Source organism: Copadichromis virginalis, linkage group LG11, assembly GCF_057382275.1.
Source record: "Copadichromis virginalis isolate Kocher_CV1m ecotype Utaka linkage group LG11, C_Virginalis_male_GT1.1, whole genome shotgun sequence".
Lineage (NCBI taxonomy): Eukaryota > Metazoa > Chordata > Actinopteri > Cichliformes > Cichlidae > Copadichromis > Copadichromis virginalis.
Genome location: NC_140628.1, coordinates 35628544 through 35753470, shown reverse-complemented (window position 1 = coordinate 35753470; position 124927 = coordinate 35628544). Strand labels below are relative to the sequence as shown.

Below are 124927 nucleotides of genomic sequence, written 5' to 3'. Positions count from 1 at the left end.
AAAAGTACAGTCAGATTTTCATCCACAAGAGGAAAACCTCTATAAAGCACCAGATTGGCAGCAACTTCATTTTTCAGAATGACAAAGATCCGAAACACAATGCCAAAAGACTACCTGGATAGAAAACAATCACCATGGATCGCCATTACTAGCCTCCCAAGAGCCTGGACCTCAACATTATTAAAGCAGTGTGGGGTGGAGAAAAGAACTAAAGACATCCAACATTCAAAGAAAAACTTTGAATGTCCTTCAAGAAGCCTGGAGAACTATTCCGAAAGACTACTTAAAGAAAACTAAAGAAAGCTGGTAAAGAGAGTTCAGGCTGTTTTGAAGAGTAAAGGTAGACATGCCAAATTTTGACTTTTAAGAAACTAAAAATAAATACGCTTGAACACAAAGTAGGGGAGACATTTTTGACATTTCTGTCTGTAAATTGGAGCTCTTTTAAGGTAGTGGATTCAAAATGTAATGCAAAGTATTTACATGTCTCGGCTATTAAATAGTGCAGCTCTGCAGCACAATTACCCATTGCATGGTATGGTCTCAAACGCAAAGAGTGAAATGTTACAATTAACCCCATAGTCTGGGTTAGTTGTAACATATCCTGGGGTAAAATGTAACACAATGAAATAAGGGTACTAACAAAACATTAACATGTAATCTTTGTTTATTCAACACATGAACGCACTTACATCCATTTATGTAGCTGTGTGTGTGTGTGTGTGTGTGTGTGTGTGTGTGTGTGTGTGTGTGTGTGTGTGTGTGTGTGTGTGTGTGTGTGTGTGTGTGTGTGACAGAATGCAGACATCTAGCTTTTGAACATATTCCAACCCCCCAAAAAAGACAAATTATGGAATTTTCTGCAACTGAATATTTCATTAATTTTGGTTGGTCTTCCTTGAGTTTGGCCTCTTTGGCTCAGTGGGCATTATAACCTACAACTCTTGCACCAATTTTGAACATAACAATGAAGCTGAAAAATGTAGTTGTTCACCAGCATCGCAATTCCATTACTTTTTATCATGGCTTACCTTGGTGTGGTTTGCAAAGTGCTTCAGAAAGATGAGGGAATCTGTTTCTTGCACCCATCCTGATTTATTTCCACTACCAGTACTTCCTACTGGTCCATCTCTGACACAGTGGTCTGCATAATGTATGTGTGGGAACACAAACAGTGGAGGAATTGTGTTGCCAATGGCCTTAACCGCATATACAAATGCGACCAGTGAACCAAGTGAGAAATTGGAAGTGTTACAACTGACCCACGTTACAACTATCCCCGGTCTCCCCTACAATATTTTCATTGAAAATACAGTTGAATGGACATAGAAAGCAGCATGATAGAAATATAAATGTGCATACATATACAGGTGCAAACAACCTGTACTTTAGCAAAGTAACTGACTAAATTCGCAATTATATTGCACCACTGCCTCTAAGCATGCTTTGGTGCATTTAAATTTATTATTATTTATTATAAATTAATTTATTAACTATTAATATTAACTGTACTCTAAACCAGTGGAGGGAGCTGCCATGCTTTGGGGGTAAGTGCCCTGGTGCAAGAAATATTAATCATTAGGAACTTTATAATTCAACATCCCTTCAACATCTGGATGTAATTAAAGTTCCAAACTTGTGATGCTCAGTGAGAAATATACAAAATTTAGCAAAAAGTTTGAATCTACCTGTGAAGATATTGTGTGTAGGAGTTGAAATCCAACATGACACGCATGGGTGGAGCACTCACTTGTGTCCTCTACAGGGTGTTTGGGCAAATTTGTTTCCACGGGTCAGATCAGCATTTAAAGGTTCCGGATTGGAGAAAGGAAGAGATGGAGTTGGGGTGTAATTTGTAAGTGTTTAGGTATAATTTAAAGATTGATTTTTTATTTATTGATGCATTAATGCATTTATCATGGCTGTGTGCAGGAGACGGGAAAGAAGGACCTAAATACAGACTCAAATACAGAGGCAGAAGGTGAACTAAAAAAGCAGCCTTATTGCTGGACATGGAGATAAACTAGCTAAACTGAGAAATACAAACTAGACTGTGAAAGCAGACAGAACACACAGTTTGGTGGGAGTATGACATGATACTGAGAGAGAAACACAGGGCTAAATACACTGAGGGAAAATGAGGTAATGAGACACAGGAGGGAAACACAGCTGGGAGAAATTAGGCCTAACGAGGCGAGGGAAGCAAAACTAGAGACACTGACATGAGACAGACTTTCAATATATGTAACGAGATAACTTAACTTTTTAATCACACAGTGTGTCAAAGGTGGAAAGTTTGATCATGCAGTTGAATAATCTTAAAGAACTGTTTGTAGGGTCCTTCTGTTATGGTCTGTACGTTCCTGCAGCAAATCATTTACACACCCATCAGGTGAGGATACACCTGTGCATCATCAGTTAGCTTCTAACAAATCTCCTCATTCCTTTGGATTGTTAAAGCAATCTCTGTGCTTGAGGTTAAACTTTAAGTTGTGCTCACCTGAAAGTTTGTTTCTGCGATTTGAAAAAAAAAAGAAAAAAGAAAAACTGCAACAAAAATGCAATAATCTTAAACTGAGTAGAATCAAAATCCTGATACAAATATAAATAAATAAAATTTATTTATGCTGCAAAATAATTTGAATTTTGATCAAGACTTTGACACAAATCGCAGGGCTGCACGAGGACGTCTACTAAGATTCTTCTTATTGCTACATTCAACCACTGATATTTCGTGGTCCAAACATTTGAATGAATCATTAATGCAGGTTTGAATGCAAATCAGGACAAGCTTGCAACTTACCAGAATGTTTTTTCAGTGCTCAGGTTCAATACAATTTACCCGCGTAATGACCTGAATCACAAACAATTTAATGCCTACCATTGTTTTAACAATGAGGAAAACTCAATGTAAGCACATATTTGTTTTACAAGGAAACTCTAGGTTTAATCTTTATATTACAGTAAATGCACAACATCTAAATTCTTTTAAGCGAGAGAAATCTGTTCAAGAAATTTTTGATATATGATGATTTTAGGTAGAAACTAATTTGCATGTACTTTTCTTACATCTGAGCTGGCCTTGTGCAAACCTTTGGATTTGAATGATACCTTAAAGGAGCTTTGAATGTAAACACACACAGAAAAAAACCTCATCCAATCAAACAAACATTTAAAAAACAAGAAAAAAAAAACCCTCCACACTCATTTTCAGTCATTTTAATAATGTTTTTTTTTTCCCCTCAGGCTCATTGATTGATATATTTATAGAAAAAAAGTGAATATTTCCATCACACTTTTGTATCATCTCATAAATCTAAGTCACAGATTGAAGAGCAGAGACATCGTAATAGTGCTGTTTGTGTTCAGTAAGAAATCAGATAAGTCGTCAACTCACAAATACAGACTTGAATTGAAAAAAAGAAAAATACATTTTTTTCAGTTCTTGTTCTGTATTTCGTTCTGTTGTAGCAATGCAGAATGACATGTTGAAAAGTTAAATATAACATACAGCAGCGTCTTTTTTCCTCTTCTTCAAAGGTCACAATTCATAAACAAATTTAATATGAGCTAGACCTGCTAGAAAACGCAAGACAAAAAAAGTCAAATCTATTTTGGGTTGTTAAACAGCTGTTAGAATTACTTTGCTATTCAGGTTTTATTTATGCATATTACTTCATTTTTTTTAATGTAGATATGATTAAAAAAAAAAAAAGTTTATTAAAGCTTCCAAAACATTATTTCCCCTCAATCAAATCTCATGTTGGATCTTTTTTGGATGCGTTTGTGGTCCACACACAAGGTAAGATTTTCCCCCCAAAAAATCAAAAATTGATTTTTGGACATCAAATATTTAAATATTACTTAAATATTTAATAAGCTTTATTACTAATAATAAAATCAACCCAACAATCTTCCCCATGGTACACAACTGTCGACAACTGGTATCTGAGAGTTGATCTGAATATGGCTCAATAAATAAATATGAGCTACTTTATGTCATGTGAAGGGTGTTGCAGGTAGAAGTGGTGGTAAGGAGGACCCACAGTGCAGACACTTGGAGGCAAAATGTAAACTCAAAATGTAAACCAGCTTTAAAGCTGAACTCAAAAGTTACAAAAATAAAAATTACAAAATAAACTCACGCTGGCAGACAGCACACACAGTAAGATGAGGGTAGATCACGACACGGACAGATGAAAACACAGGGCTTAAATACGCAGAGGGAGCAGTCAGGGAACGAGAGACAGGAGGGAATACAGCTGGGGCAAATCAGGGCTGACGAGACAAAGGAAGCCAAACCAGACACATTAACATGAGATGCGGCTTTTTAAAGTAAAACAGGAAAACACAGAGACACAGACTGAGAAGGGGATACAGCAGACAGGGGAGACAGAGCAAGGAACACAGACAGAAACCAGAAATCACAAAGAAACCAAAAGATGAGAAATGATAAATAATATCAAAATCACAGTTCAATAATAAAGTAAGCTTAAAACTGGGTCGACGACCCAGGTCTCCTAACACTTGAAGCCTATCGCTTATTCACACAGGGTTACCACATTTGATTTGTTGGGTTTTTAAAGGATGCTCTTCCTGATATTAAGAGGGGATTTGTGCCTTCCCAGACTCAAATCACTTTTTCTGTTTCACTTGTTTGGCAAATGTGTAAACCACTGCACTGTGTAGCCAGTCAAGCCCACTATGAAGGTGAAAAAACTGCTATGGGACCCAGTTATTATCTGGATTTTTCAGTTGGCAACACACAGTGATCTCTTCAGGAACCAAAAGGACCACAGAGCCAGCCTTCCTGATCAGTTTTTCCAGCCTGGATGAGTCCTTCTTTGCTGTGCTGCTCCCCCAGCACACCACAGCATAGAAAAGTACTCCAGCAACCACTGACTGGTAAAACATCCTCAGGAGCTTCCCGCAGATGTTAAAAGACCTCAGCCTCCTGAGGAAGTACAGTCGGCTTTGGGTTTTTTTATACAGGTGCTCTGTGTTGTATGACCAGTCCAGTTTGTTGTCCACCCACAGCCTGAGGTACTTGTACTTGTTGACCACCTCCCCCTCCTCCCCCTCTATCTGAACTGGCAGTGGACCTGCTCTGGACCTCCCGAAGCCCACAACCAGTTCCTTGGTCTTTGAGGTGTTGAGTTGCAGGTGGTTTGTGTGACTCCATGCGACAAAGTTCCTCACCAGACTTCTGTACTCCTCTTCCTGATCATCCCAGATACACCCCATGATGGCCGTGTCATCTGCAAACTTCTGAATATGGCATAATTCAGAGTTGTAGCAGAAGTCAGAGGTGTACAGGGTGAAGAGGGGACAGCACAGTTCCCTGTGGTGCTCCTGTGCTGCTGACCACAGTGTCAGATGTGATGTCCTTCAGTCTGATGTACTGTGGTCTGTCGGTGAGGTAGTCGGAGATCCAAGCCACCAGGCAGGGGTCCACCTCCATCCTGTTCAGTTTTTCCTGGAGCATACAGGGCTAGATGGTATTAAAGGCACTGGAAAAGTCAAAAAACAGGATCCTGACCGTGCCTTTTCCCTTGTCCAGGTGTGAGTGGGCTCTATGCAGGAGGTACAGGATGGCATCCTCCACTCCGACATCCGCCTTGTATGCGAACTGTAGTGGGTCCTGGGCGTGTTGTACCTGTGGTTGGAGGAGGTTGAGGAAGAGCCGCTCTAGAGTCTTCATAAGATGTGACATCAGTGCCACCGGTCGGAAGTCATTCAGCTCATTGGGCCGGTTCCTTTTGGGGACCGGGACGATGCAGGATGTCTTCCATAGGGCGGGCACTCTCCCCAGTTGCAGACTGAGGTTGAAGACTCGTTGTAGCGGCTCCCCAAGTTCAGCAGCACACGCCTTTAGCATCCTAGGACACACCTTGTCTGGGCCTGCTGCCTTTCTGGGGTGAAGCTTCCTCAGTTGTCTCCTGACCTGATCCACTGTGACACTGGGAGATGATTGGAAGGAGGGGGGGGGGAGATGTCCTGCTGTTGAGAGAGGGGTTGGAGGAAGGGGGTGTCATAGTGTCAGGAAGGGGGGGAAGCGAGGGAGGTAGGAGAGTGGGGAGAGGGCTCTGTACTAAACCCGCTGTGTTGCTTTCATCTCCTCCTTCACTTTGCTTGTGAAAGCCTTCTTTTTCATGTTGAGGACAGTTTTGACTTCCTGTGTTACCCACAGTTTGTTATTAGGATAACACCGTATCGTCTTAGCAGGGGCGACCGTGTCCACACAATTAATAAAATCTCCCAAATTCAAATTTGGAGCTGTTCCAGAAGAGGGTCCTGACAAATGAGGGCTTTGTCTCTCATTCTAGTTTTAAATATCATAGCCTTTTCCTTTTTTTTTTTCTTTAGGTCACGAGCAGTTGTCTAAGCATTTCACTGCACATCGTACTGTGTATGACTGTGTACGTGACAAATAAAATTTGAATTTGAATTTAATTTTAAATATCTTCATATTGTCTATTCTGTAAAATAGTCAGATTGCCTATTCTTATTTAATTCACTTAATGTACAGAATTGACCTTCTTGCTGTTTATATGCTACTACTGCACATTCATCTAATGTATATATTATATATAATGCTCTCCCCCCCCCCCCCCTTTTGCACAAGTCAAAAAGAGAGACGCGAACTTGAGACGCGAACTTGACACGGTGGAGACAGAGCAACTAAGAAACACAGAGATATAACCATAAGGCAAAGAACCAAAAGACTGGAGATGATAAATAATACACAGAGGGAAATCCTGGAACACAAGAACACTAGACTGGAGGGAGTAACAAAAGACCAACCATGAGAACATAATTCACAATACAGAGTGACAGAAAACACAAGAAACTCCAAACATGCGAAGACACAGACCAAGGAACACGGACTTTACACAGAACAGAGAGGGCACAGAGAAACATGAGGGGCAAGGGATCAAAAATAGAAACCACAGAGTACTCGAAAAAAATACAAAAATCACAAAGAACTAAAAACGCTGGGTGAGGAGACCCAGGATCCTGACAGGTTATCATATTTGATTCAAACTGTTTATTGTCATGTGTACAGAAGAAATAGCATTTCTCTGTGCAATGAAATTCCTCCTTTGCTGTCCATATACAAATGCCAAGTTAGGTAAGGTTGAAAGCAGAGGTTCACAGAAACGTAAAGCAGAAGATGAAGTATTGCCAAATATGTTTCCAAACCAACTTCATTCTAAGCCAAAGCCTAAAAATATGACGAAACATATTTTGCTGAGGTAGGTCTCCGCGACAGAATTAGTTTGCCCTGCGTCGGAAGCATGTGCTGGGCTCTTCAAATCACAGACAAACAGTATCCCACATTCTTGATTTTTAGTTCACAAACACTTGTTGTAATGACTAACTACATTTTTGAGATGTTAGCTCTTTATACAGTAAAGTTACAGTGGGATACAAATAATATCAGTCTGATCCTGCCACGATTTGTTCCCCCTGTCCGAATCACGGACAAACAGTAAAGCATAGTTTTTTATGTTTTTCAACTCATTTTGCATAGAGAGGCATTTTTTTGAAAAATGCATTAATAGCAATGTTGAATATTATTACACAGGAAAAAACACTACACATAAAATAATTACACTATGACGCCTCTGTCTTTCTAAATGGAGGGACAGTTACTGTGTGTGTATATGTAAGCATGTAAAAACTGCACATAGTCAGATTAACAGTAACAGCAAAAAGTTTGGGAACCACTGGGTTAAAGGAACAAGATAAATAGGGATAAAAATAAGACAAGATATTGAGATAAATAAAAATAAAAATAAGAATAAAAAATAATGAAAGATAAATGAATAAGTACAAAAATAAGTAAGTGAAGACAAGTGAGGTATGCAGATGTTGAGGTAGATGATGTACAAAGAAGCTTAATGTGTAAAATTAACTTAGTGTGCAAAGTGTCCTGATGTGCAAATTGCAGTTGAGGTAGGTCAGCTGTTCAGTCTGATACTAGTGGGGAAGAAGGAGATGTTGTCATGCGGCGGCTGTGTGAAGGCAAGAGAGGACCCAAATGCACGGCTCAAGACACGCGGGGATAAACTCAAAAGGCAGGTCTTTATTAATAGGAACATAAGAAGTCATACAAAACTATACTGGGAGAAATTAAAGCTGAGGCGCTGGGAAGACACGGGGGAACGCACACTACCTAGAGGGACGACACAACACGGAACAAAGGGATACTCTGACATAAATACACAGAAGGTAATGAGGGAAGTGGGAACACACGGGGAACACAGTTGAGGACAATTACTCATGACCGAGCGGGGAGGACACGGAACTGAAAATACTGACACCAAGATGTGGACCTTAAACACAACACAGTACACAGAGAAAGAGGCAGAGAGAGAGAGAGGCAGAGAACAAGGATGAATACACGAGAGGACGAGGAGAACACAGAACACAAAGGACGGGAACACAGTACCAGAACAAACACCACAATAAAAGTATGGACACAAGGGGAATCCAAATACCAAACCAAACAATCCAATGAACATAAGGAACAAAATACAAAACCACAGGAAAACTAAGAACACTGGGTCAAAATGACCCAGGACCATGACAGATGTTGAGTTGGGACATTCTGGACTTCACACTTCTAAACCTTCGTCTCGAGGACAGAAGTGTGAGTGTGTGTGAGCAGGCTGAGTGTACAGTTTGTGGATGAGTTTGTGAGGGATGACTGTTTTGAAAGCAGAGATGTAGTCAACCAAAAGTACCTTGATGTAGGAGTCATTATTTTCCAGGTGGAAGAGGGAATAGTGAAGGGCATTAGCGATGGCATCTGATGTGGACCTGTTGGGCCGGTAGGCATACTGCAGGGGATCCAGAGTGTTTGGAATATTTCTCCTAATGTAGGCCAGCGCCAATCTCAAAGTTGGTGTAAAACACATTGAGGTCATCCGGCAGACCACCTGGAGAGCTGATGATGTCGGTGGTGGCCCTATACTCTGTGATGTGCTGCAGGCATTGCCACATCTGCCTGGGGTCAGCAGAAGAATAGAAGCCATCCAACTTCTCTCTGTACTGCCTCTTTGCTGCTGTAATGGCTTTCCTCAGTCCATACTCAGGCCATGGAGAAGATCATAAAACAGCACATCGTAAGAGCAACTGACCCCCTGATGGACCCACTCCAGTTTGCTTACCATGCATGCAGAGGTGTTGATGATGCCAAAATCTTCATCTTGGACTCCATCCACAAACATCTGGAGCTCCCTGACTCCTCCGCCAGACTTCTGTTTGCTGATTTCTCATCAGTGTTCAACACTCTGCAGCCTCATATCCTGACCACTAAACTTTCCACCCGATTTTACCTGGATGATCAGCTAATCCTGTGGATATTGGACTTTTTGACCAACAGGACTCAGAAAGTTCGGGTCAACAAGTCTCTTTCTGGTTTCCATTCCACCTCCACTGGCTCCCCCCCAGGGCTGTGTGTTCTCCCCCCTGCTCTTCATCCTTTACACCGATGACTGCAGATCCATGCAGCCCAACTGTCACCAGGTTAAATATGCTGACGACACAGTTCTGCTGTCACCGCTGTCAGGCCCCTTACAACACCATGGGCCCGCTCTGCAGGAGTTTGTAGAGTGGTGTAACAGCTCCAAACTTGAATTGAATGTGAGTAAAACCAAAGAGATGATGACCTTCTCCAGTAGACAGAGGGATCTGGCTGCTTCAGTCACCACCACCATCAACAGGAAGCCAGTGGAGGCAGTTGAGGAGTACAAATACCTGGGAACCATCTTTGACAACCTCCTGAAATTCTCTGCCAACACAGAGGAGATTCTCAGGGGGTGCCACCAACTGCTATACCTCCTTAGGAAACTCAACTCCTTTGGAGTCAGCACATCCATCTTTTTACTATGCCTTCCTGGAAAGCATCATGACTTTCTCCATCACCTGCTGGTTCACTCCCTCAGCCTTCAGAACAGGAAGAGACTGCAGCACACTGCATCAGTGTGCTCTAAAATCATTGGACTGCCTGTCAGAACTCTGGCACAGGTTTTCAGCCAACAGGCCCTTAGACAGGCAGCCAAAATCATCAACGACCCCTCTCACATTTCAATGGTTCCCCTTAGGGTGACGCCTCTACTGCATTTCCTGCAGGACTGAGAGGAGGATAGCCACCAAAGCCACTCTGGTTTTTAACTCCAGCTTGTAAGAACGTTTCCCATACCAGAAACATAAACTACCCTCTTCTTATACTACTGACACTTTATTTGCAGTTATTTATTCACCTTTAGTCACTTTAATTTTAAAACTGTGTAATTTTAAAACTGTATATACTGTATATTCTGTGCATTTATTATTATCTTCAATGTTCAATATTGTTTGTTAATTGCCCCTTGGGGATAAATAAAGTCTTCTGATTCTGATTCTGATACTTCGCGACTTTGTACTCCGTCTCATTGCCTAATCTGAGTGCAAGAGAGCGAGTACGCAGCATGGGTCGTACCTGACTGTTGATGTAGGGCTTCTGCTTGGGGAACCTTCTGATTTGTGTGGTGGGCACAATATTGTCAACACAGGTGCTGATGTACCCAGTCACATACTCAGCATAGTCCTGTATGTTGACAGAGCAGTTCTCCATGGTGGCTGCAGTTTGAAACACATCCCAGTCTGTTCGAGCAAAATAGTCCTGTAGGATGGGCTCAGTCTCTGGGGTCCAGAGTTTAACAGGTTTGATGACAGGGTTTGATTGTTTCAGCTTCTGTCTGTAAGCCGGGTACATGAACAGAGAGATGTGGTAAGACTGTCCAAAGTGGGGATGTGGTGCCGCCCTGTATGAACCGTGTATGTTGCTGTAAATGTGATCCAAGGTGTTCTTGTCACGGGTATGAATGGCCATGTGTTGGTGATATTTTGGGAGTACAGTCCGCAAATTGCACTTATTGAAGTCACCAGCAACAATAAAAGCAGCATCTAAATGTCTCTAATGCACTGATGACTTCATGACGCTGGGTTCAGTCTGACTTCAGTCAGCTCGCGGCAGGATGTAAACAATGGCCAAAAATACAGCTGAGAACTCCTGTGGTCTGGTCTCCTATGTGTACAGAGTGAGTCTGCAGCTGGACGGCGCATTCCAGGACTTTATCTGAGAGCCAGGTCTTGGTGAAAATAAGAGCGCAGCATTCTCTTATCTCCCTCTGTGTTGTGATCCTGGCTCGTATTTCGTCGAGTTTGTTTTCCAGGGATCGCACGTTGGTCAATAAGAGGCTGGGTAGCGGTGGTTGGCTAGCTCGAGCTTTTAGTCTTGCCTTGTTTGCGTCGCCATCTCCGAAGCACTCTCCTGGGGTAGGGTGGCTCACTTGGACTCGGTGCTTTGTGGCCTTTCTGGGAGTGGTGGCGTTTGCGGTGGCTGCCGGGGAGAACGATGGCTGAAAGCTCCAGTGGTAAAGCTGAAAGCTCAGGTGGTAAGAAAATAGTAGAATCCAGATGATTGTGTGAGTTGCCGATGTCTAGTAGTGCCTGTCTCATGTATGTTAACAGTGCACAACACTTGTCCAGTGCAAAAAGAACAGAAAACACAAAAACAAAAGAAAGTCGACATTCGAGAGTGGAGCGAGCAAACATGTCTGCCTCGAGGGTGCCATTGTCTTCGGTAAGGTAATATGGATTTTTAATAGAATTTTTACAGGTTGACATTATGTGGTCTGAACATTTGAATGAATCATTAGTGGAGGTTTGCATGCACATCAGCACAACCTTGCAATTTACCCAAATGTTTTTTCAGTGTGTGGAAAGAAAATCAACCTGATTCATGACCTGAAAAACAAACAATGAAAAAATTACAATGTAAGTTTACCACTGATGTAATTTACTTTGGTAAAACTCAATATAAACACAAAATGTGACTTATGTTGGTGCTTTGAACACATATCTTAATAGATATGAATAGAAGATAGAATGCCTTTATTGTCGCTATGCAGTTGTACAATGAGATACAGAGCACAGTTCTGCAGCACTATACACATATTGGCAGTATTAAATGGTAAAAAATGGTAAATGGCCTGTATTTGTATAGTACAGAGGAAAAATATATAAAATGTACAAATATACAAGCCAGTTTTAAAAAGTAATATGTAATAAATAGCATTATGTAATTTCACATAGAATTAGGTATTGCACAGTAGTGATTCATAGAGGAAATGGGGAAAAACTTAAATTACATCAGTGGTAAAACTCCACATTGTATCTATTTAATAACGTGAAAATTTTATTGAAATTGAGCACTGAAAAAACTTTTAGGAATGTTGCAAGCTTGTGCGGCTGTGCATGCAAACCTCCACTGATTCATTCAAATGTTCAGACCACATAATGTAAAAATCTATTACAAAATCCATTTTACATTACCAAATACGATAGCTGAAATGTAACAATATGAAAAGTCTTCAGAAGCATCACCTGATGTGTGAGGAATTTTGGAGGAAATTAAATTAAATTGGTTTGTAAATAGAGTTTGCATCATTATTTTTTCTTCATTAGGATTTTAAATTGAATCAACTTCAACAATTATTGCTATTATTTGTTTGTTTGTTTTTTAAAATTATTTGGGGGTCACAACCGAGTTTTTTAGTTAACATAAGTAGCATCCGTCCATTGTTTACACATACACGTAAAACTAAGAACTAACAACTAAGAATTTGTTGTAGTTTAAACAAGTTATTATAATAATAACTATGATTATGAACATGTAAATATTACATAAGCTCATAGCTGCTAAACATTAGTATTGTTATTGAGTGACAGTTATATTTCCCTTAAACAAATAAAAGAATAACATTTTTTGATCATATTTGTCATAAAAGAGGCTCACAATAATACAAATAAGACTAATGTGATAGGACCATGATTGCACTTTTTACTTAATTGTAGGTCATGAGAATTATTTAACGAAATTATTTTCTCAATTATCATGAAAGTACAAACTGGAAACTCCAGAATTTTGATCTATTTGGATAGCACAATCTACCAATATTGTTTTTAAGTACAATTTTTTAATACAATTTTTCATATTTGAGCAGTGCAGCATGAAAGTTGAATGACTTTTTTTTTTTTCCATTTTTGGGATTATTGATTTCATGCTATAAAGTATTTTGTGCTTTATTTAGCAATTTTGTAAAATGTAACTATATATCATCTAAATGTTTTTTATCAATTTAAACTGTTAAACTATTGAACATTTTTAATGTAATGGTCCCAAAACAGCTCTTGATTTATTTTGATGGCAAGAAAGATCAGGGAAAATTTTAGGCGCTTACATTTAGTTTGTGAAATATTAATTTTCAAACATGGTTTGTGTGGAAACAATGGCTTTAAAGTGGGCTGAAAGACCATTTTTCAAAAGAATGTATGCTAAAGTGTTTTATATGTAAAGCCAAAATTTCACAGCGCTCAGTATAAATGTTGACATTTTGATCATGAAAGGCTTCCTTTTCCTAATCACTTAATTTCAATAAAAAACATCATGACATCCAGAAACTGTGTGGAAAAGACTTTCATAAGCACTCGGGACAGGAGCTTGTGACTGCAGTTAGAGAAGGCTCTTCAATAATGCAATGGAGGATGTTGCTGTCGTGGGTCTACTGCACTGAAACAACATCATGACAAAAAGCCACAAAAAGCTTATGTAGATACTTTGTGTATATATCATGTTGTTGCGTGTGGGTTATAAAAGAAAACCACAGATGAAACCACAGATCTTTTAATTAAGGTTGTAATAAAGGAGCATAGTACCCTGTCAGTATGAGATAAGCAGTTCATCGGTTAATGCACGTTTTTCCTTCCTGCTGGAGTAATGATCCAAGTCAATTCTAAATTTGTATGACTGAACGTGTTAATGAATCCCAGGTTTTCTACAGACACTTTAAGGATAGATTTGGGGGAATGTTTTAGGCCGATTATGAGTGTATGCCAACCTCTCCACACTGAACTAAAGAACTGAACTAACTGTGACCTCTGAAAACAGACTGAAGCTCAGTAATATTTCACAGTAATATTTCTGTGCTTGATCTGAATTAATTTGTCAAAGGTATTTATGTAATTTTTTAAAATATTGCTTCCATATACTAAACATAATGAACTTTTCAGTCAACTAGTACTCTGCAATACAACTAGAGATGTACAATTATCCCCACAGTACTGATTATGCTTCGTCTATTAAATGATAGTAAATACTATGATGATTTGGAGATGTCCTCAAATGTCATTTAAAGGAAAATTCTGCAGTGTTGTGGTCTTATTGGTCAGTTATCGTATCCCTTGAAAGTTCAAGGTGGGAAAGAGCACTGAATTATTACTTGATGAACTAGAATTTAACAAATACCTCACAGCAAGAAAAGTTATGAATGAACACAGAAAATCTTAGACTTGCAAAAGTGTGATGGAAATTTTTACTTTTGAATAAATGCATATCAATGAATGAGCCTGAGGACATAACATCATTAATAAAATGAGTAAAAATGAGTGTGGAGCTTGTTTGTTTTTTCTTAATTAGTTTTTTAATTGTTTGTTTGCTTGGTTGAGCTTTTTTCTGTGTGTGTTTGCATTCAAAGCTCCCTTGAGGTATCATTCAAATCCAAAGGGTTGCACAATGCCAGCTCAGATGTAAGAAAAAAGAAAGCTACAACATTCAAATTAGCTTCAACATAAAATCGCCATATATCTAAGCTCTCTTAAGCATATTTCTCTCTCAAGAATTTAGGTGTTGTGCAATTACTGTACTATATAGATTAAAGCTGGAGTTTCCTTGTAAAAATGTGCGCTTACATTGAGTTTTCCTCATTCCTAAAACATGGTAGATATTTCATTGTTTGTGATTGTCATTACACAGGTACCTGAGCACTGACAAAACATTCAAGCAACTCGAAAGCTTCAAACCTCCATTAATGATTCATTCAAATGTTTGGACCACAAAACGTCAGTGGTTGAATGTAACAATAAGAAAAATCCTGGTAGTTTAGGATAATCAGCTGCACGATCAAACTGTCTGGCCCTGACACACTGCGTTATCTCGTTACATATATTAAATTATTGTAAATGTCTACACAATACCTCATAATAAACAACATATTGATACAATAAAACAATTTAATCTTTAAATTATACCTAAAAACCCACTCAGTTATTTTGCTAAAGTACAGGTTGATTGCACCTCATGTATATTTCTGTCATGCTGCTTTCTACTTCTATTCAACTGTATTTTGAATTAAAGTATCGTACTTTGTGTTCAAGGTTATTTATTTTTAAAACTTTAAGTTTCAGATTTGAAACTACTCAAGCTTAAAAATCCAAATTTGGCAGCCTGAACTCTCTTTGCCAGTTTTCTTGAATTTTCTTTAAGTAGTCTTCAGGAATAGTTCCCCAGGCTTCTTGAAGGACATTCAAAGTTTTTCTTTGAATGTTGGATGTCTTTAGTTCTTTTCTCCACCCCACACTGCTTTAATAATGTTGAGGTCCAGGCTCTTGGGAGGCTAGTAATGGTGATCCATGGTAATTGTTTTCTATCCAGGTATTCTTTTAGCATTGTGTTTTGGATCATTGTCATGCTGAAAAATGAAGTTGCTGCCAGTCTGGTGCTTTCTAGTTGTTTTTGTCTGGTAGATGAAAATCTGACTGTACTTTTCTGCATTCATTAGAAGCCACAGGCTGAAATGAAGCCCAGGCCATGACAGAGCCTCCACTGTCTTTTCCTTCTTTAAGAATGGATTCTTGGGTGCCAGTTTATCTCACTAGGTTGATCAGGCGATGTACCAGCCTGGATTTGAGTCTGACCCAAGGCCCTTTGCTGTGTGTTATCCCTGACTCCATGCTTTCCTGTCTAATCTTCACTGTGTGTTATCACACATGATTCCAAACATTTTTTACAAATAAATAACTGCAAAGTGGGGTGTGTGTAATTCTTCAGCCCTCTTTGGTCTGAGTGCAGTCAGCTGCTCATAGACGTTGCCTGATGAGTGCTAATGACTAAATAGAGTGCACCTGTGTGTAATCTAATGTCAGTACAAATACACCTGCTCTGTGATGGCCTCAGAGGTTGTCTAAGAGAATATTGGGAGCAACAACACCACGAAGTCCAAAGAACACACCAGACAGGTCAGGGATAAAGTTATTGAGAAATTTAAAGCACGTTTAGGCTACAAAAAGATTTCCCAAGCCTTGAACATCCCACGGAGCACTATTCAAGGCTTGAACAGTGCTCTGAATGATCGCTTGAAGTTCAAGCGAAATGGAGGGAGTATGGCACAACTGTAAACCTACCAAGACAAGGCTGTCCACCTAAACTCACAGGCCGAACAAGGAGAGCGCTGATCAGAAATGCAGCCAAGAGGCCCATGCTGACTCTGGACGAGCTGCAGAGATCTACAGCTCAGGTGGGGGAATCTGTCCATAGTTCAACTATTAGTCGTACACTGCACAAAGTTGGCCTTTATGGAAGAGTGGCAAGAAGAAAGCCGTTGTTAACAGAAAACCATAGGAAGTCCCGTTTGCAGTTTGCCACAAGCCATGTGGGGACACAGCAAACATGTGGAAGAAGGTGCTCAGGTCAGATGAGACCAAAATGGAACTTTTAGGCCAAAATGCAAAATGTTAAGTGTGGCGGAAAACTAACACTGCACATCACTCTGAACACACCATCCCCACTGTCAAATATGGTGGTGGCAGCATCATGCTCTGGGGGGGCTTCTCTTCAGCAGGGACAGGGAAGCTGGTCAGAGTTGATGGGAAGATGGATGGAGCCAAATACAGGACAATCTTGGAAGAAAACCTCTTGGAGTCTGCAAAAGACTTGAGACTGGGGCGGAGGTTCACCTTCCAGCAGGACAACGACATAAAGCCAGGGCAACAATGGAATGGTTTCAAACAAAACATATCCATGTGTTAGAATGGCCCAGTCAAAGTCCAGATCGAAATCCAATCGAGAATCTGTGGCAAGATCTGAAAACTGCTGTTCACAAACGCTGTCCATCTAATCTGACTGAGCTGGAGCTGTTTTGCAAAGAAGGATGGGCAAGAATTTCAGTCTGTAGATGTGCAAAGCTGGTAGAGACGTACCCTAAAAGATTGGCAGCTGTAATCGCAGCAAAAGGTGGTTCTACAAAGTATTGACTCAGGGGGCTGAATAATTATGAACACCCCACTTTGCAGTTATTTGTAAAAAATGTTTGGAATCATGTATGATTTTCGTTCCACTTCTCACGTGTGCACCACTTTGTGTTGGTCCTTCACGTGGAATTCCAATAAAATTGATTTATGTTTGTTGCTGTAATGTGACAAAATGTGGAAACGTTCAAGGGGGCCAAATACTTTTGCAAGCCACTGTATTCAGCTTTGTAGGGAATTCTGATCTACACAATTAGGAATGTGTTTGACACTAAGAAGGAACATTTCAAGGATTTGTTTTGTGAGTGTCCTCTAACATTTGCCACTATGAATCTATTTATTTTCTCTTTCATTTAGTAAGCACTATTTTTCCCTCTTAAATACTATAACCTGTTTTATGAAAGGATTATCAAATTAAGTTGTATTGTTTATTTATTTCCTTATTTATTTTAGGAGATCTGAAAATAAATTCTCCTGTATGTGTGTATTATAAGCTTAGTCCCTCACCCAAGACAAGTAAAGTCACTCTGTAACAATACCAATTTTTAGTTGTTGTTAAAACTAAATACATAGTACAGAATAAACACAACATTATAAAAATCCATTCTTGGGTCTGGTCACTGAACTGGGAGTTCAGATAAGGAGGGTGGAGTGCTCACTCCAGGTCAGCTCACTCAATAAAATTACAGATTTTTAGTAGTTGTAATTTATTCCTTTGCATTTGTCAAAACTAAAGACAGATACAGCCTATTCATAAAGGAATGTAATTCGTTTTTGAGCCATGCAATCCAAACTAGACTCATATAGTTATATAGGTGAACGTAAACATTAATTCCCAGGTGAGGTCACTAGACTTCAGGAAGAGAAAAAAAGAACTACTTGCTTGACTTATGAAATAAAAACAAAGGATGTTTCCACATTTACCTCATTGCTGTTATTCAATTCTTTACAGTTCAAACTCTCATTTTTATTGTAATAATAAATAAATAAACAATTTTTTTTAAAACTTTCTTTTACTGCCGTATAAATAAATGGTCTGTAAAGCGCTTTACTAGTCCCTAACAACCCCGAAGCGCTTTACACATTCAGTCATTCACACACTGGTGATGCAGCTACATTGTAGCCACAGCCACCCTGGGGCGCACTGACATAGGTCAGGCTGCCAGATACTGGCACCACCGGGCCCTCTGACCACCACCAGTAGGCAACAGGTGAAGTGTCTTACCCAAGTACACCACAACTGAGACTGTCCAAGCCGGGGCTCGAACCAGCAACCTTCCAATAATAAGGCGACCGCTCAACTCTTGGGCCACAATCGCTCAAGAGTTGAATGACATACACAAATAAATGCAATCAGACTGCAAGCTTATATGTAGTTTCCAGGATATTTAAAACTAGAATGAGAGACAAAGCCCTCATTTTAAAGTTCTTTTATTGGTTTTTAAATGTCTTAATGGTCTTGGGCCTTCTTATCTCTCAGATCTGCTTTTATCATATGAACCCTTGCGGACCCTGAGGTCCTCTGGTACTGGCCTTTTGAGAGGCAGCTTTTCAATGGTATGGTCCTCGCCTGTGGAACAGCCTGCCGGAGGACCTCAGGGCCGCAGAGAACGTACATGTTTTTAAGAACAGGCTCAAGACCCACCTTTTTAATTTAACTTTTATTTAACGTTTATTTATTTTATGCTTATTTATTCTGTCCTGTTATTCTATTATTAATTTAGGCTTTACCTAATATTTATTGATTTTATTCTTATTCATTTTTTAATCTTCTTACTCTATTTATATTTATATTGTATCCCGTTCTCATTTATTTTATCGTTTTACCCTGTATATATCCTATTGTGTCATATCTCCAGTGTTTCCTCAGAGGGCGCTCTCTGCACCGGGGCTTTGATCGACCGTGGCTGCTGGGGCACAGGGGGTCCTCTCAGCCCGGCTGGGAGGCTTCTTTGCCTCCCTCCTGCTGTGTGGCCAGCCTGGAGGCTGCGGTCTGTGACCGGCTCCTGGTGCAGACGGCTCCCCTGTTATAGTGTTTCCTCACTTGGCTCATGCGTACCGAGCCCAATTTAACTCTTTAAGTGTGTGTGTGTGTGTGTGTGTGTGTGGGGGGGGGGGGGATATGCATGTATTCACATCGTTTATGTTAATGAGAGTGTGGGGAGTGAGTTGGAAGGTGGGGTGCGGTGGGCTGCTTTTAACCATGTAAAGCACTTTGTGCTACATTTTTTTTGTATGAAAAGTGCTTTATAAATAAAGATTGATTGATTGATTGATTGATTGGTCAGGACCCTCTTCTGGAACAGCTCCAAATTTGAATTTGGGAGATTTTATTAATTGTGTTTTGTCATCAGACTTTCATCATTTACATGCAATACCTTCAAAAGGTATCCTTTTTCGCGCTGAAGGTCCTAACATCATGAGACAATTTCTCTTCCCTTACTGCCCTCCACAAACAGATGTCCCCAGAAGTTCAACAACCTGTAAACTGAGGTCTGTGTAGATTGTACAAAGAATATAGCACAAACATAGAAATACAAAGGAAATACATGGAAATACATTTTTAAAATAAAATTTCAAGGGTTTGTTAAAAAACAAACCTTTTTGGAAATACTTTTGTGTCTTTATGCATCATAGCATTTTATCATTCATCATATGTAGCAAGTTCAAATTACAGATTTGAATATTTGCACTATAACAAAGTCCAATTTTTGTTGCTTATCAACATTCACATTTTGGACAGAGAGGACAGATGGTTTGAAAGAGGAGTGAAAGAAGCCATCTATGTCCACTGTGAGCGACCATCTTTGAACAGAGGTGGGGGTTTACGACACCAACTCTCTGCCATCTATAATCCAGTTTTGAGATCCCTTCCCAGACGCCTTAATGCCCACTCACATCCTGGGCCATCTGATCTCAGGAATTCGCATGATAAGGTGGGGCCAGGTTTCACAATGAACCCACCCGAAACTCTGGCTGATTGGGGCCCACACCCAGTTTCACACCTTGGCTCAGGCGATTAGAGGATCATCAGGGGGTCCTTTGTCCCTCTGTGGGGGGACACTCCCACTAGGTTTATATCTGGGACTCTCCACCATTTGACCTTAGAACTGAAGAAGCTTCTCGGATGAGAGGTGAAACGTCTTCAAGTAACTTAAAGAAGTCCAGACGCTTTTCTTTGCAAGCTCCTTTGACTACGATGACCTGGATGACTGAGAACATTCACAGACATGTTGCTTATCAAGTTTTTCTCCTTTCCCCCCCCCCCCCCCAAATTCTACTTCCTCTCAGTACTGCAGTGTCATTTTTATCATTTTCAAACCATTTTATTTTTGAAAATCTAATTGTACAAGCTAGCCAGGCTAACTCAACTAAACAGTATGTGAGGACTCAGGGCTGTGTGTCGGACAGGGTCGTCTGCAGTACGGGGGCCCCACAGGGAACGGTTCTGGCTCCGTTCCTCTTCACCATCTACACTGCAGACTTCTCCCACAATTCCACCCAGTGCTTCCTGCAGAAGTTCTCTGATGACTCTGCAATAGTCGGCCTCATCACTGATGGGGATGACAAGGAGTACAGAGGTCTGACCCAAGACTTTGTGGACTGGTGCCAGCTGAACTACCTCCAGATCAACGCCAGTAAAACCAAGGAACTGGTGGTAGACTTCCGCAGGCACAAGCATTCTCCACTGCAACCACTGAACATCCAAGGTATGGACATTGAGACTGTGGACAGCTACAGGTACCTTGGTGTTCATCTGAACAATAGACTGGACTGGACTCATAACTCAGACGCCCTCTACAGGAAAGGGCAGAGCAGGCTGTACCTGCTGCGGAGACTCAGGTCGTTTGGGGTGGAGGGCCCACTCCTGAAGACCTTCTATGACTCTGTTGTGGCTTCTGCTATCTTTTATGGTGTGGTCTGCTGGGGCGGCAGCATCTCTGCTGGGGACAGGAAGAGACTGAACAGGCTGATCCGAAGGGCCAGCTCTGTTCTAGGATGCCCTCTGGACCCAGTGGAGGTGGTGAGTGACAGGAGAATGGTGGCTAAGCTGTCATCCCTGTTGGACAACATCTCCCACCCCATGCAGCAGACTGTGACAGCACTAAGCAGCTCCTTCAGTGGGAGACTGCGGCACCCACGGTGTGGGACGGAGAGATTTCGCAGGTCTTTCCTCCCCACTGCTGTCAGACTCCATAATAAAGACTTTAACTGATCAAGCACACACATCCATACATATGCAATAATACTAAGTGCAATAATCCTTTCTGTCATCGTTGTATTCTTACTCAGTTGTATATAGCATTTGTATTTGTATTCTATTTTTATCTTATTGTATATTTATTTTTTTTTATTCTACTGTATATAGTATTTTATTTTATTCTATTTTGTACAGTTGTGTACTGTATTTATTCTTATTGTATCCTAATTTTTGCCTCATAACTTTTGCACTGTCCACTTCCTGCTGTGACAAAACAAATTTCCCACGTGTGGGACTAACAAAGGTTATCTTATCTTATCTTATCTTATCTTATCTTATCTTATCTTATCTTACAACTTAAAGAGACACCAAACCATTGTGACTGTTACAAGTGCCACGGGATTTTATCTTGTTTTAGTTGTTTTGAGTATGAGTATGACCTGGTTATGGCGTTCCATGTGTCCTGCTCGCTAACATCTTCCACCCTACTTTTATCTGCTGAATTACCTCAAGGGCATTTTTGCACAGCCTGCAACTGGGATCTTGTGTGTGGTTGTGGTAGTCCTCAGCAGTGTTGGGCAAGTTACTTTGAAAAAGTAATTAATTATAGTTACTAGTTACTTCTTCCAAAAAGTAACTGAGTTAGTAACTGAGTTACAATATTCTAAAAGTAATTAATTACTTGAAAAGTAGCTATTGCGTTACTTTAAAAAAAAATGTTTTACCCTCTGGGGTCCAGGGTATAATTGGCCATTTTTAACTACTTTTGATTTTCCCTCTACATTTTACCTTTAAAAACTATTTACTTTGTCTTGTCTGGTATCATTCTTTTCTGTCTGAATTTACAGTTATGTTTTCATTTTGACATACTGTATTAACACAACTGGTCTAAAATCACAAACATGTTTAATGAATCATATTTCATAACTGTAAATAAAAATATAAATTGTCAATTTTAAAATCCTATGCACAAGTTTTGCAAACAAAGTTATTTGCTTCCATTTACCTTTTACCCTTTTTAAAATAACCATTTCAAACTATTTACAGAACAACCAGCTGTTCTGCATTCTGACAGCAGCAGGTGTATCACTCCTTTTTCTACCTGGAGACAGCAGTCACCTCATTGTTCTGACGCACAACACAAAACTATCCACAACACTACACACTAACTACACAAGACAACTCATTAACTACACTCTCCAAACACGCTAAAGGTCACAAATCTCTCACATCTCAAAACTCTCTCAATCTCTCTCTCTCGCCATCACTCCTAAAACTTCCTGTTTTTTTTCTCTCATAAGCAGAGAGTGCTTGCTAGCACTGTCCTTAGACAGTAAACGCTGCATATATATTGTATATCATGAATCTGGTTCAACACAATTTAAAAACTGGTATATATCACCTTCTTGCTTTGTCTTTAAGTGGTCATGTGATTGGCTTACCACAACTACTTTATTCTTCCTCAGTCAAACAGCAGCACTCATGCGATTGTTTTGCCCCCTTAGCTCCAGGTGTTGTGCTAGACAGTGATCGTGATTACCGTCCTTGGGAGCGCGCGCAGGTGCTTAAAGCTGTAGTCTCCAGATTACTTACATAGCTACTTCCGTGCAACTGATGCGGTAAGCTGAACACAGCTTCAACCTTCTGTTTGTTGAAAAATAGTAACGGACTGCATTTTCTTGTTAGTAATTGTAACAATAGGAATTGTAATTAGTTAGATTACTCGTTACTGAAAAAAGTAACGCCGTTACTTTTGTTCCTGTGTGGTCTTTCAGTCTTTCTCAACATCAGCCACTTCCTAAATTTGGTGGTGATACATGCTGTCCAGAAGCCGTCCAGAAGCCTGTCCTTCCATGGTGGTTCCTCTCCTTTCTCAGGTTTCTGCTGCCTGATGTACTCACTAAGTACACAACCAGTTGTCAACATCTTCCTGATGTGCTAATGGCTCTTTGTTTCATCCTGAATAGTGGTTCTGACACTCACTAGGATAAATAAAAGCTAAGGTGGAATGTCTCAGTTGGCAAAATTATAGATTTCAATTACGTTTACCAGAGAAATATCAATAACATAGTAAAAAGTAGTTTTTACAATTTGTCTATGCTTTTAATTGATGATGGTGGGATAAGGTCGTCAGACTGGTGGACCACTCGAATAGAGGCCTTGCTCTGTGAAGATCCAGCGGCAAACCCCAAGTTATAATTGTTAAAGTCCATTACTACCAAGACTGCGTCAATGTGCTATGGGGGGCCCGGAAGCAAAGCCCGTTGCAATACAAGGGGAACCCAGTGGTTTTCCTGATTACACCACATGCACTGCCAAAGCTTGCTCTGCTTTTAACGATGTGAGGGACCTACCTCAATGGTGTCCAGATGACCAATACAGAATAATGTTTAAAGCCAGATGTTATAGATCTTTCAGGGGTGAGAGTAAGGAGTTTCTGGATCCGGAGAAGGGAATGTTACACGTGAAAAAGACCGACTTATCGACTGAAACTGTCGGATGAAAGTGCACTACTGGTTGACTCTTGTTTATAGCCAGTCCCAGATGATGTGGAGCGTTGCAGGACGGAAGATTTGGTGGACAGTGCAATTACATTGCAAATCTTGTTAAGGCTGGACAAATAACCGATTACACTACTTAAGATGTTTATTAAAGAACAAGTTAGTGGCCCAGTCAATTCCACTCCTCTTCTGTTGGCTGATCTAATCTGCGCGTGGTCTTCATGCCGCACCCCATCACTTTACCAGGAACTACAGTTTTATGGGTGTTTGACAGAGAACTTTTTTCTGCTTTCAGCAGGGTTCCATGGTGTAACGGTTAGCACTCTGGACTTTGAATCCAGTGATCTGAGTTCAAGTCTCAGTGGAGCCTCATTTGGCTTTCTAGCCCTTTGCTCCGCATTAGCACAAGCTAGCATGAGAGTTTAATGACTTAAAGAACAAGTTAGTGGCCCAGTCAATTCCACTCCTCTTCTGTTGGCTGATCCCATCTGCGCGTGGTCTTCATGCCGCACCAAACCTCGCTCTTGCTCTTGTACTGCACTTTCCACTTCAGCGTCCTGCTGTATCTTTCATTGGCCACCGTGACTCAAGGCAACAATTCCCCTTGTACTCTTCTCACTTCTAACTCTGTTGCCACCACTGAAGGCTCTGAGCTTCTGGTTGACAAGCTTTTTGATGTCCTTTGCTTGGCTAGCACACAACCTATAGAAGACAAAACTAGGAGTCTTATTTCTCAATAGGGACGCAAGTAAAACAGAGAAAATGCTGGACAAGCAGAGTTGTCAAAACAGTGAACATCAATTCCCTTGTGACCAAAGAAGCAAAACACCCATGTTTCCGCCCGGTTTCGGATCGGGGACCTTTCGCGTGTGAGGCGAATGTGATAACCACTACACTACGGAAACGGTGAGCGATGGCTTGCTTGGCTTTGGAATGTGTCTCAATCAGTAATCTGGCCAATCTGACAAATCTGATGGCAGGTTACTATCATGCCCTTGAACAGAAGGAACCATGGAGAAGAGACAGACGCTCGCTAGCAAGGAATCTGAACTATAGTCTCGATGTTAGGCTCACTTAAAAACTTTTGACATTTAGGAGTTCTCTGAAGCAAGCGCAGCTCGACATATGCTGCCCTAAGAAGCCCAGAACTGTTATCTAAAGAGGCCATGCGGTTGATCACGTTGTGCATTGGCTGAAAATAGGCCCAAGTCCTGGGCAGGCCAGCTAGAGACACTCATTTCCAAGAGCTTAGTCTGTGCCTGCATCTTCAGTAAATATGGTGACTGGAGACATGTTGGTTTGTGTGAAATTTCCTGAAATTTGGGCTATAGACAACTTTTTACAACATGAGCATCCAAAGGTTACAAGCGTCAGAGCCCTGTACAAGATTTGAGTACTTTCACTCCTCTTTGTGCCAAACAGCAGTACAACCCCATAAGATAAAGCAATGCCTGCAGGCAGACACTTTTGTATCGGGAAACAAAGAAGCATGTTTCCGCCTGGTTTCGGACCAGGGACCTTTCGCGTGTTAGGCGAACGTGATAACCACTACACTACGGAAACGGAGCGTGCATGCCCTCTCGTCATTAGAGGGGCAATTCGATGCCTTCTTAAATTTGAGGACTTTTATGACAGATCATGTAGGACTAGTGAGAAGCGGGGAACTCCCATTTGTGTCATTTTTCAAGCATTCCCCCATTTATGGTTATATTGACAATCCAAATTGTGATCTCGAGATAGCATCTCTTCAAATGGGAGCTGATCTTCTTGTTGACAAGCTCTTTGATGTTCTTTGTCAGGCTAGCACACAACCTACAGAAGACAAACACACGAGACTTATTTGTTAATAGGGACGCAAGTAAAGCAGAGAAAACGCTGGACAAGCAGAGTTCTCTTGGACAAGCTTCTCTTCTCATGGGAGCTCTTGCCTAGAAGACATTTTTGACTTATGAGTGCACAGGTGGAATTGATGTTTTTTCAAACCCATTATAGGACTAGATTGTTAGATCGACTAGGATGTGGTGGAGAAATTCCACAGGGTCTTTTTGAATGATGGACTCTGTGCAAAAAAAATGCACGTAGCGTGCGATTAACGGGTGTGTGGTCATTCCAGGTAAAAGGTAGAGCAGAGAAGGAGACTGCTCACTCCCCGTCGGGGAATCGAACCCCGGGCTTCCACGTGACAGGCGGAGATACTGTCCACTATACTAACGAGGACATGCAAACCTCTGTCGGCGTCATGTCAAGGTGGGATTCGCAGCAGGTATGACACGCAAACTCTCGTCGGCCATGTAAAAAACCCCATCACTTTACCAGGAACTACAGTTTTATGGGTGTTTGACAGAGAACTTTTTTCTGCTTTCAGCAGGGTTCCATGGTGTAACGGTTAGCACTCTGGACTTTGAATCCAGTGATCTGAGTTCAAGTCTCAGTGGAGCCTCATTTGGCTTTCTAGCCCTTTGCTCCGCATTAGCACAAGCTAGCATGAGAGTTTAATGACTTAAAGAACAAGTTAGTGGCCCAGTCAATTCCACTCCTCTTCTGTTGGCTGATCCCATCTGCGCGTGGTCTTCATGCCGCACCAAACCTCGCTCATGCTCTTGTACTGCACTTTCCACTTCAGCATCCTGCTGTATCTTTCACTGGCCACCGTGACTCAAGGCAACAATTCCCCTTGTACTCTTCTCACTTCTAACTCTGTTGCCACCACTGAAGGCTCTGAGCTTCTGGTTGACAAGCTTTTTGATGTCCTTTGCTTGGCTAGCACACAACCTATAGAAGACAAAACTAGGAGTCTTATTTCTCAATAGGGACGCAAGTAAAACAGAGAAAATGCTGGACAAGCAGAGTTGTCTAAACAGTGAACATCAATTCCCTTGTGACCAAAGAAGCAAAACACCCATGTTTCCGCCCGGTTTCGGACCGGGGACCTTTCGCGTGTGAGGCGAATGTGATAACCACTACACTACGGAAACTGTGAGTGATGGCGTGCTTGGCTTTGGAATGTGTCTCAATCAGTAATCTGGCCAATCTGACAAATCTGATGGCAGGTTACTATCATGCCCTTGAACAGAAGGAACCATGGAGAAGAGACAGACGCTCGCTAGCAAGGAATCTGAACTATAGTCTCGATGTTAGGCTCACTTAAAAACTTTTGACATTTAGGAGTTCTCTGAAGCAAGCGCAGCTCGACATATGCTGCCCTAAGAAGCCCAGAACTGTTATCTAAAGAGGCCATGCGGTTGATCACGTTGTGCATTGGCTGAAAATAGGCCCAAGTCCTGGGCAGGCCAGCTAGAGACACTCATTTCCAAGAGCTTAGTCTGTGCCTGCATCTTCAGTAAATATGGTGACTGGAGACATGTTGGTTTGTGTGAAATTTCCTGAAATTTGGGCTATAGACAACTTTTTACAACATGAGCATCCAAAGGTTACAAGCGTCAGAGGCCTGTACAAGATTTGAGTACTTTCACTCCTCTTTGTGCCAAACAGCAGTACAACCCCATAAGATAAAGCAATGCCTGCAGGCAGACACTTTTGTATGGGGAAACAAAGAAGCATGTTTCCGCCTGGTTTCGGACCAGGGACCTTTCGCGTGTTAGGCGAACGTGATAACCACTACACTACGGAAACGGAGCGTGCATACCCTCTCGTCATTAGAGGGGCAATTCGATGCCTTCTTAAATTTGAGGACTTTTATGACAGATCATGTAGGACTAGTGAGAAGCTGGGAACTCCCATTTGTGTCATTTTTCAAGCATTCCCCCATTTATGGTTATATTGACAATCCAAATTGTGATCTCGAGATAGCATCTCTTCAAATGGGAGCTGATCTTCTTGTTGACAAGCTCTTTGATGTTCTTTGTCAGGCTAGCACACAACCTACAGAAGACAAACACACGAGACTTATTTGTTAATAGGGACGCAAGTAAAGCAGAGAAAACGCTGGACAAGCAGAGTTCTCTTGGACAAGCTTCTCTTCTCATGGGAGCTCTTGCCTGGAAGACATTTTTGACTTATGAGTGCACAGGTGGAATTGATGTTTTTTCAAACCCATTATAGGACTAGATTGTTAGATCGACTAGGATGTGGTGGAGAAATTCCACAGGGTCTTTTTGAATGATGGACTCTGTGCAAAAAAAATGCACGTAGCGTGCGATTAACGGGTGTGTGGTCATTCCAGGTAAAAGGCAGAGAAGAGAAGGAGACTGCTCACTCCCCGTCGGGGAATCGAACCCCGGTCTTCCGCGTGACAGGCGGAGATACTGTCCACTATACTAACGAGGACCTGCAAACCTCTGTCGGCGTCATGTCAAGGTGGGATTCGCAGCAGGTATGACACGCAAACTCTCGTCGGCCATGTAAAAAACTCCATCACTTTACCAGGAACTACAGTTTTATGGGTGTTTGACAGAGAACTTTTTTCTGCTTTCAGCAGGGTTCCATGGTGTAACGGTTAGCACTCTGGACTTTGAATCCAGTGATCTGAGTTCAAGTCTCAGTGGAGCCTCATTTGGCTTTCTAGCCCTTTGCTCCGCATTAGCACAAGCTAGCATGAGAGTTTAATGACTTAAAGAACAAGTTAGTGGCCCAGTCAATTCCACTCCTCTTCTGTTGGCTGATCCCATCTGCGCGTGGTCTTCATGCCGCACCAAACCTCGCTCATGCTCTTGTACTGCACTTTCCACTTCAGCGTCCTGCTGTATCTTTCATTGGCCACCGTGACTCAAGGCAACAATTCCCCTTGTACTCTTCTCACTTCTAACTCTGTTGCCACCACTGAAGGCTCTGAGCTTCTGGTTGACAAGCTTTTTGATGTCCTTTGCTTGGCTAGCACACAACCTATAGAAGACAAAACTAGGAGTCTTATTTCTCAATAGGGACGCAAGTAAAACAGAGAAAATGCTGGACAAGCAGAGTTGTCTAAACAGTGAACATCAATTCCCTTGTGACCAAAGAAGCAAAACACCCATGTTTCCGTCCGGTTTCGGACCGGGGACCTTTCGCGTGTGAGGCGAATGTGATAACCACTACACTACGGAAACTGTGAGTGATGGCTTGCTTGGCTTTGGAATGTGTCTCAATCAGTAATCTGGCCAATCTGACAAATCTGATGGCAGGTTACTATCATGCCCTTGAACAGAAGGAACCATGGAGAAGAGACAGACGCTCGCTAGCAAGGAATCTGAACTATAGTCTCGATGTTAGGCTCACTTAAAAACTTTTGACATTTAGGAGTTCTCTGAAGCAAGCGCAGCTCGACATATGCTGCCCTAAGAAGCCCAGAACTGTTATCTAAAGAGGCCATGCGGTTGATCACGTTGTGCATTGGCTGAAAATAGGCCCAAGTCCTGGGCAGGCCAGCTAGAGACACTCATTTCCAAGAGCTTAGTCTGTGCCTGCATCTTCAGTAAATATGGTGACTGGAGACATGTTGGTTTGTGTGAAATTTCCTGAAATTTGGGCTATAGACAACTTTTTACAACATGAGCATCCAAAGGTTACAAGCGTCAGAGCCCTGTACAAGATTTGAGTACTTTCACTCCTCTTTGTGCCAAACAGCAGTACAACCCCATAAGATAAAGCAATGCCTGCAGGCAGACACTTTTGTATCGGGTAACAAAGAAGCATGTTTCCGCCTGGTTTGGGACCAGGGACCTTTCGCGTGTTAGGCGAACGTGATAACCACTACACTACGGAAACGGAGCGTGCACGCCCTCTCGTCATTAGAGGGGCAATTCGATGCCTTCTTAAATTTGAGGACTTTTATGACAGATCATGTAGGACTAGTGAGAAGCGGGGAACTCCCATTTGTGTCATTTTTCAAGCATTCCCCCATTTATATATATTTTACAATCCAAATTGTGATCTCGAGATAGCATCTCTTCAAATGGGAGCTGATCTTCTTGTTGACAAGCTCTTTGATGTTCTTTGTCAGGCTAGCACACAACCTACAGAAGACAAACACACGAGACTTATTTGTTAATAGGGACGCAAGTAAAGCAGAGAAAACGCTGGACAAGCAGAGTTCTCTTGGACAAGCTTCTCTTCTCATGGGAGCTCTTGCCTAGAAGACATTTTTGACTTATGAGTGCACAGGTGGAATTGATGTTTTTTCAAACCCATTATAGGACTAGATTGTTAGATCGACTAGGATGTGGTGGAGAAATTCCACAGGGTGTTTTTGAATGATGGACTCTGTGCAAAAAAAATGCACGTAGCGTGCGATTAACGGGTGTGTGGTCATTCCAGGTAAAAGGCAGAGCAGAGAAGGAGACTGCTCACTCCCCGTCGGGGAATCGAACCCCGGTCTTCCGCGTGACAGGCGGAGATACTGTCCACTATACTAACGAGGACCTGCAAGCCTCTGTCGGCGTCATGTCAAGGTGGGATTCGCAGCAGGTATGACACGCAAACTCTCGTCGGCCATGTAAAAAACCCCATCACTTTACCAGGAACTACAGTTTTATGGGTGTTTGACAGAGAACTTTTTTCTGCTTTCAGCAGGGTTCCATGGTGTAACGGTTAGCACTCTGGACTTTGAATCCAGTGATCTGAGTTCAAGTCTCAGTGGAGCCTCATTTGGCTTTTTAGCCCTTTGCTCCGCATTAGCACAAGCTAGCATGAGAGTTTAATGACTTAAAGAACAAGTTAGTGGCCCAGTCAATTCCACTCCTCTTCTGTTGGCTGATCCCATCTGCGCATGGTCTTCATGCCGCACCAAACCTCGCTCATGCTCTTGTACTGCACTTTCCACTTCAGCGTCCTGCTGTATCTTTCATTGGCCACCGTGACTCAAGGGAACAATTCCCCTTGTACTCTTCTCACTTCTAACTCTGTTGCCACCACTGAAGGCTCTGAGCTTCTGGTTGACAAGCTTTTTGATGTCCTTTGCTTGGCTAGCACACAACCTATAGAAGACAAAACTAGGAGTCTTATTTCTCAATAGGGACGCAAGTAAAACAGAGAAAATGCTGGACAAGCAGAGTTGTCTAAACAGTGAACATCAATTCCCTTGTGACCAAAGAAGCAAAACACCCATGTTTCCGCCCGGTTTCGGACCGGGGACCTTTCGCGTGTGAAGCGAACGTGATAACCACTACACTACGGAAACTGTGAGTGATGGCTTGCTTGGCTTTGGAATGTGTCTCAATCAGTAATCTGGCCAATCTGACAAATCTGATGGCAGGTTACTATCATGCCCTTGAACAGAAGGAACCATGGAGAAGAGACAGACGCTCGCTAGCAAGGAATCTGAACTATAGTCTCGATGTTAGGCTCACTTAAAAACTTTTGACATTTAGGAGTTCTCTGAAGCAAGCGCAGCTCGACATATGCTGCCCTAAGAAGCCCAGAACTGTTATCTAAAGAGGCCATGCGGTTGATCACGTTGTGCATTGGCTGAAAATAGGCCCAAGTCCTGGGCAGGCCAGCTAGAGACACTCATTTCCAAGAGCTTAGTCTGTGCCTGCATCTTCAGTAAATATGGTGACTGGAGACATGTTGGTTTGTGTGAAATTTCCTGAAATTTGGGCTATAGACAACTTTTTACAACATGAGCATCCAAAGGTTACAAGCGTCAGAGCCCTGTACAAGATTTGAGTACTTTCACTCCTCTTTGTGCCAAACAGCAGTACAACCCCACAAGATAAAGCAATGCCTGCAGGCAGACACTTTTGTATCGGGAAACAAAGAAGCATGTTTCCGCCTGGTTTCGGACCAGGGACCTTTCGCGTGTTAGGCGAACGTGATAACCACTACACTACGGAAACGGAGCGTGCATGCCCTCTCGTCATTAGAGGGGCAATTCGATGCCTTCTTAAATTTGAGGACTTTTATGACAGATCATGTAGGACTAGTGAGAAGCGGGGAACTCCCATTTATGTCATTTTTCAAGCATTGTAGTGGAGATATCAAAGACAGGCACGGCTGTGGCACTGATTCAGTCTTTGAGCACTACGGTCACCCCGGTGTGTCGGCCAGAACACCACTTAAGGCCAAATTGCCCAGAGCACGGAAGAAGGAGAGAGCTTGAGGTTCCGTTTGAGGCACTTTATTGTCACCGTTAATTTCTGGGGCTGTAACACAGCGGGTGTACATAAGTGTGTGTCTGGGTGTGTGTGTGTGTGGTTTCCTACAAAGGAAATAAACAAGGGAAATAACAATAAATAAAGAGAATGGAAAAGTCAAATACTCAAATATAAACATAATACAACATAGTTAACATAATCGAATATAAAGATCAGAAAAATATAATACACTTCAAACTGCTCACACTATGCAACTAAATAGCATTAGTGCGAGGTTAAGCAACCGTCAGTACAAGTGAACTACTTCCGGTAGTTATACAAAATAAAAGCGTCCCCCATTATATTCCGCTATAATGCTCTTATTGTGAAGGGCAAGCGGGACGCCATACTTCCGGTTATACTACGTTTGCTATTTTATTAATCCACGTACCTAATTGTTCGCTACAAACTCCGCTACTTCAAAGTAAACAATCACAAGCATCACATACAACATATAGAGAAGGTCTGATAACACAGGAATGACATTATGGACATACCAGCGACCGTACATGCGTCAACAAGCTAAACCGGGGCCAAGCTAACAACATAAGTTAGCATATGAAATGAGGGTGAACTCACGCGTTGCATGCGTGGCCTACCGCTCCAACTATGGACTACATTAGCTCCTAAATGGTAACATACTACAGTACTGACACAAGAAAGGCAAAATACGACACAGGTCACTACTTACTTGTCATTTACGCACACCTAACATGCCCCAGGAATCAGTGCACCCCCTCCGGACCAACACTGCTCAGCCGCCATTAAACTGCCCACCTTACTAACCGGATGATGTCACTAGAAGGTGGGCTGGCCCAAACTGACAGAAGATGGAACATTACATGAACTTATATAAACTTATAAACACCAGTAAAACTATTATATGAACTTTGGGGCCTTTTATACAGCCGCCCCCAAATGTATGTAAGACATTTGCTCATCAATAAGGCAACAAAGTTCTAGGGTTGTGGTGAGTTCGACGCAGAGCTGTCCTCATCTTCTCCAGAGGGCAGCGCAGGGAGGACAACCAGTCTGGCAACTGGCCGAGTGTAGACTCTCTCCTTCACCTTCACGTCAGCTGACCTGATGCGTCCATCAGGGCTAGGATGAGTTTTAATCACCCTCCCCACCGGCCAGAGAGCCCTGGGAAGCTGTGGATCAGCGATCATCACCACAGAGTCCTCAGCCAAATCAGCTGCCGTTGTTTGCCACTTCTGGCGAGTCTGCAGACTGGGAATGTACTGACGAATGAAACGTGACCAGAAATGGTCAGCCAAAACCTGGGAGTGCTTCCAGCGACGGCGACTGAGGAGCTCACTCTGTGGGTATACTACCTGAGGTAGCGATCCATCCGGCCGCCCCATCAGAAGAACATTAGGAGTCACCGGATCTGCATCTCTGGCATCCGAAGACACATACCCCAGGGGCTTACTATTGAGTATCCCTTCCACTTCGGTGAGTACAGTGCGAAGCACTTCTTCTGGAACTGACTGAGCACCAACGGTGGCATAGAGGGCATACTTAACCGACCGGATCTCCCTTTCCCATGCTCCCCCAAAGTGTGGGGCACCTGGAGGATTAAAGCGGAAGCTGATCCTCTGGGGTGCTAGAAGCTGTTGTAGTTCCGGGGCCATCTTCAGAAAGGTCTCACGCAGCTCCCTCTCACCTCCCCTGAAGTTGGTCCCCTGGTCTGAAAACAACTCGGCAGGTGTTCCTCTACGGGCGACAAATCGCCGAAGAGCCATCAGGAATGCATCTGCATCAATGGTGTTAAGAACATCCAAGTGGACTGCCCTGGTGGTGAGGCACTTGAATATGATTCCCCATCTCTTCTCAATACGCCGACCAACCTTGACCTCAAACGGCCCGAAGCAGTCCATTCCCGTAGAGTAGAAAGCCGGTTTATATAGACGTAGCCGGGCTGCTGGCAGGTCTGCCATCCTTGGCACTGTAGGTCTAGCTCTCCACCTTTGACAATCAGCACAGAGGTGTTGGTAGCGCCGGACAGCTTCACGCCCTCGCAGAATCCAGTAGGAGCGCCGAAGTTCTGCGAACACCCGCTCCGGGCCAGGATGATGGAGGCGGCGATCAAAGTCTTGGATCAGGAGTTTGGTCACTGGGTGGCTTGGGTCTAAGATAATCGGATGGAGTGTCTCCAGAGCCAAATCTTCAGATCGACGAAGTCGTCCTCCAACACAAATGAGCTGTCTGGTCTCATCCACTTCGGGTGACAGAGAGAGAAGACGACTGCTCCTGGGAACTGGCTTACCGACTTTCAACAGGTTGTACTCCTCCAGGAAACTATCCATCTGGGCCCTCTGTAGGATCAGCCTCTCCGCCTTGCGATAGTCCTCAACAGTGGGATGACCATCTGGTTGGGCCGCCCCATGTAGCTCCCGCGCTGTAACCTCTAACATCTCACTCCAGGTTTTGTAGCGGCTCAAATCTGAAGTTGGCTGACCTGACGGAGTAGTTGCTGTGGTCCCACAGAACACAGCTTTGCGCAGCTCCGAGGCATCTCCTGCTTGGTCAACCGTGAGATCCTCTGGCCAGGAGTCTGGACTGCGCAGGAGAAAGGATGGTCCTTGGCTCCATCTATTTGGTACAGTGAGCTCCTTCAACTTCTTCCCACGTGTCACATCGTCGGCTGGATTCCTTCCAGAGTCGACGTATCTCCAGGAGTGCCTGTCTGTCAGCTCTTGTATCTCAGCTACACGAGTGCCCACGAAGACCTTAAATCGGCAGGATTCAGACCTCAGCCAGGTCAGCACTGTTGTAGAATCAGACCATAGGACCGTCTGGTCGATTCTAAGGGTGAGCTCCCTTTCCAGCACTTGTGAGAGCTGTGCCCCAGTGAGTGCAGCACAGAGCTCCAATCGGGGCATGGAGTGGAACCGCTTAGGGGCAACCCTGGAACGGGCCACCAAGAATGACAGATGCACTTCACCATTTCTGCCAGTGGTCCGGAGGTAAGCTACTGAGCCATAAGCTTCTTCAGAGGCATCACAAAATATGTGCACCTCTCTCTGACAGCTGAAGGGGTCCACTTCCTTAGGCACATATGGTCGGGGAAGAGTAATTTCAGGTAGAAATTGCAGCTCTTCCTCCCAGGCTGTCCACTGCTGCATAAGCTCCTGAGGTAGGTGTGGGTCATCCCAACCCCTTTGCTTGTCCCAAAGATGGCGGATGATTACCTTCGCTCTGGTTGTGTAGGGTAAGATGAACCCTAGGGGGTCGTACTGGCTGGCCAAGACCTTGTAGATATTGCGCATCGTGGGGACTGCATATGGAACTTGACGATGCTTGTAGCCTAGGACATCTGTGTGGAATAGCCAGCTCAATCCCAGGGTAGATTCTGGGGTATCTACCTTGTTCTGGGCCAGCCATAGTTCCACACTAGCGGAGCAGCTCTCTTGTGGTAAGTGACTGATGACGTCACGTTCATTGCTGGCCCACTGACGTAGGTCAAAACCTGCTGAGGCTAGGATGGCCCGTAACCTGTCGACAAGTTTCCTTGCCTCTTCCACGGTGGGGAAACTCTGAAGGCAGTTGTCCACATAAAAACACCTTTCGACCGAGAGTCTCACGTCATCATCTGGCTGGCTGTTATCCATGACATGACGCTGCAGGGCAAATGTGGCACAGCAGGGGCTACACGTGGTTCCGAACGGGAGCACCCGCCACTCGTAGACTGCTGGAGGGCTCTCGTCGCTGATGTCTCGCCAGACGAATCTGAGCAGGGCACGATCTTCTGGTAAGAGATGAACCTGGTGGAACATGCCTTTAATGTCCCCACTCACTGCAACTGCATGCTCTCTGAAGCGCAATAGGACTCCCAGAAGCGACGCACCTAAGGTGGGCCCAGGCAGCAGGTAGTCGTTCAAGTTCTGTCCTCTGTACTGAAATGAGCAGTTGAAAACCAATCGGTTCTTGCCATTATGGCTCACCATGTGATGAGGGATGTACCACGCCTCCTGACCTTCTGTCACAGGTGTCCCAGAGCCACACTTAATGATGGAGCCAGCCTTGATAAGCTTCTCCATCTCCACTTTGTAGGCCTCAGCTCGTTCTGGGTCTTTGGCCAGCCTTCTCTCTACACCCCGTAGACTTGGCATGACGGCGTCTTTAGTTGCCTGCAGTAGAGGCATCCCCTTCCGGCGAAGCAGTGGGGTGGCATAGCGACGTATGCCTTCAACCTCTATTCGGACAGTTCTGGTCTCCAGAATGCATATGGCCTCTTGGTCTTGCCTTGAACGAGTAACAAGCTTCTCGTTTCGGAATGGAACGATGTCGACCTGCCACAGTTTCTCCACATGTTTCATTAACTCACTGACCTGAGGTGCAACAGAAGTCAGCAAGCACTGCTGTGGTTGGGTAAGCTGGCCAACTATACTTGCTGGCCCTTGTAGCGCCCAACCTAGCCTGGTACGAATAGCAGCAGGCCCTCCTGGAGGTCCCAGCCTGACTGGTTCAACGGGGGTAACCAGATGGGGATGGTCACTGCCAATGAGTAGCAAAGGTTTCACATTTAACAAGGTGTGGATCGGAAGACCAATCAGGTGCTTGTACCTTTCCCTGAGTTGCTCCATGGGATAAGTGTGGCCTGCAAGTCCGATGCGTGCAGCAGTGAAGGCCCCAGCAATCTTGAACCTGGTCCTGGGCCTTGATGGAGAAGAAACAGAGAACGACACTGACTCACCTCTGAGAGTCTGCACGTCCTGCCTAATCGTGCGCAGTGGGACGTCCTCTGCGATCCCTTGCATGCCTAACTTCTCGGCAGCCTCCGGCAGAAGCATTGTCCTCTCTGACCCGTCATCCAGTACAGCATAAGTGCTGATTGTTCGCTTGCCATAATGAATGCAGACTTTGACAATCTTTAGAAGGACTTTGCAGCCTTCAGTGGGTCTGTCTAGATACAGGACGTCGGTTGCTGCCTTCGAGTCACCGCTCACCACCGCTGTTGTTAGTGACCCTTTAGGTGTTCTAACATTGACATCATGCAGTACCTGCAGGTGCTTCCCTTGGCAGAGGCTGCAAGTCTTCCTCAGATTGCACTGGGCTGCCTGGTGTGACCGTGCACAGCGCCAGCACCTCTTGTTACTCTTTATCCACTCTGTTAGCTGGTCCTTTGTCAACTTGGATACCATTGTGCACTGACTGAGATAGTGCTCTTCCGTGTTACAGAATGGACAGTATGGCTTGTTCTTGCTGGCCACACCACCTGGCCTCAAAGCCTGTGGGTTCGTCATTACCTCCTTTGCACCATGAAGGACTGTGATGGATCTCTTACCCTGGCGCACCTCAGGCCTGGGCCACTGTTTCTCCTTTGTCCCTTTCACTGCTAACTGCCCTTCAGAGTCTTGGCACCAGGACTCATACTTAAGCCACCCTGCGAGATCTGCCAAGGTATGCATCCTCACACCTTGTTGGAACATGCAGCGGCGGAACTCCGCTCTCTGCTCGGGGGGTAGTTTACTAAGCAGACGAGAAACATGTGAACCACAGTGTAGTTCCACTTCTCCTTCTGGGCCTAGTGTCCTTAACATCCCCACCAGTGACTGTATCTGGAGGGCAAATCTCTCAAATGCCGAGACGTCTCCACGTCTGATGTCAGGTGAGTCCATCATCGCAGCAATACGCCTCAGCACTATCTGATGTGGTTGGCCGAATTTGTCATTGAGGGCCTCCATCGTATCAGTGAAGGGTGTGGCAGAGTTGAGGTAAGCATCGGCTATTAATCTGGCCTCCTCTAAGGTGCAGGTGATCAACCAACACTTGATACTTGAACAGCTCAGTCGTGTCCTCAGGTAGAAGATTCCCCAATGCCATCTTAAGCCTAGCAAACTCACTAGGGTCTCGACTGGAGAAGTTGGGGATTGTTGGGCGGGGACCACGGTAAACTGTCTCTGAGGTGATAGGAGTCCTGCCCGGATTCGGTCTGTCCGGCAGTGGCTGTGGAGAGGACAGATTGAACTGCTGCTCAGGGGATGCTGGATTACAGCCATGCTCAGTCTTACTGTCCCCATAGGCGGCGCGCGGATGCTTGGACCCACCCAGTGGGAAACTGCCTGGGCGAGGTGGGAGATGAACCGGCTTGAACCAGGGAGGTGGATTATGGGAGGCTTTATCTGGAAACCTGAGAGCTGGTGGAGGATCTGATGACAGACTCTGTCCTGGGTGGTCCACGACCATATTAGCAGGTGGGATTGCCATTGCCTCTGTCTTAATGGCTGAAAACATACATGCATCTTGGCGATGGGGGTTCAACACTGGTGGGTCACTAGGCAGTGGCGCTTCCTCAATTGGATCTGGCCACGGTGGTGGGGCAGGCCAGTCATCATCCTCCTCAATCTCTGGTGCATCACCCGGTAGCGGTGACTGCATTGACTTACTGGTTTGGAGAGAAGATGGGCCCTGCATGCTCTGGACAGCTTCCACTAACTGTCTCATTTCTGCCCGCAGTGCCTTGAGTTCGACCAGATCTGATGACATACGTTGCTGGCTCTGCTGGATGAGGTGGCGCTCCTGACGGATATCCTCTAACTCTGCACTTACTTCCTTATTTGGATGTGTATAGGGGAGCACGAAGGGTAGAGGAGTAGAGTGATCATAGGCTTGTTCCCCATGCCATCTCTCCGGATACAGCTGGGGGGCTAGCTGATTCTCCTGAATGTGCTGTTGGCTCTGAGCTCCATAGCGCGAGGCCGTCTCATGGAGAATAGCATCCCGCCTCCACTGAGGGCTGGCTAGGTTGCAGCTAAAGGGGGAAGCGAGGGAGGTCATCCTGGCCTTGTCCTCTTGGTGTCTGAGCTCTACATCCTCTCTATATGCATGGCTAATGTAGCCTGGGTACTCCACCTCATAATCTGTGTAGTGCACAGGTGGGCGAGCATGTCGTTTGGGGCGTGCGCCACGAGCCTCGTACTCTGGGCCTGGTTCCATCTCTGAGGCGAACCTAGTGCATCCGGCTCGAAGGACCAATTAATGTAGTGGAGATATCAAAGACAGGCACGGCTGTGGCACTGATTCAGTCTTTGAGCACTACGGTCACCCCGGTGTGTCGGCCAGAACACCACTTAAGGCCAAATTGCCCAGAGCACGGAAGAAGGAGAGAGCTTGAGGTTCCGTTTGAGGCACTTTATTGTCACCGTTAATTTCTGGGGCTGTAACACAGCGGGTGTACATAAGTGTGTGTCTGGGTGTGTGTGTGTGTGGTTTCCTACAAAGGAAATAAACAAGGGAAATAACAATAAATAAAGAGAATGGAAAAGTCAAATACTCAAATATAAACATAATACAACATAGTTAACATAATCAAATATAAAGATCAGAAAAATATAATACACTTCAAACTGCTCACACTATGCAACTAAATAGCATTAGTGCGAGGTTAAGCAACCGTCAGTACAAGTGAACTACTTCCGGTAGTTATACAAAATAAAAGCGTCCCCCATTATATTCCACTATAATGCTCTTATTGTGAAGGGCAAGCGGGACGCCATACTTCCGGTTATACTACGTTTGCTATTTTATTAATCCACGTACCTAATTGTTCGCTACAAACTCCGCTACTTCAAAGTAAACAATCACAAGCATCACATACAACATATAGAGAAGGTCTGATAACACAGGAATGACATTATGGACATACGAGCGACCGTACATGCGTCAACAAGCTAAACCGGGGCCAAGCTAACAACATAAGTTAGCATATGAAATGAGGGTGAACTCACGCGTTGCATGCGTGGCCTACCGCTCCAACTATGGACTACATTAGCTCCTAAATGGTAACATACTACAGTACTGACACAACAAAGGCAAAATACGACACAGGTCACTACTTACTTGTCATTTACGCACACCTAACATGCCCCAGGAATCAGTGCACCCCCTCCGGACCAACACTGCTCAGCCGCCATTAAACTGCCCACCTTACTAACCGGATGATGTCACTAGAAGGTGGGCTGGCCCAAACTGACAGAAGATGGAACATTACATGAACTTATATAAACTTATAAACACCAGTAAAACTATTATATGAACTTTGGGGCCTTTTATACAAGCATTCCCCCATTTATGGTTATATTGACAATCCAAATTGTGATCTCGAGATAGCATCTCTTCAAATGGGAGCTGATCTTCTTGTTGACAAGCTCTTTGATGTTCTTTGTCAGGCTAGCACACAACCTACAGAAGACAAACACACGAGACTTATTTGTTAATAGGGACGCAAGTAAAGCAGAGAAAACGCTGGACAAGCAGAGTTCTCTTGGACAAGCTTCTCTTCTCATGGGAGCTCTTGCCTAGAAGACATTTTTGACTTATGAGTGCACAGGTGGAATTGATGTTTTTTCAAACCCATTATAGGACTAGATTGTTAGATCGACTAGGATGTGGTGGAGAAATTCCACAGGGTGTTTTTGAATGATGGACTCTGTGCAAAAAAAATGCACGTAGCGTGCGATTAATGGGTGTGTGGTCATTCCAGGTAAAAGGCAGAGCAGAGAAGGAGACTGCTCACTCCCCGTCGGGGAATCGAACCCCGGTCTTCCGCGTGACAGGCGGAGATACTGTCCACTATACTAACGAGGACCTGCAAACCTCTGTCGGCATCATGGCAAGGTGGGATTCGCAGCAGGTATGACACGCAAACTCTCGTCGGCCATGTAAAAGACCCCATCACTTTACCAGGAACTACAGTTTTATGGGTGTTTGACAGAGAACTTTTTTCTGCTTTCAGCAGGGTTCCATGGTGTAACGGTTAGCACTCTGGACTTTGAATCCAGTGATCTGAGTTCAAGTCTCAGTGGAACCTCATTTGGCTTTCTAGCCCTTTGCTCCGCATTAGCACAAGCTAGCATGAGAGTTTAATGACTTAAAGAACAAGTTAGTGGCCCAGTCAATTCCACTCCTCTTCTGTTGGCTGATCCCATCTGCGCGTGGTCTTCATGCCGCACCAAACCTCGCTCATGCTCTTGTACTGCACTTTCCACTTCAGCGTCCTGCTGTATCTTTCATTGGCCACCGTGACTCAAGGGAACAATTCCCCTTGTACTCTTCTCACTTCTAACTCTGTTGCCACCACTGAAGGCTCTGAGCTTCTGGTTGACAAGCTTTTTGATGTCCTTTGCTTGGCTAGCACACAACCTATAGAAGACAAAACTAGGAGTCTTATTTCTCAATAGGGACGCAAGTAAAACAGAGAAAATGCTGGACAAGCAGAGTTGTCTAAACAGTGAACATCAATTCACTTGTGATCAAAGAAGCAAAACACCCATGTTTCCGCCCGGTTTCGGACCGGGGACCTTTCGCGTGTGAAGCGAACGTGATAACCACTACACTACGGAAACTGTGAGTGATGGCTTGCTTGGCTTTGGAATGTGTCTCAATCAGTAATCTGGCCAATCTGACAAATCTGATGGCAGGTTACTATCATGCCCTTGAACAGAAGGAACCATGGAGAAGAGACAGACGCTCGCTAGCAAGGAATCTGAACTATAGTCTCGATGTTAGGCTCACTTAAAAACTTTTGACATTTAGGAGTTCTCTGAAGCAAGCGCAGCTCGACATATGCTGCCCTAAGAAGCCCAGAACTGTTATCTAAAGAGGCCATGCGGTTGATCACGTTGTGCATTGGCTGAAAATAGGCCCAAGTCCTGGGCAGGCCAGCTAGAGACACTCATTTCCAAGAGCTTAGTCTGTGCCTGCATCTTCAGTAAATATGGTGACTGGAGACATGTTGGTTTGTGTGAAATTTCCTGAAATTTGGGCTATAGACAACTTTTTACAACATGAGCATCCAAAGGTTACAAGCGTCAGAGCCCTGTACAAGATTTGAGTACTTTCACTCCTCTTTGTGCCAAACAGCAGTACAACCCCACAAGATAAAGCAATGCCTGCAGGCAGACACTTTTGTATCGGGAAACAAAGAAGCATGTTTCCGCCTGGTTTCGGACCAGGGACCTTTCGCGTGTTAGGCGAACGTGATAACCACTACACTACGGAAACGGAGCGTGCATGCCCTCTCGTCATTAGAGGGGCAATTCGATGCCTTCTTAAATTTGAGGACTTTTATGACAGATCATGTAGGACTAGTGAGAAGCGGGGAACTCCCATTTATGTCATTTTTCAAGCATTGTAGTGGAGATATCAAAGACAGGCACGGCTGTGGCACTGATTCAGTCTTTGAGCACTACGGTCACCCCGGTGTGTCGGCCAGAACACCACTTAAGGCCAAATTGCCCAGAGCACGGAAGAAGGAGAGAGCTTGAGGTTCCGTTTGAGGCACTTTATTGTCACCGTTAATTTCTGGGGCTGTAACACAGCGGGTGTACATAAGTGTGTGTCTGGGTGTGTGTGTGTGTGGTTTCCTACAAAGGAAATAAACAAGGGAAATAACAATAAATAAAGAGAATGGAAAAGTCAAATACTCAAATATAAACATAATACAACATAGTTAACATAATCGAATATAAAGATCAGAAAAATATAATACACTTCAAACTGCTCACACTATGCAACTAAATAGCATTAGTGCGAGGTTAAGCAACCGTCAGTACAAGTGAACTACTTCCGGTAGTTATACAAAATAAAAGCGTCCCCCATTATATTCCGCTATAATGCTCTTATTGTGAAGGGCAAGCGGGACGCCATACTTCCGGTTATACTACGTTTGCTATTTTATTAATCCACGTACCTAATTGTTCGCTACAAACTCCGCTACTTCAAAGTAAACAATCACAAGCATCACATACAACATATAGAGAAGGTCTGATAACACAGGAATGACATTATGGACATACCAGCGACCGTACATGCGTCAACAAGCTAAACCGGGGCCAAGCTAACAACATAAGTTAGCATATGAAATGAGGGTGAACTCACGCGTTGCATGCGTGGCCTACCGCTCCAACTATGGACTACATTAGCTCCTAAATGGTAACATACTACAGTACTGACACAACAAAGGCAAAATACGACACAGGTCACTACTTACTTGTCATTTACGCACACCTAACATGCCCCAGGAATCAGTGCACCCCCTCCGGACCAACACTGCTCAGCCGCCATTAAACTGCCCACCTTACTAACCGGATGATGTCACTAGAAGGTGGGCTGGCCCAAACTGACAGAAGATGGAACATTACATGAACTTATATAAACTTATAAACACCAGTAAAACTATTATATGAACTTTGGGGCCTTTTATACAGCCGCCCCCAAATGTATGTAAGACATTTGCTCATCAATAAGGCAACAAAGTTCTAGGGTTGTGGTGAGTTCGACGCAGAGCTGTCCTCATCTTCTCCAGAGGGCAGCGCAGGGAGGACAACCAGTCTGGCAACTGGCCGAGTGTAGATTCTCTCCTTCACCTTCACGTCAGCTGACCTGATGCGTCCATCAGGGCTAGGATGAGTTTTAATCACCCTCCCCACCGGCCAGAGAGCCCTGGGAAGCTGTGGATCAGCGATCATCACCACAGAGTCCTCAGCCAAATCAGCTGCCGTTGTTTGCCACTTCTGGCGAGTCTGCAGACTGGGAATGTACTGACGAATGAAACGTGACCAGAAATGGTCAGCCAAAACCTGGGAGTGCTTCCAGCGACGGCGACTGAGGAGCTCACTCTGTGGGTATACTACCTGAGGTAGCGATCCATCCGGCCGCCCCATCAGAAGAACATTAGGAGTCACCGGATCTGCATCTCTGGCATCCGAAGACACATACCCCAGGGGCTTACTATTGAGTATCCCTTCCACTTCGGTGAGTACAGTGCGAAGCACTTCTTCTGGAACTGACTGAGCACCAACGGTGGCATAGAGGGCATACTTAACCGACCGGATCTCCCTTTCCCATGCTCCCCCAAAGTGTGGGGCACCTGGAGGATTAAAGCGGAAGCTGATCCTCTGGGGTGCTAGAAGCTGTTGTAGTTCCGGGGCCATCTTCAGAAAGGTCTCACGCAGCTCCCTCTCACCTCCCCTGAAGTTGGTCCCCTGGTCTGAAAACAACTCGGCAGGTGTTCCTCTACGGGCGACAAATCGCCGAAGAGCCATCAGGAATGCATCTGCATCAATGGTGTTAAGAACATCCAAGTGGACTGCCCTGGTGGTGAGGCACTTGAATATGATTCCCCATCTCTTCTCAATACGCCGACCAACCTTGACCTCAAACGGCCCGAAGCAGTCCATTCCCGTAGAGTAGAAAGCCGGTTTATATAGACGTAGCCGGGCTGCTGGCAGGTCTGCCATCCTTGGCACTGTAGGTCTAGCTCTCCACCTTTGACAATCAGCACAGAGGTGTTGGTAGCGCCGGACAGCTTCACGCCCTCGCAGAATCCAGTAGGAGCGCCGAAGTTCTGCGAACACCCGCTCCGGGCCAGGATGATGGAGGCGGCGATCAAAGTCTTGGATCAGGAGTTTGGTCACTGGGTGGCTTGGGTCTAAGATAATCGGATGGAGTGTCTCCAGAGCCAAATCTTCAGATCGACGAAGTCGTCCTCCAACACAAATGAGCTGTCTGGTCTCATCCACTTCGGGTGACAGAGAGAGAAGACGACTGCTCCTGGGAACTGGCTTACCGACTTTCAACAGGTTGTACTCCTCCAGGAAACTATCCATCTGGGCCCTCTGTAGGATCAGCCTCTCCGCCTTGCGATAGTCCTCAACAGTGGGATGACCATCTGGTTGGGCCGCCCCATGTAGCTCCCGCGCTGTAACCTCTAACATCTCACTCCAGGTTTTGTAGCGGCTCAAATCTGAAGTTGGCTGACCTGACGGAGTAGTTGCTGTGGTCCCACAGAACACAGCTTTGCGCAGCTCCGAGGCATCTCCTGCTTGGTCAACCGTGAGATCCTCTGGCCAGGAGTCTGGACTGCGCAGGAGAAAGGATGGTCCTTGGCTCCATCTATTTGGTACAGTGAGCTCCTTCAACTTCTTCCCACGTGTCACATCGTCGGCTGGATTCCTTCCAGAGTCGACGTATCTCCAGGAGTGCCTGTCTGTCAGCTCTTGTATCTCAGCTACACGAGTGCCCACGAAGACCTTAAATCGGCAGGATTCAGACCTCAGCCAGGTCAGCACTGTTGTAGAATCAGACCATAGGACCGTCTGGTCGATTCTAAGGGTGAGCTCCCTTTCCAGCACTTGTGAGAGCTGTGCCCCAGTGAGTGCAGCACAGAGCTCCAATCGGGGCATGGAGTGGAACCGCTTAGGGGCAACCCTGGAACGGGCCACCAAGAATGACAGATGCACTTCACCATTTCTGCCAGTGGTCCGGAGGTAAGCTACTGAGCCATAAGCTTCTTCAGAGGCATCACAAAATATGTGCACCTCTCTCTGACAGCTGAAGGGGTCCACTTCCTTAGGCACATATGGTCGGGGAAGAGTAATTTCAGGTAGAAATTGCAGCTCTTCCTCCCAGGCTGTCCACTGCTGCATAAGCTCCTGAGGTAGGTGTGGGTCATCCCAACCCCTTTGCTTGTCCCAAAGATGGCGGATGATTACCTTCGCTCTGGTTGTGTAGGGTAAGATGAACCCTAGGGGGTCGTACTGGCTGGCCAAGACCTTGTAGATATTGCGCATCGTGGGGACTGCATATGGAACTTGACGATGCTTGTAGCCTAGGACATCTGTGTGGAATAGCCAGCTCAATCCCAGGGTAGATTCTGGGGTATCTACCTTGTTCTGGGCCAGCCATAGTTCCACACTAGCGGAGCAGCTCTCTTGTGGTAAGTGACTGATGACGTCACGTTCATTGCTGGCCCACTGACGTAGGTCAAAACCTGCTGAGGCTAGGATGGCCCGTAACCTGTCGACAAGTTTCCTTGCCTCTTCCACGGTGGGGAAACTCTGAAGGCAGTTGTCCACATAAAAACACCTTTCGACCGAGAGTCTCACGTCATCATCTGGCTGGCTGTTATCCATGACATGACGCTGCAGGGCAAATGTGGCACAGCAGGGGCTACACGTGGTTCCGAACGGGAGCACCCGCCACTCGTAGACTGCTGGAGGGCTCTCGTCGCTGATGTCTCGCCAGACGAATCTGAGCAGGGCACGATCTTCTGGTAAGAGATGAACCTGGTGGAACATGCCTTTAATGTCCCCACTCACTGCAACTGCATGCTCTCTGAAGCGCAATAGGACTCCCAGAAGCGACACACCTAAGGTGGGCCCAGGCAGCAGGTAGTCGTTCAAGTTCTGTCCTCTGTACTGAAATGAGCAGTTGAAAACCAATCGGTTCTTGCCATTATGGCTCACCATGTGATGAGGGATGTACCACGCCTCCTGACCTTCTGTCACAGGTGTCCCAGAGCCACACTTAATGATGGAGCCAGCCTTGATAAGCTTCTCCATCTCCACTTTGTAGGCCTCAGCTCGTTCTGGGTCTTTGGCCAGCCTTCTCTCTACACCCCGTAGACTTGGCATGACGGCGTCTTTAGTTGCCTGCAGTAGAGGCATCCCCTTCCGGCGAAGCAGTGGGGTGGCATAGCGACGTATGCCTTCAACCTCTATTCGGACAGTTCTGGTCTCCAGAATGCATATGGCCTCTTGGTCTTGCCTTGAACGAGTAACAAGCTTCTCGTTTCGGAATGGAACGATGTCGACCTGCCACAGTTTCTCCACATGTTTCATTAACTCACTGACCTGAGGTGCAACAGAAGTCAGCAAGCACTGCTGCGGTTGGGTAAGCTGGCCAACTATACTTGCTGGCCCTTGTAGCGCCCAACCTAGCCTGGTACGAATAGCAGCAGGCCCTCCTGGAGGTCCCAGCCTGACTGGTTCAACGGGGGTAACCAGATGGGGATGGTCACTGCCAATGAGTAGCAAAGGTTTCACATTTAACAAGGTGTGGATCGGAAGACCAATCAGGTGCTTGTACCTTTCCCTGAGTTGCTCCATGGGATAAGTGTGGCCTGCAAGTCCGATGCGTGCAGCAGTGAAGGCCCCAGCAATCTTGAACCTGGTCCTGGGCCTTGATGGAGAAGAAACAGAGAACGACACTGACTCACCTCTGAGAGTCTGCACGTCCTGCCTAATCGTGCGCAGTGGGACGTCCTCTGCGATCCCTTGCATGCCTAACTTCTCGGCAGCCTCCGGCAGAAGCATTGTCCTCTCTGACCCGTCATCCAGTACAGCATAAGTGCTGATTGTTCGCTTGCCATAATGAATGCAGACTTTGACAATCTTTAGAAGGACTTTGCAGCCTTCAGTGGGTCTGTCTAGATACAGGACGTCGGTTGCTGCCTTCGAGTCACCGCTCACCACCGCTGTTGTTAGTGACCCTTTAGGTGTTCTAACATTGACATCATGCAGTACCTGCAGGTGCTTCCCTTGGCAGAGGCTGCAAGTCTTCCTCAGATTGCACTGGGCTGCCTGGTGTGACCGTGCACAGCGCCAGCACCTCTTGTTACTCTTTATCCACTCTGTTAGCTGGTCCTTTGTCAACTTGGATACCATTGTGCACTGACTGAGATAGTGCTCTTCCGTGTTACAGAATGGACAGTATGGCTTGTTCTTGCTGGCCACACCACCTGGCCTCAAAGCCTGTGGGTTCGTCATTACCTCCTTTGCACCATGAAGGACTGTGATGGATCTCTTACCCTGGCGCACCTCAGGCCTGGGCCACTGTTTCTCCTTTGTCCCTTTCACTGCTAACTGCCCTTCAGAGTCTTGGCACCAGGACTCATACTTAAGCCACCCTGCGAGATCTGCCAAGGTATGCATCCTCACACCTTGTTGGAACATGCAGCGGCGGAACTCCGCTCTCTGCTCGGGGGGTAGTTTACTAAGCAGACGAGAAACATGTGAACCACAGTGTAGTTCCACTTCTCCTTCTGGGCCTAGTGTCCTTAACATCCCCACCAGTGACTGTATCTGGAGGGCAAATCTCTCAAATGCCGAGACGTCTCCACGTCTGATGTCAGGTGAGTCCATCATCGCAGCAATACGCCTCAGCACTATCTGATGTGGTTGGCCGAATTTGTCATTGAGGGCCTCCATCGTATCAGTGAAGGGTGTGGCAGAGTTGAGGTAAGCATCGGCTATTAATCTGGCCTCCTCTAAGGTGCAGGTGATCAACCAACACTTGATACTTGAACAGCTCAGTCGTGTCCTCAGGTAGAAGATTCCCCAATGCCATCTTAAGCCTAGCAAACTCACTAGGGTCTCGACTGGAGAAGTTGGGGATTGTTGGGCGGGGACCACGGTAAACTGTCTCTGAGGTGATAGGAGTCCTGCCCGGATTCGGTCTGTCCGGCAGTGGCTGTGGAGAGGACAGATTGAACTGCTGCTCAGGGGATGCTGGATTACAGCCATGCTCAGTCTTACTGTCCCCATAGGCGGCGCGCGGATGCTTGGACCCACCCAGTGGGAAACTGCCTGGGCGAGGTGGGAGATGAACCGGCTTGAACCAGGGAGGTGGATTATGGGAGGCTTTATCTGGAAACCTGAGAGCTGGTGGAGGATCTGATGACAGACTCTGTCCTGGGTGGTCCACGACCATATTAGCAGGTGGGATTGCCATTGCCTCTGTCTTAATGGCTGAAAACATACATGCATCTTGGCGATGGGGGTTCAACACTGGTGGGTCACTAGGCAGTGGCGCTTCCTCAATTGGATCTGGCCACGGTGGTGGGGCAGGCCAGTCATCATCCTCCTCAATCTCTGGTGCATCACCCGGTAGCGGTGACTGCATTGACTTACTGGTTTGGAGAGAAGATGGGCCCTGCATGCTCTGGACAGCTTCCACTAACTGTCTCATTTCTGCCCGCAGTGCCTTGAGTTCGACCAGATCTGATGACATACGTTGCTGGCTCTGCTGGATGAGGTGGCGCTCCTGACGGATATCCTCTAACTCTGCACTTACTTCCTTATTTGGATGTGTATAGGGGAGCACGAAGGGTAGAGGAGTAGAGTGATCATAGGCTTGTTCCCCATGCCATCTCTCCGGATACAGCTGGGGGGCTAGCTGATTCTCCTGAATGTGCTGTTGGCTCTGAGCTCCATAGCGCGAGGCCGTCTCATGGAGAATAGCATCCCGCCTCCACTGAGGGCTGGCTAGGTTGCAGCTAAAGGGGGAAGCGAGGGAGGTCATCCTGGCCTTGTCCTCTTGGTGTCTGAGCTCTACATCCTCTCTATATGCATGGCTAATGTAGCCTGGGTACTCCACCTCATAATCTGTGTAGTGCACAGGTGGGCGAGCATGTCGTTTGGGGCGTGCGCCACGAGCCTCGTACTCTGGGCCTGGTTCCATCTCTGAGGCGAACCTAGTGCATCCGGCTCGAAGGACCAATTAATGTAGTGGAGATATCAAAGACAGGCACGGCTGTGGCACTGATTCAGTCTTTGAGCACTACGGTCACCCCGGTGTGTCGGCCAGAACACCACTTAAGGCCAAATTGCCCAGAGCACGGAAGAAGGAGAGAGCTTGAGGTTCCGTTTGAGGCACTTTATTGTCACCGTTAATTTCTGGGGCTGTAACACAGCGGGTGTACATAAGTGTGTGTCTGGGTGTGTGTGTGTGTGGTTTCCTACAAAGGAAATAAACAAGGGAAATAACAATAAATAAAGAGAATGGAAAAGTCAAATACTCAAATATAAACATAATACAACATAGTTAACATAATCAAATATAAAGATCAGAAAAATATAATACACTTCAAACTGCTCACACTATGCAACTAAATAGCATTAGTGCGAGGTTAAGCAACCGTCAGTACAAGTGAACTACTTCCGGTAGTTATACAAAATAAAAAGCGTCCCCCATTATATTCCACTATAATGCTCTTATTGTGAAGGGCAAGCGGGACGCCATACTTCCGGTTATACTACGTTTGCTATTTTATTAATCCACGTACCTAATTGTTCGCTACAAACTCCGCTACTTCAAAGTAAACAATCACAAGCATCACATACAACATATAGAGAAGGTCTGATAACACAGGAATGACATTATGGACATACGAGCGACCGTACATGCGTCAACAAGCTAAACCGGGGCCAAGCTAACAACATAAGTTAGCATATGAAATGAGGGTGAACTCACGCGTTGCATGCGTGGCCTACCGCTCCAACTATGGACTACATTAGCTCCTAAATGGTAACATACTACAGTACTGACACAACAAAGGCAAAATACGACACAGGTCACTACTTACTTGTCATTTACGCACACCTAACATGCCCCAGGAATCAGTGCACCCCCTCCGGACCAACACTGCTCAGCCGCCATTAAACTGCCCACCTTACTAACCGGATGATGTCACTAGAAGGTGGGCTGGCCCAAACTGACAGAAGATGGAACATTACATGAACTTATATAAACTTATAAACACCAGTAAAACTATTATATGAACTTTGGGGCCTTTTATACAAGCATTCCCCCATTTATGGTTATATTGACAATCCAAATTGTGATCTCGAGATAGCATCTCTTCAAATGGGAGCTGATCTTCTTGTTGACAAGCTCTTTGATGTTCTTTGTCAGGCTAGCACACAACCTACAGAAGACAAACACACGAGACTTATTTGTTAATAGGGACGCAAGTAAAGCAGAGAAAACGCTGGACAAGCAGAGTTCTCTTGGACAAGCTTCTCTTCTCATGGGAGCTCTTGCCTAGAAGACATTTTTGACTTATGAGTGCACAGGTGGAATTGATGTTTTTTCAAACCCATTATAGGACTAGATTGTTAGATCGACTAGGATGTGGTGGAGAAATTCCACAGGGTGTTTTTGAATGATGGACTCTGTGCAAAAAAAATGCACGTAGCGTGCGATTAACGGGTGTGTGGTCATTCCAGGTAAAAGGCAGAGCAGAGAAGGAGACTGCTCACTCCCCGTCGGGGAATCGAACCCCGGTCTTCCGCGTGACAGGCGGAGATACTGTCCACTATACTAACGAGGACCTGCAAGCCTCTGTCAGCGTCATGTCAAGGTGGGATTCGCAGCAGGTATGACACGCAAACTCTCGTCGGCCATGTAAAAAACCCCATCACTTTACCAGGAACTACAGTTTTATGGGTGTTTGACAGAGAACTTTTTTCTGCTTTCAGCAGGGTTCCATGGTGTAACGGTTAGCACTCTGGACTTTGAATCCAGTGATCTGAGTTCAAGTCTCAGTGGAGCCTCATTTGGCTTTCTAGCCCTTTGCTCCGCATTAGCACAAGCTAGCATGAGAGTTTAATGACTTAAAGAACAAGTTAGTGGCCCAGTCAATTCCACTCCTCTTCTGTTGGCTGATCCCATCTGCGCGTGGTCTTCATGCCGCACCAAACCTCGCTCATGCTCTTGTACTGCACTTTCCACTTCAGCGTCCTGCTGTATCTTTCATTGGCCACCGTGACTCAAGGGAACAATTCCCCTTGTACTCTTCTCACTTCTAACTCTGTTGCCACCACTGAAGGCTCTGAGCTTCTGGTTGACAAGCTTTTTGATGTCCTTTGCTTGGCTAGCACACAACCTATAGAAGACAAAACTAGGAGTCTTATTTCTCAATAGGGACGCAAGTAAAACAGAGAAAATGCTGGACAAGCAGAGTTGTCTAAACAGTGAACATCAATTCCCTTGTGACCAAAGAAGCAAAACACCCATGTTTCCGCCCGGTTTCGGACCGGGGACCTTTCGCGTGTGAGGCGAATGTGATAACCACTACACTACGGAAACTGTGAGTGATGGCTTGCTTGGCTTTGGAATGTGTCTCAATCAGTAATCTGGCCAATCTGACAAATCTGATGGCAGGTTACTATCATGCCCTTGAACAGAAGGAACCATGGAGAAGAGACAGACGCTCGCTAGCAAGGAATCTGAACTATAGTCTCGATGTTAGGCTCACTTAAAAACTTTTGACATTTAGGAGTTCTCTGAAGCAAGCGCAGCTCGACATATGCTGCCCTAAGAAGCCCAGAACTGTTATCTAAAGAGGCCATGCGGTTGATCACGTTGTGCATTGGCTGAAAATAGGCCCAAGTCCTGGGCAGGCCAGCTAGAGACACTCATTTCCAAGAGCTTAGTCTGTGCCTGCATCTTCAGTAAATATGGTGACTGGAGACATGTTGGTTTGTGTGAAATTTCCTGAAATTTGGGCTATAGACAACTTTTTACAACATGAGCATCCAAAGGTTACAAGCGTCAGAGCCCTGTACAAGATTTGAGTACTTTCACTCCTCTTTGTGCCAAACAGCAGTACAACCCCATAAGATAAAGCAATGCCTGCAGGCAGACACTTTTGTATCGGGAAACAAAGAAGCATGTTTCCGCCTGGTTTCGGACCAGGGACCTTTCGCGTGTTAGGCGAACGTGATAACCACTACACTACGGAAACGGAGCGTGCATGCCCTCTCGTCATTAGAGGGGCAATTCGATGCCTTCTTAAATTTGAGGACTTTTATGACAGATCATGTAGGACTAGTGAGAAGCGGGGAACTCCCATTTGTGTCATTTTTCAAGCATTCCCCCATTTATGGTTATATTGACAATCCAAATTGTGATCTCGAGATAGCATCTCTTCAAATGGGAGCTGATCTTCTTGTTGACAAGCTCTTTGATGTTCTTTGTCAGGCTAGCACACAACCTACAGAAGACAAACACACGAGACTTATTTGTTAATAGGGACGCAAGTAAAGCAGAGAAAACGCTGGACAAGCAGAGTTCTCTTGGACAAGCTTCTCTTCTCATGGGAGCTCTTGCCTAGAAGACATTTTTGACTTATGAGTGCACAGGTGGAATTGATGTTTTTTCAAACCCATTATAGGACTAGATTGTTAGATCGACTAGGATGTGGTGGAGAAATTCCACAGGGTCTTTTTGAATGATGGACTCTGTGCAAAAAAAATGCACGCAGCGTGCGATTAACGGGTGTGTGGTCATTCCAGGTAAAAGGCAGAGCAGAGAAGGAGACTGCTCACTCCCCGTCGGGGAATCGAACCCCGGTCTTCCGCGTGACAGGCGGAGATACTGTCCACTATACTAACGAGGACCTGCAAGCCTCTGTCGGCATCATGTCAAGGTGGGATTCGCAGCAGGTATGACACGCAAACTCTCGTCGGCCATGTAAAAAACCCCATCACTTTACCAGGAACTACAGTTTTATGGGTGTTTGACAGAGAACTTTTTTCTGCTTTCAGCAGGCTTCCATGGTGTAACGGTTAGCACTCTGGACTTTGAATCCAGTGATCTGAGTTCAAGTCTCAGTGGAACCTCATTTGGCTTTCTAGCCCTTTGCTCCGCATTAGCACAAGCTAGCATGAGAGTTTAATGACTTAAAGAACAAGTTAGTGGCCCAGTCAATTCCACTCCTCTTCTGTTGGCTGATCCCATCTGCGCGTGGTCTTCATGCCGCACCAAACCTCGCTCTTGCTCTTGTACTGCACTTTCCACTTCAGCGTCCTGCTGTATCTTTCATTGGCCACCGTCACTCAAGGCAACAATTCCCCTTGTACTCTTCTCACTTCTAACTCTGTTGCCACCACTGAAGGCTCTGAGCTTCTGGTTGACAAGCTTTTTGATGTCCTTTGCTTGGCTAGCACACAACCTATAGAAGACAAAACTAGGAGTCTTATTTCTCAATAGGGACGCAAGTAAAACAGAGAAAATGCTGGACAAGCAGAGTTGTCTAAACAGTGAACATCAATTCCCTTGTGACCAAAGAAGCAAAACACCCATGTTTCCGCCCGGTTTCGGACCGGGGACCTTTCGCGTGTGAGGCGAATGTGATAACCACTACACTACGGAAACTGTGAGTGATGGCTTGCTTGGCTTTGGAATGTGTCTCAATCAGTAATCTGGCCAATCTGACAAATCTGATGGCAGGTTACTATCATGCCCTTGAACAGAAGGAACCATGGAGAAGAGACAGACGCTCGCTAGCAAGGAATCTGAACTATAGTCTCGATGTTAGGCTCACTTAAAAACTTTTGACATTTAGGAGTTCTCTGAAGCAAGCGCAGCTCGACATATGCTGCCCTAAGAAGCCCAGAACTGTTATCTAAAGAGGCCATGCGGTTGATCACGTTGTGCATTGGCTGAAAATAGGCCCAAGTCCTGGGCAGGCCAGCTAGAGACACTCATTTCCAAGAGCTTAGTCTGTGCCTGCATCTTCAGTAAATATGGTGACTGGAGACATGTTGGTTTGTGTGAAATTTCCTGAAATTTGGGCTATAGACAACTTTTTACAACATGAGCATCCAAAGGTTACAAGCGTCAGAGCCCTGTACAAGATTTGAGTACTTTCACTCCTCTTTGTGCCAAACAGCAGTACAACCCCATAAGATAAAGCAATGCCTGCAGGCAGACACTTTTGTATCGGGAAACAAAGAAGCATGTTTCCGCCTGGTTTCGGACCAGGGACCTTTCGCGTGTTAGGCGAACGTGATAACCACTACACTACGGAAACGGAGCGTGCATGCCCTCTCGTCATTAGAGGGGCAATTCGATGCCTTCTTAAATTTGAGGACTTTTATGACAGATCATGTAGGACTAGTGAGAAGCGGGGAACTCCCATTTGTGTCATTTTTCAAGCATTCCCCCATTTATGGTTATATTGACAATCCAAATTGTGATCTCGAGATAGCATCTCTTCAAATGGGAGCTGATCTTCTTGTTGACAAGCTCTTTGATGTTCTTTGTCAGGCTAGCACACAACCTACAGAAGACAAACACACGAGACTTATTTGTTAATAGGGACGCAAGTAAAGCAGAGAAAACGCTGGACAAGCAGAGTTCTCTTGGACAAGCTTCTCTTCTCATGGGAGCTCTTGCCTAGAAGACATTTTTGACTTATGAGTGCACAGGTGGAATTGATGTTTTTTCAAACCCATTATAGGACTAGATTGTTAGATCGACTAGGATGTGGTGGAGAAATTCCACAGGGTCTTTTTGAATGATGGACTCTGTGCAAAAAAAATGCACGTAGCGTGCGATTAACGGGTGTGTGGTCATTCCAGGTAAAAGGCAGAGCAGAGAAGGAGACTGCTCACTCCCCGTCGGGGAATCGAACCCCGGTCTTCCGCGTGACAGGCGGAGATACTGTCCACTATACTAACGAGGACCTGCAAGCCTCTGTCGGCATCATGTCAAGGTGGGATTCGCAGCAGGTATGACACGCAAACTCTCGTCGGCCATGTAAAAAACCCCATCACTTTACCAGGAACTACAGTTTTATGGGTGTTTGACAGAGAACTTTTTTCTGCTTTCAGCAGGCTTCCATGGTGTAACGGTTAGCACTCTGGACTTTGAATCCAGTGATCTGAGTTCAAGTCTCAGTGGAACCTCATTTGGCTTTCTAGCCCTTTGCTCCGCATTAGCACAAGCTAGCATGAGAGTTTAATGACTTAAAGAACAAGTTAGTGGCCCAGTCAATTCCACTCCTCTTCTGTTGGCTGATCCCATCTGCGCGTGGTCTTCATGCCGCACCAAACCTCGCTCTTGCTCTTGTACTGCACTTTCCACTTCAGCGTCCTGCTGTATCTTTCATTGGCCACCGTCACTCAAGGCAACAATTCCCCTTGTACTCTTCTCACTTCTAACTCTGTTGCCACCACTGAAGGCTCTGAGCTTCTGGTTGACAAGCTTTTTGATGTCCTTTGCTTGGCTAGCACACAACCTATAGAAGACAAAACTAGGAGTCTTATTTCTCAATAGGGACGCAAGTAAAACAGAGAAAATGCTGGACAAGCAGAGTTGTCTAAACAGTGAACATCAATTCCCTTGTGACCAAAGAAGCAAAACACCCATGTTTCCGCCCGGTTTCGGACCGGGGACCTTTCGCGTGTGAGGCGAATGTGATAACCACTACACTACGGAAACTGTGAGTGATGGCTTGCTTGGCTTTGGAATGTGTCTCAATCAGTAATCTGGCCAATCTGACAAATCTGATGGCAGGTTACTATCATGCCCTTGAACAGAAGGAACCATGGAGAAGAGGCAGACGCTCGCTAGCAAGGAATCTGAACTATAGTCTCGATGTTAGGCTCACTTAAAAACTTTTGACATTTAGGAGTTCTCTGAAGCAAGCGCAGCTCGACATATGCTGCCCTAAGAAGCCCAGAACTGTTATCTAAAGAGGCCATGCGGTTGATCACGTTGTGCATTGGCTGAAAATAGGCCCAAGTCCTGGGCAGGCCAGCTAGAGACACTCATTTCCAAGAGCTTAGTCTGTGCCTGCATCTTCAGTAAATATGGTGACTGGAGACATGTTGGTTTGTGTGAAATTTCCTGAAATTTGGGCTATAGACAACTTTTTACAACATGAGCATCCAAAGGTTACAAGCGTCAGAGCCCTGTACAAGATTTGAGTACTTTCACTCCTCTTTGTGCCAAACAGCAGTACAACCCCATAAGATAAAGCAATGCCTGCAGGCAGACACTTTTGTATCGGGAAACAAAGAAGCATGTTTCCGCCTGGTTTCGGACCAGGGACCTTTCGCGTGTTAGGCGAACGTGATAACCACTACACTACGGAAACGGAGCGTGCATGCCCTCTCGTCATTAGAGGGGCAATTCGATGCCTTCTTAAATTTGAGGACTTTTATGACAGATCATGTAGGACTAGTGAGAAGCGGGGAACTCCCATTTGTGTCATTTTTCAAGCATTCCCCCATTTATGGTTATATTGACAATCCAAATTGTGATCTCGAGATAGCATCTCTTCAAATGGGAGCTGATCTTCTTGTTGACAAGCTCTTTGATGTTCTTTGTCAGGCTAGCACACAACCTACAGAAGACAAACACACGAGACTTATTTGTTAATAGGGACGCAAGTAAAGCAGAGAAAACGCTGGACAAGCAGAGTTCTCTTGGACAAGCTTCTCTTCTCATGGGAGCTCTTGCCTAGAAGACATTTTTGACTTATGAGTGCACAGGTGGAATTGATGTTTTTTCAAACCCATTATAGGACTAGATTGTTAGATCGACTAGGATGTGGTGGAGAAATTCCACAGGGTCTTTTTGAATGATGGACTCTGTGCAAAAAAAATGCACGCAGCGTGCGATTAACGGGTGTGTGGTCATTCCAGGTAAAAGGCAGAGCAGAGAAGGAGACTGCTCACTCCCCGTCGGGGAATCGAACCCCGGTCTTCCGCGTGACAGGCGGAGATACTGTCCACTATACTAACGAGGACCTGCAAGCCTCTGTCGGCATCATGTCAAGGTGGGATTCGCAGCAGGTATGACACGCAAACTCTCGTCGGCCATGTAAAAAACCCCATCACTTTACCAGGAACTACAGTTTTATGGGTGTTTGACAGAGAACTTTTTTCTGCTTTCAGCAGGCTTCCATGGTGTAACGGTTAGCACTCTGGACTTTGAATCCAGTGATCTGAGTTCAAGTCTCAGTGGAACCTCATTTGGCTTTCTAGCCCTTTGCTCCGCATTAGCACAAGCTAGCATGAGAGTTTAATGACTTAAAGAACAAGTTAGTGGCCCAGTCAATTCCACTCCTCTTCTGTTGGCTGATCCCATCTGCGCGTGGTCTTCATGCCGCACCAAACCTCGCTCTTGCTCTTGTACTGCACTTTCCACTTCAGCGTCCTGCTGTATCTTTCATTGGCCACCGTCACTCAAGGCAACAATTCCCCTTGTACTCTTCTCACTTCTAACTCTGTTGCCACCACTGAAGGCTCTGAGCTTCTGGTTGACAAGCTTTTTGATGTCCTTTGCTTGGCTAGCACACAACCTATAGAAGACAAAACTAGGAGTCTTATTTCTCAATAGGGACGCAAGTAAAACAGAGAAAATGCTGGACAAGCAGAGTTGTCTAAACAGTGAACATCAATTCCCTTGTGACCAAAGAAGCAAAACACCCATGTTTCCGCCCGGTTTCGGACCGGGGACCTTTCGCGTGTGAGGCGAATGTGATAACCACTACACTACGGAAACTGTGAGTGATGGCTTGCTTGGCTTTGGAATGTGTCTCAATCAGTAATCTGGCCAATCTGACAAATCTGATGGCAGGTTACTATCATGCCCTTGAACAGAAGGAACCATGGAGAAGAGACAGACGCTCGCTAGCAAGGAATCTGAACTATAGTCTCGATGTTAGGCTCACTTAAAAACTTTTGACATTTAGGAGTTCTCTGAAGCAAGCGCAGCTCGACATATGCTGCCCTAAGAAGCCCAGAACTGTTATCTAAAGAGGCCATGCGGTTGATCACGTTGTGCATTGGCTGAAAATAGGCCCAAGTCCTGGGCAGGCCAGCTAGAGACACTCATTTCCAAGAGCTTAGTCTGTGCCTGCATCTTCAGTAAATATGGTGACTGGAGACATGTTGGTTTGTGTGAAATTTCCTGAAATTTGGGCTATAGACAACTTTTTACAACATGAGCATCCAAAGGTTACAAGCGTCAGAGCCCTGTACAAGATTTGAGTACTTTCACTCCTCTTTGTGCCAAACAGCAGTACAACCCCATAAGATAAAGCAATGCCTGCAGGCAGACACTTTTGTATCGGGAAACAAAGAAGCATGTTTCCGCCTGGTTTCGGACCAGGGACCTTTCGCGTGTTAGGCGAACGTGATAACCACTACACTACGGAAACGGAGCGTGCATGCCCTCTCGTCATTAGAGGGGCAATTCGATGCCTTCTTAAATTTGAGGACTTTTATGACAGATCATGTAGGACTAGTGAGAAGCGGGGAACTCCCATTTGTGTCATTTTTCAAGCATTCCCCCATTTATGGTTATATTGACAATCCAAATTGTGATCTCGAGATAGCATCTCTTCAAATGGGAGCTGATCTTCTTGTTGACAAGCTCTTTGATGTTCTTTGTCAGGCTAGCACACAACCTACAGAAGACAAACACACGAGACTTATTTGTTAATAGGGACGCAAGTAAAGCAGAGAAAACGCTGGACAAGCAGAGTTCTCTTGGACAAGCTTCTCTTCTCATGGGAGCTCTTGCCTAGAAGACATTTTTGACTTATGAGTGCACAGGTGGAATTGATGTTTTTTCAAACCCATTATAGGACTAGATTGTTAGATCGACTAGGATGTGGTGGAGAAATTCCACAGGGTCTTTTTGAATGATGGACTCTGTGCAAAAAAAATGCACGTAGCGTGCGATTAACGGGTGTGTGGTCATTCCAGGTAAAAGGCAGAGCAGAGAAGGAGACTGCTCACTCCCCGTCGGGGAATCGAACCCCGGTCTTCCGCGTGACAGGCGGAGATACTGTCCACTATACTAACGAGGACCTGCAAGCCTCTGTCGGCATCATGTCAAGGTGGGATTCGCAGCAGGTATGACACGCAAACTCTCGTCGGCCATGTAAAAAACCCCATCACTTTACCAGGAACTACAGTTTTATGGGTGTTTGACAGAGAACTTTTTTCTGCTTTCAGCAGGCTTCCATGGTGTAACGGTTAGCACTCTGGACTTTGAATCCAGTGATCTGAGTTCAAGTCTCAGTGGAACCTCATTTGGCTTTCTAGCCCTTTGCTCCGCATTAGCACAAGCTAGCATGAGAGTTTAATGACTTAAAGAACAAGTTAGTGGCCCAGTCAATTCCACTCCTCTTCTGTTGGCTGATCCCATCTGCGCGTGGTCTTCATGCCGCACCAAACCTCGCTCTTGCTCTTGTACTGCACTTTCCACTTCAGCGTCCTGCTGTATCTTTCATTGGCCACCGTCACTCAAGGCAACAATTCCCCTTGTACTCTTCTCACTTCTAACTCTGTTGCCACCACTGAAGGCTCTGAGCTTCTGGTTGACAAGCTTTTTGATGTCCTTTGCTTGGCTAGCACACAACCTATAGAAGACAAAACTAGGAGTCTTATTTCTCAATAGGGACGCAAGTAAAACAGAGAAAATGCTGGACAAGCAGAGTTGTCTAAACAGTGAACATCAATTCCCTTGTGACCAAAGAAGCAAAACACCCATGTTTCCGCCCGGTTTCGGACCGGGGACCTTTCGCGTGTGAGGCGAATGTGATAACCACTACACTACGGAAACTGTGAGTGATGGCTTGCTTGGCTTTGGAATGTGTCTCAATCAGTAATCTGGCCAATCTGACAAATCTGATGGCAGGTTACTATCATGCCCTTGAACAGAAGGAACCATGGAGAAGAGGCAGACGCTCGCTAGCAAGGAATCTGAACTATAGTCTCGATGTTAGGCTCACTTAAAAACTTTTGACATTTAGGAGTTCTCTGAAGCAAGCGCAGCTCGACATATGCTGCCCTAAGAAGCCCAGAACTGTTATCTAAAGAGGCCATGCGGTTGATCACGTTGTGCATTGGCTGAAAATAGGCCCAAGTCCTGGGCAGGCCAGCTAGAGACACTCATTTCCAAGAGCTTAGTCTGTGCCTGCATCTTCAGTAAATATGGTGACTGGAGACATGTTGGTTTGTGTGAAATTTCCTGAAATTTGGGCTATAGACAACTTTTTACAACATGAGCATCCAAAGGTTACAAGCGTCAGAGCCCTGTACAAGATTTGAGTACTTTCACTCCTCTTTGTGCCAAACAGCAGTACAACCCCATAAGATAAAGCAATGCCTGCAGGCAGACACTTTTGTATCGGGAAACAAAGAAGCATGTTTCCGCCTGGTTTCGGACCAGGGACCTTTCGCGTGTTAGGCGAACGTGATAACCACTACACTACGGAAACGGAGCGTGCATGCCCTCTCGTCATTAGAGGGGCAATTCGATGCCTTCTTAAATTTGAGGACTTTTATGACAGATCATGTAGGACTAGTGAGAAGCGGGGAACTCCCATTTGTGTCATTTTTCAAGCATTCCCCCATTTATGGTTATATTGACAATCCAAATTGTGATCTCGAGATAGCATCTCTTCAAATGGGAGCTGATCTTCTTGTTGACAAGCTCTTTGATGTTCTTTGTCAGGCTAGCACACAACCTACAGAAGACAAACACACGAGACTTATTTGTTAATAGGGACGCAAGTAAAGCAGAGAAAACGCTGGACAAGCAGAGTTCTCTTGGACAAGCTTCTCTTCTCATGGGAGCTCTTGCCTAGAAGACATTTTTGACTTATGAGTGCACAGGTGGAATTGATGTTTTTTCAAACCCATTATAGGACTAGATTGTTAGATCGACTAGGATGTGGTGGAGAAATTCCACAGGGTCTTTTTGAATGATGGACTCTGTGCAAAAAAAATGCACGCAGCGTGCGATTAACGGGTGTGTGGTCATTCCAGGTAAAAGGCAGAGCAGAGAAGGAGACTGCTCACTCCCCGTCGGGGAATCGAACCCCGGTCTTCCGCGTGACAGGCGGAGATACTGTCCACTATACTAACGAGGACCTGCAAGCCTCTGTCGGCATCATGTCAAGGTGGGATTCGCAGCAGGTATGACACGCAAACTCTCGTCGGCCATGTAAAAAACCCCATCACTTTACCAGGAACTACAGTTTTATGGGTGTTTGACAGAGAACTTTTTTCTGCTTTCAGCAGGGTTCCATGGTGTAACGGTTAGCACTCTGGACTTTGAATCCAGTGATCTGAGTTCAAGTCTCAGTGGAACCTCATTTGGCTTTCTAGCCCTTTGCTCCGCATTAGCACAAGCTAGCATGAGAGTTTAATGACTTAAAGAACAAGTTAGTGGCCCAGTCAATTCCACTCCTCTTCTGTTGGCTGATCCCATCTGCGCGTGGTCTTCATGCCGCACCAAACCTCGCTCTTGCTCTTGTACTGCACTTTCCACTTCAGCGTCCTGCTGTATCTTTCATTGGCCACCGTCACTCAAGGCAACAATTCCCCTTGTACTCTTCTCACTTCTAACTCTGTTGCCACCACTGAAGGCTCTGAGCTTCTGGTTGACAAGCTTTTTGATGTCCTTTGCTTGGCTAGCACACAACCTATAGAAGACAAAACTAGGAGTCTTATTTCTCAATAGGGACGCAAGTAAAACAGAGAAAATGCTGGACAAGCAGAGTTGTCTAAACAGTGAACATCAATTCCCTTGTGACCAAAGAAGCAAAACACCCATGTTTCCGCCCGGTTTCGGACCGGGGACCTTTCGCGTGTGAGGCGAATGTGATAACCACTACACTACGGAAACTGTGAGTGATGGCTTGCTTGGCTTTGGAATGTGTCTCAATCAGTAATCTGGCCAATCTGACAAATCTGATGGCAGGTTACTATCATGCCCTTGAACAGAAGGAACCATGGAGAAGAGGCAGACGCTCGCTAGCAAGGAATCTGAACTATAGTCTCGATGTTAGGCTCACTTAAAAACTTTTGACATTTAGGAGTTCTCTGAAGCAAGCGCAGCTCGACATATGCTGCCCTAAGAAGCCCAGAACTGTTATCTAAAGAGGCCATGCGGTTGATCACGTTGTGCATTGGCTGAAAATAGGCCCAAGTCCTGGGCAGGCCAGCTAGAGACACTCATTTCCAAGAGCTTAGTCTGTGCCTGCATCTTCAGTAAATATGGTGACTGGAGACATGTTGGTTTGTGTGAAATTTCCTGAAATTTGGGCTATAGACAACTTTTTACAACATGAGCATCCAAAGGTTACAAGCGTCAGAGCCCTGTACAAGATTTGAGTACTTTCACTCCTCTTTGTGCCAAACAGCAGTACAACCCCATAAGATAAAGCAATGCCTGCAGGCAGACACTTTTGTATCGGGAAACAAAGAAGCATGTTTCCGCCTGGTTTCGGACCAGGGACCTTTCGCGTGTTAGGCGAACGTGATAACCACTACACTACGGAAACGGAGCGTGCATGCCCTCTCGTCATTAGAGGGGCAATTCGATGCCTTCTTAAATTTGAGGACTTTTATGACAGATCATGTAGGACTAGTGAGAAGCGGGGAACTCCCATTTGTGTCATTTTTCAAGCATTCCCCCATTTATGGTTATATTGACAATCCAAATTGTGATCTCGAGATAGCATCTCTTCAAATGGGAGCTGATCTTCTTGTTGACAAGCTCTTTGATGTTCTTTGTCAGGCTAGCACACAACCTACAGAAGACAAACACACGAGACTTATTTGTTAATAGGGACGCAAGTAAAGCAGAGAAAACGCTGGACAAGCAGAGTTCTCTTGGACAAGCTTCTCTTCTCATGGGAGCTCTTGCCTAGAAGACATTTTTGACTTATGAGTGCACAGGTGGAATTGATGTTTTTTCAAACCCATTATAGGACTAGATTGTTAGATCGACTAGGATCTGGTGGAGAAATTCCACAGGGTCTTTTTGAATGATGGACTCTGTGCAAAAAAAATGCACGTAGCGTGCGATTAACGGGTGTGTGGTCATTCCAGGTAAAAGGCAGAGCAGAGAAGGAGACTGCTCACTCCCCGTCGGGGAATCGAACCCCGGTCTTCCGCGTGACAGGCGGAGATACTGTCTACTATACTAACGAGGACCTGCAAGCCTCTGTCGGCATCACGTCAAGGTGGGATTCGCAGCAGGTATGACACGCAAACTCTCGTCGGCCATGTAAAAAACCCCATCACTTTACCAGGAACTACAGTTTTATGGGTGTTTGACAGAGAACTTTTTTCTGCTTTCAGCAGGGTTCCATGGTGGAACGGTTAGCACTCTGGACTTTGAATCCAGTGATCTGAGTTCAAGTCTCAGTGGAACCTCATTTGGCTTTCTAGCCCTTTGCTCCGCATTAGCACAAGCTAGCATGAGAGTTTAATGACTTAAAGAACAAGTTAGTGGCCCAGTCAATTCCACTCCTCTTCTGTTGGCTGATCCCATCTGCGCGTGGTCTTCATGCCGCACCAAACCTCGCTCTTGCTCTTGTACTGCACTTTCCACTTCAGCGTCCTGCTGTATCTTTCATTGGCCACCGTCACTCAAGGCAACAATTCCCCTTGTACTCTTCTCACTTCTAACTCTGTTGCCACCACTGAAGGCTCTGAGCTTCTGGTTGACAAGCTTTTTGATGTCCTTTGCTTGGCTAGCACACAACCTATAGAAGACAAAACTAGGAGTCTTATTTCTCAATAGGGACGCAAGTAAAACAGAGAAAATGCTGGACAAGCAGAGTTGTCTAAACAGTGAACATCAATTCCCTTGTGACCAAAGAAGCAAAACACCCATGTTTCCGCCCGGTTTCGGACCGGGGACCTTTCGCGTGTGAGGCGAATGTGATAACCACTACACTACGGAAACTGTGAGTGATGGCTTGCTTGGCTTTGGAACGTGTCTCAATCAGTAATCTGGCCAATCTGACAAATCTGATGGCAGGTTACTATCATGCCCTTGAACAGAAGGAACCATGGAGAAGAGACAGACGCTCGCTAGCAAGGAATCTGAACTATAGTCTCGATGTTAGGCTCACTTAAAAACTTTTGACATTTAGGAGTTCTCTGAAGCAAGCGCAGCTCGACATATGCTGCCCTAAGAAGCCCAGAACTGTTATCTAAAGAGGCCATGCGGTTGATCACGTTGTGCATTGGCTGAAAATAGGCCCAAGTCCTGGGCAGGCCAGCTAGAGACACTCATTTCCAAGAGCTTAGTCTGTGCCTGCATCTTCAGTAAATATGGTGACTGGAGACATGTTGGTTTGTGTGAAATTTCCTGAAATTTGGGCTATAGACAATTTTTTACAACATGAGCATCCAAAGGTTACAAGCGTCAGAGCCCTGTACAAGATTTGAGTACTTTCACTCCTCTTTGTGCCAAACAGCAGTACAACCCCATAAGATAAAGCAATGCCTGCAGGCAGACACTTTTGTATCGGGAAACAAAGAAGCATGTTTCCGCCTGGTTTCGGACCAGGGACCTTTCGCGTGTTAGGCGAACGTGATAACCACTACACTACGGAAACGGAGCGTGCATGCCCTCTCGTCATTAGAGGGGCAATTCGATGCCTTCTTAAATTTGAGGACTTTTATGACAGATCATGTAGGACTAGTGAGAAGCGGGGAACTCCCATTTGTGTCATTTTTCAAGCATTCCCCCATTTATGGTTATATTGACAATCCAAATTGTGATCTCGAGATAGCATCTCTTCAAATGGGAGCTGATCTTCTTGTTGACAAGCTCTTTGATGTTCTTTGTCAGGCTAGCACACAACCTACAGAAGACAAACACACGAGACTTATTTGTTAATAGGGACGCAAGTAAAGCAGAGAAAACGCTGGACAAGCAGAGTTCTCTTGGACAAGCTTCTCTTCTCATGGGAGCTCTTGCCTAGAAGACATTTTTGACTTATGAGTGCACAGGTGGAATTGATGTTTTTTCAAACCCATTATAGGACTAGATTGTTAGATCGACTAGGATGTGGTGGAGAAATTCCACAGGGTCTTTTTGAATGATGGACTCTGTGCAAAAAAAATGCACGTAGCGTGCGATTAACGGGTGTGTGGTCATTCCAGGTAAAAGGCAGAGCAGAGAAGGAGACTGCTCACTCCCCGTCGGGGAATCGAACCCCGGTCTTCCGCGTGACAGGCGGAGATACTGTCCACTATACTAACGAGGACCTGCAAGCCTCTGTCGGCATCACGTCAAGGTGGGATTCGCAGCAGGTATGACACGCAAACTCTCGTCGGCCATGTAAAAAACCCCATCACTTTACCAGGAACTACAGTTTTATGGGTGTTTGACAGAGAACTTTTTTCTGCTTTCAGCAGGGTTCCATGGTGTAACGGTTAGCACTCTGGACTTTGAATCCAGTGATCTGAGTTCAAGTCTCAGTGGAACCTCATTTGGCTTTCTAGCCCTTTGCTCCGCATTAGCACAAGCTAGCATGAGAGTTTAATGACTTAAAGAACAAGTTAGTGGCCCAGTCAATTCCACTCCTCTTCTGTTGGCTGATCCCATCTGCGCGTGGTCTTCATGCCGCACCAAACCTCGCTCTTGCTCTTGTACTGCACTTTCCACTTCAGCGTCCTGCTGTATCTTTCATTGGCCACCGTCACTCAAGGCAACAATTCCCCTTGTACTCTTCTCACTTCTAACTCTGTTGCCACCACTGAAGGCTCTGAGCTTCTGGTTGACAAGCTTTTTGATGTCCTTTGCTTGGCTAGCACACAACCTATAGAAGACAAAACTAGGAGTCTTATTTCTCAATAGGGACGCAAGTAAAACAGAGAAAATGCTGGACAAGCAGAGTTGTCTAAACAGTGAACATCAATTCCCTTGTGACCAAAGAAGCAAAACACCCATGTTTCCGCCCGGTTTCGGACCGGGGACCTTTCGTGTGTGAGGCGAATGTGATAACCACTACACTACAGAAACTGTGAGTGATGGCTTGCTTGGCTTTGGAATGTGTCTCAATCAGTAATCTGGCCAATCTGACAAATCTGATGGCAGGTTACTATCATGCCCTTGAACAGAAGGAACCATGGAGAAGAGACAGACGCTCGCTAGCAAGGAATCTGAACTATAGTCTCGATGTTAGGCTCACTTAAAAACTTTTGACATTTAGGAGTTCTCTGAAGCAAGCGCAGCTCGACATATGCTGCCCTAAGAAGCCCAGAACTGTTATCTAAAGAGGCCATGCGGTTGATCACGTTGTGCATTGGCTGAAAATAGGCCCAAGTCCTGGGCAGGCCAGCTAGAGACACTCATTTCCAAGAGCTTAGTCTGTGCCTGCATCTTCAGTAAATATGGTGACTGGAGACATGTTGGTTTGTGTGAAATTTCCTGAAATTTGGGCTATAGACAACTTTTTACAACATGAGCATCCAAAGGTTACAAGCGTCAGAGCCCTGTACAAGATTTGAGTACTTTCACTCCTCTTTGTGCCAAACAGCAGTACAACCCCATAAGATAAAGCAATGCCTGCAGGCAGACACTTTTGTATCGGGAAACAAAGAAGCATGTTTCCGCCTGGTTTCGGACCAGGGACCTTTCGCGTGTTAGGCGAACGTGATAACCACTACACTACGGAAACGGAGCGTGCATGCCCTCTCGTCATTAGAGGGGCAATTCGATGCCTTCTTAAATTTGAGGACTTTTATGACAGATCATGTAGGACTAGTGAGAAGCGGGGAACTCCCATTTGTGTCATTTTTCAAGCATTCCCCCATTTATGGTTATATTGACAATCCAAATTGTGATCTCGAGATAGCATCTCTTCAAATGGGAGCTGATCTTCTTGTTGACAAGCTCTTTGATGTTCTTTGTCAGGCTAGCACACAACCTACAGAAGACAAACACACGAGACTTATTTGTTAATAGGGACGCAAGTAAAGCAGAGAAAACGCTGGACAAGCAGAGTTCTCTTGGACAAGCTTCTCTTCTCATGGGAGCTCTTGCCTAGAAGACATTTTTGACTTATGAGTGCACAGGTGGAATTGATGTTTTTTCAAACCCATTATAGGACTAGATTGTTAGATCGACTAGGATCTGGTGGAGAAATTCCACAGGGTCTTTTTGAATGATGGACTCTGTGCAAAAAAAATGCACGTAGCGTGCGATTAACGGGTGTGTGGTCATTCCAGGTAAAAGGTAGAGCAGAGAAGGAGACTGCTCACTCCCCGTCGGGGAATCGAACCCCGGTCTTCCGCGTGACAGGCGGAGATACTGTCCACTATACTAACGAGGACCTGCAAGCCTCTGTCGGCATCACGTCAAGGTGGGATTCGCAGCAGGTATGACACGCAAACTCTCGTCGGCCATGTAAAAAACCCCATCACTTTACCAGGAACTACAGTTTTATGGGTGTTTGACAGAGAACTTTTTTCTGCTTTCAGCAGGGTTCCATGGTGTAACGGTTAGCACTCTGGACTTTGAATCCAGTGATCTGAGTTCAAGTCTCAGTGGAACCTCATTTGGCTTTCTAGCCCTTTGCTCCGCATTAGCACAAGCTAGCATGAGAGTTTAATGACTTAAAGAACAAGTTAGTGGCCCAGTCAATTCCACTCCTCTTCTGTTGGCTGATCCCATCTGCGCGTGGTCTTCATGCCGCACCAAACCTCGCTCTTGCTCTTGTACTGCACTTTCCACTTCAGCGTCCTGCTGTATCTTTCATTGGCCACCGTCACTCAAGGCAACAATTCCCCTTGTACTCTTCTCACTTCTAACTCTGTTGCCACCACTGAAGGCTCTGAGCTTCTGGTTGACAAGCTTTTTGATGTCCTTTGCTTGGCTAGCACACAACCTATAGAAGACAAAACTAGGAGTCTTATTTCTCAATAGGGACGCAAGTAAAACAGAGAAAATGCTGGACAAGCAGAGTTGTCTAAACAGTGAACATCAATTCCCTTGTGACCAAAGAAGCAAAACACCCATGTTTCCGCCCGGTTTCGGACCGGGGACCTTTCGCGTGTGAGGCGAATGTGATAACCACTACACTACGGAAACTGTGAGTGATGGCTTGCTTGGCTTTGGAACGTGTCTCAATCAGTAATCTGGCCAATCTGACAAATCTGATGGCAGGTTACTATCATGCCCTTGAACAGAAGGAACCATGGAGAAGAGACAGACGCTCGCTAGCAAGGAATCTGAACTATAGTCTCGATGTTAGGCTCACTTAAAAACTTTTGACATTTAGGAGTTCTCTGAAGCAAGCGCAGCTCGACATATGCTGCCCTAAGAAGCCCAGAACTGTTATCTAAAGAGGCCATGCGGTTGATCACGTTGTGCATTGGCTGAAAATAGGCCCAAGTCCTGGGCAGGCCAGCTAGAGACACTCATTTCCAAGAGCTTAGTCTGTGCCTGCATCTTCAGTAAATATGGTGACTGGAGACATGTTGGTTTGTGTGAAATTTCCTGAAATTTGGGCTATAGACAACTTTTTACAACATGAGCATCCAAAGGTTACAAGCGTCAGAGCCCTGTACAAGATTTGAGTACTTTCACTCCTCTTTGTGCCAAACAGCAGTACAACCCCATAAGATAAAGCAATGCCTGCAGGCAGACACTTTTGTATCGGGAAACAAAGAAGCATGTTTCCGCCTGGTTTCGGACCAGGGACCTTTCGCGTGTTAGGCGAACGTGATAACCACTACACTACGGAAACGGAGCGTGCATGCCCTCTCGTCATTAGAGGGGCAATTCGATGCCTTCTTAAATTTGAGGACTTTTATGACAGATCATGTAGGACTAGTGAGAAGCGGGGAACTCCCATTTGTGTCATTTTTCAAGCATTCCCCCATTTATGGTTATATTGACAATCCAAATTGTGATCTCGAGATAGCATCTCTTCAAATGGGAGCTGATCTTCTTGTTGACAAGCTCTTTGATGTTCTTTGTCAGGCTAGCACACAACCTACAGAAGACAAACACACGAGACTTATTTGTTAATAGGGACGCAAGTAAAGCAGAGAAAACGCTGGACAAGCAGAGTTCTCTTGGACAAGCTTCTCTTCTCATGGGAGCTCTTGCCTAGAAGACATTTTTGACTTATGAGTGCACAGGTGGAATTGATGTTTTTTCAAACCCATTATAGGACTAGATTGTTAGATCGACTAGGATGTGGTGGAGAAATTCCACAGGGTCTTTTTGAATGATGGACTCTGTGCAAAAAAAATGCACGTAGCGTGCGATTAACGGGTGTGTGGTCAGTCCAGGTAAAAGGCAGAGCAGAGAAGGAGACTGCTCACTCCCCGTCGGGGAATCGAACCCCGGTCTTCCGCGTGACAGGCGGAGATACTGTCCACTATACTAACGAGGACCTGCAAGCCTCTGTCGGCATCACGTCAAGGTGGGATTCGCAGCAGGTATGACACGCAAACTCTCGTCGGCCATGTAAAAAACCCCATCACTTTACCAGGAACTACAGTTTTATGGGTGTTTGACAGAGAACTTTTTTCTGCTTTCAGCAGGGTTCCATGGTGTAACGGTTAGCACTCTGGACTTTGAATCCAGTGATCTGAGTTCAAGTCTCAGTGGAACCTCATTTGGCTTTCTAGCCCTTTGCTCCGCATTAGCACAAGCTAGCATGAGAGTTTAATGACTTAAAGAACAAGTTAGTGGCCCAGTCAATTCCACTCCTCTTCTGTTGGCTGATCCCATCTGCGCGTGGTCTTCATGCCGCACCAAACCTCGCTCTTGCTCTTGTACTGCACTTTCCACTTCAGCGTCCTGCTGTATCTTTCATTGGCCACCGTCACTCAAGGCAACAATTCCCCTTGTACTCTTCTCACTTCTAACTCTGTTGCCACCACTGAAGGCTCTGAGCTTCTGGTTGACAAGCTTTTTGATGTCCTTTGCTTGGCTAGCACACAACCTATAGAAGACAAAACTAGGAGTCTTATTTCTCAATAGGGACGCAAGTAAAACAGAGAAAATGCTGGACAAGCAGAGTTGTCTAAACAGTGAACATCAATTCCCTTGTGACCAAAGAAGCAAAACACCCATGTTTCCGCCCGGTTTCGGACCGGGGACCTTTCGCGTGTGAGGCGAATGTGATAACCACTACACTACAGAAACTGTGAGTGATGGCTTGCTTGGCTTTGGAATGTGTCTCAATCAGTAATCTGGCCAATCTGACAAATCTGATGGCAGGTTACTATCATGCCCTTGAACAGAAGGAACCATGGAGAAGAGACAGACGCTCGCTAGCAAGGAATCTGAACTATAGTCTCGATGTTAGGCTCACTTAAAAACTTTTGACATTTAGGAGTTCTCTGAAGCAAGCGCAGCTCGACATATGCTGCCCTAAGAAGCCCAGAACTGTTATCTAAAGAGGCCATGCGGTTGATCACGTTGTGCATTGGCTGAAAATAGGCCCAAGTCCTGGGCAGGCCAGCTAGAGACACTCATTTCCAAGAGCTTAGTCTGTGCCTGCATCTTCAGTAAATATGGTGACTGGAGACATGTTGGTTTGTGTGAAATTTCCTGAAATTTGGGCTATAGACAACTTTTTACAACATGAGCATCCAAAGGTTACAAGCGTCAGAGCCCTGTACAAGATTTGAGTACTTTCACTCCTCTTTGTGCCAAACAGCAGTACAACCCCATAAGATAAAGCAATGCCTGCAGGCAGACACTTTTGTATCGGGAAACAAAGAAGCATGTTTCCGCCTGGTTTCGGACCAGGGACCTTTCGCGTGTTAGGCGAACGTGATAACCACTACACTACGGAAACGGAGCGTGCATGCCCTCTCGTCATTAGAGGGGCAATTCGATGCCTTCTTAAATTTGAGGACTTTTATGACAGATCATGTAGGACTAGTGAGAAGCGGGGAACTCCCATTTGTGTCATTTTTCAAGCATTCCCCCATTTATGGTTATATTGACAATCCAAATTGTGATCTCGAGATAGCATCTCTTCAAATGGGAGCTGATCTTCTTGTTGACAAGCTCTTTGATGTTCTTTGTCAGGCTAGCACACAACCTACAGAAGACAAACACACGAGACTTATTTGTTAATAGGGACGCAAGTAAAGCAGAGAAAACGCTGGACAAGCAGAGTTCTCTTGGACAAGCTTCTCTTCTCATGGGAGCTCTTGCCTAGAAGACATTTTTGACTTATGAGTGCACAGGTGGAATTGATGTTTTTTCAAACCCATTATAGGACTAGATTGTTAGATCGACTAGGATGTGGTGGAGAAATTCCACAGGGTCTTTTTGAATGATGGACTCTGTGCAAAAAAAATGCACGTAGCGTGCGATTAACGGGTGTGTGGTCATTCCAGGTAAAAGGCAGAGCAGAGAAGGAGACTGCTCACTCCCCGTCGGGGAATCGAACCCCGGTCTTCCGCGTGACAGGCGGAGATACTGTCCACTATACTAACGAGGACCTGCAAGCCTCTGTCGGCATCATGTCAAGGTGGGATTCGCAGCAGGTATGACACGCAAACTCTCGTCGGCCATGTAAAAAACCCCATCACTTTACCAGGAACTACAGTTTTATGGGTGTTTGACAGAGAACTTTTTTCTGCTTTCAGCAGGGTTCCATGGTGTAACGGTTAGCACTCTGGACTTTGAATCCAGTGATCTGAGTTCAAGTCTCAGTGGAACCTCATTTGGCTTTCTAGCCCTTTGCTCCGCATTAGCACAAGCTAGCATGAGAGTTTAATGACTTAAAGAACAAGTTAGTGGCCCAGTCAATTCCACTCCTCTTCTGTTGGCTGATCCCATCTGCGCGTGGTCTTCATGCCGCACCAAACCTCGCTCTTGCTCTTGTACTGCACTTTCCACTTCAGCGTCCTGCTGTATCTTTCATTGGCCACCGTCACTCAAGGCAACAATTCCCCTTGTACTCTTCTCACTTCTAACTCTGTTGCCACCACTGAAGGCTCTGAGCTTCTGGTTGACAAGCTTTTTGATGTCCTTTGCTTGGCTAGCACACAACCTATAGAAGACAAAACTAGGAGTCTTATTTCTCAATAGGGACGCAAGTAAAACAGAGAAAATGCTGGACAAGCAGAGTTGTCTAAACAGTGAACATCAATTCCCTTGTGACCAAAGAAGCAAAACACCCATGTTTCCGCCCGGTTTCGGACCGGGGACCTTTCGCGTGTGAGGCGAATGTGATAACCACTACACTACGGAAACTGTGAGTGATGGCTTGCTTGGCTTTGGAATGTGTCTCAATCAGTAATCTGGCCAATCTGACAAATCTGATGGCAGGTTACTATCATGCCCTTGAACAGAAGGAACCATGGAGAAGAGACAGACGCTCGCTAGCAAGGAATCTGAACTATAGTCTCGATGTTAGGCTCACTTAAAAACTTTTGACATTTAGGAGTTCTCTGAAGCAAGCGCAGCTCGACATATGCTGCCCTAAGAAGCCCAGAACTGTTATCTAAAGAGGCCATGCGGTTGATCACGTTGTGCATTGGCTGAAAATAGGCCCAAGTCCTGGGCAGGCCAGCTAGAGACACTCATTGCCAAGAGCTTAGTCTGTGCCTGCATCTTCAGTAAATATGGTGACTGGAGACATGCTGGTTTGTGTGAAATTTCCTGAAATTTGGGCTATAGACAACTTTTTACAACATGAGCATCCAAAGGTTACAAGCGTCAGAGGCCTGTACAAGATTTGAGTACTTTCACTCCTCTTTGTGCCAAACAGCAGTACAACCCCATAAGATAAAGCAATGCCTGCAGGCAGACACTTTTGTATCGGGAAACAAAGAAGCATGTTTCCGCCTGGTTTCGGACCAGGGACCTTTCGCGTGTTAGGCGAACGTGATAACCACTACACTACGGAAACGGAGCGTGCATGCCCTCTCGTCATTAGAGGGGCAATTCGATGCCTTCTTAAATTTGAGGACTTTTATGACAGATCATGTAGGACTAGTGAGAAGCGGGGAACTCCCATTTGTGTCATTTTTCAAGCATTCCCCCATTTATGGTTATATTGACAATCCAAATTGTGATCTCGAGATAGCATCTCTTCAAATGGGAGCTGATCTTCTTGTTGACAAGCTCTTTGATGTTCTTTGTCAGGCTAGCACACAACCTACAGAAGACAAACACACGAGACTTATTTGTTAATAGGGACGCAAGTAAAGCAGAGAAAACGCTGGACAAGCAGAGTTCTCTTGGACAAGCTTCTCTTCTCATGGGAGCTCTTGCCTAGAAGACATTTTTGACTTATGAGTGCACAGGTGGAATTGATGTTTTTTCAAACCCATTATAGGACTAGATTGTTAGATCGACTAGGATGTGGTGGAGAAATTCCACAGGGTCTTTTTGAATGATGGACTCTGTGCAAAAAAAATGCACGTAGCGTGCGATTAACGGGTGTGTGGTCATTCCAGGTAAAAGGCAGAGCAGAGAAGGAGACTGCTCACTCCCCGTCGGGGAATCGAACCCCGGTCTTCCGCGTGACAGGCGGAGATACTGTCCACTATACTAACGAGGACCTGCAAGCCTCTGTCGGCATCATGTCAAGGTGGGATTCGCAGCAGGTATGACACGCAAACTCTCGTCGGCCATGTAAAAAACCCCATCACTTTACCAGGAACTACAGTTTTATGGGTGTTTGACAGAGAACTTTTTTCTGCTTTCAGCAGGGTTCCATGGTGTAACGGTTAGCACTCTGGACTTTGAATCCAGTGATCTGAGTTCAAGTCTCAGTGGAACCTCATTTGGCTTTCTAGCCCTTTGCTCCGCATTAGCACAAGCTAGCATGAGAGTTTAATGACTTAAAGAACAAGTTAGTGGCCCAGTCAATTCCACTCCTCTTCTGTTGGCTGATCCCATCTGCGCGTGGTCTTCATGCCGCACCAAACCTCGCTCTTGCTCTTGTACTGCACTTTCCACTTCAGCGTCCTGCTGTATCTTTCATTGGCCACCGTCACTCAAGGCAACAATTCCCCTTGTACTCTTCTCACTTCTAACTCTGTTGCCACCACTGAAGGCTCTGAGCTTCTGGTTGACAAGCTTTTTGATGTCCTTTGCTTGGCTAGCACACAACCTATAGAAGACAAAACTAGGAGTCTTATTTCTCAATAGGGACGCAAGTAAAACAGAGAAAATGCTGGACAAGCAGAGTTGTCTAAACAGTGAACATCAATTCCCTTGTGACCAAAGAAGCAAAACACCCATGTTTCCGCCCGGTTTCGGACCGGGGACCTTTCGTGTGTGAGGCGAATGTGATAACCACTACACTACGGAAACTGTGAGTGATGGCTTGCTTGGCTTTGGAATGTGTCTCAATCAGTAATCTGGCCAATCTGACAAATCTGATGGCAGGTTACTATCATGCCCTTGAACAGAAGGAACCATGGAGAAGAGACAGACGCTCGCTAGCAAGGAATCTGAACTATAGTCTCGATGTTAGGCTCACTTAAAAACTTTTGACATTTAGGAGTTCTCTGAAGCAAGCGCAGCTCGACATATGCTGCCCTAAGAAGCCCAGAACTGTTATCTAAAGAGGCCATGCGGTTGATCACGTTGTGCATTGGCTGAAAATAGGCCCAAGTCCTGGGCAGGCCAGCTAGAGACACTCATTTCCAAGAGCTTAGTCTGTGCCTGCATCTTCAGTAAATATGGTGACTGGAGACATGTTGGTTTGTGTGAAATTTCCTGAAATTTGGGCTATAGACAACTTTTTACAACATGAGCATCCAAAGGTTACAAGCGTCAGAGCCCTGTACAAGATTTGAGTACTTTCACTCCTCTTTGTGCCAAACAGCAGTACAACCCCATAAGATAAAGCAATGCCTGCAGGCAGACACTTTTGTATCGGGAAACAAAGAAGCATGTTTCCGCCTGGTTTCGGACCAGGGACCTTTCGCGTGTTAGGCGAACGTGATAACCACTACACTACGGAAACGGAGCGTGCATGCCCTCTCGTCATTAGAGGGGCAATTCGATGCCTTCTTAAATTTGAGGACTTTTATGACAGATCATGTAGGACTAGTGAGAAGCGGGGAACTCCCATTTGTGTCATTTTTCAAGCATTCCCCCATTTATGGTTATATTGACAATCCAAATTGTGATCTCGAGATAGCATCTCTTCAAATGGGAGCTGATCTTCTTGTTGACAAGCTCTTTGATGTTCTTTGTCAGGCTAGCACACAACCTACAGAAGACAAACACACGAGACTTATTTGTTAATAGGGACGCAAGTAAAGCAGAGAAAACGCTGGACAAGCAGAGTTCTCTTGGACAAGCTTCTCTTCTCATGGGAGCTCTTGCCTAGAAGACATTTTTGACTTATGAGTGCACAGGTGGAATTGATGTTTTTTCAAACCCATTATAGGACTAGATTGTTAGATCGACTAGGATCTGGTGGAGAAATTCCACAGGGTCTTTTTGAATGATGGACTCTGTGCAAAAAAAATGCACGTAGCGTGCGATTAACGGGTGTGTGGTCATTCCAGGTAAAAGGCAGAGCAGAGAAGGAGACTGCTCACTCCCCGTCGGGGAATCGAACCCCGGTCTTCCGCGTGACAGGCGGAGATACTGTCCACTATACTAACGAGGACCTGCAAGCCTCTGTCGGCATCATGTCAAGGTGGGATTCGCAGCAGGTATGACACGCAAACTCTCGTCGGCCATGTAAAAAACCCCATCACTTTACCAGGAACTACAGTTTTATGGGTGTTTGACAGAGAACTTTTTTCTGCTTTCAGCAGGGTTCCATGGTGGAACGGTTAGCACTCTGGACTTTGAATCCAGTGATCTGAGTTCAAGTCTCAGTGGAACCTCATTTGGCTTTCTAGCCCTTTGCTCCGCATTAGCACAAGCTAGCATGAGAGTTTAATGACTTAAAGAACAAGTTAGTGGCCCAGTCAATTCCACTCCTCTTCTGTTGGCTGATCCCATCTGCGCGTGGTCTTCATGCCGCACCAAACCTCGCTCTTGCTCTTGTACTGCACTTTCCACTTCAGCGTCCTGCTGTATCTTTCATTGGCCACCGTCACTCAAGGCAACAATTCCCCTTGTACTCTTCTCACTTCTAACTCTGTTGCCACCACTGAAGGCTCTGAGCTTCTGGTTGACAAGCTTTTTGATGTCCTTTGCTTGGCTAGCACACAACCTATAGAAGACAAAACTAGGAGTCTTATTTCTCAATAGGGACGCAAGTAAAACAGAGAAAATGCTGGACAAGCAGAGTTGTCTAAACAGTGAACATCAATTCCCTTGTGACCAAAGAAGCAAAACACCCATGTTTCCGCCCGGTTTCGGACCGGGGACCTTTCGCGTGTGAGGCGAATGTGATAACCACTACACTACGGAAACTGTGAGTGATGGCTTGCTTGGCTTTGGAATGTGTCTCAATCAGTAATCTGGCCAATCTGACAAATCTGATGGCAGGTTACTATCATGCCCTTGAACAGAAGGAACCATGGAGAAGAGACAGACGCTCGCTAGCAAGGAATCTGAACTATAGTCTCGATGTTAGGCTCACTTAAAAACTTTTGACATTTAGGAGTTCTCTGAAGCAAGCGCAGCTCGACATATGCTGCCCTAAGAAGCCCAGAACTGTTATCTAAAGAGGCCATGCGGTTGATCACGTTGTGCATTGGCTGAAAATAGGCCCAAGTCCTGGGCAGGCCAGCTAGAGACACTCATTTCCAAGAGCTTAGTCTGTGCCTGCATCTTCAGTAAATATGGTGACTGGAGACATGTTGGTTTGTGTGAAATTTCCTGAAATTTGGGCTATAGACAACTTTTTACAACATGAGCATCCAAAGGTTACAAGCGTCAGAGCCCTGTACAAGATTTGAGTACTTTCACTCCTCTTTGTGCCAAACAGCAGTACAACCCCATAAGATAAAGCAATGCCTGCAGGCAGACACTTTTGTATCGGGAAACAAAGAAGCATGTTTCCGCCTGGTTTCGGACCAGGGACCTTTCGCGTGTTAGGCGAACGTGATAACCACTACACTACGGAAACGGAGCGTGCATGCCCTCTCGTCATTAGAGGGGCAATTCGATGCCTTCTTAAATTTGAGGACTTTTATGACAGATCATGTAGGACTAGTGAGAAGCGGGGAACTCCCATTTGTGTCATTTTTCAAGCATTCCCCCATTTATGGTTATATTGACAATCCAAATTGTGATCTCGAGATAGCATCTCTTCAAATGGGAGCTGATCTTCTTGTTGACAAGCTCTTTGATGTTCTTTGTCAGGCTAGCACACAACCTACAGAAGACAAACACACGAGACTTATTTGTTAATAGGGACGCAAGTAAAGCAGAGAAAACGCTGGACAAGCAGAGTTCTCTTGGACAAGCTTCTCTTCTCATGGGAGCTCTTGCCTAGAAGACATTTTTGACTTATGAGTGCACAGGTGGAATTGATGTTTTTTCAAACCCATTATAGGACTAGATTGTTAGATCGACTAGGATCTGGTGGAGAAATTCCACAGGGTCTTTTTGAATGATGGACTCTGTGCAAAAAAAATGCACGTAGCGTGCGATTAACGGGTGTGTGGTCATTCCAGGTAAAAGGCAGAGCAGAGAAGGAGACTGCTCACTCCCCGTCGGGGAATCGAACCCCGGTCTTCCGCGTGACAGGCGGAGATACTGTCCACTATACTAACGAGGACCTGCAAGCCTCTGTCGGCATCACGTCAAGGTGGGATTCGCAGCAGGTATGACACGCAAACTCTCGTCGGCCATGTAAAAAACCCCATCACTTTACCAGGAACTACAGTTTTATGGGTGTTTGACAGAGAACTTTTTTCTGCTTTCAGCAGGGTTCCATGGTGGAACGGTTAGCACTCTGGACTTTGAATCCAGTGATCTGAGTTCAAGTCTCAGTGGAACCTCATTTGGCTTTCTAGCCCTTTGCTCCGCATTAGCACAAGCTAGCATGAGAGTTTAATGACTTAAAGAACAAGTTAGTGGCCCAGTCAATTCCACTCCTCTTCTGTTGGCTGATCCCATCTGCGCGTGGTCTTCATGCCGCACCAAACCTCGCTCTTGCTCTTGTACTGCACTTTCCACTTCAGCGTCCTGCTGTATCTTTCATTGGCCACCGTCACTCAAGGCAACAATTCCCCTTGTACTCTTCTCACTTCTAACTCTGTTGCCACCACTGAAGGCTCTGAGCTTCTGGTTGACAAGCTTTTTGATGTCCTTTGCTTGGCTAGCACACAACCTATAGACGACAAAACTAGGAGTCTTATTTCTCAATAGGGACGCAAGTAAAACAGAGAAAATGCTGGACAAGCAGAGTTGTCTAAACAGTGAACATCAATTCCCTTGTGACCAAAGAAGCAAAACACCCATGTTTCCGCCCGGTTTCGGACCGGGGACCTTTCGCGTGTGAGGCGAATGTGATAACCACTACACTACGGAAACTGTGAGTGATGGCTTGCTTGGCTTTGGAACGTGTCTCAATCAGTAATCTGGCCAATCTGACAAATCTGATGGCAGGTTACTATCATGCCCTTGAACAGAAGGAACCATGGAGAAGAGACAGACGCTCGCTAGCAAGGAATCTGAACTATAGTCTCGATGTTAGGCTCACTTAAAAACTTTTGACATTTAGGAGTTCTCTGAAGCAAGCGCAGCTCGACATATGCTGCCCTAAGAAGCCCAGAACTGTTATCTAAAGAGGCCATGCGGTTGATCACGTTGTGCATTGGCTGAAAATAGGCCCAAGTCCTGGGCAGGCCAGCTAGAGACACTCATTTCCAAGAGCTTAGTCTGTGCCTGCATCTTCAGTAAATATGGTGACTGGAGACATGTTGGTTTGTGTGAAATTTCCTGAAATTTGGGCTATAGACAACTTTTTACAACATGAGCATCCAAAGGTTACAAGCGTCAGAGCCCTGTACAAGATTTGAGTACTTTCACTCCTCTTTGTGCCAAACAGCAGTACAACCCCATAAGATAAAGCAATGCCTGCAGGCAGACACTTTTGTATCGGGAAACAAAGAAGCATGTTTCCGCCTGGTTTCGGACCAGGGACCTTTCGCGTGTTAGGCGAACGTGATAACCACTACACTACGGAAACGGAGCGTGCATGCCCTCTCGTCATTAGAGGGGCAATTCGATGCCTTCTTAAATTTGAGGACTTTTATGACAGATCATGTAGGACTAGTGAGAAGCGGGGAACTCCCATTTGTGTCATTTTTCAAGCATTCCCCCATTTATGGTTATATTGACAATCCAAATTGTGATCTCGAGATAGCATCTCTTCAAATGGGAGCTGATCTTCTTGTTGACAAGCTCTTTGATGTTCTTTGTCAGGCTAGCACACAACCTACAGAAGACAAACACACGAGACTTATTTGTTAATAGGGACGCAAGTAAAGCAGAGAAAACGCTGGACAAGCAGAGTTCTCTTGGACAAGCTTCTCTTCTCATGGGAGCTCTTGCCTAGAAGACATTTTTGACTTATGAGTGCACAGGTGGAATTGATGTTTTTTCAAACCCATTATAGGACTAGATTGTTAGATCGACTAGGATGTGGTGGAGAAATTCCACAGGGTCTTTTTGAATGATGGACTCTGTGCAAAAAAAATGCACGTAGCGTGCGATTAACGGGTGTGTGGTCATTCCAGGTAAAAGGCAGAGCAGAGAAGGAGACTGCTCACTCCCCGTCGGGGAATCGAACCCCGGTCTTCCGCGTGACAGGCGGAGATACTGTCCACTATACTAACGAGGACCTGCAAGCCTCTGTCGGCATCACGTCAAGGTGGGATTCGCAGCAGGTATGACACGCAAACTCTCGTCGGCCATGTAAAAAACCCCATCACTTTACCAGGAACTACAGTTTTATGGGTGTTTGACAGAGAACTTTTTTCTGCTTTCAGCAGGGTTCCATGGTGGAACGGTTAGCACTCTGGACTTTGAATCCAGTGATCTGAGTTCAAGTCTCAGTGGAACCTCATTTGGCTTTCTAGCCCTTTGCTCCGCATTAGCACAAGCTAGCATGAGAGTTTAATGACTTAAAGAACAAGTTAGTGGCCCAGTCAATTCCACTCCTCTTCTGTTGGCTGATCCCATCTGCGCGTGGTCTTCATGCCGCACCAAACCTCGCTCTTGCTCTTGTACTGCACTTTCCACTTCAGCGTCCTGCTGTATCTTTCATTGGCCACCGTCACTCAAGGCAACAATTCCCCTTGTACTCTTCTCACTTCTAACTCTGTTGCCACCACTGAAGGCTCTGAGCTTCTGGTTGACAAGCTTTTTGATGTCCTTTGCTTGGCTAGCACACAACCTATAGAAGACAAAACTAGGAGTCTTATTTCTCAATAGGGACGCAAGTAAAACAGAGAAAATGCTGGACAAGCAGAGTTGTCTAAACAGTGAACATCAATTCCCTTGTGACCAAAGAAGAAAAACACCCGTGTTTCCGCCCGGTTTCGGACCGGGGACCTTTCGCGTGTGAGGCGAATGTGATAACCACTACACTACGGAAACTGTGAGTGATGGCTTGCTTGGCTTTGGAATGTGTCTCAATCAGTAATCTGGCCAATCTGACAAATCTGATGGCAGGTTACTATCATGCCCTTGAACAGAAGGAACCATGGAGAAGAGACAGACGCTCGCTAGCAAGGAATCTGAACTATAGTCTCGATGTTAGGCTCACTTAAAAACTTTTGACATTTAGGAGTTCTCTGAAGCAAGCGCAGCTCGACATATGCTGCCCTAAGAAGCCCAGAACTGTTATCTAAAGAGGCCATGCGGTTGATCACGTTGTGCATTGGCTGAAAATAGGCCCAAGTCCTGGGCAGGCCAGCTAGAGACACTCATTTCCAAGAGCTTAGTCTGTGCCTGCATCTTCAGTAAATATGGTGACTGGAGACATGTTGGTTTGTGTGAAATTTCCTGAAATTTGGGCTATAGACAACTTTTTACAACATGAGCATCCAAAGGTTACAAGCGTCAGAGGCCTGTACAAGATTTGAGTACTTTCACTCCTCTTTGTGCCAAACAGCAGTACAACCCCATAAGATAAAGCAATGCCTGCAGGCAGACACTTTTGTATCGGGAAACAAAGAAGCATGTTTCCGCCTGGTTTCGGACCAGGGACCTTTCGCGTGTTAGGCGAACGTGATAACCACTACACTACGGAAACGGAGCGTGCATGCCCTCTCGTCATTAGAGGGGCAATTCGATGCCTTCTTAAATTTGAGGACTTTTATGACAGATCATGTAGGACTAGTGAGAAGCGGGGAACTCCCATTTGTGTCATTTTTCAAGCATTCCCCCATTTATGGTTATATTGACAATCCAAATTGTGATCTCGAGATAGCATCTCTTCAAATGGGAGCTGATCTTCTTGTTGACAAGCTCTTTGATGTTCTTTGTCAGGCTAGCACACAACCTACAGAAGACAAACACACGAGACTTATTTGTTAATAGGGACGCAAGTAAAGCAGAGAAAACGCTGGACAAGCAGAGTTCTCTTGGACAAGCTTCTCTTCTCATGGGAGCTCTTGCCTAGAAGACATTTTTGACTTATGAGTGCACAGGTGGAATTGATGTTTTTTCAAACCCATTATAGGACTAGATTGTTAGATCGACTAGGATGTGGTGGAGAAATTCCACAGGGTCTTTTTGAATGATGGACTCTGTGCAAAAAAAATGCACGTAGCGTGCGATTAACGGGTGTGTGGTCATTCCAGGTAAAAGGCAGAGCAGAGAAGGAGACTGCTCACTCCCCGTCGGGGAATCGAACCCCGGTCTTCCGCGTGACAGGCGGAGATACTGTCCACTATACTAACGAGGACCTGCAAGCCTCTGTCGGCATCATGTCAAGGTGGGATTCGCAGCAGGTATGACACGCAAACTCTCGTCGGCCATGTAAAAAACCCCATCACTTTACCAGGAACTACAGTTTTATGGGTGTTTGACAGAGAACTTTTTTCTGCTTTCAGCAGGGTTCCATGGTGTAACGGTTAGCACTCTGGACTTTGAATCCAGTGATCTGAGTTCAAGTCTCAGTGGAACCTCATTTGGCTTTCTAGCCCTTTGCTCCGCATTAGCACAAGCTAGCATGAGAGTTTAATGACTTAAAGAACAAGTTAGTGGCCCAGTCAATTCCACTCCTCTTCTGTTGGCTGATCCCATCTGCGCGTGGTCTTCATGCCGCACCAAACCTCGCTCTTGCTCTTGTACTGCACTTTCCACTTCAGCGTCCTGCTGTATCTTTCATTGGCCACCGTCACTCAAGGCAACAATTCCCCTTGTACTCTTCTCACTTCTAACTCTGTTGCCACCACTGAAGGCTCTGAGCTTCTGGTTGACAAGCTTTTTGATGTCCTTTGCTTGGCTAGCACACAACCTATAGAAGACAAAACTAGGAGTCTTATTTCTCAATAGGGACGCAAGTAAAACAGAGAAAATGCTGGACAAGCAGAGTTGTCTAAACAGTGAACATCAATTCCCTTGTGACCAAAGAAGCAAAACACCCGTGTTTCCGCCCGGTTTCGGACCGGGGACCTTTCGCGTGTGAGGCGAATGTGATAACCACTACACTACGGAAACTGTGAGTGATGGCTTGCTTGGCTTTGGAATGTGTCTCAATCAGTAATCTGGCCAATCTGACAAATCTGATGGCAGGTTACTATCATGCCCTTGAACAGAAGGAACCATGGAGAAGAGACAGACGCTCGCTAGCAAGGAATCTGAACTATAGTCTCGATGTTAGGCTCACTTAAAAACTTTTGACATTTAGGAGTTCTCTGAAGCAAGCGCAGCTCGACATATGCTGCCCTAAGAAGCCCAGAACTGTTATCTAAAGAGGCCATGCGGTTGATCACGTTGTGCATTGGCTGAAAATAGGCCCAAGTCCTGGGCAGGCCAGCTAGAGACACTCATTTCCAAGAGCTTAGTCTGTGCCTGCATCTTCAGTAAATATGGTGACTGGAGACATGTTGGTTTGTGTGAAATTTCCTGAAATTTGGGCTATAGACAACTTTTTACAACATGAGCATCCAAAGGTTACAAGCGTCAGAGGCCTGTACAAGATTTGAGTACTTTCACTCCTCTTTGTGCCAAACAGCAGTACAACCCCATAAGATAAAGCAATGCCTGCAGGCAGACACTTTTGTATCGGGAAACAAAGAAGCATGTTTCCGCCTGGTTTCGGACCAGGGACCTTTCGCGTGTTAGGCGAACGTGATAACCACTACACTACGGAAACGGAGCGTGCATGCCCTCTCGTCATTAGAGGGGCAATTCGATGCCTTCTTAAATTTGAGGACTTTTATGACAGATCATGTAGGACTAGTGAGAAGCGGGGAACTCCCATTTGTGTCATTTTTCAAGCATTCCCCCATTTATGGTTATATTGACAATCCAAATTGTGATCTCGAGATAGCATCTCTTCAAATGGGAGCTGATCTTCTTGTTGACAAGCTCTTTGATGTTCTTTGTCAGGCTAGCACACAACCTACAGAAGACAAACACACGAGACTTATTTGTTAATAGGGACGCAAGTAAAGCAGAGAAAACGCTGGACAAGCAGAGTTCTCTTGGACAAGCTTCTCTTCTCATGGGAGCTCTTGCCTAGAAGACATTTTTGACTTATGAGTGCACAGGTGGAATTGATGTTTTTTCAAACCCATTATAGGACTAGATTGTTAGATCGACTAGGATGTGGTGGAGAAATTCCACAGGGTCTTTTTGAATGATGGACTCTGTGCAAAAAAAATGCACGTAGCGTGCGATTAACGGGTGTGTGGTCATTCCAGGTAAAAGGCAGAGCAGAGAAGGAGACTGCTCACTCCCCGTCGGGGAATCGAACCCCGGTCTTCCGCGTGACAGGCGGAGATACTGTCCACTATACTAACGAGGACCTGCAAGCCTCTGTCGGCATCATGTCAAGGTGGGATTCGCAGCAGGTATGACACGCAAACTCTCGTCGGCCATGTAAAAAACCCCATCACTTTACCAGGAACTACAGTTTTATGGGTGTTTGACAGAGAACTTTTTTCTGCTTTCAGCAGGGTTCCATGGTGTAACGGTTAGCACTCTGGACTTTGAATCCAGTGATCTGAGTTCAAGTCTCAGTGGAACCTCATTTGGCTTTCTAGCCCTTTGCTCCGCATTAGCACAAGCTAGCATGAGAGTTTAATGACTTAAAGAACAAGTTAGTGGCCCAGTCAATTCCACTCCTCTTCTGTTGGCTGATCCCATCTGCGCGTGGTCTTCATGCCGCACCAAACCTCGCTCTTGCTCTTGTACTGCACTTTCCACTTCAGCGTCCTGCTGTATCTTTCATTGGCCACCGTCACTCAAGGCAACAATTCCCCTTGTACTCTTCTCACTTCTAACTCTGTTGCCACCACTGAAGGCTCTGAGCTTCTGGTTGACAAGCTTTTTGATGTCCTTTGCTTGGCTAGCACACAACCTATAGAAGACAAAACTAGGAGTCTTATTTCTCAATAGGGACGCAAGTAAAACAGAGAAAATGCTGGACAAGCAGAGTTGTCTAAACAGTGAACATCAATTCCCTTGTGACCAAAGAAGCAAAACACCCATGTTTCCGCCCGGTTTCGGACCGGGGACCTTTCGCGTGTGAGGCGAATGTGATAACCACTACACTACGGAAACTGTGAGTGATGGCTTGCTTGGCTTTGGAATGTGTCTCAATCAGTAATCTGGCCAATCTGACAAATCTGATGGCAGGTTACTATCATGCCCTTGAACAGAAGGAACCATGGAGAAGAGACAGACGCTCGCTAGCAAGGAATCTGAACTATAGTCTCGATGTTAGGCTCACTTAAAAACTTTTGACATTTAGGAGTTCTCTGAAGCAAGCGCAGCTCGACATATGCTGCCCTAAGAAGCCCAGAACTGTTATCTAAAGAGGCCATGCGGTTGATCACGTTGTGCATTGGCTGAAAATAGGCCCAAGTCCTGGGCAGGCCAGCTAGAGACACTCATTTCCAAGAGCTTAGTCTGTGCCTGCATCTTCAGTAAATATGGTGACTGGAGACATGTTGGTTTGTGTGAAATTTCCTGAAATTTGGGCTATAGACAACTTTTTACAACATGAGCATCCAAAGGTTACAAGCGTCAGAGGCCTGTACAAGATTTGAGTACTTTCACTCCTCTTTGTGCCAAACAGCAGTACAACCCCATAAGATAAAGCAATGCCTGCAGGCAGACACTTTTGTATGGGGAAACAAAGAAGCATGTTTCCGCCTGGTTTCGGACCAGGGACCTTTCGCGTGTTAGGCGAACGTGATAACCACTACACTACGGAAACGGAGCGTGCATGCCCTCTCGTCATTAGAGGGGCAATTCGATGCCTTCTTACATTTGAGGACTTTTATGACAGATCATGTAGGACTAGTGAGAAGCGGGGAACTCCCATTTGTGTCATTTTTCAAGCATTCCCCCATTTATGGTTATATTGACAATCCAAATTGTGATCTCGAGATAGCATCTCTTCAAATGGGAGCTGATCTTCTTGTTGACAAGCTCTTTGATGTTCTTTGTCAGGCTAGCACACAACCTACAGAAGACAAACACACGAGACTTATTTGTTAATAGGGACGCAAGTAAAGCAGAGAAAACGCTGGACAAGCAGAGTTCTCTTGGACAAGCTTCTCTTCTCATGGGAGCTCTTGCCTAGAAGACATTTTTGACTTATGAGTGCACAGGTGGAATTGATGTTTTTTCAAACCCATTATAGGACTAGATTGTTAGATCGACTAGGATCTGGTGGAGAAATTCCACAGGGTCTTTTTGAATGATGGACTCTGTGCAAAAAAAATGCACGTAGCGTGCGATTAACGGGTGTGTGGTCATTCCAGGTAAAAGGCAGAGCAGAGAAGGCGACTGCTCACTCCCCGTCGGGGAATCGAACCCCGGTTTTCCGCGTGACAGGCGGAGATACTGTCCACTATACTAACGAGGACCTGCAAGCCTCTGTCGGCATCATGTCAAGGTGGGATTCGCAGCAGGTATGACACGCAAACTCTCGTCGGCCATGTAAAAAACCCCATCACTTTACCAGGAACTACAGTTTTATGGGTGTTTGACAGAGAACTTTTTTCTGCTTTCAGCAGGGTTCCATGGTGTAACGGTTAGCACTCTGGACTTTGAATCCAGTGATCTGAGTTCAATTTCCAACAATGCTAGTGTTAGCGGCGCTAACGGCTGCAGACAGGAAGATACTGCCAGCACCGGAAACGTGCTCGTCATCTCCGAGCATGAAGTAAGGAGAGCTTTCAAGAGAGTGAACACCAGGAAAGCAGCAGGACCAGACGGCATCCCAGGTCGTATCCTAAGAGACTGCGCATACCAGCTAGCTCCTGTGTTCACTGAGATATTCAACATCTCTTTATCTCAGTCGGTGATCCCCACATGCTTCAAAGAGTCCATCATTGTTCCTGTCCCGAAGAAACCCCACCCTGCTTCTCTCAATGACTATCGCCCTGTAGCCCTCACCTCAGTAGTGATGAAGTGCTTTGAACGCCTGGTCAGAGACTTCATCATTTCTTCACTACCAGACACACTGGACCCACTACAGTTCGCTTACCGTCCAAATCGTTCCACAGACGATGCCATCTCTCATCTCCTCCACACATCACTCACTCACTTGGACACTAGAAGGGGGAATTATGTTAAAATGCTCTTCATAGACTACAGCTATGCATTTAACACCATAATTCCCTCCACACTCACCACCAAGCTGGAGCATCTGGGACTCAGCTCATCTATGTGTCAGTGGATCTCCAACTTCCTAACTGGCAGACCACAGGCAGTAAGGATGGGCGGACATGTCTCAGCCTCCACCACTCTCAGCACTGGAGCCCCCCAGGGGTGTGTTCTGAGCCCCCTGCTGTACTCTCTGTACACATATGACTGCGTGGCCACTACCAGCTCCACCACCATCATCAAGTTTGCTGACGACACCGTCGTGGTGGGCCTGATCTCTGATAACAACGAGACGGCCTACCTGAAGGAGATTAGGAATCTGGAGAACTGGTGCCAGAGGAACAACCTCCTTCTAAACGTCAGTAAGACAAAGGAGCTGATAGTGGACTTCAGCACTAAGCAGGAGAGGAACTACCAGACCCCTGTCATCAACGAGTGCCCAGTGGAGAGAGTGGACAGCTTCAAATACCTCCGAGTTCACATCACGCAGGACCTGTCATGGTCCTGTCACATCAACTCCGTGGTGAAAAAGGCCCGTCAGCGTCTCTACCACCTCAGACGCTTGAGAGACTTCCAACTGCCCTCCAAGGTGCTCAGGAAATTTTACTCGTGCACCATAGAGAGCATCCTGACGGGAAACATCTTAACCTGGTTCGGGAACAGCACCATGCAGGACAGACGAGCTCTACAGAGGGTTGTGCGATCAGCTGAGCGCACCATCCGCTCCAAGCTCCCTGACCTGCACTCAATCTACAGCAGGCGGTGCTGGACCAAGGCCAGGAAGATCGTGAAGGACCTCAGCCATCCCAACAACAGACTGTTCTCTCTGTTGAGGTCAGGAAAGCGATTCCGCTCCCTGAAGACCAACACAGAGAGACTGAGGAGGAGCTTCTTCCCGCAGGCGATACGGTCTCTTAATCACAATCACACCACCACACAGTACTGACCCACACATACAGTTCTTACACACACACTGGACATTCTGGACATTGTTTTCACTTCATCACTTAAATCACTGCTGCTGTTATTGTGTATATGCTGCTGTTATTGTGTATATATTTATTTATACTTCTTGTGTATTTTGTTCATACATTCTTATATAGTTCTATATTGTGTATTGTGTATTTTGTTGTACAGTTATTTTATTTTCAATTTAATTTATATATTTTATCTTATTCTTTCCCAGTGTGTTGTACAGTCATTTCATTTTTAACCTTAATTTATATTTTATTCCTTCCTAGTTAAATTTACCCTTTTTAATTTTTCATATTTATTTCCTATCTTATTCATAGCCTTTTTCCTTTTTTGTTTTCTTTAGGTCACGAGCAGTTGTCCAAGCATTTCACTACATATCGTACTGTGTATGACTGTGTACGTGACAAATAAAAATTTGAATTTGAATTTGAATTTGAATTTTCATAGGTGAGGGTAGGAATATAGATCAACATGTAAATTGACAGCTTTTATTTCAAACTATACTCTGTCTTCACCACAACAGATCAGTACAGAGTCCACATCACTTTTACTCAGTGTGATTGTTTTTAATGTACTCTGTTATTGTATATTTTTACACATGTTGGTATGGGATATTGTATTTGTTTTAAATGTTATATATTTATGTGGTGTGTGACTTTTGTTGCCATGATGCCAGGTTTCTCTTGGAACTGAGATTTTAAATCTCAATGAGATTCTTTACCTGGAAAAATAAAGGACTAACAAAAAAAAAGATGCTTCACCAATACATCGGTGAGATAAGATAGAACTTTATTAATCCCTCCTGTTTCCCCTCCCTCTCCCCTCCAGAGAGGAGTTAAACAGTCTGATGGCGTGTGGGACAAAGGAGTTTTTAACAGGAGTCTCCTGTTTCACTCTCCGCTCTATTGTGAGGAAGAACCCAAGACATCATTTAAATTTGCCAGTTATAATGAATATTTTTTGTCATTTATATGGACACACTGTTATTGAACAGCCTCATGAAACAATAAATAGATAAATAAATCCATCCATCCATCCATCCATTCGCTTCCACTTATCCTTTTCAGGGTCGCAGGGGGCACTGGAGCCTATCCCAGCTGTCATAGGGTGAGAGGCAGGGTACACCCTGGACAGGTCGCCAGTCTGTCGCAGGGCCAACACACAGGGACAGACAACCATTCGCACTCACATTCACACCTAGTGACAATTTGGATTTTCCAATTAACCTATCCCCACAAGCTGCATATCTTTGGACTGTGGGAGGAAGCCGGAGTACCCGGAGGGAACCCACGCAAACACGGGGAGAACATGCAAACTCCACACAACTCCTGATGTTGGAATTGAACTCAGGACCTTCTTGCTGTGCGGCAACAGTGCTAACCACCGTACCAAGATAAATAAAAATATACTTAAATACATCAGTTAAAATTGATTAATTACACTGTAAGAGGTTTAAATGTTCCTCACCATAATCAAATCTTAATAAAAGCTTAAAATCATTTGATAGCTCTGATTCCGATCATAATTATTACTGTCCCTCTGTACTCACCGGTCTGACCTGGCACTTCTAGCTGTTTCTCCCTCCAGGAGTGGCTATGCTTCAGTCAATGCTGGATCTTTCAATGACAGTGAAACCCCAGCTCATGAGTAAAGACTGTCTAACAAACCCTTGAAAGAAACCTATCTTCTGTTCTCCTCTCCGTTTAGGAAATCTGTGGAACCGGTGCACCGGGAGCTGCAGTGATTGCACAACTCTTGTTGTGCACAATTTTCACCTGTAAATAAACTGTTAGTATCGAAAGAGTCCTACTCTCACCTAGTGGCAAACTTAACAATTGCAAACATCAGCCCTGCACTTCACTGATGTATTTCACAGCCTTCACATAGGCATTGTAGTTACATTATGCCTCTGTAAACAATTTCTGGCTGTGCAAATGTTTATTTAAATAAAATTGAAAGTTCTCAACAAAAGAACAACTTCTAAAGATATGTAGTATGGCCTGTCTAGGGTTGGCCAGACCGCAACATGAAGACCAGAACATTTATTCATCAAAATGATTTTAGCTGAGGTTGCTCTTCATGTTTCGCCTCCAGATGTCACCAAAAAGGACTGCATTTAAAAGCTTTGGGTAATGAACATTTTTTCAATACAAGTTTCAATGCTTGGGAGAGCTTCATTTGGAAATCACACACACACACACACAAAACCAAACCAAAGGACAATAACTTTGCTCCTAACAAAGATAAACAGAAGAAAACTGTGGTCAAAATAAAAGGCAGTCCACCCTACAAACTCCTTGATGTAACAATCAACATTAAAGGCATTTACAAAGGTGCTTCACAGCTAAAGGTGTGGCTGTTTGGAATGATCAGAGGATGAATGATTGGCAGTTACCTAAATCTCCAACTAAAAACAGAAGATTAAGAACAGGAATAGTCATCCAACGAGGCTTTCTCCATTATCCTAAGAATTTATTTAAAACCCTTTAGTCCAGTTAAGTTGTACAACTTCAGATCCTGTTGTAATTTGTTCCAAGGAGCATTGAAGGAAAATCCCTTTTAAGTTGTAGTAATGTAGAGTTATATACGTATTGAGAAATTAAACATTAGACCCTTAAATAATACCAAATTATATCTGTCACCAGACGAGGTTAGCAAAGACAAAGTGAAATAGTTACGGAGGTGAAAGTCAGGAGTGGCAGATGTGTATGAGGCTGTTGCAGGGCATGCATGAGTACAGTGAGACAGTGATGAGGCGTGCGGTAGCATTAGCAAATATACTTTAATATAAATATTCATGGAACATTGATGTGCATAACTTGTTTCTTAAACAGGCAGCGAGTATATTTTCGATGACAATCAGAGGACTTGGAATGATGCCAAAACCAACTGTATAAGCAAACATTCAACTCTGGTGCAAATCTATGACAGTGAAACCAATGATGATGTCAGTACAATGCTGACACCTGAGGATGAAGAAGGGGAGATCTGCTTCTCTATTGATCCACTCTGGATTTGGTCAGACACTGAAGAAATCAACTCAACAAAATTGTGCTGCAATAGTGGTGAAAAATGGAGCCTGGACCAATGAGCTATGCAATGCACAATATCCTTTCTTCTGCTATGGAGGTATGAATGACATTTTTCTAGTTTCATAGTCAAGTCAGTTACCAGAAGTAGTAAAATCAGAACTAATTTACTACGCATTTTTCAAAATATACGCTACCAGTCAAAAGTTTGGAAAGACCTCACTTAATGGTTTTTCTTTATTTCCATGACTTTTTCCATTGTAGATTCTCATTGAATGCATCAAAACTATAAATGAACCCATAAATGAACACATATGGAATTATGCTGTAAACAAAAACGTGTTTTATATTTTAGATTCTTCAAAATAACCAAAATAACCACCCTTCACTTTGATTACCGCTTTGCACTGTATTGGCAGTCTCTTGATGAGCTTCATTATGTCGCCACCTGAAATGGTCTTTCTACAGCCTTGAAGGCATTCTCAGAGATGCTGAGCACTTGTTGGCCCTTTTGCCTTTAATCTCCAGTTAATCTCAGTTGGGTTTAGGTTAGGTCACTGTGAAGGCAAGGCTATCTGGTGCAGCACTTCATCTCTCCAGATAGCCCATGGTCAGATAGCCCATACACAGCCTGGAGGTGTGTTTGGGGTCATTGTCCTGTTGAACTGACTGTCCAACTAAACAGACTGGATGGGATGGCATGTTGCTGTAGGATGATGTGGTAGTCATGCTGGTTCAGTGTACCTTAAATCTTGAATAAATCACCAACAGTGTCACCAACAAAACACCCCCACACCATCATACCTCTTCCTCCATTATTCACGGTGGAAACCATGCATGTAGAGAATCCCACAAAAGACATGTAAACTGGTTGGTCAAACTCCTAGGCACCCGCAAACATCCTCGAGAGAATAAAGAGCTGGACCATTGTCTCACAACCAGGACGAAAATCCCATTGTTCCTCCTTTTTCTGAGGTTCAACTAATGGACGGATTCTCCTTTCCAGCATGCTGGCATAGAATTTCCCAGGGAGGCTGAGGAGTGTCATCCTCCTATAGCTGGAACACATCCTCCGGTCCCACTTCTTATAGATGGAAACCATCTATAAGGAACCATCTATAAGAAGATGCCAATCCAGATTTACTGCCCCTGATCTCAACATTGTAGAGGCATGTCAATCAAGACAGCCCTAGAAAATCCAGACCCTTCAGGAACTCAGGGTTAACCTCATCCACCCCAGGGGCCATATCTCAGAGAAACTCACCCCCAGAGCTAGACATGGCGTTTCTGAACTCCTCCAACTACCAAGTTGTTTCTTCAGCCACTACCTGAGCTGCATTCCGCTTGGCATGTCAGTACGTACTAGCTGCCTCTGAAGTCCCACAGGAAAACCAAGCCTGATAGCACTTCTTCAGCCTGGTGGCTCCATTCACCTTTGCTGTCCACCATTTGGTTTGGGGGTTCGTTTGGACTCAATGTCTCCAGTCTCCCTCGGAATGCTGCTGAAGCTCTGTGAGTTGAAGATCTCGCTGATCAGGGTCTCTGCTAGGTGTTCCTAGCACACCCTCACTATACATTTAGGTATGCCAGGTTTGTCCAACATGCTCCCCAGCCACCTGATCCAACTCACCACCAGGTGGTGATCAGTTGACCTTTCCCAGGCCTGGCTCCAGAGTGGGGCCCGAATAACATTATCTCAGGCAAGGTTAAATGTTCCCTTGATCTTCTACTCATAGGAGTCTTTTGACCATTCCCAACTAAACTACAACCTCACCAAATGCATATTTAAACATCACCTTGATAAATATTATACAGTGGAACCCCGACTTATGAAATTAATTTGTTGCTGAGGGTCTTTTGTAAGTCGAAAATTTTCGTAAGTCGAAGCACCCATCGCGCGTTTTGAGTGAGGCGATGCTGAATGATAGGCTATAGGCTAAATGCTAACTAGAACAACAATATTTGTTCAAGTGGAACAGCGAAGCGCAATCACGAAGGCCAAGGAGTTGTCACATAATTCGGAAGGCATTGTGGGCATTGTAGGCTCAGCCAATCAGAGCCAGCGGATTTGATTACACGGGCATTTTGCCGTAACGCGGGCAGAAATATTGCAGTTCAGTGCCTTTGTAACTTGAATTTTTCATTAAATTGGGTATTTCTAAGTCGGGGTTCCACTGTATTTGGACTTATTTTATTCATATTACACATTTAATACTTGCAGAATTGCAGAATTTGCAAAATCATTTTTACAAAAAAATTTACAAATTTACATGAAACAAAATATTTTTCAGATTTCGATTTATTCTGAAATGTTTTGTTTTTGTGTAGTTTACAAATAAAAGAAAACTGTGTTGAGCATGAAAGTGAATGTAAAGTCTAATGAGCTATATCAGTTATTAAATTTGATCGGTTCTTTATTATAGATAATATGTGCTGATAAATCCCGTGTAAAACATGTGAGGGAACTACTGTAATAGACCCTGTAAATAAGATGTAAATAAAGAGGATATAAAAAAAAAAATCGCAAATCAAGGACACTTTCCTGGCACAACTACACATCATTTACATTTACAGTTTGTCATGGCACTCTTCTTGTGAAACAGTCAAATGCAGCGGCAGCAGAAACACTGGATCATTTAGGGGGGGAAAAAACAAACAAACAGATGATGCTTTAGTTCACAACAGCCTTTTCTTCAAATTTAACAATGAATACAAATGAGAAACAGGTTTTATGTATTGCTTAATAAATTAATTATTTTTTTATTATGACAACTTACTGGAATCATATTAGATTAATCTAATCATCCTGTGTGATTAGAAAGAGGACCATTAGGGGATCCATTGGCCCTCTTGGGGGGACTCTCCCATAGGGCTTAAATCTGGGACTCCCCACCATTTGACCTTAGAACTGAAGAAGTTTCTCAGATGAGAGGTGAAACGTCTTCAAGCAACTTAAAGAAGTCAGACGCTTTTCTTTCCAAGCTCCTTAGACTGTTTAAGTTGTTATACCATTTGTTTATTAGCAGGTTTTAAAATATTTTTCAGCTTCACTATCTCTAATACAATTATGTAAAATGAAACCTCAAAACTTAAATAATTATTTAGTTAACTTTTTGGTGATCTACATGTAACTTCATTGTCATTGCTTCTGTTGTTACAGGATGGGCTCAAAATTTTCCCCATGGTATTCAAAATGGTATTGAATATTTTCCCAACATGGGGTTTGAAATCCTAGTATTGTGACAATCCTATTTCCTACCACGCAGTGATTGAAGCTCTCCAACATCTTGCTGCACTAGGTAAATGATCCAAGCTTTGTCAGAAAGTAGAGTCTGCGCATCTACTTCTTATACACAGTATCACTTTTGGTCTTCCAGTCAAGTATGTCACAGTGACTTATTGGATGTGTGTTACCACCCCTAGAGGACTTGTCTTATTATTTACATATGAAAATAAGGTCCAAGACTAACCATTTAAAGGGTGGTAAATTCATTGCCTGTATTCATATGTGGAGCATTCAGATCTCAACCTTAAAACAGTTTTGACCAAACTTGTAAGTATATCTTTATATTTCCAGAATTTGAGTGTTTCAAAACATTTAGATTTTGTTATTGTGCCTTTTTTTTTTTTGTTGCCTAAATTATAGATAGAACAATATGCACTTATTCTATTGCATATATTATATGTTAATAAATGAAGAGTGGTTGTCTCTTTTTAGTTATATATTGACTAATAATAAACAGATAAAAAAGAAAGATCATTTCGTCAAACTCCCGAAAATACAAAGATAACGGCTGTTAGGGTGAATAAATCTGGGGTCTGGACTGACTTGAAGACATGATTTGGGAATTCTAATTTCCAAATTTTCACTATTTTCTGTTATTTCTATTGAAAAAAAAACTCATCCATACAATACAAACTTACACTGATCAGTCACAACATTAAAACTAATGAAAGGTTGCATGATTAAGACTGATCTTGATCTTTGTGTAGAAAATTGGTGTGGCAGCTACTTCAACCATTATCCCTGCCACACCAATTTTCTACACAAAGAGCAAGATCAGTCTTAATCATGCAACCTTTCATTAGTTTTAATGTTGTGACTGATCAGTGTAAGTTTGTATTGTATTGATGAGGGGTTTTTTTGAAAAAAAAAAAAACACCCCAAAAACCTGTCTGTGAGGCTAAGGCAGACGTGTAAGACGTGTAAGGCGTGGGGGCCAGAAGCTCCAATCCAGCCTAACTGACATCTTTCAAAAATGTGACAGAAGTTTTAAATTTTGGACTCTTTAACGTAATCGACATAATGAAGTAATAGATAAACAATTAAATGACAGGAAAGTTTCTATTTTTTTCCACAAGCTACTATAGAAATTCTGTTCTTTTTCTTTTGTCTAGAGTAAAATAAGTAAATAAATTATTTGTCTGGGCAATAAGACTGTTAGAACAACTTTTACTGTAATTTTTAAACATTTATTTCTTACTATTTAAGTAAGTAATGTAGTGTGTTCTCATATTATGTTCTTTTTTATATATTCCCGAAGAAAACTTTTAAAGTCATTATTTTCTGACTTTATTCTCATTCTCAAAAGCATGCTCTGTCATTCTTTTGTGGATTAACACATCAGAGAAAACCGGGAACAGATATAATGAAAAGTGGCTTTAAAGTTGTTGGGTTTTTTTGTTTGTTTTTTGTTTTTATTTGTGTTGACCTATATTTCTCCTCTCTCCAGTGAAATCAGAAATGGGTTGTTTCCCAAAACTGACTCTCCTTCTCTTTGGTAAGATCCCCAAATTTGCATAATGGAAATGTGTGATTTGAATTGTAAAGTTGAAAAAGAAGCCTTAGTAGGACATTTTCCATTACCTCAAAAACAGTGTGTCAAAAAAATCTTATGTTTCATTTTATTAAAACTTTGAGGAGGTGCAAAGAGGCATTGAATGAACCCCTACAAATGATCTCTATTCCTCAAAATTAAATATATAAATCTAAAGCAATAATTTTGACTCTGTGCATAACATAAGCTACTCCCATGCAGACACTGCCTCAACTTTCACTCATAAGTTTTCATGAACAAGAACTTTACGTCTCTCTTCTAGTATTTTATGAGCATCTGCTCTCCTCCATGTGTCTGTTTCAATGGAGACCAGCAGAGCACACATAACCACGAGTTGAGTAACATTACTTTTATGGGGAACTTACATTAAAGGTAAAATGTGACTTAAGTTATTCAGCTACCAACAGAGAAAAGTGGCTTGTTGAAGTGCTTTCATGCAACTAAAAATAAAAACTGTTTTCAATTTAGCTTGCACGTCAATTAAGCCCATATGGGGGAAACATTGTCTCTTTTTATAGTCCTTGTCACTACCCTTGCTTCAGCATTTTGGATTAGCTGAAGGTTATGAAGAGATATTGTGTAAATGCAAGAAAGCATTCCAATATATGCTTATATACACAGAAGGACATATACTGGTGAAAAACGATTTCATGATTCCTCACAGTGTTACAGTGTTGGCCATTGTTATTTGAACTGGAATCCATAAAAGAGACCAAAATCAAGTCTGCAGGAGCAACTCAGCGCTGAGTTGCTAAATTCTAAAACTGAATGTTAGCTTTCTGACTAAATAGGAAAATATGCCATGGTTGAAATAAACCTGAATTATTGTTTCATCTTCAAGAAATCCAGCAGTTATGACCCCAGCAACAAAGTAAAATATGCTAGGATATGGCAATTCAATGGCAAATATTGAATTCAATATTGATCTTCTTGTGTGTATTATACAAATAATTAACTTAATACTACTTATACTATCTATTACCAATGTTAGGGTTTAGTCTCTGCTCTTGCTCAAAGTTCCCTCCTCGTAAGTACTACTACGTTGACAAAAAAATGAGCTGGAATGACGCTCAACAATACTGCAGAGAGAAGTACACAGACCTGGCCACCTTCGAAAACATGGATGATATAAGCAGGCTAAATTCAACTTTTTCCTACGACTGGGCATGGATTGGACTGCAGGATGATCCCAAGTCCTGGAAGAATACGCTAGGCAATGACACCAACTCCTGGAGATGGGCAGTAACTGGTGAAACGAGCAAAACTGTTTACAACAACTGGCACTATACCAATCCAGATAATTATGGTGGAAATGAAACTTGTGTAATCTTGGGTCTTGAAGGAAAGTGGTACGATAAAAACTGTGGCGCAAGCACAAGTTTCGTTTGCTACAATGGTAAGAAAATATTTTCATTCATGGGTTTCTGACCTCACTAATGACTTAACCTGCATTTTTTACTAGTAGATTTCACAGAAAACATCACTGAAGATTTGTTGTATAAAATATAAGAAAACCCCTAACTCAAAAAGTTTGAGTAGTGATTTGAAAACATTAAATTGATTATCCAAATTTTTTACTCTTTCATTTACAATGTTAACTATTTGATATCCATAATAAATTCAGAATCATCTGTCATCTGCCGTGATTACTTGAATGCTTAAACACTTTCTTTCCCGCTTACTGGCTTATTTTCTATCTGCTGCAGTTACACAGCAAAACAAGAAAAATTACATGTACATCTCTATTACAAAAACATGGCCCTCTGCTCGAGAATACTGCATAAAACTAAGCATGGACTTGGCAGTGATCGAAAACAGTGAAGAGAACGCTGAGGTCAGTTCATTAAAACCAAACAATGATGCCATTTGGATCGGTCTGTACAGAGTGCCATGGACCTGGTCTGACAAGAGTCAGAGCTCCTTGGAAAACTGGAAAAGTTCCAAACCAGACAATTATCTAGGTAACCAGCATTGTGTGGTGGAGAATAACCTCCACAAGTGGGATGACGACATATGTACAATAAAATATGTTTTCATTTGCCATCAAGGTAAATGTTCAATAACACACACAAAACAAATAAACAAACAAACAAAAAAACATACCCTGACTAACAACAACTCCTGTTTCTCAGTTTGTCAAAACTTACTTTTATTTTTTGGTTACATGTTTCCTGCTAAGTGGCAAAGTTGAGGACGACAGTGAAGACTAAGTTTTTGACTGATGTTGACTTAACTGACTCTGCAATTAATGTCCAGATACTCCAACAGGTAAAAGTTTTGTTTTTGCTTCTGGAAAATTTTAAAGTAAAGCAAACAAACTACAAAGAAAAAGCAATGGATAAATATACTGACAGACAGCTTCAATAAAATGATGAAACCACCTACTTATCTTTCTATTCTGTCACAGCTAGGAGCCAAGCTAACAAATCAAGGATTGACTGATTTCAAACTGCAGTGGAAGATTCAACCCAAGAAACAAGAGAATGAGGAAAACAGAGAAACTTAGAGGAACTAGGTGTGTTTTGGATCACTGCTCAGCTTTGTAACCCAAGTGTGCTTAAGATTCAGGACAGAAATTGATGGCCAGATATTCTCCTTCAGGATTTTAGAAATTTTTAGACAAATTTTTTTTTTCCAATTTTAAAATACAAAAAGTCATTCAGATACCAAAGGAGAAACTTTTAACTCATTAGTCCAAATGATATTTAAGGTTTTGGGGATTAACATTTTTTGTAGCAAATGTGGTGTATTGTGAGTAGTGAGTAGTGGTTCTCTCCTTGGGACATATTGGGACAATGCACTTTTGGAGTAATTTCGGTAGGCCAGCCATGCCTGGGAAGTTTCACCACTGTTCAGTTTTCTCCATTTGTGGATAATCAAGTTCATTTAAAAACAGTCCTTTGAACCTTGATAGCGGGATGTACATTGTCTAAAATTAAAAATTAATTGTGTAAAATATTTAAGTGTGGGAAATATGCAAAAAACTAAGGAATGCCAAAAGGGGAAAATTAGTTTTTCATGGCACTGTATATGAAACATATGCCTTAAACTTTGCCATATTATCAAAGAGATGATGATATGTTGCTGTTATTTAATATTGTCCCCTTTATTAATGTATTATATAAATTAAAAGAAATAGTTGACAGTAAACACAAAAAGGTTATTATATTCAGCCATGTTCATTGTTTTTTGTTTTTTTGTTTTGTTTTGCCTGTCCCATTTGGTTCTTTAGCCATCAGAATTGTTGTCTGAAGACCAACAAAGACTTATTTTGCCAAATGGATCATCGTGGCATTGCCGTATTGGTCCATTTGATCGACCTTTGTTTTTATTATTTATTTTATTTTATTTTCAGTTGTTACAGACGGGACAGACATGAGTGAGGGATAGGAAAGGGAGAAAGAAAGAGGAAGGAAAAGAAAAACAGAAGGGGAGAGGGACAGCGAGAAAGGGGGGGGAGAAAAAAAATCTCCTGGATCACCTGTTGAGAGAAAAAGAATAGAAAACAAGCAAAAAAACCCAAAGCAACATGCTAAACACAACACCATCGCATTAATCTAGCTAAGTGTAAACAGCAGTAAATACTAAATATTCAATGTTGTTGTGCAGCACGCAGGACAGACAGCGCACAATGTGCTTTGAAGTAGCAGCCAAGAAAGGTGTAATTTAGGTCTATGAACAGTGAACACCCGTGTGCACACCTATGTGGATCAACACGCTTGTATTCAAATGGTTTCCACATGTAATGGTCTGCAAGAGGATGTAGAGAGCCATAGCCCCGTCCCCCAGGGCATGAAGCAGGCATGGAGGAGATCCAGGCCCCAGACATCCAGAGGCCCCAGAGTGCGAGAGCCCAAGGAGGACCACCGGAGGGGCATCCGTGCCACCCTCATGGGAAGGGCTGAGGATCCCCAGACAAGGTGTCACCCAGTAGCCACCGAGCAGAAGCTAGAGGGGGCTGCACTGGCGTGCCCGCCGGCTCTGCCGGCAGCCAGCTGTGCCAGAGTGAACCGGGCCGGAGGCCCGAGAGCCCCCGCACCCCGGAGGAGGCCTGACTGAGCAACAGGCGCCAGGCCCCGCCAGGTAGCCACCGGGAGTGAGCTGGTACATACCTGAGCGCCCAGCCCCGGACACCAAGAACCACCAATGCACCGACCCCTGAGGGCATCAGTCACCGGCAGGGAGTGTGGTGAGGGGAGATAGGCCTTGGAGGGCCTGGGAGTTCCCAGAGAGGTGGAGTCTAAGACCTGACCTGACATATAGACACAGACAAACAGGCACACACAGACACAAACATGCATTCCCACCCTCATGCACACATATACAAACACTCAGCACTCACCCAACGTAAGGATTGACATAAATGGACATGTACACACAATCACACTCCCCAAACATACTCTATACCCCGAGTCCAGGTACCCTCGCCCCCAGAGGGGGAAACAGAACCCAGACCCAAGAGATGTTACCCTTCCCCTCGGGGTGGAGGCAAGCAGACCGTCCCAGGCTCCGCAGCAGCAGGGAGGCCAATCGGACAGCCAACATCTCCTCCCAGCCCGGATCCCGATGGCTAGCAGAGAACGGGGGTGTGTGAAGACCCCATACCTCCCTCCTCCCGCTCATGTGTAGTGTTGCTGCGTGTTGTTCTAAAGTGCATTTAAAACAAGGGAGAGCATGGTGCTGCTGCCAGAGAGCAGCAGGTGTTAGCACGGCCCCTCCCGAGAACCCTCAATGTCTACATGGATTTAAAATTGAGAGGTGGGCACCAGCGCCAGAGGTAGGTTTGAGTACACAGACCGTCCACTGGACGCCGTTAACGTGCCCACCCTCAAGGCCCTATATATATATGTGTGTGTTATGAGAGTGTAAGTAATGTGGATGTCTAAGTTGTGAGATAAAATTGAGGCACAGGTGGCCAGAAGGGGACAGAGGGGGGGGGGGGGGATGTCTCCCCTGCACCCTGGTGACACACCCGCAGCCCAAGGCCCTACCTGTGTGGGTGAGTGTGGTGGAGCGGGAAGAGGGAGGTAGCCGGGGATGGGGAGGAAAAGGAGGGAGGGGAGCCATGTTCATTGTTGATGTTTGAGGAATTTGTATCGTTGCAATAAAATTGTTTTAAAATTGTGGGGCTGAATTTACTATTTGAATGCCAGTAAATAGTCTGTAGGTAATCGGTCTGGTAAACTAATCACTATGATGACAAATAACACTATAACATGAAGTAATGCTTGTCGAGTAACTTGGGGTAAAGAGACCCCTGGCTGAATTGCAGTTTTCCAAGCTTCTTGCTGCTTCTCCCAATATTAAGAAGGTTTGGGGTCTCTCTGTACTCCTGAAGGATTGAATATTCAATGCACCCTGCTTCCCTGTTAGATCCTTTCCATTAGCACAGACACAGAGATAAGGACATCTGTGGACAAAGTGTACTCATACTCTTACCAAAGATAAGAACAAAATCAAAGTAGGTTAATTACATAGTATAACTGATGTGATTTCATTATTATTTTGTGATTATTCTTGTTTTTAATTCTGCTTTTGCTTTGTCCTGCCAAATTGCTTGAATACATTTTTCAAAAATTTTCAATGACTTTTTAGCCCTTTGTGAAACAGTAAAAGAAAAAAAAAGTATTATTACCAACACCACAAAACAACAACAACAAAAAAACAAAAAAACAAAACAACCCAACCTTCCATCATGGCTGTAGAAACTCACTGATCTACTTCTATACTCACCTCCTCCGTATACTTCCATTCCTTAAGAATGGCTTCTTGATACTGACAACCACACTTCCCTGAAAACCATTTTTATGAGATTTCAGTGAATGGTCAGTGGATCAACTGAAGGGCCAGATGCATCTCTCAGGTCCTATTTCAGGTCTTAACTGCATTTTCCCCCACTTCTTAAGAACATATCTTTCAGATACTGTTCATCTCTCATTGACAGTATCAAGTCCTGCCGTTCTTTTGTTCTCCACTTCTCCAGTTTTCAGATGTTAACTTTAAGTGTAAATATTTTAATTGACTGTTCTTTGATGTTTTAACTTACAAAAGTTCTCAGCAACAGCCGAGTCAAAGTTAATTCTTATTATTGCTTTTGTCATGGTCCTGAGTCTGTGGACTCATTGGTTTTGGTTTTGATTATTATCTTGTGTTTTAGATTCATTCTTGTTGGGAATTTCTTGCTCTCAGGTTTTGTTTCTGTTTTGTATTTCGAGCTCCTTTTGTTCTGTGTCTCTGTGCCTGCCCTGGTCCCACATCTTTGTGTTCCCTCCCTGTTGACATATCTTGTGTTAAGTTTGTGTCTGTGCATACCTGTTGTTTTCCTATTTTACTTTGAAGCTACCTTGTCAAATGTCAGTGTGTTCAGTTTACGTTTCCCCTGTCTCATCAGCTCTGATTTCTCCCAGCTGTGTTGCTCTCCTGTATCCCATTCCCTGATTGCTCCTGTGAGTATATAAGCCCTGTGTTTTCTCCTGCCTGTTACTGGTCTGTGTTATCGCCCTGTGTTTCCACTGCATGTAGGTTTCAGGTTAGTTTTCTCAGTTTAGGTTTCTCTTTAGCCTGTTCACCTCAAAAAATAAAGCTCACTCTCTAAACACAAAGCACAGACCCACCGAAACATCAGAATCAGTGAGCTGTCTGTGCCGTCGGGTGAGAAAGACGACATATAGCTGTTTGGTGGTTGCTGAAATTTTGTGAGGTTTAACCTGAGATTCTGGCATTTCAGGCAAAATAAATTAAATGCCCACCACAATACGAGAGCTCAGGTGATTCTTGGGTCTAGTGGGCTACTATAGCAGTTTCTGCCAGAATTTGTCGACAGTAGTGGCTCCTATAAGTCATTTGTGCAGTACAAATGCAGTGTCAACATGTATTTAACTGTGCCAAGTCTCTCCTTTGCAGTGCCCCTATACTGGCTCCAGGTTTCAGCAAGGCCTTCAACGTGTAGCAGTACTGCTACACGATGGAGCAGATGGCATCAGTCACCAAGTTGCCTACTTCTCAGCTAAGTTCAAGCCTCACCAACTTAACTACTCCACCATTGAGAAAGAAACGTTAACCATTTTGATGTTTACGTAAGATCCACCGCAACTCCTGTTATGGTGTATACCGACCATAACCCTTTGGTATTTCTGGAGTGCATATACAACCACAACCAGAGATTGATAAGATGGGCTTTGCTTGTTCAAGAATACAATCCAGACATCAGACATAAGAGAGGTCAGACTCAGAATGGGTTTATTGCCAAATGTTGAACAGGTTTACAACATTAGGAAATTGCTGTGGTACTTAGTGCAAAATATACTGTCAGATGACGCTTAAATAAACATAAAAATTAAAATTAAAAGTGCTAAGTAGATAGATTTATACATGAGTGCAGGTGGTGATCAGTGCCAAACATGGAATGATGCTTTGAACACAGTGTAGGGTCATGTGTTAGTGGTGGGAACAGTCATACGGTTATTGTTCATGTGTCCGACAGCAGAGGGGAAGAAACTGTTCTTATGGCGAGAGGTTCTGGTGCGAATGGACCGGAGCCTCCTGCCTGAGGGGAGCAGGTCAAACAGACTGTGTCCGGGGTGAGAAGGGTCAGCTGTGATCCGAGCTGCACGCCCCAGTGTCCTGGAGGTGTACAGGTCCTGCAGAGATGGGAGTCTGCAGCCAATCACCTTCTCAGCAGAGCGCACAACACGCTGCAGTCTCTGTTTGTCCCTGATAGAGGCTCCAGCATACCACACGTTGATGGTGATGGAGGTGGACTCGATGATTGCGGTGTACAATTGCATCATCGTCCGTGTTGGCAGGTTGAATTTCTTCAGCTGCCTCAGGAAGTACATCCTCTGCTGGGCTTTCTTTATGACGGAGGTGATGGTGGGCTCCCACTTCAGGTCCTGGGTGATGGTGGTACCCAGGAAGCGGAATGAGTCCACAGAGGTGATGAGGGTGTCAGTCGGGATGATGGGGGGGGGGGGAGTGGGGCTGTGTGCTTCCTGAAGTCCACAATAATCTCCACTGTCTTCTGGGCATTCAGCACCAGGTTGTTGTGGCTGCACCAGGACACCAGACGTTCAACCTCCCTCCTGTAGGCAGACTCATCCCCGTCAGAGATGAGCCCAATAACGGTGGTGTCATCTGCAAACTTGATTAGCTTGACAGACTGGTGGGTGGAGGTGCAGCAGTTAGTGTACAGGGAGAAGAGCAGAGGAGAAAGAACACAGCCCTGAGGGGAGCCGGTCCTGATGGTCCATTCTTTCCCAGCCTCACATGCTGCTTCCTGTCCGTCAGGAAGTCAGTGATCCACCAGCAGATGGGATCAGGCACATTCATCTGGGAAAGCTTGCCTTGGAGATGGTCTGGAAGGATGGTGTTGAAGGCAGAGCTGAAGTCCACAAACAGGATCCTGGCGTAGGTTCCTGGGGAGTCCAGATGCTGCAGGATGAAGTGTAGAGCCATGTTGATAGCATCGTCTACAGACCTGTTGGCTCTGTATGCAAACTGCAGGGGGTCCAGGAGGGGGGCCGTGAGGGTCTTCAGGTAGGAGAGAACCAGGCGCTCAAATGACTTCATGACCACAGATGTCAGAGCCACAGGTCTGTAGTCATTTAGTCCAGTGATCCTTGGTTTCTTGGGGACAGGGATTATGATAGAGGACTTCAAGCAAGCAGGCACATGACATGCCTGCAGTGAGGAGTTGAAAATGCCAGAAAACACTGGGGCCAGCTCATTTGCACAGTGTCTGAGGGTGGCAGGAGACACACCATCTGGTCCAGGAGCTTTTCGAGCATTCAGACTCTTAAACTGCTTCCTCACATCTGCTTCATGAATATGAAGAGTTGTGGTGGGAGGAGGTGGTGTGAAATCCTCCTTGGTGTGGGGTGTGGAGGGGGGTGTTGTAGGTGAAGTGTTTGATGGTGGTGATGGCTCTATGGAGGGGGGAGAGGTGGGGGAATGAGTGTCCAAAGTGTCTCTATTGTTGGGGCCGTTGGAGGTGTGAAGGCTGCTTGATGGCTCATCAAAACGGCAGTAAAAGTCGTTAAGGGTGTTGGCTAAGAGCAAGTCAGTGGGGGGTTTTAGGATTGTAGTTGGTGATATTCCTAAAACTTTTCCACACAGAGGCCGAGTCATTCTCTGAGATCTGCTGCTGCATCTTCTCAGAGTGCTGATGTTTAGCAATGTCCACTTCTTTAGTGAACCTGTACTTGGCCTCTCTGTAGCAGTCCCTGTCTCCACTTTCCACTCCACTCCACTCTCCCTGTCTCGTTGCTCCACAGTTTTTTAGTCCTCACGACAGGTTTGGAGAGCTTCAGTGGACAACTCTTTTGTCTTTTCCAGCCACAGCTTTTTGAGCTTAGGAGTAAACCAGGGTTTGTCATTGTTATAACTCACCCTGGTGCATGATGGCACAATGCTGTCCTCACAGAAGTGGATATAGTGACAGTGTCCATAAACTCATCCAAGCTGTTAGAAGCAACCTTCAGGGGTCGACCGTGGCTTAGGGGGTTGGGAACTGGAAGGTCGCCAATTCGATCCCCGGGCTCTCTGTCCTGGTCGTTGTGTCCTTGGGCAAGACACTTTACCCTACCGCCTACTGGTGGTGGCCAGTAGGTCCATGGCAGCCTCGCTTCTGTCAGTCTGCCCCAGGGCAGCTGTGGCTACAACTGTAGCTTGCCTCCACCAGTGTGTGAATGTGAGAGTGAATGAATAGTGGCATTGTAAAGCGCTTTGGGTGCCTTGAAAAGCGCTATATAAATCCAATCCATTATTATTCATTGTGTCCCAGTCTATAGACTCCAAACACGTGCGAAGCTCCTCCACAGCCTCGTTGCTCCACAGTTTTTTAGTCCTCACGACAGGTTTGGAGAGCTTCAGCCTCTGTCTGTATGCGGGGATCAGGTGGATCATGACGTGGTCAGAAAGTCCGAGTGAAGCGCGGGGCACCGCGCAATAGGCCCTGCAGATCGTGCTGTAACAGTGGTCCAATGTCCTCTCCTCTCTGGTCGGGCATTTAATATACTGCTTGTATTTGGGAAGCTCTTGGCTCAGATTGGCTTTTTTAATAATAATAATGGATTGGATTTATATAGCGCTTTTCAAGGCACCCAAAGCGCTTTACAATACCACTATTCATTCACTCTCACATTCATACACTGGTGGAGGCAAGCTACGGTTGTAGCCACAGCTGCCCTGGGGCAGACTGACAGAAGCGAGGCTGCCATATCGCGCCATCGGCCCCTCTGGCCAACACCAGTGGGCAAGTAGGGTAAAGTGTCTTGCCCAAGGACACAACGACCAGGACAAAGAGCCCAGGGATCAAACCGGCGACCTTCCGGTTACAGATGCGATTCCCAACCCCCTGAGCCACGGTCGCCCCATATAAAGATCCCAGGAAGAGCAGTTCGCAGTCCGCGTCTCCTCAGACGCACGAGTTTGCCAGCTCGCTTTCCTTCGGTGTCTCACTTTCCTGATCAAGGTCTGTAGTAAATTTGCCGCAGATGCGACAAAAATTGGAATTAAATCCACAGGTGTTGTAGTCCTGTAGTTAAGAAGCTCTTCCCTGGTGTAAGAATATCCAGAGGAGTGCCCAGACACACAAGTTATGCACAAAAACAAAACAGAAGTAACGCACTGAAGTACCAGGGCATCCATACGCGGCGCCATCTTGGTATGGTGTGGACAATGTAATGCAGGAGTGTCCAAACTTTTTCACTGAGGGCCACAAACATAAAAATATAGGAGGGGCTGGGCCACTTACTAGAAATATAACCTTAACTTTAGTGTATTAAAGTTAGAAAAATCACTTAAAAGTGGTCAAATATGTTATATTGTTGAATATAATTAAAGACAAAGCTGCCTTCATCACAGCTTTCCATAAATGGATCTTTATTGATTTATTCAGAAAAAGCTTTGGTAGCTCATTCTCATAACAGCAGCCTCAGATTTCTTCTTAGACAGAAGATTTACAGCACAGAGAAAAAACAATAAAGGGGAAAATGGGACGGGTACATTTCAAGTTTGTTATTTAAGTTATTAGTCTTAGCAACACACCTATTAACGTTCGTTTGAAACCGTTATCAACATTAACAGACTGAACTGGACTTAATAACAGGAGTCCATATAATTTTAGTAAATTATTCTGTGAGTATCAGCTGTGCTGGGTATGTAAATCTGGCCATCCAGCTGCGGTGCTGATTGCCACTCGTGGCAAAAATACAGACAAATGTCACTTGATCAAGGATGAGATCAGCTGACTTCGCGTGTGCGTGCACTGTGCACAGCGGTGTGTACTCTGTGTGTTAACGAGAAAAACGCATTTAAGAAAGTGGTGCGCAAAAGCAGGGTAGTGACAGAATTGATGCGCATTATTGATATTTGAAGCATGTGTACCTGCAGATTAACACACGGGTACTGTGGAATATATTTTTTACTCACCTAAAGCGCTCGTGCTGTCGTCCACTCCCCGCAATAAATGATGAGTTGGGCGACCTCATATCTGGCTATTGTAGTCTTTTCCTGGACCTTTTGAGCACGAAAAAAATACTGTTGCTGACCCCGCAGGAGAGCTACACTTTGCTTTAATTTCTGCTCTCGCTCAGCACCAGTGTAGGATGCATAGGCCTGATGTTTGGTTTCATAATGACGTCGTACATTATACTCTTTCATAACTGCTATAGTTTCAGTGCAGATCAAACAGACACACTTCCCCTTGAATTCTTTGAAAAAATATTCACTCTCCCACAGTGTCTGAAATTTTCTGCATTCACTTTCTACCTTTCGCTTCTTTGGTTCTGCCATCTTTAGTAACTTGGGGTAAATTTCTTCTGTGATTGTCCTTTTTGGTGGAGCAACTGCCTTGATCAACAGCAGCTCCCCCTGGTGTTAAAACTAAGAAGTGCAATACACTCAAGCAAAAGTTGAAGTGCGGGCCATATTCTATTCTATTTATAAAATTACTTGTGGGCCAATTAACCCTTTAAAACCGGTCAGAGTGGACACGCTCCATTTTGCGTAACTATTTTTAAATCCCGGTAGCACTGCAACCACGTAAGCTAGCGCAATAATTTTTTTTGCATATGAAACCAGAGGAGTTGTACTTACATCTTATGCCATCAGCTTGTCCTAGGTCACAGTTTTCTTCCATATATAGCTTTGCAAAAACTGCATTAAAAAGCACTTGCAGCAACAAAAATATAATATTCCAGAAACACGCTTTGCCGATCCGATCAGCTGTTCGTAACACTTCCTACTCCATCAGCGTGAACTATCACATGACCGCATGACCTGCCCGAAACCGGAAGTGACGTCATTTTGCGGAAATGTAGTTTTTAACCATCGTGGCCTTATGAGCCTATTTTTGTGTTTTTAAAAGTTATGTTTGACTTTATGACTTTGTGTCGTTTCTGGGATGCTGAGGACTCATATTGCAATGCTGGAAATAGTTTATTTTGATGCATATGCTGTTATTTTGCAAATTTGCACTATAATATATTTTTTCGTTTTTCCTGTAGTATATGAAAATTGGTGTATCTCAAAAATAAAACTATGAAGACACTTAAAATAAATTTCCTTTTGGTGGGAAACTAGTTTGTGCAACTTTTTTGTATTTACAGTTTTGAGGGATAAGCCTCTTAAATTTCTCTAAATATATGTTAAAAATCAAAAACGATTTTCAATTTTTTTGTAGTTTATTGCACTTTTTTGCAATTTATGTAATTACTATGCACTTAATGCATACATATTATTAAAATTTGGGCTATAATGGTTGTATTGATGTATAGCAACTTGAAATGCTCCAAAAAATGGCTTCACAGCATGTAAAAATACAGGGAGTGCAGAATTATTAGGCAAGTTGTATTTTTGAGGAATAATTTTATTATTGAACAACAACCATGTTCTCAATGAACCCAAAAAACTCATTAATATCAAAGCTAATGTTTTTGGAAGTAGTTTTTAGTTTTAGCTATTTTAGGGGGATATCTGTGTGTGCAGGTGACTATTACTGTGCATAATTATTAGGCAACTTAACAAAAAACAAATATATACCCATTTCAATTATTTATTTTTACCAGTGAAACCAATATAACATCTTCACATTCACAAATATACATTTCTGACATTCAAAAACAAAACAAAAACAAATCAGCGACCAATATAGCCACCTTTCTTTGCAAGGACACTCAAAAGCCTGCCATCCATGGATTCTGTCAGTGTTTTGATCTGTTCACCATCAACATTGCGTGCAGCAGCAACCACAGCCTCCCAGACACTGTTCAGAGAGGTGTACTGTTTTCCCTCCTTGTAAATCTCACATTTGATGATGGACCACAGGTTCTCAATGGGGTTCAGATCAGGTGAACAAGGAGGCCATGTCATTAGTTTTTCTTCTTTTATACCCTTTCTTGCCAGCCACGCTGTGGAGTACTTGGACGCGTGTGATGGAGCATTGTCCTGCATGAAAATCATGTTTTTCTTGAAGGATGCAGACTTCTTCCTGTACCACTGCTTGAAGATGGTGTCTTCCAGAAACTGGCAGTAGGACTGGGAGTTGAGCTTGACTCCATCCTCAACCTGAAAAGGCCCCACAAGCTCATCTTTGATGATACCAGCCCAAACCAGTACTCCACCTCCACCTTGCTGGCGTCTGAGTCGGACTGGAGCTCTCTGCCCTTTACCAATCCAGCCACGGGCCCATCCATCTGGCCCATCAAGACTCACTCTCATTTCATCAGTCCATAAAACCTTAGAAAAATCAGTCTTGAGATATTTCTTGGCCCAGTCTTGACGTTTCAGCTTGTGTGTCTTGTTCAGTGGTGGTCGTCTTTCAGCCTTTCTTACCTTGGCCATGTCTCTGAGTATTGCACACCTTGTGCTTTTGGGCACTCCAGTGATGTTGCAGCTCTGAAATATGGCCAAACTGGTGGCAAGTGACATCTTGGCAGCTGCACGCTTGACTTTTCTCAGTTCATGGGCAGTTATTTTGCGCCTTGGTTTTTCCACACGCTTCTTGCGACCCTGTTGACTATTTTGAATGAAACGCTTGATTGTTCGATGATTACGCTTCAGAAGCTTTGCAATTTTGAGACTGCTGCATCCCTCTGCAAGATATCTCACTATTTTTGACTTTTCTGAGCCTGTCAAGTCCTTCTTTTGACCCATTTTGCCAAAGGAAAGGACGTTGCCTAATAATTATGCACACCTGATATAGGGTGTTGATGTCATTAGACCACACCCCTTCTCATTACAGAGATGCACATCACCTAATATGCTTAATTGGTAGTAGGCTTTCGAGCCTATACAGCTTGGAGTAAGACAACATGCATGAAGAGGATGATGTGGACAAAATACACATTTTCCTAATAATTCTGCACTCCCTGTAGTTTGACCCTGCAGCCAAAGTGAGTGAAAGTTGGCAGACGTCAGTATTTACTTCAAAGAGTTTAGTAGATTTTAAAGTTGTGAGTTAATATGCGTGAATATTTCAAGGGAATTAATGAGATGTTAAAATACCCTGTGCCATTTTCACAAGGCGGTGATAGACGCTACAGATGTATTGTTTATTTTTATCTTTTTAAATGATACATTAAAAGCCAATTGAAGTAAAAAAATATTTTCTGTATTTTTAAGTTTTAAGAACTGAAGATGTTAAGATTTAGATCATTAGAACTGAGTGTAGAGGAACAGAGGCACAGCTCAGGTTGAGTGTTTTCAAATTCAAATTTAAATTTTATTTGTCACATACACAGTAATACACGGTATGATATGCAGTGAAATGCTTAGACAACTGCTCATGACCTAAAAAAAAAAAGACTATGAATAGGATAGGAAATAAATATGAAAATTAAAATGAAGGGTAAATTTAACTAGGAAGGAATAAAATAAAATATAAAAATTAAAGTTAAAAATAAAATAACTGTGCAACAAAATACACAATACACAAATACACAACATAGAAAATATATCAGAATATATGAAGAAATATAGAACAATAACAGCAGCTGTACAAGTACTAAATGGCAATGAAGAAATATAATGTCCAGGGTTGTGCAATCCACATATATTTTTCATATTTTTCGAGATGTAATTTGAGTGGCATGGCTACATTTGGAAGTGTGTAGTGATAGTGCATATACTAGAAAAAGGATGTTGAACATGGACCTAGGAGGAGGAAAAGAGGAAGATCACAGAAGATATTAATGAAGAAGGAGGACATTCAGAGGCTTGGGTTCACTGGGTAAACTACTAAATCATAAATTATCACTGACTTGGTAAGTCAGTATGTGATGGATGAAGTGCTGAATAGATAAATATGGCTTTTCTTGTAAAGTGTACCAGTGGTACATAAAACTGAATATATGGCACAAGATTTTTATTATTATGTCAATTTTTCTTATGGTTTCCAGGAAATTCCCCTAAATGGATCAAAAACTAACTCACATTCTCCACTTCTTTGGTAAGAACCAAAACTTTTATTTACACCAGTTTAACAGATAAACTATGAATTCTGTTAATTTTTGATTTATGTGTTGTTGAATGCATAAAATACTGAGACAAAAAAAACATTATTTTAGCAGATTAAATAGCACGGATAGCTGTCTGCTACTATCAAATGATGCAACAACAGATGCACCCAAATCACAGTTTACAATACAAGACATTTTAATTTTTTTGTCTTTCATTTACTGAAACTGTCATGTTTGATTTCATGTACATATCTAAATGACCTGTCTAAAGCATTTTGATATGCAAGAAAAAAACAAACAAGATGAAAAAACTGACTCCCTTCATGGTGCACAATGGGTTTTGATTGTTTACACCTGATCCCTGATATTGACTCAAACGAAAAATATCTCAATGCAAATTATTTTTCCTCTGCATATTGGAGGCCTGTTACTGCACCCCCACTAGCTGCCGCTTTTCCAAATGTTAATATTATTCAGTATGATGTGATATTCATGTCTCTCAGGATGAGTGTCTTGTATTTCTGTCAGAACATGTTTAATCTAATTATGTTACTGTGTCATCACTCCCAGGACTTTGCATACCTTCCTCTTATTAAGACAACAAAATCAGCTTACTATCACCTCAAGAATATTTCAAGGATAAAAGATCTGATGTCTCAACAGGACCTGGAAAAACTAGTCCATGCATTCATCTTTAGTAGACTTGATTACTGTAACAGCATCTTTACAGGTCTACCTAAAAAAAATCAGTCAGACAACTACAGCTCATTCAGAGCTCTGCAGCTCGAGTCCTCACTAAGACCAAAAAAGTGGATCACATCAGTCCAGCTCTGAGGTCTTTACACTGGCTGCCTGTCCGTCAGAGGATAGACTTTAAAGTTCTGATGCTGGTCTATAAAGCTCTGAATGGTTTAGGACCAAAATACATCAGTGACCTCCTGACCCAGTATGAACCTTCCAGATCCCTCAGGTCATCTGGATCCGGTCTTTTATCAGTTCCCAGAGTCAGAACCAGACACGGAGAAGCTGCATTCAGCTTTTATGCTCCTTATATCCAGTGTTGGTCAAGTTACTTGAAAAAGGTAATCAGTAACTAATTACTGATTACTCCCCCAAAAAAGTAATCCCGTTACTTTACTGATTACTTATTTTCAAAAGTAATTAATTACTTAGTTACTTAGTTACTTTTTAAAAACACGATTTACAACCTGAAGAGGTGATAAAGCGATAGATCTTTCAGCCCAATTCTACTTTTTCTACATAATCCATCATACAAAATGTAATCAAATGTAATCTTTTAACTTTATGCATCAAGCAAAAATATAATTTATGCAACATTCTCTGACTTGAATAAATTAGTTTAACATTTAAACCTATTTTCTGCACATTCCAGCACATATATTTTTTGTGTTTACACTCACTCTTTCAAATAGATGCAAGTAAAACACAGCAGAAAATAAATAAAGTCAAAGACTCAGCGGCCCTTTTGCTCTATTTTCACCTGTAAAGCAGGACTGGGGGGTAGGCGGAGGTTTACCCTGGTGCAGGTGTGCTGCGGTCAGTTGAAGAATCCGCGAGTTTCTCTGTGAATTTCCCATTACGTCGTTGCGCACTCGGTGCTTGCTTGGAAGTTTAGGGGGTTTTTTTGCTGTAAAAAGTTTTCTTCCCACGCACAACGGACGCTAATGTTTTTGTCACTTTTTATGGAATCAAACTCAAAATAAGGTCAGTACTTCCAAGCTTTAAACGCTGCACGCTCATACTCTCTCCCACAATCGATATATGATCCATTGTTGATCTGCACACAGCTGTTGTCACCAACGGCGCACTTGCTTACGTCACTGTCATGAGACATTCTCGCAAAAAAAAATCACGGTTTTAGTAACGCAGTAACGCAGCGTTCCTACGGGAAAGTAACGGTAATCTAATTACCGATTTTGCAATAGTAATCCCTTACTTTACTCGTTACTTGAAAAAAGTAATCAGATTACAGTAACGCGTTACTGCCCATCTCTGCTTATATCTGGAACAAACTCCCAGAAAGCCTCAGATCAGCTGAAACACTCAGTTTATTTAAATCCAGGTTGAAGACTCACTTATTCTCAGCTGCATATATAATAAAGCACCAAATCCGCACTTAAGCTTAAATTTCAAAACTTACATTTTAACTACTGATTTTATCTGATTTTATCTGTTTTGATTTTATATACTGTTTTGTTTGTTTGTTTGTTTGTTAATTAGTTTGTTTGTTTGTTTGCTTGTTTTACAGTTTTTTCTGAATGCTTAAACCCTAACTGTGATTCCTGTAGCACAATCTCTAAAACTATTCAGACATATAGCAAAACCACTCACTGAGTTTGCAAAACTAAAAGCACAAAAACTGCTTTGCACTCAGTTTGCAATTTTGTAACACACACTTTGCAAAACTGTAGGCACAATTCACTGCACAACACTCAATTACCAAATTTCCAACACACTCCTAGCAAAAGTATACACATGTATGGCTATCATTAACACTAACTTGCCAACTGTCTGGCACACTTTCACATGTGAAAACTTTTTTAGATAATTAGTTCACTTTGCAATCAGCCTAAGCACTATAATACAGGTAAGCTGTGTGTGCGGAGTACAATGGAGGGAGCAGAAAGAGTGAGAAGTAGAGGAGGCCGAGGAAGAGGACGTGGAGGTGAAGAAGTAGGATGAAGAGGACGACAAGGACAAGGAGGAGCAAGAGGAAGACGAGGAGGAGGGAGAGGAAGATGAGGAGGGGGGAGAGGAAGGGTAGGAAGAGTAAGAAATAGAATTGCTGATGACATCAGAGCTACAATAGTGGACCATGTAATCAACCGTGGAATGACCCTGAGGGTAGCTGGCCAACGGGTCCAGCCTAACTCGAGCCGCTACACTGTAGCAAGCACCATAAGGACATCTTGAAATGAGAATCGGTTAGTACAGTCACTTCGCACAAAGATTTGTAGCACTGCCATATGCCAATGAGAAACACACCAATACCATTGATGTAAAAATACTGAAATTGTTACTTTACAGAATTGCTAGATGACCAGATGCTGGGGGCAGAGGAAGCATGTTCACTGCAGACCAAGTAACCCATATAGTCATTATGGCGATTGCAAATAATCCTATACTTGGAAATAAACACTTGTTTGTTTTGATGTGTTTGAATAAACACCAGTACTTGAAGTTTGGATCCCTCTATGCTTATGGATCTATGACAGAAGTATGAGCTCAAACTGACATAGCCTACCTTGTGCACAGAGAAAGCAAAAGCCAGATGTGTTTTGTATTCATACCATCAGTGTGCAGTTGGCGCATTGTGTGCTTAGTAGATGATGGCTTGTGTGTACTGTTTGATACGGAAACACCATTTTTACGAAGGTGTGAAGAGTTAATCTAGCTGTGTTTGCTTTTGCAAGAGAACTACAATGTTTTGATGATTGGGTGACAGGTTTTCTTATTTGTGTGAAGAGTTTTTGCAAAATTAGCCAATAGTTACAAAAAATGTGCTTAAGCAATCAGAAAAAACTGTAATCAATTTTAAATCATGCTTTTTATTTGTTTTTGTTTCTAATGTCTCTGTAAAGCACTTTGAATCACCTTGTTGTTGAATTGTGCTATACAAATAAACTTGCCTTGCCTCTTACCACATAAGGTACTTCCACTATGTCAATTTGACAATGAATTGGACTGATGCTCAAAATTACTGCAGAGAGAAATACACAGAACTGGCCACCATCGACAGACTGAACAGACCTCCTTTATCAACCACTACAGCATGGATTGGATTAAGAAATGGCCCCGAAGCCTGGAAGGGAACACTGAAAAATTATAGCAACTCCTGGAGATGGTCAGCAACTGGTCAAACAAGTAAAACTGTTTATGAAGTTTGGCGTGAGCCAGATAATTCTTTCAGTTCTGAATACTGTGGGTTTATGAACTCTGATGGAACATGGTCTGATAAAAACTGTTTTCTTCTTAGCCCTTTTGTTTGTTACACAGATAAGGAACTATTTGTATTGATTATACCTACTGGCTTACCTATTAATCCATATCCAACACATTGTCAATCACAACATACAAGCGCACATGTATCTCTCCTCTTCTGTGCAGTTATTATGTTTGTATTTGTGTAATTGAAAAGCCCATCTTTTAATTGATCAGCATTTGATTCAGTTTCTTCACTAATTTGGCACTGGTTTTACTTTTGTCCTTTGCAGAGACAACAAACTCCTATGTGTATGTCACAATTGCGCGCATATGGTTGGATCCACAAGCTCACTTCAGAGCATACTACACTGACTTGGTTACAATTGAGAGCTCTGTTGAAAATACAAAGGTCTTATTTTATTTTATTTATTCATTTATTTTCCCCTTTCTCACTGTCCCTCTCCCCTTCTGTTTTTCTTTTCCTTCCTCTTTCTTTCTCCCTTTCCCATCCCTCACTCATGTCTGTCCCGTCTGTAACAACTGAAAATAAAATAAAATAAATAATAAAAACAAAGGTCGATCAAATGGACCAATACGGCAATGCCACGATGATCCATTTGGCAAAATAAATCCATTGAGTATCCTTGTTGGTCTTCGGACAACAATTCTGATGGCTAAAGAACCAAATGGGACAGGCAAAAAAAAAGAAAGAAAAAAAAAATACAAAGGTCTTTCAAAAAAAAAAAAAAAAAAAAAAATCACCGTCGAGTGGAGTGTGGATTGGTCTTTATAGAGAACCGTGGACTTGGTCTGATAACAGCAACTGCTTATTTAGAAACTGGCGTTCTAGAAAACCAAATAATGCTGACTTTAACGACTTGTGTGTGTGTGAATATTCTCAACATCAATGGACCGATGATGATTGTGCTCTTAAGAAAGCTTTCATCTGCGAGGAAGGTGACTGTTCCCTTCTCCAAAGAAGCTTTTCTTCTGTTTTTGTTTCAATTACTGTGCATCTGACTTGTTTGTGATTTTATATTCTTCAGATACAGTGGTGCATACAACTGGTTAAAATAAGGATTCAAACTGACACTAACTTGACAGATCACACTATGAACACCCAGGTCCTCCAACAGGTAATTGTTTTCTCTTCTCCATTGTTTTTTAGAAGTAGGAACAATAGAAGAAAACTCTGATTTGAGGTTATATTGAATTTAACACAGAAGAAAATGTTGCCAGAAAATGCCAATTATTTTATTCCTTCTTAGCTAAGTGCAAAACTAGCAAGTGAGGAACCAGCTGACATCAAGATGCAATAGAAGATTCAGCCCAGAAAACAGGAGACAGTCAACATGACACAAACGACTTGTACAACATTCCCTTGACAAAGACAACTATGACTAAATGAGTTAATCAATATAACTTATTTTTCAAATGAGGAACCTGTCACATTATCTCTAAGGTGACCAGAGCCAAACAAATCTGGTCACCCTAGTTTGGTAAGAATAATTATGTTTGACAAAATTTTACACATGGTTTGTGTTAAGAAATTCTGTTGTAATATATATTTAGTAGATAAAGGTCATGTAAATGACACATGGATACTTTATTAATACAGTGATTTACTAAGTAAAAAACTTGATGGTAGTACCTGCATATGTTTTTAGCCTGTCTTTAAAACTGTGTGCCTTGTGACTGAAATTCTCCTAAATTTTGTTTTTTCAAAGGTTTTATTTGTTTATAAATAAAACCATGTGACATCTCTTGGTTTATCAATAAACAGCAACAAGCCATGTGGAATTTTTCTTCTTTTGACTCTTTATGGCTAAATGATTGGAAAGTTAAATAACTTAGATTAGTCATATACCTATTAATAGCCATTAGTTTGAGTTTGTTTGAGTTGGATTTAAATCTTTTTAAATATATGATATCATTTTTAAAAGTAGTCTGTTCCTAGATTTAACCTGGAGTGCCACTGTTGCAGTTTAATAGTTGAATGAACTTGGAATTTAAATCTGAAAACAAAACAAAAATAATAATAACATTTTGACGTAACATTTTATCATATTTTCCTTCATTATTCATACATTTACAATTGTTACGTTCCCCTGGGGGGGTCTAGGCAGGGAGGGGGGAAGTAACAAAAGTGACCGGGTCAGAAAAAGGAGTCAGGGAGGCGAAGCAGTTAAATAAAACAGTTTTATTGAAGTAATTCAACTAAAAGAGACTGACAAGCCGCTATCACCATAAAGGTAACACAAACAAAACTCAGGCGTTGGTCAGTAACGCAAAATGTCAAAAGGAAAACGCAGCTCACTAGCTGGAAACACCACAAGACACTCAGCTCACTAGCTGTAAACCACACAAATGGCACTCTGGCCCAGAGCTCACCCTGCTCTGGGCTTAAATACCCTTAATTGCTGATGGTAGTCAGCTGCGCCGGAGGGAAAGGTGGCATCTCAGGTAGGAGGTAGTGGGACACGCCCACACAGGCACCCTCAGGAGAGAGAGGCCCTGCTAGGGCCGTAACACCCCCTCCCATAAATGCAAACCCATGGTTTGTCAAATTTACGATAAAACAAAGTGAGTCCATAGCCGTTCCATGGAGAAATTGCAGGCTTTCCACCTACCAAACCCCATAGCAACGGGTAGGCATTGCCTGCGGAAGCTGCCAATCCCATCTCAGTGGGTTCACAACATTGCCAGAGGGTGGCCCCAGACCCTCGAAACAGTGTCCCATGGGATAGCCAGGGCTTCGAACCATCAGGTGTGGAGAACCCAGCAGGCAGCTAGCAGGCTTCACTGAAACACAGACATGATATTTAGCAAAGGGTGCAGGTCTGAATAGTGGTTTTAAACATGAACCGGAGAAAGGGTCAACCAGCGGCAGCTCAGGGTTAGTTGGCCTCGTACACTGATTACGGGGTGCTACCGAGCAATTGTGCTCCAGGTTTAGCCTTTTAGTAGGCCTGGCAGGCTTGTCAGTTTGAGAGCCACAACTGACTGTTCTCAAAGCAGGCCCCTTTTGTGTTGAGTGGGCTTTCTGTTTGAGTGCCAGTTCGACACAATTGGCAACCACATGGCCAGGCTTGTGACAGAAAAAACACAGTTTGGGCCTAGGTCTTAACACCATAACTGCGTTTTCCTTCTTAGCTGGCCCACTCTCACCTGTCCAGGATGCGCTATAGTGCAGAGGGATATCCTGTCCTACAGCACTTGCTTTGTGAGTCAGCCTAAACTCATCTGCCAGGGTGGCAGCTTGCTGTAAAGTTGTAACCCTCTGTTCACTTAAATAAAGGGCCACAGATTTAGGAACAGAGTTTTTAAAATCCTCCACCAGCATAAGCTCACGTATGGACCCCACATCATTAACCTGGCTTGCCGCACACCACCTATCAAAGAGCCTTGCCTTCTCCCTGGCGAAGTCAAGATAGGATTGTCCCTGCGCCAACTCCAACCGTCGAAAATGCTGCCTGTAGGCCTCAGGTACCAGTTCATAGGCTTTGAGGACGGCCCTTTTGATCTTTTCATAAACTAGGCCGTCCTGCCCAGACAGACCAGAACACGCTTCTTGAGCCTTACCTGTCAACCGACACAGCAACATCACCCCCCACACATCTTGAGGCCACTGCAGTGCAGTTGCCAGGCGTTCGAACACACTGAAAAAGCTGTGAACACTAGATTCACAGAAGTCTGGAACCAGGTGAATGTTATTGCTCACAAACGAGCCTCTAGACACCTGTACACTAACAGCTGTGTCAACCATTCTGGGGATGGTGAAGAGTTAGCAAAACACAACCTAATTAAGACAGTTAACAGACCACTACACAACTTACTTTAGCTTACCAACGTACCTCCCGCCACACACACACACACGTTAACAAAACAACTTACCCAGTTCCAAAGCATTGCCCTGTCTATCTTCCGGAGCGTGCTGGGCTCGAGGCAACTTTAAAGGCAGAACTTCAGCGACTGGAGCCCTGAATTGCCTACCCCCGACAGAATTAATCCCCACCCAGGATTACTCCAAAAATAACAAAGGCAAAATAACAAAAGAGTGCCCGAAGGAGGAACTTAAGAAGCTCAGCTGGACACTCACCTACATTAACTGGGAAGTTATGGATCTTTAAAAGGTGACAAAGCGAGATAATCAAAAAACCAAATCCAACACAGAACTCCCTTTTCAAAGATCCCGGACGAGCCCCCACTTGTTACGTTCCCCTGGGGGGGTCTAGGCAGGGAGGGGGAAGTAACAAAAGTGACCGGGTCAGAAAAAGGAGTCAGGGAGGCGAAGCAGTTAAATAAAACAGTTTTATTGAAGTAATTCAACTAAAAGAGACTGACAAGCCGCTATCACCATAAAGGTAACACAAACAAAACTCAGGCGTTGGTCAGTAATGCAAAATGTCAAAAGGAAAACGCAGCTCACTAGCTGAAAACCACAATACACAGCTCACTAGCTGGAAACTAGTGATGGCCCGCTTGAAGCTGACGCTCCGGAGCGTGTGTCGAAAAAAACAACACACTGGTTCAGAAGCACTGTGTCGAGGCTTGCTTCGTTTGGCAAAAGTCACGTGACCAGTGACGTCCGAAGCTTCATTACGCACGTAACTGCTTCGGTACCTGATTCAAACAGATATAAGGAAGTGAATCATCCACGGGATTCGTGGAGTGTGTTGATGGTGACAGATAGCGACGAGGTGATCATTCCACTGACAGATATGGAGCCAGCGAGGAAGAGAGGACGTTCTGGCGTGTGGGAATATTTTGTGAATTAAAGCTGATGAAGACTACAAAAATGTATTTGACACTATACGTACATTACATTGCTACAGTTTAGAAAATCATTTTGTTTATTGTTTTTAGGTGATAGTCTGCAGGACCCAGGAATACCTGCATATCTACCAGCTTGCAGTGTGGTTCCTGCACTCCACAGCCTCTTCTGTTCCATGCAAGTGGATTTTCTCCAGGGCAGGAGAAACTATTTCTAAGAAAAGAAACAGACTCAGCCAGCGCACAGTAACACTAATCCTCTTGTTAACTGTAAATAACAAAAGGGCTACCTGACATTGATCATGTTTTTACTTTGCAAGTTCTTGATTAGGGGTGGGTTTTGATTATCGCCTTTCTGATTACAATCCATGCTAAATTGAATAAAGTGATATTGATTCATTAAAATCCCGTGTCGATTTGTAAATTAACGTTATTATGCCTGAAACGCCAGCATCTCAGGTTAAACCTCACAACATGTCGTCAAACACCATGCAGCTAAAACAGTAACTGGGAGCAGGTTTACGGATTCTGCATACAAACGTAAACACAGAGCGCGGACCCGACGCGTCAGAGTCAGATTTTGGTGTGTCGTCGGGTCCGCGCTGTGTTTGCCTCTTTTTTTTTTCGCTGGCTTCTGCAGCTGCAGGTTTCATAACTCTCTGTTTACATCTCTAATTAAGTCTCACATGTGTCAGCTTTCTTTTAATAGATACGAAATTATGGATATATACTGTTAAATGATCAGACTTGTAATATTTCTGACTGAGGCAAAACTTTCCAGATTCCAATCAAATTGAATCGGATCCTGTGTCGAATCAAAATGATTCTATAAATCAGTGACGATGCAGCCCTACTCAGCTTCCTAAGCATTTTCCCTTTCCAGTTCACAATCAATCCCACCCCTAGGTCAAAAATATGTATAGGAATTGGCCTAATCTAATATTTTGTATGAACCTGTCCAGCTGTCCAGTGATTAAACGACAAGTAGATGGAGGCAGGACTTCACAGCAGGGGCATACTCCATAATGTGCTGTGCATTATCATATGTATATTATATATATTGCTCACTTATTGTATTTACCAACATCAAGGAGTTATGAGCAAAGAAAGGCCACACCATAGTGCATGTTTAAATAGGGAAAGTTTATTGATCAAAATGTATTACGCAAATACGCATTACATTTTTTTCAGCCCCCCAATCGAGAAAACAAAACCAATTACATGTTCAAAGCAACGGAACGGTGGCCCAATATCAGAGAGAACTCCACTCTTGAGTGAGCAGTGATAATTGAGCAGTCCGTTTTATTTTGCAGATTCAAGCTGCTCTTCAAAATTTTCACCACCAGATGTCACCGGAGAGGACTGTGTTGAAAAGCTTCGAGTAATGAACCGTTTTTCAATACAAGCTTCAGTGCTTCGGAAAGCTTCATTTGGCCATCACTAGTGCAGACACTTGGAGGCAAAATGTAAACTCAAAATGTAAACCAGCTTTAAAGCTGAACTCAAAAGTTACAAAAATAAAAATTACAAAATAAACTCACGCTGGCAGACAGCACACACACAGTAAGATGAGGGTAGATCACGACACGGACAGATGAAAACACAGGGCTTAAATACGCAGAGGGAGCAGTCAGGGAACGAGAGACAGGAGGGAATACAGCTGGGGCAAATCAGGGCTGACGAGACAAAGGAAGCAAAACCAGACACATTAACATGAGATGCGGCTTTTTAAAGTAAAACAGGAAAACACAGAGACACAGACTGAGAAGGGGATACAGCAGACAGGGGAGACAGAGCAAGGAACACAGACAGAAACCAGAAATCACAAAGAAACCAAAAGATGAGAAATGATAAATAATATCAAAATCACAGTTCAATAATAAAGTAAGCTTAAAACTGGGTCGACGACCCAGGTCTCCTAACACTTGAAGCCTATTGCTTATTCACACAGGGTTACCACATTTGATTTGTTGGGTTTTTAAAGGATGCTCTTCCTGATATTAAGAGGGGATTTGTGCCTTCCCAGACTCAAATCAGTTTTTCTGTTTCACTTGTTTGGCAAATGTGTAAACCACTGCACTGTGTAGCCAGTCAAGCCCACTATGAAGGTGAAAAAACTGCTATGGGACCCAGTTATTATCTGGATTTTTCAGTTGGCAACACACAGTGATCTCTTCAGGAACCAAAAGGACCACAGAGCCAGCCTTCCTGATCAGTTTTTCCAGCCTGGATGAGTCCTTCTTTGCTGTGCTGCTCCCCCAGCACACCACAGCATAGAAAAGTACTCCAGCAACCACTGACTGGTAAAACATCCTCAGGAGCTTCCCGCAGATTTTAAAAGACCTCAGCCTCCTGAGGAAGTACAGTCGGCTTTGGGTTTTTTTATACAGGTGCTCTGTGTTGCATGACCAGTCCAGTTTGTTGTCCACCCACAGCCTGAGGTACTTGTACTTGTTGACCACCTCCCCCTCCTCCCCCTCTATCTGAACTGGCAGTGGACCTGCTCTGGACCTCCCGAAGCCCACAACCAGTTCCTTGGTCTTTGAGGTGTTGAGTTGCAGGTGGTTTGTGTGACTCCATGTGACGAAGTTCCTCCCAGACTTCTGTACTCCTCTTCCTGATCATCCCAGATACACCCCATGATGGCTGTGTCATCTGCAAACTTCTGAATATGGCATAATTCAGAGTTGTAGCAGAAGTCAGAGGTGTACAGGGTGAAGAGAAGAGGGGACAGCACAGTTCCCTGTGGTGCTCCTGTGCTGCTGACCACTGTGTCAGACGTGATGTCCTTCAGCCTGACGTACTGTGGTCTGTCGGTGAGGTAGTCGGAGATCCAAGCCACCAGGCAGGGGTCCACCTCCATCCTGTTCAGTTTTTCCTGGAGCATACAGGGCTAGATGGTATTAAAGGCACTGGAAAAGTCAAAAAACAGGATCCTGACCGTGCCTTTTCCCTTGTCCAGGTGTGAGTGGGCTCTATGCAGGAGGTACAGGATGGCATCCTCCACTCCGACATCCGCCTTGTATGCGAACTGTAGTGGGTCCTGGGCGTGTTGTACCTGTGGTTGGAGGAGGTTGAGGAAGAGCCGCTCTAGAGTCTTCATAAGATGTGACATCAGTGCCACCGGTCGGAAGTCATTCAGCTCATTGGGCCGGTTCCTTTTGGGGACCGGGACGATGCAGGATGTCTTCCATAGGGCGGGCACTCTCCCCAGTTGCAGACTGAGGTTGAAGACTCGTTGTAGCGGCTCCCCAAGTTCAGCAGCACACGCCTTTAGCATCCTAGGACACACCTTGTCTGGGCCTGCTGCTTTTCTGGGGTGAAGCTTCCTCAGTTGTCTCCTGACCTGATCCACTGTGACACTGGGAGATGATTGGAAGGAGGGGGGGGGAGATGTCCTGCTGTTGAGAGAGGGGTTGGAGGAAGGGGGTGTCATAGTGTCAGGAAGGGGGGGAAGCGAGGGAGGTAGGAGAGTGGGGAGAGGGCTCTGTACTAAACCCGCTGTGTTGCTTTCATCTCCTCCTTCACTTTGCTTGTGAAAGCCTTCTTTTTCATGTTGAGGACAGTTTTGACTTCCTGTGTTACCCACAGTTTGTTATTAGGATAACACCGTATCGTCTTAGCAGGGGCGACCGTGTCCACACAATTAATAAAATCTCCCAAATTCAAATTTGGAGCTGTTCCAGAAGAGGGTCCTGACAAATGAGGGCTTTGTCTCTCATTCTAGTTTTAAATATCCTGGAAATTACATATAAGCTTGCAGTCTGATTGCATTTATTTGTGTATGTGATTCAACTCTTGAGCGATCGTGGCCCAAGAGTTGAGAGGTCGCCTTATTATCGGAAGGTTGCTGGTTCGAGCCCCGGCTTGGACAGTCTCAGTTGTTGTGTACTTGGGTAAGACACTTCACCCGTTGCCTACTGGTGGTAGCCCGATGGTGCCAGTGTTCTGCAGCCTCGCCTTTATCAGTGCCCCAGGGTGGCTGTGGCTACAACGTAGCTTACCATCAGCTGTGTGTGAATGGGTGGATGACTGGATGTGTAAAGCGCTTTGGGGTCCTTAGGGACTAGTAAAGCGCTATACAAATACATGCCATTTACCATATAATAATGAAAGCCTCGGGGTTTTGTGTCTGCAGTCTTGCTGTAACTGTGTGTATTTCCTCACAATTTGAAGCCTACATGGGATAAATGTGGGTTGGCCCTGCCCACACAGCCCCACAGAGTTTCCCGATACTGGTTGAGAGTGCATCTACACAAGATGAGAGGCTTATTGCCTTCCCTTCAGTTGAGCTGTAATGTTAGTGAGCTACATGCTTCTTTTGGTTGGCAGTTGTAGGTTATGATGGAATTTGTCATGTTTAATCTTTTGAGGTCTAAGTTGTCATTGGTAAGGACCTCAACTCCAACACTAACCTGAGACAATCAGAAAACTAATTTTTGTTTTCATTAAATTGTTTTGTACATCAGGAAATAAATAAAACGATCATCCTAACTGACACAAATCAAAAACTATTTGTCTGTTGTCACCTTCTCCAACTTATAGGGTTAGGTTTAGAGCAGGAGTATTAAACTAAAATTTGAGGAGGTTCAGTGGGAGAAAATCTTCTCAAGCGCCTGTACCTACTACAACAAATGACACAGCTACAACACAGGCACTGTGGAGAGCATCCTCACACAGAACATCACATCCTGGTTTGGGAAAAGCTTTGTTAAGGACCAAAAAGCACTTCAGAGAGTGATCTGTACAGCAGAACGCTGCTACAGGATTGCTCTCCCCCCGCTTCAGGACACCAGACTAGAGCAGCACAGATACTGAAGGACCTGTCCCATCCTGGCAACAAACTGTTCCAACTTCTGCAATCAATCACACACACACACACACACACACACACACACACACACACACACACACACACACCTAAACCTACCGGCACAATTTACATTTCCCTCCAAGGTGCTCAGGAACTTTTACTCATGCACCATAGAGAGCATCCTGACGGGAAACATCTTAACCTGGTTCGGGAACAGCACCATGCAGGACAGACGAGCTCTACAGAGGGTTGTGCGGTCAGCTGAGCGCACCATCCGCTCCGAGCTCCCTGACCTGCACTCAAACTACTGCAGGCGGTGCTGGACCAAGGCCAGGAAGATCGTGAAGGACCTCAGCCA

The 124927-nt window shown here is 44.2% G+C and overlaps 1 protein-coding gene and 72 non-coding genes across 73 annotated transcripts; 23 read left to right on the top strand and 50 right to left on the bottom strand.

Moving 5' to 3' along the window:
- Positions 1–24136: 24136 nt before the first annotated feature.
- On the top strand, positions 24137–24208 carry trnaq-uug (transfer RNA glutamine (anticodon UUG)). Its single transcript has one exon. It is a non-coding gene; the product is annotated as a tRNA-Gln (tRNA).
- A 1120-nt stretch (positions 24209–25328) lies between these two features.
- On the bottom strand, positions 25329–25401 carry trnav-aac (transfer RNA valine (anticodon AAC)). Its single transcript has one exon. It is a non-coding gene; the product is annotated as a tRNA-Val (tRNA).
- An 805-nt stretch (positions 25402–26206) lies between these two features.
- Positions 26207–26278, top strand: trnaq-uug (transfer RNA glutamine (anticodon UUG)). Its single transcript has one exon. It is a non-coding gene; the product is annotated as a tRNA-Gln (tRNA).
- A 462-nt stretch (positions 26279–26740) lies between these two features.
- Positions 26741–26813, bottom strand: trnav-cac (transfer RNA valine (anticodon CAC)). The gene has a single exon. It is a non-coding gene; the product is annotated as a tRNA-Val (tRNA).
- Positions 26814–27398: 585 nt separating this feature from the next.
- On the bottom strand, positions 27399–27471 carry trnav-aac (transfer RNA valine (anticodon AAC)). Its single transcript has one exon. It is a non-coding gene; the product is annotated as a tRNA-Val (tRNA).
- A 582-nt stretch (positions 27472–28053) lies between these two features.
- Positions 28054–28125, bottom strand: trnad-guc (transfer RNA aspartic acid (anticodon GUC)). Its single transcript has one exon. It is a non-coding gene; the product is annotated as a tRNA-Asp (tRNA).
- A 151-nt stretch (positions 28126–28276) lies between these two features.
- On the top strand, positions 28277–28348 carry trnaq-uug (transfer RNA glutamine (anticodon UUG)). The gene has a single exon. It is a non-coding gene; the product is annotated as a tRNA-Gln (tRNA).
- A 1120-nt stretch (positions 28349–29468) lies between these two features.
- On the bottom strand, positions 29469–29541 carry trnav-aac (transfer RNA valine (anticodon AAC)). The gene has a single exon. It is a non-coding gene; the product is annotated as a tRNA-Val (tRNA).
- A 581-nt stretch (positions 29542–30122) lies between these two features.
- Positions 30123–30194, bottom strand: trnad-guc (transfer RNA aspartic acid (anticodon GUC)). The gene has a single exon. It is a non-coding gene; the product is annotated as a tRNA-Asp (tRNA).
- Positions 30195–30345: 151 nt separating this feature from the next.
- trnaq-uug (transfer RNA glutamine (anticodon UUG)) lies at positions 30346–30417 on the top strand. Its single transcript has one exon. It is a non-coding gene; the product is annotated as a tRNA-Gln (tRNA).
- Positions 30418–30879: 462 nt separating this feature from the next.
- Positions 30880–30952, bottom strand: trnav-cac (transfer RNA valine (anticodon CAC)). Its single transcript has one exon. It is a non-coding gene; the product is annotated as a tRNA-Val (tRNA).
- A 585-nt stretch (positions 30953–31537) lies between these two features.
- trnav-aac (transfer RNA valine (anticodon AAC)) lies at positions 31538–31610 on the bottom strand. Its single transcript has one exon. It is a non-coding gene; the product is annotated as a tRNA-Val (tRNA).
- Positions 31611–40427: 8817 nt separating this feature from the next.
- trnad-guc (transfer RNA aspartic acid (anticodon GUC)) lies at positions 40428–40499 on the bottom strand. Its single transcript has one exon. It is a non-coding gene; the product is annotated as a tRNA-Asp (tRNA).
- A 151-nt stretch (positions 40500–40650) lies between these two features.
- trnaq-uug (transfer RNA glutamine (anticodon UUG)) lies at positions 40651–40722 on the top strand. The gene has a single exon. It is a non-coding gene; the product is annotated as a tRNA-Gln (tRNA).
- Positions 40723–41184: 462 nt separating this feature from the next.
- trnav-cac (transfer RNA valine (anticodon CAC)) lies at positions 41185–41257 on the bottom strand. Its single transcript has one exon. It is a non-coding gene; the product is annotated as a tRNA-Val (tRNA).
- Positions 41258–41842: 585 nt separating this feature from the next.
- trnav-aac (transfer RNA valine (anticodon AAC)) lies at positions 41843–41915 on the bottom strand. Its single transcript has one exon. It is a non-coding gene; the product is annotated as a tRNA-Val (tRNA).
- An 8818-nt stretch (positions 41916–50733) lies between these two features.
- trnad-guc (transfer RNA aspartic acid (anticodon GUC)) lies at positions 50734–50805 on the bottom strand. The gene has a single exon. It is a non-coding gene; the product is annotated as a tRNA-Asp (tRNA).
- Positions 50806–50956: 151 nt separating this feature from the next.
- Positions 50957–51028, top strand: trnaq-uug (transfer RNA glutamine (anticodon UUG)). The gene has a single exon. It is a non-coding gene; the product is annotated as a tRNA-Gln (tRNA).
- Positions 51029–51490: 462 nt separating this feature from the next.
- Positions 51491–51563, bottom strand: trnav-cac (transfer RNA valine (anticodon CAC)). The gene has a single exon. It is a non-coding gene; the product is annotated as a tRNA-Val (tRNA).
- Positions 51564–52148: 585 nt separating this feature from the next.
- trnav-aac (transfer RNA valine (anticodon AAC)) lies at positions 52149–52221 on the bottom strand. Its single transcript has one exon. It is a non-coding gene; the product is annotated as a tRNA-Val (tRNA).
- A 582-nt stretch (positions 52222–52803) lies between these two features.
- On the bottom strand, positions 52804–52875 carry trnad-guc (transfer RNA aspartic acid (anticodon GUC)). Its single transcript has one exon. It is a non-coding gene; the product is annotated as a tRNA-Asp (tRNA).
- Positions 52876–53025: 150 nt separating this feature from the next.
- On the top strand, positions 53026–53098 carry trnaq-uug (transfer RNA glutamine (anticodon UUG)). Its single transcript has one exon. It is a non-coding gene; the product is annotated as a tRNA-Gln (tRNA).
- Positions 53099–53560: 462 nt separating this feature from the next.
- On the bottom strand, positions 53561–53633 carry trnav-cac (transfer RNA valine (anticodon CAC)). The gene has a single exon. It is a non-coding gene; the product is annotated as a tRNA-Val (tRNA).
- Positions 53634–54218: 585 nt separating this feature from the next.
- On the bottom strand, positions 54219–54291 carry trnav-aac (transfer RNA valine (anticodon AAC)). Its single transcript has one exon. It is a non-coding gene; the product is annotated as a tRNA-Val (tRNA).
- A 582-nt stretch (positions 54292–54873) lies between these two features.
- Positions 54874–54945, bottom strand: trnad-guc (transfer RNA aspartic acid (anticodon GUC)). Its single transcript has one exon. It is a non-coding gene; the product is annotated as a tRNA-Asp (tRNA).
- Positions 54946–55095: 150 nt separating this feature from the next.
- Positions 55096–55168, top strand: trnaq-uug (transfer RNA glutamine (anticodon UUG)). Its single transcript has one exon. It is a non-coding gene; the product is annotated as a tRNA-Gln (tRNA).
- A 462-nt stretch (positions 55169–55630) lies between these two features.
- Positions 55631–55703, bottom strand: trnav-cac (transfer RNA valine (anticodon CAC)). Its single transcript has one exon. It is a non-coding gene; the product is annotated as a tRNA-Val (tRNA).
- Positions 55704–56288: 585 nt separating this feature from the next.
- Positions 56289–56361, bottom strand: trnav-aac (transfer RNA valine (anticodon AAC)). The gene has a single exon. It is a non-coding gene; the product is annotated as a tRNA-Val (tRNA).
- Positions 56362–56943: 582 nt separating this feature from the next.
- On the bottom strand, positions 56944–57015 carry trnad-guc (transfer RNA aspartic acid (anticodon GUC)). The gene has a single exon. It is a non-coding gene; the product is annotated as a tRNA-Asp (tRNA).
- Positions 57016–57165: 150 nt separating this feature from the next.
- trnaq-uug (transfer RNA glutamine (anticodon UUG)) lies at positions 57166–57238 on the top strand. Its single transcript has one exon. It is a non-coding gene; the product is annotated as a tRNA-Gln (tRNA).
- A 462-nt stretch (positions 57239–57700) lies between these two features.
- trnav-cac (transfer RNA valine (anticodon CAC)) lies at positions 57701–57773 on the bottom strand. The gene has a single exon. It is a non-coding gene; the product is annotated as a tRNA-Val (tRNA).
- A 585-nt stretch (positions 57774–58358) lies between these two features.
- On the bottom strand, positions 58359–58431 carry trnav-aac (transfer RNA valine (anticodon AAC)). Its single transcript has one exon. It is a non-coding gene; the product is annotated as a tRNA-Val (tRNA).
- A 582-nt stretch (positions 58432–59013) lies between these two features.
- On the bottom strand, positions 59014–59085 carry trnad-guc (transfer RNA aspartic acid (anticodon GUC)). Its single transcript has one exon. It is a non-coding gene; the product is annotated as a tRNA-Asp (tRNA).
- A 150-nt stretch (positions 59086–59235) lies between these two features.
- Positions 59236–59308, top strand: trnaq-uug (transfer RNA glutamine (anticodon UUG)). Its single transcript has one exon. It is a non-coding gene; the product is annotated as a tRNA-Gln (tRNA).
- Positions 59309–59770: 462 nt separating this feature from the next.
- trnav-cac (transfer RNA valine (anticodon CAC)) lies at positions 59771–59843 on the bottom strand. Its single transcript has one exon. It is a non-coding gene; the product is annotated as a tRNA-Val (tRNA).
- Positions 59844–60428: 585 nt separating this feature from the next.
- On the bottom strand, positions 60429–60501 carry trnav-aac (transfer RNA valine (anticodon AAC)). The gene has a single exon. It is a non-coding gene; the product is annotated as a tRNA-Val (tRNA).
- Positions 60502–61083: 582 nt separating this feature from the next.
- Positions 61084–61155, bottom strand: trnad-guc (transfer RNA aspartic acid (anticodon GUC)). The gene has a single exon. It is a non-coding gene; the product is annotated as a tRNA-Asp (tRNA).
- Positions 61156–61306: 151 nt separating this feature from the next.
- trnaq-uug (transfer RNA glutamine (anticodon UUG)) lies at positions 61307–61378 on the top strand. The gene has a single exon. It is a non-coding gene; the product is annotated as a tRNA-Gln (tRNA).
- A 462-nt stretch (positions 61379–61840) lies between these two features.
- Positions 61841–61913, bottom strand: trnav-cac (transfer RNA valine (anticodon CAC)). The gene has a single exon. It is a non-coding gene; the product is annotated as a tRNA-Val (tRNA).
- A 585-nt stretch (positions 61914–62498) lies between these two features.
- On the bottom strand, positions 62499–62571 carry trnav-aac (transfer RNA valine (anticodon AAC)). Its single transcript has one exon. It is a non-coding gene; the product is annotated as a tRNA-Val (tRNA).
- Positions 62572–63376: 805 nt separating this feature from the next.
- Positions 63377–63448, top strand: trnaq-uug (transfer RNA glutamine (anticodon UUG)). The gene has a single exon. It is a non-coding gene; the product is annotated as a tRNA-Gln (tRNA).
- Positions 63449–63910: 462 nt separating this feature from the next.
- Positions 63911–63983, bottom strand: trnav-cac (transfer RNA valine (anticodon CAC)). The gene has a single exon. It is a non-coding gene; the product is annotated as a tRNA-Val (tRNA).
- Positions 63984–64568: 585 nt separating this feature from the next.
- On the bottom strand, positions 64569–64641 carry trnav-aac (transfer RNA valine (anticodon AAC)). Its single transcript has one exon. It is a non-coding gene; the product is annotated as a tRNA-Val (tRNA).
- Positions 64642–65223: 582 nt separating this feature from the next.
- Positions 65224–65295, bottom strand: trnad-guc (transfer RNA aspartic acid (anticodon GUC)). Its single transcript has one exon. It is a non-coding gene; the product is annotated as a tRNA-Asp (tRNA).
- A 151-nt stretch (positions 65296–65446) lies between these two features.
- trnaq-uug (transfer RNA glutamine (anticodon UUG)) lies at positions 65447–65518 on the top strand. The gene has a single exon. It is a non-coding gene; the product is annotated as a tRNA-Gln (tRNA).
- Positions 65519–66638: 1120 nt separating this feature from the next.
- Positions 66639–66711, bottom strand: trnav-aac (transfer RNA valine (anticodon AAC)). Its single transcript has one exon. It is a non-coding gene; the product is annotated as a tRNA-Val (tRNA).
- An 805-nt stretch (positions 66712–67516) lies between these two features.
- On the top strand, positions 67517–67588 carry trnaq-uug (transfer RNA glutamine (anticodon UUG)). Its single transcript has one exon. It is a non-coding gene; the product is annotated as a tRNA-Gln (tRNA).
- A 462-nt stretch (positions 67589–68050) lies between these two features.
- trnav-cac (transfer RNA valine (anticodon CAC)) lies at positions 68051–68123 on the bottom strand. The gene has a single exon. It is a non-coding gene; the product is annotated as a tRNA-Val (tRNA).
- A 585-nt stretch (positions 68124–68708) lies between these two features.
- Positions 68709–68781, bottom strand: trnav-aac (transfer RNA valine (anticodon AAC)). The gene has a single exon. It is a non-coding gene; the product is annotated as a tRNA-Val (tRNA).
- An 805-nt stretch (positions 68782–69586) lies between these two features.
- trnaq-uug (transfer RNA glutamine (anticodon UUG)) lies at positions 69587–69658 on the top strand. The gene has a single exon. It is a non-coding gene; the product is annotated as a tRNA-Gln (tRNA).
- A 462-nt stretch (positions 69659–70120) lies between these two features.
- trnav-cac (transfer RNA valine (anticodon CAC)) lies at positions 70121–70193 on the bottom strand. Its single transcript has one exon. It is a non-coding gene; the product is annotated as a tRNA-Val (tRNA).
- Positions 70194–70778: 585 nt separating this feature from the next.
- Positions 70779–70851, bottom strand: trnav-aac (transfer RNA valine (anticodon AAC)). The gene has a single exon. It is a non-coding gene; the product is annotated as a tRNA-Val (tRNA).
- Positions 70852–71656: 805 nt separating this feature from the next.
- Positions 71657–71728, top strand: trnaq-uug (transfer RNA glutamine (anticodon UUG)). The gene has a single exon. It is a non-coding gene; the product is annotated as a tRNA-Gln (tRNA).
- A 462-nt stretch (positions 71729–72190) lies between these two features.
- On the bottom strand, positions 72191–72263 carry trnav-cac (transfer RNA valine (anticodon CAC)). The gene has a single exon. It is a non-coding gene; the product is annotated as a tRNA-Val (tRNA).
- A 585-nt stretch (positions 72264–72848) lies between these two features.
- trnav-aac (transfer RNA valine (anticodon AAC)) lies at positions 72849–72921 on the bottom strand. Its single transcript has one exon. It is a non-coding gene; the product is annotated as a tRNA-Val (tRNA).
- An 805-nt stretch (positions 72922–73726) lies between these two features.
- Positions 73727–73798, top strand: trnaq-uug (transfer RNA glutamine (anticodon UUG)). The gene has a single exon. It is a non-coding gene; the product is annotated as a tRNA-Gln (tRNA).
- A 1120-nt stretch (positions 73799–74918) lies between these two features.
- On the bottom strand, positions 74919–74991 carry trnav-aac (transfer RNA valine (anticodon AAC)). The gene has a single exon. It is a non-coding gene; the product is annotated as a tRNA-Val (tRNA).
- An 805-nt stretch (positions 74992–75796) lies between these two features.
- trnaq-uug (transfer RNA glutamine (anticodon UUG)) lies at positions 75797–75868 on the top strand. The gene has a single exon. It is a non-coding gene; the product is annotated as a tRNA-Gln (tRNA).
- Positions 75869–76330: 462 nt separating this feature from the next.
- Positions 76331–76403, bottom strand: trnav-cac (transfer RNA valine (anticodon CAC)). The gene has a single exon. It is a non-coding gene; the product is annotated as a tRNA-Val (tRNA).
- Positions 76404–76988: 585 nt separating this feature from the next.
- Positions 76989–77061, bottom strand: trnav-aac (transfer RNA valine (anticodon AAC)). The gene has a single exon. It is a non-coding gene; the product is annotated as a tRNA-Val (tRNA).
- An 805-nt stretch (positions 77062–77866) lies between these two features.
- trnaq-uug (transfer RNA glutamine (anticodon UUG)) lies at positions 77867–77938 on the top strand. The gene has a single exon. It is a non-coding gene; the product is annotated as a tRNA-Gln (tRNA).
- Positions 77939–78400: 462 nt separating this feature from the next.
- On the bottom strand, positions 78401–78473 carry trnav-cac (transfer RNA valine (anticodon CAC)). The gene has a single exon. It is a non-coding gene; the product is annotated as a tRNA-Val (tRNA).
- A 585-nt stretch (positions 78474–79058) lies between these two features.
- trnav-aac (transfer RNA valine (anticodon AAC)) lies at positions 79059–79131 on the bottom strand. The gene has a single exon. It is a non-coding gene; the product is annotated as a tRNA-Val (tRNA).
- Positions 79132–79936: 805 nt separating this feature from the next.
- trnaq-uug (transfer RNA glutamine (anticodon UUG)) lies at positions 79937–80008 on the top strand. The gene has a single exon. It is a non-coding gene; the product is annotated as a tRNA-Gln (tRNA).
- A 462-nt stretch (positions 80009–80470) lies between these two features.
- On the bottom strand, positions 80471–80543 carry trnav-cac (transfer RNA valine (anticodon CAC)). The gene has a single exon. It is a non-coding gene; the product is annotated as a tRNA-Val (tRNA).
- Positions 80544–81128: 585 nt separating this feature from the next.
- trnav-aac (transfer RNA valine (anticodon AAC)) lies at positions 81129–81201 on the bottom strand. Its single transcript has one exon. It is a non-coding gene; the product is annotated as a tRNA-Val (tRNA).
- An 805-nt stretch (positions 81202–82006) lies between these two features.
- trnaq-uug (transfer RNA glutamine (anticodon UUG)) lies at positions 82007–82078 on the top strand. The gene has a single exon. It is a non-coding gene; the product is annotated as a tRNA-Gln (tRNA).
- Positions 82079–82540: 462 nt separating this feature from the next.
- Positions 82541–82613, bottom strand: trnav-cac (transfer RNA valine (anticodon CAC)). Its single transcript has one exon. It is a non-coding gene; the product is annotated as a tRNA-Val (tRNA).
- A 585-nt stretch (positions 82614–83198) lies between these two features.
- trnav-aac (transfer RNA valine (anticodon AAC)) lies at positions 83199–83271 on the bottom strand. The gene has a single exon. It is a non-coding gene; the product is annotated as a tRNA-Val (tRNA).
- An 805-nt stretch (positions 83272–84076) lies between these two features.
- Positions 84077–84148, top strand: trnaq-uug (transfer RNA glutamine (anticodon UUG)). The gene has a single exon. It is a non-coding gene; the product is annotated as a tRNA-Gln (tRNA).
- Positions 84149–84610: 462 nt separating this feature from the next.
- trnav-cac (transfer RNA valine (anticodon CAC)) lies at positions 84611–84683 on the bottom strand. The gene has a single exon. It is a non-coding gene; the product is annotated as a tRNA-Val (tRNA).
- A 585-nt stretch (positions 84684–85268) lies between these two features.
- On the bottom strand, positions 85269–85341 carry trnav-aac (transfer RNA valine (anticodon AAC)). The gene has a single exon. It is a non-coding gene; the product is annotated as a tRNA-Val (tRNA).
- Positions 85342–96677: 11336 nt separating this feature from the next.
- On the top strand, positions 96678–98168 carry LOC146699262 (lectin subunit alpha-like). The gene is made up of 4 exons (XM_085472741.1): positions 96678–96976; positions 97287–97628; positions 97760–97848; positions 97988–98168. The coding sequence occupies exons 1-4, from the start codon at positions 96700–96702 to the stop codon at positions 98084–98086; spliced, it is 807 nt and encodes a 268-aa protein (XP_085328867.1). The 5' UTR covers positions 96678–96699; the 3' UTR covers positions 98087–98168.
- The last annotated feature ends 26759 nt before the right edge of the window (positions 98169–124927 follow it).

What these genes read in the sequence shown, in the direction of transcription:
- LOC146699262 (XM_085472741.1), top strand. Translation starts at nt 96,700, where the DNA reads ATGGATGATATAAGCAGGCTAAATTCAACTTTTTCCTACGACTGGGCA. An exon ending in AAGTTTCGTTTGCTACAATG is followed by an intron (nt 96,977 to 97,286) that starts GTAAGAAAATAT and finishes TATCTGCTGCAG; the next exon opens with TTACACAGCAAAACAAGAAA. An exon ending in TGTTTTCATTTGCCATCAAG is followed by an intron (nt 97,629 to 97,759) that starts GTAAATGTTCAA and finishes TTTCCTGCTAAG; the next exon opens with TGGCAAAGTTGAGGACGACA.